The 144,179-nt window shown below is 35.8% G+C and overlaps 2 protein-coding genes and 2 long non-coding RNA genes across 4 annotated transcripts; 2 read left to right on the top strand and 2 right to left on the bottom strand.

Moving 5' to 3' along the window:
- The first annotated feature begins 12,529 nt into the window (after window positions 1–12,529).
- Window positions 12,530–14,408, top strand: LOC105395073. Its single transcript, XR_007266650.1, has 2 exons — window positions 12,530–13,479; window positions 13,817–14,408. It is a non-coding gene; the product is annotated as an uncharacterized LOC105395073 (long non-coding RNA).
- A 2,726-nt stretch (window positions 14,409–17,134) lies between these two features.
- LOC125488971 (piggyBac transposable element-derived protein 4-like) lies at window positions 17,135–18,578 on the bottom strand. Its single transcript, XM_048623099.1, has 2 exons — window positions 17,286–18,578; window positions 17,135–17,197 (listed from the first exon to the last, which is right to left on the bottom strand). Exons 1-2 carry the CDS (start codon window positions 18,576–18,578, stop codon window positions 17,135–17,137), a joined length of 1,356 nt encoding a protein of 451 aa, XP_048479056.1.
- Window positions 18,579–42,953: 24,375 nt separating this feature from the next.
- LOC105385778 (lachesin) lies at window positions 42,954–126,176 on the top strand. Its single transcript, XM_038113567.2, has 10 exons — window positions 42,954–43,193; window positions 99,367–99,464; window positions 100,811–101,015; window positions 105,940–106,098; window positions 115,594–115,722; window positions 116,242–116,379; window positions 123,131–123,280; window positions 123,557–123,655; window positions 124,734–124,838; window positions 125,799–126,176. The coding sequence occupies exons 1-10, from the start codon at window positions 43,097–43,099 to the stop codon at window positions 125,816–125,818; spliced, it is 1,200 nt and encodes a 399-aa protein (XP_037969495.2). The 5' UTR covers window positions 42,954–43,096; the 3' UTR covers window positions 125,819–126,176.
- Window positions 113,781–114,710, bottom strand: LOC125488920. The gene is made up of 2 exons (XR_007266593.1): window positions 114,443–114,710; window positions 113,781–114,285 (listed from the first exon to the last, which is right to left on the bottom strand). It is a non-coding gene; the product is annotated as an uncharacterized LOC125488920 (long non-coding RNA).
- Window positions 126,177–144,179: the final 18,003 nt, after the last annotated feature.

Genomic DNA, 144,179 nt, shown 5'->3' with positions numbered 1-144,179 from the left:
AGCACAACGTGCTGTGCTTAAAGTAAGCTTATGTAAGCCATATCGTTTTCCTACAGTAGATCTGTATCAGGTTGCGGATGTGTTAACTGTTCGACAGCTTTTTATTGTGCAGGTAATACTTCGCAAACACAAGTGTCCATCTGATCGAAGTGTAGGCCAACTAGTACGCCGAAATTATAACATATTTACTATCTCAGGATTTAGGACTCAGTTTGCTCAGAGGTTTTTCTGTTTTTTGGGAAGTTTTTTATATAATAGGATAAATAAAAAAATTAGCATGTATTCAACCACTACTCATAATTGTAAAATATTGTTAAGTCATTACCTAAAATCACTGTCTTATGTTGAAACTGAAAACCTGCTTGCAATTGTTAAATAAAGTTAAACAGTTAGTAAGTAACTATTGTAAATTATATTTTACTTGTTTATTTTAATTTCCATATTTGTCTTTGTCTAGATTTAGGTGTGTACACACTCATATAACATTAACAATAGTTCCAAGTTACAATTGTTTTTAATGGAAAGGACCGTCGCCTATAACACAGGTTATCCTAGTATAGGTGACGGAAGCGGCCATTATAATCTAAAATGTATTTACAAAAATTACTAGTGTAAAAATTAATCTTAAGACAATATGTACCCTTTTTTTGAAATAAAGATTTTATTTATTTATTTATTTATTTATACTTTTTACTTACTTATTCCCAATCTCCGCTAGGGAGCAAAGGGCCGAAGTGAAGCGCCGCCATTCTTTACGATCTTGGGCCAGCTCAGAGACATCCGCCCAAGACATCCCCCCCATTTCCTTTTTCACAGAGCGCTGCCATGTCTCTCGCGGTCTGCCGAGTCTTCGTTTACCGCCCTCGGGGTGCCATGTCAGCGCTTCCTTTGGGACGTCTTCAGTACGCCTGAGAAAGTGTCCTATCCATCTCCATTTGCGTTCTTTTACGGTTTCTGCTACAGGTTTTTGATGTGTTCTGCGCCAAAGTTCCTCGTTGGAGACAAAGTCAAACCAACGGATCCCTAGGATACTGCGTAAGCATCTGTTTACGAAAACCTGTAGCTTGTTCGTGGTTTGAACCGTTTTCTTCCAAGTTTCGCAACCGTAGAGGAGAACGGTCTTTACGCACGCGTTGAACAGGCGGATCTTGGTTTGGAGACGGAATGCGGAAGACCTCCACACTGGGCTTAACATGGCAAAAGCTCCACGGGCTTTGTTGATGCGGTTGCCGATATCCTCGTCAGTTCCACCATTTGGTGTGATTTTGCTTCCCAGGTAGGTGAAGGTGTCAACATCTTCAATTGATTGGCCGTTGATTTTAAATGGAGTACGGTCCGCAGTCATTACTCGCATTGACTTTGTCTTTTCTCTGTTGACATGCATGCCCACTCGAATGCCAACCAATGAACTGCGCGCTACAAATAAGTAACATTACGACTTAAAAATCAGGTAGACCAGGATTGCATCTCTCCCATTCCAGCAAAGTTATCTTGGGTTTCATTATACCTTTTATTAATTTCTTCCTTATTAATGTGTCGATGAAATACCTACCTACTATAGCTGAACTAAAGTTTGTCACCGTGTTGAGAGGATTAAAGCCAGCCATCAGTTGTCAGTAGTAGACCGCCCAGTGACACATCACCCAGACAAAGGCTACAGTTGATACACGTCACCCTGGGTCTTTTCGTGTACTACATTCCTTAACACCCTCTATATAGCGAATAAGAACCGTAACGGAATCGCTCATAATAGCCCCGTCCGGCTGTTCGGCCGACATAATAACTCGGCCGTATTGTGTATCATACGACATGCCTTTATATCTTTAATTCAGCTGGAAATAGAGAAATGAAGCTTTTACTTTTTATTCGACTATAAAGGAAATGGGTGGCGGCTTTGAAATATTATGTTTTAACCTTATTTCCGTACAGTTACGTTAGTAACTGTGCTGCTAATGGAAACAGCTATTTTTGTAATTAAATTTTAATATTATTATAGTATTCAGCGGTACAACAAGAGGGAGTATATTATATAGTATCTCAAACGATAACTGCATATACTCAATCCCATTTATTGAATAACTACTACTCATAATACTTACCTGATATTTAAATTTGATGACGCTTACCTTGATAATTATGAAAAACTTTCATCAACCATGCCTGCCTGGTAAATATAGAAAAACTCATAACTGACTAAGTCAGTCCTCATTTAACGCAATCCCACTACAGGATGCTTCACGTACAAAGGTTAGCTACAAGAGCCGCTTGCAACTTTAATTATGACTTGTCGGCTAAGCCCATCTATTTCCGTGCATTTTTCTACTGCAACACCATGGTCAATTCTGTTCTATCTCTGTCTTCCACAGCGGGAGTAAGCTACAACAGAAAGAGTTGGAAAGACACAGATAGTAAGAAAGAGTGTTGCAATCGGGATGCAGATGTAACTGGGTCAAAACGCAGATGGCTGCTCGATAGCCATTGACATCCATTGACACTGCAGTCGCGTACTGTTTCTATGTATTTAGAGCTGGAAAAGTGTGTTGGACTTCATTAATGTTGTTTGCACTGCATCGTTAAAAGTTCTCGTTAGAGGTACAGAATTGAAACTAGAAATTATGATTTTATTTAGATGCATATTTGCTACAGTGACGTGTTGAATTTAATTAAGTATCTTCTTCTCATTTCTTTCTTCCTTCCCTTCTTTCTCTTCCTTGCATCTTAGCGTTTCAGTGACAAACAGTATTTATTTATTTATTTATAGGTACTTTATTGCACAATATACTATAGTAATAATGTACAATCAGGTGGACTCAATGCTAAAAGCATTTTCTGCCAATCAACCTGCAGGAGGTACAAGATAAAAAAGTATGGGTGTGCAAAATAAAGAAAAAAAAAGATCAAAACATAATTATGAGTGAAGTGCCTAATAATAATAATACCTAAACCCTAAAACTAAGTAAATAAATATATATACTAAATACTAAAATACTATACAATACATATAAAACCTAAATATAAATACACATATACATATATATTATACAGGGTGTTGCAAAATTGGTATACTAAGCCGAAACCTACATGTGCAGCATGTTATATCTAAGCCCGAAACTGAAATCAGAATTTAGAAATTCGCGAAAAAAAATGTTTTTTTTCTATAGTAAAAGTCACGTGAGCAACAAAGTTTCTATGGAAAATGATATTTTTTTTCGCGAATTTTTCAAATTCTGATTTCAGTTTCGGGCTTAGATATAACATGCTGCACATGTAGGTTTCGGCTTAGTATACCCTTTTTGCAACACCCTGTATATATAAAAACAGGGGGTACAAGAAAAGACTGCCTTATTAATCTGTCCCAACTTGCTGAAACTTGCTGAACAGTACAGCTAGACTAAGGTTTAAAACAGTGGTGTAAGGATTGGCCAGTAAGATCACTGTGTACCCTGGGTGCTTCGGACTTATAGAAGCAACACTTGCGGAAGCTTCTTTAGTTAGCCTAACATACAAATCTTATAATAATATGTTTGTGTGTCTGGATAACGACTGACTTTCACCACAAAATCTACACTAGTGTTGGCCACCGGCACGAAAAAACGCATTTTTGAGCCTCACATAAGTCCACAAATTTCGGTCTCCAGCATCCGGGGCCGACATAAACAACGTGGCGACGCGAAGCCCCGCGGGGAATGAGGGAAAACTTATGAGAATGAAGTGGGAGGATCTTTTCGCAGTTCAACGTGGAACCAGAAGGTGGAATCTGCTAAATACGCTTTGTCCCTCCTTACCGTAATTGGCACAACCATAATATGACATAAGGCACACATACAAAGTTCTTGAGGCACACACAATTAAATATATGTTTAAATGTACATATTATAAAATACATACCTAATATACCTAATAGCAAATTAAATAAATCAAAATCATAATCCTCCTTTTCTCTTCACTGTAGTCGGGTGATAAATCGAAACGAGCCTCCCCAAGTGACGTATCAATTGTACTTTGTATACATCCGGCAGATCTTGAGCAGTCAAAGAATGAGGATATTCTGACTGGCTAATCCTTTTACCACGGCAAGTTTGAGTAGACAGTAATTTTGAAATAGACTTATCGGCTGTACTCATACCGAAATAGCAATAAACATTGAACAAATAAGAGGATACAATACAATAGTATTTACAGTTAAGTATCTGTAAACGTGACCAGGCTCAAGCACAACTTAGTCCCAAGTGAAGTGGCAATCCCTGATAATCCACAAGCCTCGTGTATACGGTCGCTAACTAGTGTTGCCCAAATGCAAGAACAAGACGAGACTTAGCCAGTCTTGGTCTTGGTCTTGCGCCAATACACCTGGTCTTGGTCTTGGTCTTGGTCTTGCGCCAATACACCTGGTCTTGGTCTTGGTCTTGGTCTTGCGCTCCCAGTCTTGGTCTTGGTCTTGGTCTTGCAGCAAGAGTCTTGCAAGTCTTGCAATTACCTATTAGTCTATTACTATTTATTAAAGTTTACTTTTTGATTTTAATAGATATTTTTTTATTCGCTATGTTTATGGTATTAGTCGTAATGCGCATAGGTCCAGTTTTTCATTTTCTTTGATACAGTTTTTTGCATCTCATAGAATTCCTAAGCGTACTTACCTATACACAGAACTGTTACACCTAACTACTCAGTGAAATAGCGCTCTGCAAGACGCAAGAGTCTTGCAGGCTATGTCTTGTTCTTGCTCAAGTCTTGCACGGTCAGTCTTGGTCTTGGTCTTGCTAAAAATACGCGGTCTTGTTCTTGGTCTTGGTCTTGCAAAAACGCAAGAACAAGACCAAGACTGCAAGACCAAGACTGAATTTGGGCAACACTATCGCTAACTCAAAAAGGTTTTGTACCTTTATTTGGTTTGGCTCAATTTAAAACTATTTTTATATTTTTTTATTACATGTGAAGAAGTATCTACTTAGAACCAAACCGAAATGTGTAAATACTTAAATAGCAGATTTTAATCGGTAATTAGGTGGACTTAATGCCAAAAGCATTTTCTGCCAGTCAAGCTGCAGGAGATACAAAAATAGAAATACAAGTTTATTAAGAATAAATATCTTTCATGACACCTAATTACATAATTTACTTACCACAAGAACTTTATTTCAGTTTGCATTTATATAGTTTTACTCGGAAACTTAAAAATTACAGAGTACCTAAGTATTTTTTTTTATCATTCCAATTACGTTATCAAAATTTAATGGTTATCGATATCGGAGTCTCTCATTACTTAAAGAACATAGCAGCACACAAGTAACTTTACGAAATCCTATTGGATGGATTAGGCCAAACTACGCCTACAACTTTGTCCCTATTATCTTACCAAGTATTAATAAGATGACAATTAATCTGTCTCTACTTAATTGCTATAGTTATCATTAAACATTTAATTTGCTTATTGAAAACTATTTATTTCGACAGACTTATAGTGTAATTAGTATAGAGTTGTTAGAAAGCCACCCGATTATGCTTGGCCTATATAGCAAATTAGTTTATCTAATTAACATAATTGTCGTGATTGAAACATTGAGTAGGTACAATTATTGTGTGACATAGGTATTGGCCTATTATCGGTGTATGTATCGCTTAAGTGGGGATAAATAATGGCTGGTACCAAAGAATAATTATATCTACGATAACGTTATTTTTTCGAAATATTAGTATAAAATGTTTGTGTTGATGACGTCCTACAAAAGGTATCCAGAAATCCTGACATATAGTCCCTACTCTTAGCTAGAAATAAATTATTAAAATAATAATTCACTCAGATTCTTCCCTGCAGGGTTTAGGTGACGTTAAATCTCAAAGGGCCTTTGTCTCCTAATGCGTTAAGGGTCTGCAATAGGGAATCGAGGGTTGGCATTGTCATAGAATTATGTAGTAAATGATGCTCTACAGCCTTGAAAAAAATCACACAGGTAGTTGAAGAGTCTAGCTAGGTGCTGAATCATTCGAATTTAAGTAAATGATTATGGATAACTGTAAATTAATTTCAGAATATCAAGAAAAACCAGTCAATCACACTCCCGTATTGTAACAACTGTGTCGTAATTATTAAGAATTTTCATATGATTTTTATCATATTATAAAGTTAAAGGCTTGGACTAGGCGCTAAATACCTTGTTTTTTAATAAACACACACTTATTTTGTGTAAATTAATCCCAAACTTGAGCAATTTTTTTCCCTCAAATCTTCATACAAATATCTATGGCGGCTTTCTGTGTTATAAAATCATAAACACAAGTGACGTTTGACTCAGTTGGCCGCTGGCCTCCAAAGAAGGGTCACGTCGGTTTAGGCAGCACTGACAGCTCGCGATCTTATCGTGTACAGATACAAAATCACTGCACATTGGTTGTCATTGCACTTTTTCAACTTTTATGACACCAACATAATTTGATTTGAAATTGAGGAAGCATAATTCTTCCAGTATATTCAATACATTAAATTAAATTAGATGGTGTGCAATATTCTCGTGATATTACAGTCTCGTAAAGGTCTGATGAGGAGCAGGAATATAGCGAATGGATCTAAGTGATGACAATACGCACGAACATTAGGTTAGGGATCAAAAATACAGTCTCTTGGTGCTGGTTGAGGTATGGTCTCGTGAGGATCTGATGAGGGCAGTAACACGGTGGTGGCTCAATTTTATTTCAAAGATGTTAATAGCTAAAAGCATCGAGTTTGGGCTATTAAGTATGTTTTTCAGAGAGAGAGAAAGAGATTTTGTTTTTCCTCTGGATGTGTTAGGTTTACTGGGTTTACTAAGTTCATTCTGTTAATGGCATCAAGTTGTTATGTGTTCATAAGTGAAATTATTTATTAACAAAATGCTGTTGATTCTCCACGAAAATGTAAAAATAAAAATAAAATAAATAAAAATAAATTCGTAACGTAAAATTGTCAATGACGGAATTTCTTCTATAGACAGTAGCCACAAAAAAAACAAACGATAGATGGCGTGATTTGAAGATAAAGATACATTTTTTCGACACATAGACAGCAACAACAAAAAAATACAGATTTAAAGAAAAGAAACACATACTTATACAAAACAATAAAGAAAAAAAAAGGATACACATCAAAATAACTGGAAAAAATATAAGCCCCAATTTACTTGTGTGGGACAGGGAGTACCATAATATTTTTTTTGGGGTACTCCCCATCTATGCGAAATATAAGCTTGATATCTTTACCTGTTTCTGAGAAAAAGGGCGGTGACAGACAGTCAGTCAGACAGACGGACAACAAAGAGATCCTATAACGGTTGCTTTTTTTCTTTTGACGTTCGAAACCCTAAAATTAAGTAAAAATATTATGCTGCCAAAAAATGTACTTTTACAGGTATTGAAAAAGCGGTATATAAACAAATTATACCAGCAGAGGGTTCACCATTTAGCTGAATGTTACTTAGAAAACGGCCTTGAGTGGCGGTCAAGTTGGTCCCCGCCTGCGATACTTTCCATTAACATTGGGACTCGTTTTCATGTTTTTAGCGTACAGTCAGGTTTTTAGTTTTTTAAAATTGTATTTTTTTATTTGTAACTTTTTAGTTGTTTTTATTTTATGAAATTTTACGTCGGTAGGTAGTTCATGATCATTTTTTATTTCAATAATTTTGGTGTTGTTATTTAAATACCTTCAATATGCATATTTTTGTAATGTGAAAATCAAGTCCTTTCATTTGATACCTTACACGACAAAGTTGAATTATTATTTTTTCGATCATCACGTTATGTCCTCAAGAGGGCGCTATGTACATTTTAATGGAACGTCACATAGCCTATAGCCATCGCGCCATCAATACGCTTCTAACAATACCTCATACATCAAAATCTATCAAGCCGTTTAGGCTACAGGAGGGAACAAAGAAACAGACAAACATACATATATACATACATACAATCAAAAAACATTACCCTCCTCCTTCGGCAGTCGGATAAAAAGGAGTAAGACAGGGGGTCATTCTGAACTTTTGCTCTACGAGTTTTGGAAATTAACAAAAAAAAACCTTTTTCATAGAAACTTTGTTGGACATGTGACTTTTTACCATGGAAAACGAATATTTTTTTTCGCGAATTTGCAAATCTCGTAGAACAAAAGTTGTTCAGAATGACCCCTTGAGTCATCCCCTTTTGGCTTAGTATAGCCCTTTTGCGACACTATGTATTTACTTTGCTTTGTCGTCGGGGTTCAGTTGGCTGGAGGATGCCCGAAACTTATTATCTACACTTTAATACTTTTAGTTACCTTTCTACAAGTAAATACCACATTTGTTTGAGAAAGCTAATCGGGTTCCGAGTATAGAGTAAAGTGGCACCCCTATTAATTTCTACTCTTTCCTGGTGCCTACCAGTGTAAGTAAGAATTATACTTAGTTACCCTAAAATCACCCAAAATGTACTTGAACATAATTGTCAATAAAGTTGGCGAGTAAAAGTTTATCGACCCACTGTGCAAACTTACATGTGTGCGTGTCACTGCCTGTGCTCTGTGAAGAGCATTGAAAACCCAAAATTGGCGCGGCACGTCACCCTGTACGGGCCCTTAATGAGAAAATTTGTTTTTGTACCGCTAACTGCTGGCAGGCTGGTGAGATTGTTGGACAGATTAGGGCAAGTTTAATGTTTAACATTATATTATTTTATAATGTTATTCTGTCCAATAATCGACCACGATTATACTTATAAAATTATAGTTATTATTATACTATATTCACCTATATATCGTGTAAGTGGTCCACTAAACAGAAACTAAATTTTTATTTCTTTACTCCATGTCAACAATCTACAATCGAATCGTATTGAACATAAGTCGTATAAAATAGTAAGTATGCGCATTGCACAAAGGTTTCACTCTCAAAGTCCAATGATACCTCCAAATATTTTATGAAGAAAACTCACTGAAAAACAATGACCAAAAGTGGATCTATTCAAATTCTCGGCTATAAATGTAGCAAGTAATTTATGAAGCAAATCCTAATCGGCATTAAATCAGATAGCGCACACTTGCCCAGGTGCGTCTATTGATCCGGCGTGCGGGAAATTTGCGAGAATTTAGCTTCCGATAGTTCCTAAACGAGGCGGCTTCTATGTTGGAAATTCACGGAACCAATTAATAAGAAATTTGAAGTACCTATATACACTCGCGAGCAATGAAAAGTTTCACCCATAGATAAAGATAAGATAAAGATAAAATACTTTTTATTGCACACAAACAGAAACAGTTTCACAAACATAGAAAGGAAAATAAATAGTACAATCGGCGGCCTTATTACTAAAAGTAATATATACCACACAACCACACTGAAAGGAAATATAAAGAAAGGAGTAACGTGTGACACACAATGCCGATAAATCCAATTTTTCAAAACATTTTACTACTAATACTCGTGAGTCGCGAGTGTATTAAAGTGTATAAAATAGCTGTTGCCACCAAGAGTCCACTAAAGGCTGTCACCGACAATCAATCCTGTCGTCTATAGCTTGTTGGATAACAGGGCCAGTTTAGCCACTTGTTAAATTTACAAAATTGTACAAAACTGTTGTAGCGTAATACATGAAATTTTATTAGTAAAATTTCACACATTAGATGTTTCAATGTATAATCATGACGACTAATATTTCAATGCTGTTAGTAAGTGCTTAACGATAACCTATATATGTAGGTACTTTGTAACGAAGTCGTTACAACAACGGCCACACACCTACCCGCATCTCCGAGCCAACAACAAGAACGCCGCGGGGTGGGGCACCGCACAGACCACTCCGGGTGACCAGAGGGGAAGCGGGACGGCACGGCCGCCGCACCTATAAAGCACCGCAAGACCGCCGCTCCGACACCATTCGTCAACTCCAGCTCCGGCGTCTGATCAGCTCCCATCCCGTGCTTCCTTCCCACTCACCCTTATTGTATTTATGTATCTATAGCCTGCGTCGCGACGATCTAGTCTCGATAGGCGCAGCTTGGTTACCCCCTCGTTGTGACTGAGGCTTCGAGCGCGGCGCGGCTGCAATTATTAGCCCGAGATCCTGTACCCTTTATCCTTTCCTACTATTTGCTATAAATCCGCGTTTGCCCCTTCAGGGCCCTGTTTAAATAGTTAGATACTTAATAGATATCCTTATTTGTGCATTTGTGTGGTGAATATATAGTTACAAGCTGTAAGTACTAGACATATAAGTTATTATTGTAAATAAAGCGGAGCCAGTCCCGCCTAATTGTTGTGTATTGTAATCCGTGTTATTCATTTCCATCCCGTACACCTACCGAGGTTATTTCCCTCCAGGGGCCTCAGGAATAAGGATAGAATAGCTAGGACCGCTTCACGGTCATATTATAATCCCCCAGGGTGACCGGAGACTCCTTCAGAGGCCCGGCACCGACTTGAGCTAGCCTAGGACCGCTTCCCGGTATACACCATTCGAGAGACATTCAGTACCAGCCCTAAGCACTAGGAAACCAGTAGTCATTAGGGTAAGTACATATTTAATATAGCATCCAACCCCTACTCTCGGGGGAGGCCAGAGAGGTCGATTCACCCAGGGGTCGCTCCCCGGTGGTCCAGACCCGCTCCAGCTGAACTGCTACATTACATTGGCGCCCAACTTAAAAACCCACTCATTTTCGTCAAGATCTAATATTATTTAGCCACCCGTAATAACACGTAAATCAATAGAAATAACCAACCGACCGACTTACCGTTCAATTTAACTACCTACCCGCAATCATTCTAAAAATAGACCGGCAACCGACCGACCGACCGACCCCGTTTAACAAAAATTACAACTCCAAAGTAAAGAGCAAATAAATTTTTGTTGGTCATTTTTATAAAAAGAATATTAACCGATCGTAAACTGGCCCCGTTTTATAATAGAGAAATACACTTGTATAAAATCAAATGCCAACTTCTTGGATTTATAACCTTAGTAAAGAGGAATTAATAAGGGAGAGCAAGGAAAGGAAGCTACCGACCGTAAATTTAACCGTAGACAAACTAAGAAAACAGCTAGCCGACCACACCAGAGAAGAAGAGGAGGAGACCTTCGAGATGACATCCGAAGACCAGACCAAAACCACGAGCCAGCTGAACCTGTCGTCCATCGTGAGGGAATGGAATATATCGTTCGACACCGCATGCGACCCGGTTGAGTTCATCGAGCGTTTGGATGAACTGACGTCATCAGGTGACGTTCCGCAGGACCGATTACTCCAGGTACTACCGAAAGTGCTGAGAGGAAAACCGTTATTATGGTATAGAAATAATTCCGACACCTGGGACAAGTGGGAAGACTTCATAAAAGACTTCAAACTATTCTACTATCCGGCGGGATACGAGAAGAACCTGCTCGAGATGATAATCGCACGCAAACAACACCACCGTGAATCTTTCGTCAATTACCTGACCGATATACAAACCCTGATGAGGAGGTATGGGAAAATGACAAAAACAGAAAAAGAAGAAAGAATATACGAGAACATGAACGCGAGTTACAAGTACTACATCAAGAAGCAAGACTTCACCAGCCTCGGGGAATTAATTAGACAGGCCGCCGAGTACGAGCAGATCACAGAAGAATCCTCATCTCAACAGTGGAACAACCAACCAGACCGACACCGCCAGACACCGAAAACCTATCCAGAAAAATCACCAGAACCGCGTAAAATACACGAAAAATACGACAAGACCACGTGCTGTTGGAACTGCGGCAAAGCAGGCCACTCACACAAAGAATGCCGGGGCAGGCAAGTACTGTTCTGTAGCCAATGCGGAGTCCTCGGGAAACTAACGCGCAACTGCTGCAGAAGAGAAACCAAGTTCGGAGACACGAACATAACCGCCGAAGAAAACCGACCAGAATACCGAATCTTCGAAGACGTGAAAATAGGAGGAATCACGTACCGAGCACTAGTTGATACAGGCTCCACCAGATCTTACATCAGTAGAAATATCTATGAAGATAACTCGACAAACGCCGATAAAGAAAAAGTCACAGATATGCGAGTAACCGTCGCAGATGGCAGAGTCATGGACGTGAAGCTCAGAATAGAACCAGAAATCGAGATACGGCAGAGAAAAATAAAACACGAACTCTTCGTGCTACCACCTTATTCACCGCCAAACCTAATCATCATAGGTATAGACCTCATTAGAAAAGCAGGAGCCACAATAGTCTGGGAAAACAACACCAAAAATACACCGAAAGAAGTCCAGGAAACTAACCAACAGAAACCTCAAGTCGTCGCACAAGAACCAACACCACCGAACAATAATAAATTCAACGGCCCAAGAAAGTCGAAATCCCGCAAGCACAAGAAAATACCTAATCAACAACATCCACCAAGATATCCCGACACAGCTTCAATCCAGGAACGAAAAGGATGGTTCGAGAGGAAAATGTTCGAAACCCATAATTCCCCTGAAAATGACCCAACATTTACGATTAAAAACGGCTCACTCCAAAAACTAATTGTAATTCCAAGATACGGGGTCAAGATAGACGCACAATCCCAATGGAAAATATGCGTTCCGACAATGAAAAGAAGGTCGATTATCGAACAACACCATAATGGACAAGCAAAAACGAAATACCTAAGCACGACAAAAATCTTAAAAAGTATTGCCGAAACATATTACTGGCCCGGGATGTACAAAGATGTTCTTCATCATATGAAAAAGTACAAAGAACGACTAAAATCATCATCATCAAACTCGCCGCAACCAAATTCCACCGAACCGAAGCAATAAGTTACCTACCGACGACGTCATCACCCATCGCCAGATGTGCCTAGCCGCGGTACTCATGCGATGCCGAACGAACCGATTATTCCAAACCTACCCTCAGTCATCAATAATGAAGATCGAAGATAAATAGCCGTAAAAAGTTAAAACATTTATATATTTATGACCTAGTCATTCCGTACCGTACCGTATAAATCTTATTAACTGTGTATAATTAGTAATTTAATTAATTATAGATGTACAACCGAAAAACCACAATCTGTATTAAAAATATAGAAATAGGTAAAAATGTAAACGCAAATGCACACATTTAATACCGTCCGTCCGTAGTATAATATAATATAAGTAAATAATAGACACACAGATATGTTAAACGTATAACAACCACCTTTTTACATCCAAGTCACAGGTAAAAATTTTGCTCAGACTTAGAATAAGGATTGTAACATTTTTGAACGCAGCCCAATACGTTACTCTGTGAACGTACATAGGTTAGAATTTTGGTTGTTAATTCATTGTCAAGTGTCAAACCGAGTAAATTTCAGCAGCGCAAGGGCACATGCGCCGGATAAATTTTAACTTTTAATTTATCTGCATTGTAAAGAATTCAGTAAATTGCATCCGTAAATAACCGAAACTATATTATATAAGAAGTTAAATGTATACCGAGTACACAATAAGTTGTACATAACCTCACAATGTAAGTAAAATCAACTATGCATTTTATCCTTGCTCATGCTCATAAAACAAAATATTCACAATCTTTTGTATAGAAAAGAGTACCGAATACACCGTTTCCGTCCGAATTTACCTGCACTAAGCAAAGATGAAATGCTCATGTACTATTTACCTTATAATCCTGTTTGTTTTTGCTAAAGTAAATAAATAATAATGCATACTGCATACCGAAATAATGTAGCTTGTAATAATAGCATAAAGATATAATACCGAATGCACAAATAATCCCGTAAAAATAACCGTTTAACCGCATAATCCCCTTTGACAATATGTATACAGATCTTGTGAATTTTTATCAGGTAAAAATTCTACCGTTGAGGGGGGAGAATGTAACGAAGTCGTTACAACAACGGCCACACACCTACCCGCATCTCCGAGCCAACAACAAGAACGCCGCGGGGTGGGGCACCGCACAGACCACTCCGGGTGACCAGAGGGGAAGCGGGACGGCACGGCCGCCGCACCTATAAAGCACCGCAAGACCGCCGCTCCGACACCATTCGTCAACTCCAGCTCCGGCGTCTGATCAGCTCCCATCCCGTGCTTCCTTCCCACTCACCCTTATTGTATTTATGTATCTATAGCCTGCGTCGCGACGATCTAGTCTCGATAGGCGCAGCTTGGTTACCCCCTCGTTGTGACTGAGGCTTCGAGCGCGGCGCGGCTGCAATTATTAGCCCGAGATCCTGTACCCTTTATCCTTTCCTACTATTTGCTATAAATCCGCGTTTGCCCCTTCAGGGCCCTGTTTAAATAGTTAGATACTTAATAGATATCCTTATTTGTGCATTTGTGTGGTGAATATATAGTTACAAGCTGTAAGTACTAGACATATAAGTTATTATTGTAAATAAAGCGGAGCCAGTCCCGCCTAATTGTTGTGTATTGTAATCCGTGTTATTCATTTCCATCCCGTACACCTACCGAGGTTATTTCCCTCCAGGGGCCTCAGGAATAAGGATAGAATAGCTAGGACCGCTTCACGGTCATATTATAATCCCCCAGGGTGACCGGAGACTCCTTCAGAGGCCCGGCACCGACTTGAGCTAGCCTAGGACCGCTTCCCGGTATACACCATTCGAGAGACATTCAGTACCAGCCCTAAGCACTAGGAAACCAGTAGTCATTAGGGTAAGTACATATTTAATATAGCATCCAACCCCTACTCTCGGGGGAGGCCAGAGAGGTCGATTCACCCAGGGGTCGCTCCCCGGTGGTCCAGACCCGCTCCAGCTGAACTGCTACATTACAACTTTAATATTGCATAAATAAAACCAATGCATACTGTATACCTAAGTATTTACAATAGGTATTATTGTTTATCAAGTCTTTATTCGGCCATAAATTAATTTGTTTACCCATCAAAGCATAACTTTCTCTCTTCGATTCTTGGAGCATTCAATAGATATCATAAATTCAAAGTTTCTCTGTCGATGATATCGATGTTTATAAAAGGAATTAATTGCCTATGAAGTGAATTAGTCTTGAAAGAAAATTTATCCCTCAATTGGTTTAGAGAATAGGCCACTGGCGTGACATAATTCTACTATTTGTGGTTAGTCCAAACTTCACGAAGATTACAGGTAGTATAGAGACAGTTGGTTTTGCTACGGAGCATCTGCGCTACGTATATTCTCACTTCTATTAAATTTATAACCACGAAACTTAGGTAGGTAATTACCATTGCGGTTGAATTCATGTTTTGGATTGGCGTTTCAGTGTTTATTTTCATATTTGCCTGTATATTTTTACACCACCCATTGTACCACACATTTACGCCTACTATACTATATTTATTCAACATATAATCATCAGTTGTTACATACATAAAATATACATCTAAATAAAAGTTCCCACATCATAGATAACTAAATATTTACAAACGGTATACATAGCAAAACAAAGCACCTTGTACAAATGTACACATAGAAAAAAACCGCACCTCTTACTGACTTACGAGAAAGAGAACATACGTCCTACTTAGCACTTCTTTTTTGAAACACTTTAAAGTTGGTAATTTTCCATATTCGGCACACTGCGCTACATGAGACTCAAAATTAAGTTACCCGCGTGCCGGGCGCTTTGTAGTCATATTCACAATAGGGCGCGTGCAGTGGTAAGCAGAGCTGCTACATCACAACATGAAAATATAGAAGGGACCAGCTTTATTTTGGCCATGCGATGCATTTACACCTTTTTATTGCAATTTTATCTCATCGCTTGCTATTTATTATTCATATAAGTACTAGAGTACTGAACTTTAAAAGTATAAAAGCTATTTTATTCTTTCGTTAGGTATACTAATACTAAATTACTTTTCATCTGTAAATAAAAGCAGCAAAGCTGTGACTGACACTGCTATGTGTGTCTTATATTTATGAAATAAATTCGTTCACACCGTGTCTCATATCCACCAATACTGTCTATGGTAATGATAATATATCCGGCACGCAGCATGTGCTTGTGTTCACTCCATTTGCTAAGCTAATCGAGGTGAAATAAAGATACGAATGGCTTGTACCTACTCTTTAGTACTTTTACCTGACTGCGTTAGATGGGGGGTACATTTTTCTTTATTTAAGCGTTTATATTGGAATGTTAAAACAATACAGGGTGTTGCAAAAAGGGGATACTTAGCCGAAAGGCGGTGACTCAGGGGGTCATTCTGAACAACTTTTGTTCAACGAGTTTTGGAAATTTTGTGTGTGACAGCAAACATTGATTAAATACTCGTAAAAAGCATTGTCTAACATAAAAAAGATACAATAGGTAGTTGGGGTTGCAATAAATGAAGCAAAAATTTTCTGCAACAAAACACATAGAGTGGTTGTTTAATAATTAAATGATCACACCGTAGAGAATTTACAAATGAATGCATAATGATTTTACAAAATGTAACCCAACACAGATATAATTATTATTACATTTCCCTGATGACTTGACGCATAACTTCCGCCTGCATAAATGATTTTAACCCTTAATCGGGTACGAGCTAATAGGTTAGGAAATAATGAGTTTTCGATTTCTACTGATTAAAAAGACGACTAATAAGGATTGTACATATGTTTTTTTTATTATAACCGCATTTCAGGAAAAAAAAAACGGGTGGTCATTATATTGCCATTGCCTGGTTACGACTATAGAAAGTGGCTACTATGTTACCATTGTCCATTTAAGGAAAACAAAAAATAAAATAAAACAAATGCATCAAATAATTAAAATAAAAAGAAGACTTTATTTAGACAGTAAGTAATACATATATGGTATCTATAAGGATTCTGGGTTAAGTGCCATGTGAAATTTTTTGAAGCATCCTTTTGTACATAGAGATACACCACAGCACGAACATTTTATATTCGACCTTTTTGTTTCTTTTTTGGTTGAGCAAAACTTGCACCGCTTGTAAGTATCCTGCGCCTCCGGAAAATGGATTCCAACACTTTGTAGTCGAATTTCATCAGGCACTCCAAAATTGCCGCCTCTCTTATTTTTAAAAATAATTTGCCTCTGTTTTTTACATGTAAAATCTCCAATCAGTGCTCTCGCTAGTCGCAATCTGAAATCGCGATGACTTGAAACCCGTTGTGGGTGTTTTGTTAGGTATATTATGTAAGAGTTTATGATTGCAGCATCCAGCATGAAGAAGAATAATCGCATCCAGAATTTCCGAGACTTTCTTCCTGTGGGATAGGACGAACGAAAGTGATCAAAATGATCAACGCCCCCCATATATAATGTGTAGTCTGCTATCGCCTTTGGGCAAAATACTTCCTTTTTCGTGCCGTCCTTTTGTGTTCGCTTTACAGTGGTTACTTCCGATGACTTATGCGCAGACGAAAGAACAGTAACTTCCTTTGTATCTAGCCACTTAACAGCTACTATAGGCTCACTAGTCAAGGCCGCGAACTCATTTTTCGCAAGTTTTTCTCTCTTGTTTGTAGGTTTCTCTTTCATGAACTCTGGTAATCCTTTTCTAGTCTTCCTGACAGTCCCAATCGAAAAAATTCCATTTTCATACAGAACATCAACCAACTTGCAACTCGTAAAAAAATTATCGAAGGTGACTAAAGAGTTTCGCGGCACATTCTGGCATAAATTCGTCACTACCGTAAAACCAAGACCAGCTTCATCCAGAGTTTCCTGTTTTCCTGTATAAATTTCGAAGGCGTATAAATAGCCAGTCTTTGCATCACACCGAGCCCATACCTTATATCCACGTTTTATTGGCTTCATGGGCATGTACTGCTTCATTGTAGACCGCCCTTTGAACTTCACCATGCACTCGTCCACTGAATAAACTGTTGATTCTTCCGCCTGTTCTATAAATATTCTATTCAGTATATCTATTAGTGGCCTTAGCTTGTGCAACCTATCAAAATTCACGGAATCACGGGGAGCTTCAGTACTGTTGTTGTTCAGGTGCAAATTTTCAAGTATTTTCTTGAATCTTTTCAAACTGAATGCCGCTGAAATATCGGGGTTATTATAAAATCGGTCTGTTGACCAGTACAGCTCATAATCCGGCAGTGGATGTAAGCCCATCATAATCATTACGCCGAGAAATGCTCTGATTTCAGCTGGATTAGTTGGATCGAAAATGTGCTTTTCTTGAGTGGCGTAACGATTGGTCTCAGTCACGATAGTATTTATGAGCTGCTCTGGAAACATATTGTCGAAAAATTCAATTGGTTGACTTTTATGTGAATATGCAATTTTTGATCCAAACTTGGTTGTAAATTTAGGAATTTTATGTGTATTTTTTTTCATCTTCCAATCTTCATAGCTCCTGACTGGTTTAGATATGGTCAAATTTAACCTGTTTGTTGTATGTATTTCTATTTCACCTGGCACTGGGGGAGTAGGAGGACTTTCAACCTCCTCAGAATTCATAAAAATACGTTCTAATCCACGTTCCACTATGTCATCAGTTGGTTCAAAAAATGAGTTTTGTGGAGAAGGTACAAATATATTACTGTCGATTTCGTCGTCCGAGTCAATGTCTGACCAATTTTCCAATATCCTTTGCAGCGCTGTATCAGACAAGGGTTTGCTTGACGCCATCTCTTCTCAATCTGTAAAATTACATAAAATAATATCAATAAATTGGGGCAAGAAACAGATAAAATAGTAGTGATATTTCGACCAGGTTTGGCAACAATCGGACAATGGTCGTATATTAGCCACCAACTTTGTAACAATTTTTATATTCGATAGATTATTGGAAATAGTCATTCACAAGTTTTCTATCAATAAACACATTATAAAGATTGTAAATAAAGCATCATAATGTACTTACCGAAATTTTTCAAGTCACAATATCGATATATCCGAAATATTGCAGCGAAACTGTGTTGAAAACTTACAAATATGGCGCCAATTTTTTTGTTTCCGCCAAAACAGCTAAATGTCACTTTTGTTTTCAAAGAATTACCAACCTAACAATAAAATATTTCCATAAGTGTCAAATAAAAAAAAAACTACCGGGTGCGTTCAAGTAGCATATATTTTTTTGGAAAAAAATGTTGCCATGTTGAGGTGGCACTTATTCTACCATTGCTTGATTAAGGGAGAACCATAATTATATCTAAACTAGCTGTTCCCGCGAGCTTCGCTTCTCCTTAAAAAGTTTTCCCGTGGGAATTCCGGGATAAAAAGTAGCCTATGTTCTTTCTCAGTATCTAGATCATATGTATGTATACCTAATTGCATTCAAATCCGATCAGTAGTTTTGGCGTGAAAGAGTAACAGACAGACACAGTTACTTTCGCATTTATAATAGTTAGGATTGTTTAAGATTTCTAGATTATTTTAAACATTTTTGTTTCTTTATGTAAGGCCCTGGAAATTCAAAAGAATAAAATGTAATAATAGAGAAACAAAGAAAATGATTTAGGCGATTTTAAGTTTTTTTTTTATTATTAATTATTCCTAACAAACAATGTAACCTTTTATTGTATTTTCAGTACGTGCCAAAGCAAAATAAAAGTGGGTGATTGCAGCGTTAGTGTATTATATCTTCACTAACATGCATCCTTCACTACGTGCCAAGACCTAAGGTCGAAATTTAAAAACGGGTCGCTCAATGGTCCAAATTAAAAGAAACAGGCTGACTGCAAACTGCAATTTTTTTGAGCGATATTGCCGAAAATTTGGTTATACTTATGTATATGAGTTTATTATGTCGGTGCACTCATTGCGATAAAAAAAAACGCAAAGAAATTATATATTATAAATATAGCGATTAAAAAATCTGCCGTAAAATAAATCGCATGCCCTTACGGATCATGCACATTTACTAACTAAGGGTGACTTTTGCGATGCGGCGGCTGTGGTCAGTCACCTGTATGCGTGAACATTAATAAAAAATATATATATAACCATACGCACAAACTTTCAAATTTATAATATCTGAATAATACCTTCCTACATACTTACAGCTTGAAAACATCTGATAGTCGGGTTGCCCAGTTGCCCACTTACCCGACAACTCTTTCAGCACAAACTTCCTTGTTTTGGGGTCCCCCAACCCGCACTAGGCCAGCGTGGTCTAGGCCTAAAACCCTTCCTTCATTGGAAGGAGACCCGTGCACCAACAGTGGGGATGGGTTGTGATGATGATTATGATACTTACAGTTATATAAAATCTAGAATATGTATTTGCAATGTTGATGGATACTATAACACTTGTACCACTCATTAATAGGCTGTGTTCGGGTTGCTTCTCGTACCACACTCGACGTGTTCTTTTTTCAACCGGGCCGATGCCAAGCGGACTCTATCCGGTTAGAGGACTTTTTGGACGTTATTCACAATTTGATTAGCGCATTGTTGGATCAGATTTGTAGGCAGTTATTTAGAGTAGGCGGTGTTGAATGGTGTGCTATTTGGAAATTACTGTAGGAGTTGTTCCAAAATTGGAATTTGTATTGAAGAGAGAAATGGGAGAGAAGCTTGATGATTAAATTTTTAGTTGTTTTATATTAAATTGGGGTAGGTATGTATACGGAATACAGCACACAGCAAGGCTAATATAAGATAATTTATAAATGTAGGCACTTTTCACCCATTTCTATTTTCCTATGTTCATTATCTACGTAATTATTTATTCTATTTCATTGTGCATTACGAGTATATATATTATAAATATTTTATGGACCTATTATTACAGAGATCCGTTCATAGTAAATATTTTAAGAACATTGAAACTCAGTTAAAATTCAATACACACGGCCATATCTTTCAGGGTTAGGCAATAAATCACACATAAAGTACTGTCAGCGTCCGCAATAACCACCGCCCCAAAGACACCGATGACAGGTGTGACGTCATACATACATTATGACGTCATATTTCACCAAGCGCCATTTTAATTCGTTCATAAGAGCCATGCATACATCACGCGCGTCGCACTGCAGAAGCTTTGAATCAAATTCTTGGCTCCACTCAGTGATTCTTTAGCAAAAAATCCAAGAATAATAGCTGGCCTGACCGAGTAAAAGCTTAAGGAAATTGGGTTGTTATACGGAATAATATGCTTTGATAGGGCATAGGAATATATACATTTTTGGCACGTTGAATAAGCAGTATTTATAAAATTATTATAATATCATACATTTTAACGTAACTTTGTTGTAAGCATTGTGTCCCACTGTTAAGAATTGACGCCTTCGCAATTCATGTTTTAAATAAGTTTAAAACATTACCATACCATACATTATACGTACACAATATCACTGCTCGGTGATTTTACAAACATCATTAGGAGCTTTATGTGCATAATTTACAAAACCACAACGCATTGTGGCAATATTATTTATACATTACGTAACCCACCTAGAGTTATATTACCCACGGTGCTTGAATCTGTTTTAATATAACAATATTGTAACTGAAAATTTCCTTGTCAGTAGTCGATCAGTATTTATTTAATTTCTGACTGCAGTGAAGCTCTCCAGTCCCATCATCATTTTTTGTTACCGTTTCTGTGAACAATCGAACCACTTCACCAATAGAGAGAGACACAGTGGACCAAATCTGAAAATGTAAATTGATTTACAGAAACATGTAGGTACCTATCATTATGGACGTATAAAATAACTTGATTACACTTAATGAACCTATAACATTAAACTCTTTTAAAAACGTTTTTTGTACCGTATCAAAAAAACACTTGCATTTTCAACTTTGACAATTCTTTTCCCTTCACCATATTGTGTAAGTGTAAGGTAAACGACCCGGTAATCGTTGAAGAGACGGCGGTAATGGGGCATCAGACACGGTCGACCCGTGACAAACGAGAGGTTATTATGTCACCTGTTGTCTCCTTTACCTTATTGCCTTTGTCTCTAGAAAAATAACGGCTTTACCTGAAATCCTGAAACCTCTGTAGTTGGAGCATTTCTAACCGAGTGAAAAACTAAAATAACGTTTACTTCGGCTTGAATAAATAATACTTACCTACTTGTAACTAGTAAATAATACGTTTTTTTTTTCAAATTGATGCACTTTGAAACTCATAAAGATAATATATAGGCTCAAAACCAAAAATAAGTACCTACGTACATTTTAATTTATAAAAATTGCGGTCTGGCACATAACTATTTTAGGCACAACAAAAATAATAGGTACACCCATGTTGTCTTAAATGAAGACAAAAATGATAACCAGAAAAACAATATCACTCGAGAAAAAACCGTAGTCTCCGTATAACAATCCTCCCATAGAATAATTCATAAAACCAGCGATGCCGTTTACAAATCGGATTAGTTAAACGAATGTTTATCTTAGAACGAAGCTCGAAGAATCCTTTCCAATCAAACAGTTTTATACAAAGAGACCTCTGGGACTGACTTGGAAGAACATTGTGAGGAAAGTGAATTTATTTTTTAGATCCTCGAGTCATTTTAATTCTGCAGACGTACCCCTGATTACGTGTGCCCGCCCGCTGCGCATACGAAATACTAAGAACTTCAACACTAATCCTCGGTTTTGTAACTGAAACTTTTAGCTAATACAAGTTCTCTCACAAGAATGTCTAATTGGTGCTATAGAGGTAGATGCTAAAAACTATTTGCATTGAACAACACCATATAAGTGCTGTCAGGTATACATTATATAAGTATTTCTTAGGTATTCCCTTTGAATTAACAATAGAGGCAACGCATTGAATGTGAAAATGACAAATTAACACTTCTGAAATCGTTTATTTCGTAACTGCAGTCATAAAATTATAAATTTTTCAATCGAGTACGGAATAAAGTTTTAAATTACACGCAATAATTCACAATTTCACCGGATTGCTACAGAGAATCGTGTAATATTTGAGAGCTCAGTAGTTTTTGGTCGCAAGTCGCTGTCCCGGGGGTGGATGATTGAAGAGACTCCCGGGGGGCTATTCGATTACCAAATCATTGTTCAAAATGGAAATAATACGGCCCGATTCCGTGTTTTAGCCATTAGAACTCATTATTTTCAAGAGTGATTGAAGAGTTTTGTGATTGATTTTGAAGGCCACAAAGTGTATTTTACAAAGAAAGTTTTAATATATTATTTTGAAATGTTAGTATTAAATAGACGGAAAATAATAAAAGCGATGTGGTAATTCAATTGAACGATTTAACGATAACAGTAACAAATCCCGAATAATGATGAAAGGAAAATAATGAAAAGAAAAAATGGAGTCCTTAATATTCGCCGAATAGTGCCTAAATTTATGCAAACCGATCAAACGTATACCCCATGAATCACATTTGGCTTAGGCCCCTGTGGTCCATTATACCAGTTATTTGAATAAATAACTGAGCTGACAACAATCAGAAAAAAAAATATAGTAATAATCTCTATTTATTAATAAACCTATTGATTAACCTATATTCTGTCTATTCGCAATCACTTTAATATGATTTTGACACAATAATGTAACTTTATGTCAGTTTAAATTTAGTATTTAAAAGTAATTAATATTAACAATAACAGCCAGTCATTGATAGAACGGAAACTGTCAGTTACTCTGCTGTTGAATCCTTCTATAAATAATTATAAGCCGGCAGTAAATTTTTAGATGTGCAAATGTGCATCAAAACTAGCAGCCCATTGAGCCACGAAGCTCATAAGTACACTCGGCACAATGCTAAGCCTGCACGGCGCACGCAGCGGCCACCCATCATGCCCGACGTCCATTCAACTCGACACAAGCGGTCACGTGACCAGACAGACTAATCTCACTACGGTCACTGCAGTAATTGATACTGTATTAGAGCACTGACTGTACACTGTGTGCAGTAATTCTCTAGGATTATTATGTTTATGGATTATAGTAAACTTGAAGTAATACTTATGCAACTAGTGCTTATGAAAGTCTTATGATGCTATTCAGATTTATCATGTTCCGAAGCCATAAAAAACTGAACTCGTCAAATGTATGACGTCAAATTGATCCATTCGTTTCGGAACACAAAACTGATACACAAATAAAACAGACTATACCGGAGTGTTCTGTCGTCGGTGAAAAAGTGCATTTGAGCACTTCAGTGGAATTTCACAGTTCGTAGAGTTTTGTTTTATTAGTTCAAATATTGATGAACCATAAAGTTTAGCTTGAAAATCTAATTGGTTTTGTTTTGGCTGTAGCCATGCGGGTTGGCAATCTCTATTCAATAAATTTTAATAATGGTTTGTTTGCGTATAGCAGCCACTGTACCGGGACAAATATGATGTAGTATGTACCAGGTACCTACTATCAACACTCGCTATTATGCTTCATAGAAAACTCAATTTGGGTAATAACAACTACGGAACATGGTTTGATTAGGCCAATGATTAATTAGGAATATTGAACGATATTAAATGGGGAGGATAAGAAGACGCGTATACTGTTAATATCACAAGAACTCTGGTTGCTATTACAAAAACGCTTTTAGGTAAATACTTAATTAATAACCTTTATTGTAAAACAAATTTAATGTTTTATGTGTAGATCACCTAAGTATGCTTCTGTGGTTCATTTTTATACACAATGTATTCTTACAGTCATGTTCACGTTAAATTTTGTTTCAACCACTTGGCCATCAACGAAAGTCCATACACGGAGCTAGAGACCATGAAATGGGTGCAAAACTTGCGAACACAATTTTCAAGCCACAAAATGCGTATTCTGAGCAATTGGCAGATCTTAATGTCTCTTTTACTGCAGACAACGGAGCGGTTCTAACCTAATGTTCCAAGTTACGCTTATAAAGCTTTTTTCCAGCCTTTGAAGTAAGAAAAAGGTGGCTTTTTATTTTACTTTGTATTGTGCTTTTTGACGATCCTGTCAGATTTGTTTAGATTATTTTATTGATGATGGAAGTAGTTGTTTACTAAATGTAAAGGACTTAAGTACTTATAGAGGTAAGTATAATTGATTTATTTTCTAAAACACATAAAAAATATAAATACCTTAAATCAACTCTTTTCGGCTTACCCTTATTCCCTTTCTTTAAATTAACTCATTGATGATTTAATATTGTTTCTTCCTAAGTGTCCCAGTAGTTTATTACAAACAATAATAAATTGGAAACCATTCTTCTTTAAAAACAGATTCAGTTAGTGAACTTGTTTTAGGGTTATACCGCACTAGTACGTGCACTGTACATAAAAAATTATAATAATTCTTCATAGTAACCATACAGCCTTAATTATTGATACTTTATGTATTTTTTTGGCTTATCGATGACAAAAATAAACGTTGAAAAATAACGATGATTTCAAAGTGCATTAAACGTCCGAACTCAAAAGAGAAATCAGTTAACAATCAGAAATAAATCACAAGTAAATGAAAGCGTTTTGAAAAAATATGAAAATACAGATGTAACAACCAAATCGACCCACATGTTTTTTAAATCTTAAGTAAGCTTTATAATTAGTAAGGTAGGTATATTAACGTGAACAAACCCATGCGACCAAATACGAGAGAGTATGACAGTTCTCTGAAGGAAATATACAAGTATCCAACATTAAGAACAACTTTTGTGAAACAACTTCGGCGAATTTCCTTAACACTTTGTGTAAAGAAGAGAGATGACAAACTATTTAGTTTAAAGATTTAAGCGGAAAGAGGAAAACAGTCTCGTGCGACTGAGAATTGAAATTCATTTCTTTTCGGTTTTATTTTTGTTTTGTTACCCTTGTTTGAATCGAATACTTCAGTAAAGTTATGTTTAAATTGATTAAGAATTGCTTTACACTTATCGAAATATCGGTTTTTAGTTTAAAATTTTGTAACGATCAAATCGTAAACTTCTTTGTTCGAAATTTGAAGTCATAGGCTGCCTTTTTTATAGTTATCCAAATGTAAGTTTTGGCGACACCTAAATTAAATTTTGTGCCTGCAAAATTGGTCTTAGTGTCTAATGCCTACTACAATAATTTTACTTAATCTAGCTCTCTTCAGATGTGTTTGTGTGATTTAACATTCAACAGTTGTGCGGAATCTTTATATTACTTATTGATTATGATGACAGAATTCATATACTAAGGCCCTGTTCCACAATATCTGGTTAGTGGCTACTTGTGAGATAAAATACAAGCTGTCACTCTCTGTCATTATATTTTTGACAGTGACAGCATGTATTTTATCTCACAAGTAGCCACGAACCAGACATTGTGGAACAGGGCCTTAGCATAATTTTATTTATTTAAATTTACTTGGGTACTTAACTAGTTAGGGATCCTCATAAATATATCAAGAAGAAAATTACATGATTTAGCTATAACAATATAGGTACAGTGTGTTGTTTTTCGGACCCGACATACTTTAAGGGTGGATTCTACGAGTGATTTCATCGAGAAAAAAATCCCATATGTGGGGTCAAATCCCAATATTCTATTAATGACTGCCATTTTAAAGTTGTTTTGAACTTTTTTATGTAACTTATAAGCAGTTGTGGATATTTTTATTGGATAGAGATGACTTTTTTGCGGATAAAAGCATTTTATTTCATGCCAGTAAGTCGTTTAAATCTCGAGATATGATTTCCTAAAAGATGAAGAAAATCTAATTTAAGATACTTAGACCCCCACATATAGGGTTTTTTTTCTCCATGAAATTACTCGTAGAATCTACCCTTAAAGTTTGTCGGGTCCGAAAAACAACACACTGTATACAGTACACATCATTTACAAACCCAGACACAATATCCTTTGCTCCGATAAAAACGAGCCGTACCACGCGTAATGTTGTTGTTTACCAGAAACCGCTCACTCGCGTAATTCTCGCGGCACGCCGGCTCGGTATCACATCGGCTGATCGTGACTGCTGATAGATGCCGGTACTGATGGCCTCATGACTAGGTTGTGACAGCTGTGGTGAGCCTGGTGGGCTGGAGGCAAGTTTTTGTTCTGTGCACCGATCACAGGATTCGATACTATTTTCAAAACTACACAAACATATGGAAAAATAACAGTATCGCCAACTGTCACTGTCAAAATTTAAGACAAATGTGTCAGTACCGAAAATGATATTAGTTTTTTTGATACAGTAGTACAAGGTTAAAAAGATAATGATAAGAGAACCTAGTCTTTACTTACTTATACAAAAAAAACCCAAGCAACAATCACGGCTTTTCTTTGTAAGAATTTTTTGTATACTTGCTTAGTATTTTAGGCATTCAGACAAACCCTCTTCTGTTATCATTTTGCCAACATTACCACGAAGCGACTTAGTCACGACGAGTACGTCACGCGCATATTGGAGATCGTAAATACGCGGCCGAGATAACACGCAACGCGGAGGGTATTTTGGAAATATGCGTGCGCCCCATAGACGTGCTAACGGAGTAATTGCCTAATTTCGGCGATGTATGCCCGAGGTTTTGAATATAATACCAGTAAATCAGATTTTCGTTAAGATTGGACAGGAGCGGTTTTACTTGAAAAACTAAATGAGTTATGTATTTTCTGAAATATTATATAGATACAGATATATTTTTATAGATACAGGCATGATACACATTAAACATTACGATCTCATCTGTAGGTACCTACTTATTTTATTCCTGAATAGTTTCCTGAGGTACATAAAAATTCAAACTTTCAAAACATGTGAAAGTGCCACCAACACTTCTCCCTCATAGTAAACACAATTATGACTTTTGTCGATATCTTTATACACATCTCCAAAATAACATGACTATTATGCGCTTTTCAGTCATGTAAAATATGTATTATTATTTAAACACAAAACGAAGCTCACCGGCAACAGCTAGTTTAATAATAAAATTAAACAACAAACAAAATATTTTACAACTAAGTATAGCGTACTTAAAACGGCAGTTACCTTCGCTAATGACTCGGTTAAAAACAGCCAACATCCGTTAAAATAACTAAGCCAAAGAAGTCCCCTAGTACAATATCTGAAGTGTAGTGTAATGGTGCAAAACTAAACAGTGGCAGAGCAACAAACGAGGCAACTTATAGCGAGCAAACTCAGCAATGTGCAAGTTCAAGACTTAAGCATCGGTCACGTTGGTCTAAGCGGCAAGAAATAGCGCATTATGTGTAAAGCTTTTAAATTAATATTTAGGTAGGTATACTTACCTCACAAACATTCATAATCCATAGCCTATAGCCATCTATTAGGTATTTAGGCCTTTCAAAAGGCAGTCCTCCAAATGATGCTGCAGTCTCTTTCATCCAATCAGGGCTGGCCGTGTGGCTATAATGTCTGAGGTATTCAGGCTCAGGTATATCGGGCTGCCTTGGTCTGTTTGTGGTCTTTACTCGAAAAACTTGACATTTCTGTCGGTTATTAAGTTTATGTTATACCTATATAAATATAATGGCATAAATACCACATACCTTCCTTTCTAAGTTTGGACATTTCTACCAATATGAAATAAAACCAGGATGTCACTCCCTTTCAGCTTAATATACCACTTTAGAAACACACTGTATATGCTTTAATTTATATAATATGTTATTTGACACAGTAATTTCTATTTAAAGTTAACTGGACCGAAATGCTGTCCAAAATGAACCGCAACAGCTCATGTGTGTCCAATAAATAGCGGTCTACACGTTCTATTGGACGGAAACATGTTGTGAATGGTGACGGCGAAAATTTAGCAATTATTGTAAGCAAAAAGAGCATTTGCCAAGCGAAATATCAAAATTTACGAATACATTTGAAGCCGCTTGTGGAAGACTGACCAAAATGCTGCGGAGTATCAAATTCATTCAAACTTTTTAAAACATACAATGTTTGGTTCAATGCCGATACGATAATAACTAAAAACTTTTGTAATAGGTACATTATTAATTATTAGATACTTGAATAATTGTCCACCAACCCGCACTTGGCCAGCGTGGTGGACTAGGCCTAAACCCTTCCTTCATTGGAAGGAGACCCGTGCCCCAGCAGTGGGGACGTAATGGGTCGTGATGATGAATAATTTTAAGCCAATCCGCATTGAGTGTTACTATGAATCTCAGTCGCTCAGTTTCACACACACACATTCGCAATGTTAAATCTGCAACTGTTTAGCCGTTTAGGAGTTGCTGGCTTAACGTCGGGCCGCCGCTACGCCGCTCCGAACCTACGCTTTCAACCTACTTGCGTTACGCCGCTCCTCGCTTATGAAGTACTTTCGTTATGCCGCGCGTAACATTTTCAAGTTAAGGGGATGCCCTCCTATAAACATTTAATTTTTTTACTAATATTAGATACATAGATAGATGGAATATTCTTCGTTTGTACACACACATATGAAACATAACTTAACATATGTACAAAACTGGCAGTCTTATCGCTTAAAGCGATTTTTCAAGAAAACCATAGGGATGAAAGATATTTATGATCAAAGAAGTGTACTAAATAATCAATAAATAAATGATGCAGGTATACATGACATAATAATATATACTGATATGATTTAGTATAGCTACAATTTTGAAATGTACTTCAATATTGTAACTTTTTCATTACTTGTATTTAAAAAAATCACATATCGACGGTGGAAAGGCAAAATGTATTATCCGCCACTTTTGGCGAATATGAGTTATATATACCGTTGGAATCGCCTGATTTTTCTCTTTCGAATGGTGCGGGTCTCGTTTCGATCTGAGCACTTTTTGGCGCTTAAGACAACGGTGATTTTGGAAATCTTAATACTTTTTTCTTGTATTAAGAGCCACTTTTTTAGTCATTTGTATGTTCAAACATACTTGATCAAAACTAAAGTTATATAAAACATTGTACCCTCACTAAAACAGTAAAACATTGTGACTTAATTCATTTTGAACTAATGTGAATTTGTATCATTAGTTACTTAAGCGACCTACCTGATTGCGTAATTGATATAAAACAAAATTCCTTCTGGTCAAAAATAACATAAAATCACTTAATACATTTTACAATTTTGTAATTTGAAGCCATACTGGCACTTAAACCATTTTACCAGTCAGCCTTACTCGCGGCGTTTGGCGGTTAATACAACTTTACCTAAATCTGTTTAGTGGTACAATTGGCACTTAAGCAGCTTTTTGCGATTTGTAGATAATTGATATAAGTGATATAAAACAATTCAAAAGAATCGCAATGAAGCGGTCTATGGTGTTTAAGCTGTTATATCCAGAAGGATATTGTGTGAAAACGCCAATAATATAAATAGGACCGGTTGGAAAGGTGTCGCTTCAGCACCCCGCCGGGACGTTCATTGGGAGAGGACGTGCGTCTATGCGACAGTTGGCGCCGCGTGCGCAGCGTAATTACGTAGGTACAAACTCAGATTCGTTCGCCAGTATAAAACTGTAAATATTTTTTGATTATATCACCGATAACTACATTAAATTATGATATCTATTATATTACTCTTTACACAGGTTCTAAATAATAGTGTTGCTATAATTAATATTTATTGAGTTATAAATATGCACTTGGATCCTTTCGCCTAAATTGCTGTTTCTATGAAAGTAGGGAATTTTAACGTTTCTCTGAAAGGATCCAACCAAATATTTATTTTTTATAAAATATTTTTTCTATGACAATATGGTTCTTAATGTAAAATATTTGTATTGTATTAACATGACATTACTTTTTATACAAAATAATAATTATATATCATAAATAAACTTATTCATAAATAATTTATATCGAAATCTAGTCAGAAACAGGATTTCTTATCTATATAAAAATCTAACCGAAAATGTGTTCCCAAGCGCAAATCTCTGGATCAACTTAACCGATTTTGATAATTGTTAGGTAATTATACGAAATAGAAGACCAGTGACCACGAGTACCACGACCTGTTTGTATCCCATAATTTTCAGAATAAAGTATTTCAACGAAAAGCAAACCTTATAGGAAAAAGTTGGACATGAATTAAATTAACTTTTCTCTAACTTCACTTCATCATCCTCCATCGCTGAAGAGTGCAATATCTGGTATATTCCATCTATCCTGCTTTTTATGCCACCGTAGGAAATCCATCGTTCCCTGGTACTTTGCCACTCTTCAGCGATCGTATGGTCCGTATCAATTCGTCTTATTCGGGGGTTGGATATTTAAATTTCTGTCAAGATGCAGGATAGTCATAAATCTCATCACGAACCATTACGTCCCCACTCCTGGGGCACGGGTCTCCTTCCAATGAAGGAATGGTTTAGGCCTAGTCTACCACGTTGGCCTAGCGCGGGTTATTGGGCCCCAACACAAGCAATCTTGTGCTGAGAGAGTTTTCGGGTAAGTGGGCTACCCAACTGTCAGACGTTTTCAAGCCACCCGAAGGCCTCTGACTAGCCTGTAAGACCTGCCGATTTTATTACGATTATGCATCAAGATACAAGATGCTCCTGGTATATTTGCATCTGCATCCAACTCCCCAGGTGGTGGTTAGGATCATTAAAAACTTCGGCAATGTGGCCATACCATCTTGAAAGTCAATCTTTCATAGTAACAAGGAGATATCCTGGGTTTTGTTGCAATGTTCTTCAAGATGCTTTGTATAGATCCTTCATGTTTCCTATGGCAGCCGATGAGACCATCGCTGGATATAGGGTTACCCCTAGCAGCGTTTGTCCTTTTATAAATTTCGTTTGATATTAAGTTCACAAAGAAAATACTCGTACGCAAGTGCTTGTTTAGAATGGTCGTCTAGTTCGACGTTAAGTCTTCCTTGATGGTTGATCATATCCCATGTTTCTTTAGACATCCATTCATTCTTTAAGTGTTCCTTGTGCCTTATTATTTCTTCGCAAATTTTTAACAACACGTCTTTGATGCCAGTTGTTACCGATCTGGATACTAAGTTTTCTTCTAACTTGTGGGTCCTGCAGCTTATTTACACGACACCTTTGGCAGATCTTGTGGCCTGCTCCTAAACTCCCGCTATCTTCAAGCACATTTTTACATCGACTCTTATTCCTAACATCCAGAAGTGTCTCCATTTTCGACTAATCGTCGGTCGATTTGGTTCTCGGTCCGGCTGTCGGGTGAGACCCAACTCACATTGTGATAGTCCTTTGGGGTTACCACCACTAAAACTTAGCCATTAACAATCCTAAAGCATCGTCGCTTGCTTATCAAATCTAGCGTATCTTGTATGAATCTGACAGATAGTTTAAAGCGAGCGACGCTGCTTATGGATTGATAATTGCTTATGTGTCTTGCCCACACTAACATACGGTGCCGATACATGGACGCTGACCAAGGAAACTGTGCACCGAATCAGAGTTGCACAGAGAGCTATGGAGCGATCCATGTTAAGAATTTCGCTTACAGACCGTATTCCCAGCGTGGTAAATCACCAAAAGACAAAAGTCTTCGACGTCGGTATGCAGGTCACGGAACTGAAATGGGAGTCGGCAGGAAACTTGGCTCGAAGGCAGGACGGAAGGTGGACAAAGGCGGTGACAGAATGGTGGCATAGAGACGGACGAAGAAATGTCGGTTGGATTATGATTATTAATTAATGAATAAGTAAACCTGCTGATCACTTGGATCTCAATCTCAAAGTGATTTCGCGGTGAACAATATGTTAATAAAGTTTATAATAAAATAATGCTTCGAGAAAAGGTACGGCCATGCCGCTTCTTTGCTCGACTTGGTGAGATATTATGAATTTTTTGTTTTCAATCTAGCTGGCCCGCAGGTACCGCTTCTTACCCTACCCTACCCTATCCTACCCTACCCTACCCTACCCTACCCTACCCTACCCTACCCTACCCTACCCTACCCTACCCTACCCTACCCTACCCTACCCTACCCTACCCTTCTTACCTTTTATACCTTCCCTGGACTTCCACAAATGTTTCTAGACCAAAATCGGTTCAACCGTTCTCGAGTTCTGAGGTCCAATTATAAGTTCATTTATTCTTTAAGTCATTCATCTTAGATATAAATTGCCTTAGTCTGGCGGTTAATTCATTCTTATGGAATGTTTAAAGTAACATAAATTATTATAAAACATTATCCTGGTGTGATGGTTAAATCTCCTTGGTGTTTAAATTGTTTTTACTTGTATTTAATTAAAATGTTAATGTCGTTTAAGCCAATTTTACCTGACTGAGATTTCAGATGCCTATGTCTTATGTCCCTTATTTCAGTAAATAGAATATGTACATTCATTTTATATACAGAATAACATAGAAAACTATTTCAATTTAACGTATTTTAATTTTCAAAGCCATAGCTAGAATAATTACAGAGATATGATTTTTTTTCGAAAATTTCAAACTTTAAATCGCTCTGGTGAACATTTTATGTCATGGCGCTTAAACCATTTTGCCTTTCCACCGTCGATATATACTATGCATATAATGCACAAGTTCATAGATATTTACAGGTAGATTTAAATTTCCAATTGTCTATCAGTATTTTTCACAAAAATATACCTCTGCCCTCATACAAAAACATACCTAAAACAACTCCCCCTAAACAACTCCCCAAAACACCTTACGATTGCTGAGATATTTACAGATTTAAATTTACAAATTAATTGTCTACCAGTATATTTCACAAAAATATACCTCTGACCTCATACAAAAACATACCAAAAACAACTCCCCCTAAACAACTCCCCAATACACCTTACGATTGCCGAGATATTTACAGATTCAAATTTCCAAATTAAAATGTCTACCAATATTTTTCACAAAAATATACCTCTGCCCTCATACAAAAACATACCTAAAGCAACTCCCCCTAAACAACTCCCCAAAACACCTTACGATTGCTGAGATATTTACAGATTTAAATTTACAAATTAATTGTCTACCAGTATATTTCACAAAAATATACCTCTGACCTCAAAAACATACCAAAAACAACTCCCCCTAAACAACTCCCCAAAACACTTTACGATTGCCGAGATATTTACAGATTTAAATTTCCAAATTAAAATGTCTACCAGTATTTTTCACAAAAATATACCTCTGCTCTCATACAAAAATATACCTAAAACAACTCCCCAAAACACCTTATACTTTTTTTTATATATAAAGATTTTTCCCAAAATAGTTGTCTATGAAAAATGCAGTAGATAGAGCAATACAACATAGGTATATGAAATGTACTTACATACATATATCTATACCTAACCTATATCCTAATCCTAATCCTAACTAATATTATAAATGCGAAAGTAACTGTGTCTGTCTGTCTGTCTGTCTGTCTGTCTGTTACTCTTTCACGCCAAAACTACTGAACGAATTTGAATGAAATTTGGTATACATATGGTCTAGACCCTGGGAAAGAACATAGGCTACTTTTTATCCCGGAATTCCCACGGGAAAACTTTTTAAGGCGAAGCGAAGCGCGCGGGAACAGCTAGTACTATATAAATCATATTATACTATATGTATGTATCTAATACAATAGATATTAAACATAATGTATAATACTACGTATATAATATAATACAATATTTACATACTAATACATAGTAAGTTAAAGCCAAAACATACAGTTTAAACCTTTAATACAATGTTAGGAATTAAATATTTCGACATAGCATGCCCTTAAGTGAATAAAATTGCGGAGCGGTGTAGTGAAAGTCCTCTGTAGGCGGGAGCGGCGTGCCGAAAGTAGCTTGTAGGCGTGGAGCGGCGTAGCGACGGCCCGACGTTAAGCCACTAAGCCGGCGGTTAGCGACTAGGTTGCTTGGAAACATAATATTACTTAGACATTCCATAGATATTGCATGTAATTACTTAAATACTACTAGGAGTTTCAATATATTTTATCATTGTGTGGAAAATATATATAGGTATTTAGCCGAAAGAATGTGATTTATAAAGTATGTGATAATTTATCAATTTATATCTTATTTTATTACTTTTTAAACTTCCGATGAAGTGATTTGAATATATTTTGGTCACGTGACTTTTTGAATAGGTATGGGAAACAGAATGTTTTTATCATAAATTCCCAAATGGTAGAGTTTTTGTAAAACAAAAGGTTATTTATTTATTTATAAAGTCAAAGTCAAAGTCAAAGTTAAATAATTTTATGCATCGTAAAAATATAAAATTTTCTGATGAACGTCAATTTTTACAAACTACTCTCATATATTGTTCAAGACTGCGTAATATAAAAATATCTGAATTCATTGGGAGTTGAAAAGCACTGAGTGCCAATGAATTACTTAAATTGAATCTTATCAAATTCTAAATCGGCATTTTATCCCTTTGCGAGTAAGTCGTCAAAATTAGAGGTTGTTTATGCCCTATAAAATTTTATTCGTTTCCGGCAGTGATTGCCCAATTCTGGAAGAAAATTAATGGTGAAATGAATGAGGAACTTAAATTAAAAGTCGTTTTTTTGTAAAATTTTTGCTTTGCATTTGTTTCAACGTAGTCAGCCACGAGCTGTATAACCTATGTGAAACAAATAATTAAATCAAAGTTATCTAACATACTAACTTATGTACAAATTATTATTGTACCTAGATTAAATAAGGTAGATAATTATTAAAACACCTGTAATAGTTATACAATTAAAGTATAGAGTTAAAGTTTTGCTTAAATTCAGAAGAACTATTGATCTTGATAACATAAATTATTATTAGAATTAGGTTATAATTCCAGCATTCGCATTTTTCCAGCTACGCCATAATTTTCACAGCACAAAAAGGAAATCTTCACGCTTCTCAATTTTTGAGGGATGTTTCCGTTTAACAAAACTTTGCAAAAAAATGTTTTTTCCTACCTCTGAGACAAGTAAATAAAGAGATTGTTTGCTATTAAACAGAGCTTCAGACTGTGGACGAAGCTAATAGAAGAGAACGAAATTAAATTTCGAGTTTCATCCCAACGAAATATGGAATGGAACAACAAAGGAACAAAAATGACTCAGAATCGCTTTACATTTTATTTTTTTATGACCGGGTCTGTATTTACTAATCTAAAGCCAATATTATTTAATTGTTATTTTATTTATTACAGTCACATTGTAGATTGGTAAAGTGAGGATTCTTTTCAGTAATGACCAGGGTACATAATAAAATATACCTATACATGTGGCCATTTCTGCTTCACATCACAACCCATCATGTTCCCAAGTGATCAACCCGACTGTCAGAAGTTTTGGAGCTGCTCGCAGGCCTCGGACTAGGCTTTACAACTGCTGCCGAAACATCCTCCCATCCATAGACTAATGCACTAGTCTATGACCCATCCAATGATTAACCGTGGTATGTGCTGCTCAACTTCAATGAACAGCTCCAATTGCTGAAGCTAGCTATAGCTATAGCTAGCTAGGACTACGAACGCATCCCACTTCTGCTAACATAAAAAAATATTAAAAAGTTTCAACCGCCTTATTTAACTTATGTATAATGTACATACACATAATTATATCGTTAGGAAATGGAAAGAGCCACTTGTTATTACATATTTAATTTCAGGGCACACTAGGCCTATATTGCAATCGATATATTAAACAGCTAACTGCAAAATAACATTGATTTATAACAGCTTTGTGTGAAATCTGATAGATATTGTGTTTTATTCTAAACTGTATACTGCTCTAACTATTTAATTGATAAATTTTCAACACAAACAATTTCACACCCCTGTTCGTGCTGAACAAAAAAACTATCATTGTTCAGGCATTGTTTGTGTATGAAATAGGATACAATAGAATCAATTTACCTTATTGGAATATAGTATTAGACTAGGTTTTTCCGTCAGCTTCAGTTTACTATAAAAACCAGTACGCGGGATTCCGGGCTAAAAAGCTCATTTACTAAATTTCATCGATATTTCACCAGCCGTTTTCCGGTTAAATAGTAACGTCCCTTATACACTTTCGGCATTGTAATGTTCGTGTAATTATAGGAAACGTAGGCCTGTTTTCAGAATTCAATTTGCTGTTATGAAGCCTGGTACGGTCAGGTGTAGAAAAACCTGACACCCCTCTCATAGTAACAATGTTTCTGAGGGGGGTCAGGTTTCTCTGCACCTGACCGTACACTGGAGGCGTCATTACCCAATCTCGAAAATTTAAAGTATTCATTTTTATTTCTTATATAAATTAATGTCGCTCTTTTGTCCAATATGTCAATTAATCCATTGTTGTCAACCAAAAGTTAATGCCTGCCATTTCCGGTCGTTACAAAAGTGATTTTGCGCGCAGGCTATTACGATTCAAAGTTGAGTGCGCACAACTCCGCGTACAATGCACGTCGGGAGTGTGCATAACAAATAAATTTCGATTGTTTCATGCATGGGGAACTACGTCCGATGTTGCTTTGATTTGTAAAGATTTTTTTAATAAAAAAACTGTCAGAACGAGATCGGGGAAATAATAATCTTGTTCCGAATACGAATCGCCTCATGATTTACAATCAAAATGAATGTATGTATGTTTATGGTATGTATTACCTACAGAATTATAAGTTTTTATTAGGCTATTATAAGTAGGTACTTATATAGTTAGTTATATTATTATTTTGTTATTATTGGTACACCGCCCTCTAATTTATCAAGAGATCGCTCCCGCCTATTGTACATTAGTTCTAGTCTATAAGTATGTTTTTTATGTTATTTATGTGGTGTTCAATAAAGAAATATTCTATACTATTCTATGTTTGTGTGTTTTGGTTATGTTTATCTGTTCTTAGTTGTTCGGTAGAGTTTTAGACTAGAGTAGATCCTTGAATAAATATTCACAGTAAGCTCATTATTAGCTCATTTTAAGCCGTTAATATAGGTAGGCTATAAGACTAAGAAATTCACTGACGATCCTATAAAATAGATTGTGTATCATCAACAATTTTATTGAACAAAAGGGTACCTATTTTCATAAACCTTAAAATGATGGCACAATTTACGATAATTGCTAAGAAAACAATTTGTTTCTATAGAACTTTTGATTTACTTACAACAAGTCAGGAAACATGTACCCAGTCAAAAAGTAAAGTTTAACGGTTGCTACATAATTTGTGGTTGTTTTCCAAACAATTCTTGCTAAATGGCGCGGCCGAAGTGGATTTATTTACTCCATTACTGAAAACGCCCATTATGAAATTAAAGGTGGGTAAAAAATAACACCCGGACTAACTTTATTTGGGGCAATAACCTTGCCATCGCCTTGTTTTCCTTAGTGAATAATTTACTTAAAAGTACTTACTGCCACAAAATAAAAAAATATTATTACGTCTGTATAAGATAGTTATACATTCTATTATCTATGGAGTAAAAATAACTAGATCATTCAAAAGGGACCATTGTGCGAATCCCCAAGATCCAAAATTACAAGACCATTTCCCACCACATTGTTCCAGTGTTCCATTGCGGGTTAGTAAGTCAACTCATATGGATACGCTAGATCTAGATGGACAGATTTCCTCACGATATTTTCCTTCACCATCAGAGCGCTGGTACTCAAATACAGTACAGTCAACAAAAAAAGTTCAAGACACACCCTCATTGCAAACAGTTTGATACCAAGAATAGTGGAAGATACCTACATAAATCAAAGATTTATTTGTAATTATCTTAGAAACATATTATATATAACATGGAATGTTTTATAATACAACATTCGTAGTTCATAGTTAGCGCACAGCAGCGGCAGTGCTCCAAAACTCACGTTTTTCCGTAAGATAGAGTGACCCGCTGGTCATGACAGAGTTGACGGTGCCCAAGTAGCGTTACATACATTTATTATGGCCGTGTGCTCACCGAACCACATGTAATCTAGTTTATCGGTCGGCGCAGTAAACAAAAGCCTTCGTTCTATGAAAATCGCAGCGAAAATATGCTTTTAACCTCAAATACAAACATACCATTTATAATGTAGAAAATAAAACAAGTAGGTAGGTATGTAAGTACTTATTTTTTTGGTTTTCCTGTGCTGGACATTATAATTTTTTGTATTATAACTTATTGTCTTTAATTCCACATTATCATTTATTAAGATGAAGCATAATGTACCCATGTTTATAATCTCCGAGAGCCATCGGCTTTTTATGTATACCTACTTAATCGAATAATGTATAGTGGATACATTAATTGATAAAGAACCGTATGTTCAGTTATACGATGCACATATAAACACTTGTGTAATATTTACGTACGACAGAAGCAGGTAAGTTCAAGGTGTAATAGTTTGAAAAAAAATAATGACATAAGTAGTAATTTGCACATAATTTAAACATGTGGTATTTGAAATAGAACAATAACTAAATTTAATTCAATTTAAGAAGTTGTTGTTTTACAGTAAATAGCTGAGGCTGAACTTTTCATTATTTTAATTTCAGGAAAGTAATCTTACTTTCGCTTTCTCTGTACCAGCCAATGATTGGGAATTAATTAAAACACTGAACAATTTGTTCAGAGCTTTATTAAATTAATTGGTGTTTTTAACGGTAAGGTTGAAATAAATCAGTGATATTGCACCTTTACAGTTGATTTGGTTAGTCCACACAGTAATTGGAGACACAAAACAGCTACACTGAGATGAGAAAAACGTAGACGCTTATATTACAGGATGTAAGTTATTACAGGATGTTAAAAAACGGTATCCCATCGTTCACCCCATACGTACATTTATACCTATACAAAATAAATAAATTCATATTACAATTTGTACATGTGTTCTTTTCTATTCTGACAGGGGAGAAAGTCAGTATCGATTTTAACCTTGTTTATTATCTGTTTTAGAAAAGTGTCGGTTCTACCTTTACCTATCCCTCTAAATGACAAAGTTACTGATAGCAATGCCAATACAATTAGCATTAAACTTGCATCTGTCCTCAAACCAATAACCGAAAAGTGTCAATTTCATAAATATTATAATCCGCGTAACATGTATTGACAAATTGGCATCCGGACACATTCCGGTTAAAGCATTTTCAGTTATTCGCCGCAACGCAACATTTGTCATATTTGCTCGCGCAGCGTATCCTAGATACGAACGATGATTGATGGTGTTTAGCTCCCCTAATGTATGGAAAGCGGAGGAAATTTCAGACTGATTCAACAGTGAAAAGATATTGTGCTAGTTTACTTGATTAATGCATGTGCTTGGAGCTTGAACTTATACCCCAATTTTTTTTCCTTTAATAATTTTCAAGGAAGCATTATATTCATATAATTAACCCGCCAGTGGTGACGTATATGTCTGTGAGACCGGGTGGTTTGAAAAAGTCGAATAACTTTCTTATTAGCCATCGATTTTTGTTGTGATTTCGGGTAGCTGCCTCATTTCCCATCCCCCATCGTCAGTCCACCCCGCGACGGTGACTCGTGCGCAGGTTTCGGAGTTTTGGCGCCAACCCGGTGCGTGAGACCGGGGTCACCGACTATGTAAGTCAAAATTAAAGGTATTTTTAAAATTTTTCATTTATTTTTTTATTTTTCTTTACTATATTTTTGTTTTGTTATTATATTTTTCATGATTGAACTATTTTTAATAGATATTTGTAGGTATATATACAAATATAAGTACTTTATAGATTTCAATAAGTTTTTATAGTAATATCAGCTAGTTTCAGCATGTCCTTGAAAATGAAGACGGAGACAGCTGGACCTTCAAGAAATTATCAATGTTATGAATGTGGATGGTGAAATAAACAGAATAAGAAAATACATTTGTCACAAAATGTAAGAAATATTTGTGTCACGAACATTTATAGTGCCGTCTTGCAGAGACTGTTTGGCTGTGGAGGAACAATAACTTTTAGTGTATTTTTTAATTATTTTTTTGGTAGAAGTATAACAATTTTTGTTATTTCTTATGAAGTTCGTAGTGTTATAAAACTATAAAAGGCAGATTTAGTTATAAAAAATTACATCATTGTTGTATTTTAAATTTTTTAAGATGATAGGTGAAAATTTATCTAAATATTAAGTGTTCTAAGTACCATCGTGAAAGGACTAATAAACGAGCCGTGATTTATGATAATGCTTTGTTTTATTGCCAAACAAATACTTATCTTTAAAATTAAACTAATTTTGGGTAGCATGTGTAGTTAATTATGTAAAAAAAATAAGTTTGAAAATCCCGGTGCGTGAGACCGGCGTCACCAACGATGTAAGTCAAATTGACGTCACCACTGGCGGGTTAATTTAGAGCGGTGGTAGCTCAGTCGGGTAAGCGCCCGCTTCTCACGCAAGAGATGCGGGTTCGATCCCGGCGCTGACATGTACCAATGAGTTCTTTTAACTTAAGTACAATGTATAGCAACGCTCTTACGGTGAAGGAAAACATCGTGAGGAAACCTGCATATCTAGACTTAGCACACCTAGATATGTAAACCCACCAACCCGCAGTGGAACAGCGTGGTGGGAAATGGTCCAAGCTTAGGAAGGCAGTTTAGACCTTGGGGATATGCACAAAGGTTCCACTCGAGAGAGCCAGGTGCAGGTACTTACACCCCCACAGAGAATAGAATAGAATAGAATATAATTAATTTTTGCTTGCCTTAAACGTAAAATAATTTATCCGCACAACATTTTTCCATTCGTACCTATTCAATTATTTACTCATTCACTTTGCAACTCGACCTCTTTGAAAGATGGACTTTTATTTTAACTTATACTTTAATTGGTTATCCTACGTATTTAAAAATAAAATAAAAAACAAATACTTAATATGTAAAACTCATTTCATTTATATTGTCTCCACAAATACCAAAAACTTTCATCTTTTCTCTGAAAATCAGTAAGTAAAAGTACCTACCTATAGGTACATACATACACATACATACATCCATCCTGACGTCCCTCAGCAGGGACAAAGGGCCTTGAGTAGATTTCTCCATCTGGCTCGATCTTGGGCAGCGGCTGCGAGATCCTCCCACTTCATTCCCACAACTTTTGCCTCATTCTCCACAGAACGTCGACAGGTTGATTTTGGGCGGCCCCGTTTACGTTTTCCGGTTGGTTGTCCTCCTGTAGAGTGATGCACAAAGGCCGTCCACTGATCCCATCCCAGTGACTGCAGGTGTGAAACAAGGATGTCTACTATCTCCACTTCTGTGCCTTATGGTCCTGGACGACGTTATGTGTAGAGTGACCTGCAAATGCCGAAGGGGTTTACCATGGTCTCACGGCAAAGACTTAGAAGACATCAACTTTGCCGACGACCTGTGCTTAGTCTCTACAAAACGTTCTGACCTTCAGTCCAAGACAAACGACCTAGCCACGGAAGCTGCGAAAGAGGGCCTTCGCATCAATATAGGCAAAACCAAGGAGATGCGTCTTAACTCCCTTGATAACCAGCCGCTCCAAATTAATGGCGAAGATGTCGAACGGGTTGAGAAATTCACCTATCTCGGGGGAGCAGTGAACCCAATAGGAGGAACAGAGATGGCCATCGAAACCCGCCTAAACAAAGCTAGAGGTGCTTTTGCCCAGTTAAAGCCGATGTGGAGCTCTAACGTCATGACCCGGCGTACAAAAGTGAGGATTTTCGAGTCTAACGTAAAGTCAGTCTTGCTATACGGTTACGAAACATGGTTCGTTCGGAAAGACTTATCCAGCAAGCTACAGGTATTTATCAACAAATGCCTAAGGCGAATTTTGCGGATTTACTGGCCACGAACCATTTTGAACGCGGAACTGTGGAGGCTTACTAAGCAGAAACCCATCGAACAGGAAATCCTCACAAGAAAATGGAGGTGGCTGGGTCATACCCTCAGAAGACCCGAAGAATTCCCGTCGAAGCAAGTGCTCAGCTGGCAGCCAACTGGAAAACGTACCTACCTATAAACAGTGTAAATTTCAGAACCCAGAACGGTTACATGAATACGTTGTGATTATTATTCTTCAACAGCAAGGCGGTATGAGTTTACACGCTGCACTCAAAAGAACGGAGGCAGCCACGAAAGGAACGGTTGAACGAAGGGAAAAGGAAACAGCGGAGGTTGCATACAAGTTTGAGCAAGTGTTGTGCACATGCGCAGAAAGCGGATCCTCAAATCAGCTTCTAAGTTGCCAGTACCAGTCTATTGTCGCGCCCAAGCCGGTCGCATTCCATCGCTTCGAATTTCAAAACCCGCGCGTAAATTCGAAACATGTGATTTCGCAATTCGAATATGGAACTGTATCCTTCGGTTTATTTTTTATTTTTAGTGCCAGCTGTATTGTGATTTTTCAAAATGGGTTCGAAAACTACTTTAGTGGTGAAGTGGTGGACGCATTTGCAATTAATTGTGTTTGGAATTTCAGTATTGTTCCGTAACACTGATTCCATTGGTAAGTAATTCTAATTTTGTGTTCCATGTTTTTGTGTACAAATAAAGAATATCTATCTATCTATCTAATGCTAATGAATAAACTTTAAACATTTATGTTTTTTTAAACATTTGCTTTAGGTGTTTTATTCGTATAATGTAGAACAACCTTAAACGTTACAAATAGTATTAGTAATGCAGCGTATAGTTTAGTACGGTTGTGAATCCGAAGTCGTAGAATAAAAGTTATTCAGAATTATTATTTATTGCGTAACTTCTTCAGGTGTACTAGTCATAAAACATAACTGAAAATTAAGAAAGTAGGTAATAACTAAGTTCACTTATGCTTCAATTTATTCTTCAAGCCTGGAGAGTGGGTCGTGCCTCACAGCAGTCGCAGTCAGCGGAAGAATTCATTGAATTTTTTTTTCCCTTGCAAAAAAATACGGCTATAATATGTATTTACATGTAATGTATTTATTAAATAAAACAGTGAATTAAATGAAATGTGATCTACGACTAATTAACCTAAACTAAAATAGTACCTTTAAATATAAAAATATTATACAACTACTTAACTACCTACCTATCTTAATAGATAAAAAGTATTTACATACGTCATTTTCTTTATTACTCTTATTTCAGAAGCAATACGGACTGACCCGGTAAAATCGTCATAAATGTAATTAATGTATGTATCAACTAGACCCGATTTAGAATAAACTTGATTTATTATGTAAACTTAGAGCCAACAGATATATTTAACGCTGTAAACGCTTTAAATGTCTGTCAAATACCACCGTAAGCACCCGTTAATCATTGTTTGAAGTTTTTGGTGGTAACTTAAAAGTGGCAGGTGATTTTATTCTACAAATTACATCAATTTATACTTGCAGACATTGTGAAACAGAAATTCTTAAATAGAATTTCTTAAATATTATTATAATATATCTATGTATAATAAATCCACATTTACACATGTTTCAACTTCGATTGTACCCCATAAGTAATGAGTTTATTTCTTCCGATCCAATTTTTTTCTAATAAAATTATATTGAGTGCGCAATCTGGAAACCTTTTTCCAATGGGTATTTTTTGTATAAACGCTGCTGGCATAATAATTGGACTGTTCCACTGAGATCTTGTAACCGGGTAAATTTCGCAACCGTTGTTACTGATCACAATGCTTTTTTTATATTCCAATGAAATGGTTCCAGTGACATAGCAGTTAACACCAAAATAGGTACACCTAAAAGGAAAAGGTTAGCCTGATGACGCCGTATGTCCAAAAATTACCAGCTAAAAATAAAATATTGTGTTAAAATTTTAAATGAAATGCTAAAAAATGGGGGCCCTTTTTCGTGACGGAATTTGGTGGGTGGAACTTTTTAATTGCTTACATGAAATACGCATCCGGGACGCGGGATGATGGCGTGAAATCCCACATGTGTGTTTTAAACCGCACCATATTTAAAACACCCTTTGTGAAACTGTTATGCTAGGTGGCATTAGATTGTTATATTTTTTAAAGGCAGATTTGCAAAAGTTCAATCAAACATTTCCTAACGGATCATTTATTTTATGGCCGCTTGTTACCAGCCGAGAACAGCCAATTTTGGAGTGTTCCGCTCCGACCGATCGCGTATTAATTTGTTTAACGAAGCTGCAAGGGCCGAAATATATTTGATTCTTTATACGCTACGGTTAACTGCTGCTTTGTTTGATAAATAATAAAACTCTACATAGAAATAAATGTACGCTTGAACGTTTACGCGTGCGCTGAACGCGGAAGTTTCTAAACGGTGTATTTTTGAAATTGCTGTAGCATAATACCAACTAGAAATATATATTACGATACGCAAAAAAGGTATTTCTTAAGTATTACGATTATAGAAGAAATTCTGCTATCGTTAGGTGAATCACGTTGGTTGTTCAATGCAGTGAAAACGAATTCCATTATAAATAAAACAACAAGTATTGCCAGTTTGATTGAAACCACAACTCTGCGATCCCTTTTCCATTAGACTTTTTAAACCATAGGAGTACATTCCATTACGTAACAAACCCTTATTATCAAATGGCCATTGATTTGTTTCTTCTAATCAAATGGAGGGTTGACACACGCCAGGGTTTCCGAATAAAAGGGAAACGAGTGCTTGGAGTCGTGTCCCTTTGTTGTATTAACCCTATTGTGGCCATTGTGTCTGAGTGAAAGCCTCGGTATTGGTACGTAATAAGCTTTTTGAGTGTTAGTGTGTAATAGTGTTAAGTAATTGATTTCCCTTTGTTCGATGCCACTTCAGTTTGGGAAAGTAAGATGGAGTGAATTCTACCTACCTAAGTACACATTGCAAATTAAAATGGGTTTGGTTAGTCCCTGCTAATTTACACAAAGCCGGTTGATTTGAAGATTTTGTCATTCTCCTTAAATTTTTGCAAATAAACGAAAAATTGTAAATTAAATGAAAAAAACCGACTGCTCTATTGAAGATATGTATAACTATAACCTAATCTGAAGCATTGTGGCAACAGTTTCAATTTTCAAAATTCTAAGAAAAAAATTGATTTGAATGACTCTCCAACTCACCTCCTTTCGGCTTATTATACTACAGACCACCCTTCAACACCTTCTACACATAGCACACACACACACACACACACACAATATATTATCTTTATCAGTCGCAGACGCTAAGCGATCTCAAGGCTTAGCTCGCTCGGCGGAGACGGATGATCGTCATTAGTGGTATCCGTGATTGACGATGATAGCCACACTATTGATACAGGTTTATTGTTGTCATCATTACACTAATGCGTGTGAAGTCAATTAATTAGAACCACTGGTTCATTGAGCTTGATTATTTTGAGCACTTATTATAGTATAGTATAGGTTTATTTGATATGGACTCACTGTCTGATTGTATAATATTGTGTGTGCTTACATGCCACCATGTAAATAAACAATTTGGATTTGTATATTATATACTACGAACCTTATTATTATTATTAAATTCTTTATTGCACAAAGTAGGTAAATTGGTACAAAGGCGAACTTAATGCTAGCAGCATTTTCTACCAGTTAACCTTTGGTGATGTTGAAAAAGTGATTGGTAGTGCTTACGATAACTTATTTTTTTTTTATTGCTAATATAGTTAGGTAAATATAAATGTTTCTAATGTTGCCTGTGGCAAGATGCTACACATAAATGTACAAGAATCATTTTAAAATCAATTTATATGTTTTCAAAAAGCTATCTGATGCTAGCCGTCACCGCTATGGCAAAGATAGATGGTGCCCATTCACTGCTCTCAGTGATTGATTCTGATCTCTGTGGGGTCCACTGTAGCTTACGAAAAACCAAGTTTTTGCGAGTTGCTGCGATAATCACGACTCTATCTTGTTGCATTAAACGTACAGACGTACAGACAGCATCCTATTCGTTAGATTTTCGTACCTCTAAAGTAACCCTTCACCCCAACTTACGTTTGTACAAGTTGGGGTGAAGGGTTACTTGTGACAGTTTAAACTGCAAACATGCAACACTTAAGTCTTTAAACTCATACTTTATCCCAGATATATTTCATATTTATAGACATTGTACCATAAGTGCATTGTATTCATTCAAGAACGGCGATACGGCTTGCGACCTTTAACGTGAGTGCAAATTCGGGCGACCGAATGGCGTAGTGGTTAGTGACCCTGACTACTGAGCCGAAGGTCCCGGGTTCGATTCCCGGCTGAGGCGGATATTTGTTTAAATACAGATATTTGTACTCTGGTCTTGGGTGTTGATATTTATATTTAGTATCTATCTATCTATGTATTTGTTTAGATATATCAGCTGTCCGACACCCATAACACAGGATCTGCCTAGCTTGGGGTCGGATGGCCGTGTGTGGGATGTCCCCACATATTTATTTATTTATTTATTTATAACTTTAAAGCGGATAGCACAAGCTATCTCTGACTACCCCTTTGGAGATTATTACAGTCGTGAGCAAATGTGTGTGTGTGTGTGTGTGCAAGAAAATTTGTCTTATGTCGGCTACACCATCAGTTTATTTTGTCCAAGAAAAACATTCTTCTGTATTTTTGCGGAGAAAATGGCCCTTGAGCTATTGTTATTTTTCTTCTTTGGCTAATTGTCCTAAGATAAAATATTGTCTTATGTTGGTAAATTGGTCTCAACTATTCTATAAGGATGGATATGAAATGTCCACTTAAATATTCTGTAGGGTCAATCATGAGCATTAACAAGCATATTCAACAAAAGAGTATGCTTGTCCCAAAAAAAATGATGAAGTAAGTTTCTGTTTCTGAATTTATACTTTGACATGGTACTAAAATGTACACTTAATAATAGCTATATAATTATTATTTTTTACACAAATATACGTTTCAGTTCTACGTGAAATATTGTACCATAGTACCTAAATAGCATGTGTACTGAATAATATAAGTTCCCCAAAGAATAGTGGACCTCAATTAACACATTAAATGCCGACTACGCAGTATTGCGTAGATACGTACCGCTGATACGAGGTACCAATGGCACTCAAAGGTTTAAATGCTTCTTTTTTGTTTTTGTCACGTGGATTTACAATTCACAAACGAATGGTTTGAATGTAGACTTCCGTTTTCCACTCCACCCCTTTCTTGTTTTCAGGATAGATACCATTTGGAGTTTTTTATACGAAAGCGCTCGATAAATCGATAAAGTTGTTAGATTCCAAACCTTTCTAAAAACCACAACTCTTTAAATAATATGATATGAATGTGAATTTTAGGTAAAATTTAGATATAGTTAATGCTATTTTTATTATAATATCGGCTCTTAAATGTATTAAAATATATATTAGTTATCACTTTTTATTCTTCGAATCTCCAGCCTGACTATTAACATTTTTTCTTCAGTAAAAATGTATTTTCTTGTATGATTAAATGTTTCCAAGAAACTTATCGTTTAATGTTCTCAACCAACTCAAAAAAAATTTAAGCAATAAAATGTCCTATGTAATCTTTCATCTTTATGTTGACGACCTTTAAAAACTAATTTTAATATAAATTTACTGTAAAAATAATAACATAATATCAGAGTCTTTTAAAATTAAAAGTCGAATCCCAAATATAACTCATAACTTTCATTATAACCAGCAGCACAGACATAGAGAGTAGAAAGAGACATAAAGGTAGTATACAGGGTGTTGCAAAAAGGGTATAGGTACTAAGCCGAACCCTACATGCGCAGCAAAAAAAGTCATTCTCTATAGTAAAAAGTCACGTGACCAACAAAGTTTCTATGGAAAATGATATTTTTTGTCGCAAATTTTGAAATTCTGATTTCATTTTTGGGCTTAGATGTACCATGATGCACATGTAGGTTTCAGCTTAGTATACCCTTTTCGCAACACCCAGTAGAGGGAGGAAACACCAAACTGGATTAAATAAAATAAAAAATATTCGATAATACTGTGCTAAAACGAAGATTAAAGTTTTTGATACGATTGAAGTGGATTACAGTTTTTGATACGATTGAAGCGTCCGTAGTCGAGCGGGCCTCAGTGATCGTAACTGATCGCTGAGGTTAAGCAACAACTGACACGGTCAGCCATTGGATGGGTGACCAATTTCAAGTGGTGCTTTTCTGGACGCTTCCGTGCTTCGGACGGTACGTTAAGCCATGGGTCCCGGTTGCTGCTTCGGCAGCAGTCGTTAAGCCTAGTCAGAGGCCTACGGGCGGCTTGAAAACATCTGACAGTCGGGTTGCCCACTTACCCGACAACTCTCTCAGCACAAGCTTGCTTGTGTTGGGGTCCACCAACCCGCACTTGGCCAGCGTGGTGGACTAGGCCTAAACCCTTCCTTCATTGGAAGGAGACCCGTGCCCCAGCAGTGGGGACGTAATGGGTCGTGATGATGAAGTCGACTTTAATTAGTTGATTAAAATTAGTTTCATATTTCATAAAAAATACAGGGTTTAAAAGACATTATCCCAAATCATAAGACACCCTTTGTTACCAGCATACAGCAAATAATTGTCTCGGGATTGAATCTACGAAAAAAACATTCGGAAATTACGTCTCAATTCCCCAGATCAAAGATTAATACATTGTCCAAACGGTACAGGAGTGTTACTCTATACTGACAAAAAACGAACGAAAGAGAGCTGCCGTGCAATTGGTAATTTTCTTACAACGAGATAGAGTCGTGGTTTCCGCAGCAGCGCTCCGAAACGTTTTTCGTTATATAGAGTGACCGCCCGGGGCTGACAAAGTTATCGGAAAACGATCACAGTTAATACAGACGCAGTGACGAGCGACCCGATTAACTTAACAAAAGCGAACGATATCTCAGCAGGCATTGACTGATACTACCTGTAGGTAACCGGGATATTCCAGGCTTTGAGAATAATTAACCCTAAAGTGAGGAAAGTGGCCTGCCGGCAACAGCGATTTGCAGTGGAGTAGTGTAATGTTCCATCAATGCCGAAACATTAATGATTCCGCAAATAATGAATTTAAACTATGTTAGGAGGCTCCCGAAGGGTTTGTTGCGCTAGGAAGGGTTTTCCCGAGGGATTTTACGGTTTAAGACATTTATTTCTCAAAAAGATTTTTGCTGTGAAAGGTAGTCTATGAAATTGTTTAGGGAGTCGGCTAACTTCATGAACCGACCCTGAACCGATCCTGCGTAGACCCTGCACCGCCCCTGCGTAGATCCTGCACCGCCCCTGCGTAGATCCTGCGCCGACCGTGCGTAGACCCTGCACCGTCCCTGCGTAGGCCCTGCGCCGGCCCTGCTCCGGGCCTTCCGCCATTTTGTTTTACAGGATTAGGAAGGTATAAAAGGGAATGCGAGAGGCGGCGGCGGCCATTAGTAATTTTCTTGCGATCGGGTACACGTTGGGAGTTTTTCGCGTTGGTTTAGTTTTTATTTTGTTTATTGTTAGTTTTCAAAGTACGATGGTGGTATTGCTTTGGGAAAGCGCTTTCGTCCATATATGTAAATGTATATGGCAAGGACATTCCTTAGTGATTAGCACTATCGTAATTTGGAAACTTTATTAATTAGATCTTTAGATTGCCAAGGCTTTCGACTAGATCTTTAGCATTTTGGGGGAACGTGTACTCTAGAGTCTAAATCCTTCATGGTAAGGTGGCAAGACGGATACCTAACGGTGTCGTTCAAGCAAGTCTTGTTTTAGGGCCCCCGGGTAGTGTTAGTTAGGCCTGGCTATGGAGTAACCAGGGTCCCTCTTTTGCTAGAACGTGAAGGGATACACTCCTCAAGAATAGATCTTTGATTTAAAAATCTGGACTATTACTTGATCTTTATCATATATATTTATATACTTATAACACACACTCGGAGATTGCAAGTCGCCCGGGTGCCATACCGTTAACCCACGGCTGCAATTTCCAACACACAGGTATAGGGCTTAGGTACACTAGGGTTCACCTACCCCGCTCATTCAGTATTTAGCTAGCTAGGCAAGGTGCACTCCAATCACCCGGAGAAAACCTACACATTACACACCACACAATTAAATGTAAATGTGGGATTGATTCCCTAGTTTTGATTCAACACATTTTAGATTAGAATAGGGCCTTCTGGTTAGACACAAATAGGCAGGTAACTTCATGGTTAGGGTGGGGAAAGTAGTTACTTCATCATAAATAATAAACTAAATAATATCTAACAATAAATATCACTTCAAAAGTATTTAATAATTTTATCAGATAAAATAATTTCACATAACCTCAAATTTGTCCTATAGTTCTTTGTCTAAATTATTGATTTTTCAATAAGTAAACAAATACTTCTACTTAAAGAATCTATGGTCTATCTAGCTTATTTTGGTTTATTGTATCACAATAATCCATATTAATATTACAGAAGAGTTTATTTGATTTTGAGTACAATAAGCTTTTGTATCAGATTGGGGGTAGAATTGATTAACGGAGAAATTTACTCTAATAAGTGTCAAAATACCACAAATAAGGGTTCTAGATACTTAAACCAAATCATTTCTGGTTCTATAATCACTCAATAAATACAAATAGCTTGAAGTATGATCAGATTTCAGTCACAATTTGCACATTTCAGAAAGTTGTGTAAATTCTAACTTGTGGAAGTATTTGTTTCTTTGATAAAGCTTTATATTCTTATGTAAATAAATAAAACAAAGATATTTTGTTATCTTATATATTTACTACAACTATTTAGAACATATTCCAATAAGATCAAAGAATTAACTATTTCATAATAATTAACCTTTCAATTAAGTAATTTAAAAGAATAAATCACTTCCCACTTGGCTATTAATTAGAGTCATGTATTTTCAAGTACCTACTTATCTATTATGAAATTCATGCTTATATAGTTACTATACTATAAATCATTGGACTTTTCTAATATTCAGTTTGTTTATGATTATAAATATGTCCCCTTTAGCTTTGAAAACATGTATTCATGTTGATTTATTTACATGAAATAAAAATAAAACATGTAAATATATAAGGTTAGGAGCAAGGGAAGTGATAGTTGGCGGAGGGATGTCCAAGTCCATGGTTGTGTCCCACGAAGGCTTCGGTTGAATATTTGCTATTACTTATTTATCTATTTTGAGTCTTATATATTGATTCAATCGATTGTAGTGATCAAGGCCTACAAAGCGTATGGAGGGGCTTGCCTTTTAAACCAACAAAAAAAAAAAAAACATTATTTTTACCTTTATGTAAATTCAAATTCACTAATAGCACTTACCTGTTAATATGTAGTTATCATACAAATAAAAGTTGTAGTAAATATATAGGTCAATAATTTTAGGCTGGTAGTTAGGAAGGTTGTAATCAATTCACATTCATAGTTTTATTAAATTCATTAGCTTTCGTTTATTGGGTTACACTACACAACGTAGGGGTTCCCTGGATGTTTCATGGCCAAGCTAAAGTAGTATTTGTTTCACTTTTAAGTCTTCAGTTTATTTGTTAGGTTGTTTTCCCTTCTAGACTTTCAGTTAAATCTTGAGCTTCCTTCTGGCGGTTTTCGAAGATCTTTGATAAAAGTATTGATTCATTGTGGGCAGAATCCAGTGTAGATAATTAGTGTAGATAACCAGTGTTAATAGTAAGTTGTAGTTTCAAATATCTTCTAGTAAATCCATTAGATATGTAGTTTAGTAGGGGCGAAACGTTACAATTTGGTACCGAAAGACCAGGATGCTTCATATCTTCATGTTAGATGTCAGGCAGCTAGTTTTCTGTTCTTTTATCTGAAATTTAACAAGTACATTTGATTAACATAGTACTTATTTACAAATAAATTACAATATTGAACACTCTTTTGCATAGTATATAGGTAACTTACGTTTGTCTCGAAGAAACATTAAGTTTTGTTGTTTGCCTTTGCGATTAGTAAGTAAATATTTACTCAATATGGCGGTTTTCATTTCACATAAAGGAAAGGCATTTCTTTTAATGTTATAGCTAGAAGAAAGTTTCAAAAGTTTGTTTTTAGTTGGAAAAACTGTATGCAGCATTGCACCACAAACAATAAAAAGATGAGAGGTTATTTTTTTTTTAACAGAGTAACTTTCATTGCTTTCACAGACTAATCAAAACTCTAGTATAATATTTGGCAGTGTGCTGTGTGCATTATTTTACATTCATGTCGGCACAAAATCACTGCAAGTTATAATTTTTCACTTTACAATACTTTCAATATGTTTACGTTATAATAAGTCTCTTGCGTTTTGTTCGTAATGATTTGTTACATACTAGGGGTAGGAAAGTGATTATATCCTAGATATAATCACAATTTGTTGCCGTGGAGTGATCGAACTTATAAACGAAAGAATTATTTATCATGAAATAGGAAGCGCAAGAGGCTAGGTTTTGTATTGGAACGGTATGTAATAGGAAAGCATTTGTGAAGATAGATAGGTAGGTAGTTGATAAAGTTAGAAAGAGGATTTGGATAATGAAATTAATCCATGTATTAAAATTTACTTAATAAGTAGGAGTTGTAGTGATGTTATGTAGCTCATTAAAGAATTACAAAAGATTAGGGGTTGTATAAGGCTATGCTCCTCGTGGAGTTAGAGGATATAATCATCAGAAGTTGTATAATATACCTAATGGATTCTTATTCAGGACATTATCTATAAAATTTAATAGGTGACTTGAGATACTTACCTTTAAAGAGAATAACATAAAACATAGTTGTATAAAGACTGATTTATCTGTAGGTAGGTCATATTAGTGTTGCTCTAAGTCACTATGAACGGTTTCTCTGATTATGTAGCTGATTAGGGAATTATAAGTGAATAGGGGTTGTAGGTAAAATAATTATATGGTTTTATTTTAGGTAAAAGCAGTAAATTTATTAAAATCAAAAATTATAAAAAACAAATGTAACGAAAACGCGGCGCATTGTAGTCCTTATGAACAACCTAAAATGATTAGAATAGATAAAGAAATTCTGGTCCAGGTAGATGATGGGTGGGGATTTTGGTCTGGAGGTGCAGTCGGCTGCATCGGTGGATCGAGGAGTTTGCGTGGCGGAGCTTGTATGATTGATTGGTGCTGGGCTTGGCTGGCCTGGTTGAGGGGGAATCGGTAGTTATAGCAACTAGTCTATAATTATTAATTATCCTTTTGGCTGGGTTGGTTCGGTTTGGTATTGATTGTATGAGTTTTGTTGTGCGGGTTCTTTGGTTTGTTGATGTGGTTGATTGTGCTTCTGGATCGGATCTTTGCTTGTCATTGACTAGTTACTTGAATACTAGGCTCTAAAATTATTATACTTGAATGTTTGAAAGAGTAGATATATTATACAACATTGATCATAGGAGTTGGAATAGAACTGTAACACAATCTATACTAACATCTTAACTTAGAGTAACCGGAAAAGTCCAAATGTCTAATTATTAGATTCCAGAGAGAAAATTAGTAGCAGATGTTATCAGACATTTCTCTAAACAAATACAAGTATGAGTTACAGTTAATAAAGAAAAGAAAATATAACAATTATCTCATTTGAAAAAAAAATTAAAGAAATATATGATGAAAGGATAGCGGTCAGATATAACAATAAATTTAGAAAACAATTAATGTGTAGCAAGTTACTGTTGTGGATAAAGTGTTAGACCTGGTGAAGTAGGCTAGGACCTCATTTAGTTTCAATATATTATTTGTAAGTTAAGAACTATGGGGGTAGTTTAGTTGTTCCTATTTTGAGCGCGGTTGCAATACACTTCTTCATCTGAGTCAGGATGTTTACTTCATATAGTCTCAGAGTTTAGTTGTCAAATATGGGACATCATCATCATCAGCATTCAAAAAGTAGATATGTCATATCCTGAAAAGAAGAATAGAATTTAATTAGAAAAGCTAGGTATTGTGATGATTTACATAATTTTAAAAATTCAGAAAATGACTATTTAGTTCAATATAACTTAAGTAGACTAATAGGATAATACATTTAGGGAATGGTTTTATGATTTAATTAATATTGGATCTACAGGGTTATGATTTTCATAGTAGTCTAACAAAATCTAAGGACAGGAAGTAGGGCAAAACACCCAGTAACTGACCACCTTAAGGGAGTTGTTCCAGTAATTTATCTGTAGCGGGCTCAATTCTTATCACTTATTAAATCCGATTTTTGTTTTAGAAACTAGAATAACAGAGCTACATTCCTGAGTGAATAGCAAACATGTAGAAGTCACTCATTTTTTTATATATTTTTGCAAACAAAAAGTAGTGATTTTCCCAGTAACTGACCACTAAAATCTAGTAACTGACCACACTCGATGCCAGTAACTGACCACCAATTTAAAATGGTTTAAAAATGGAATTATGATTAAATCTTATTATTATTTATTTATTTGATTACTGCATGTAATAGTACCGATCCTCTGGTCTCTTTTAATGTGTGACACATCACTTTTGCTCAAGATTTCTTAACTGAAAAGTGCATTAAATTAATTAATCAGATTAATGCATAATTTAAATTATATCTTATCCTAATAATCAACCATTTATTTATTAAAAACACAAGTTTATGCATTTTTGTTAAATACTAAAAACAAAGGAATAAACACACATGCACATAGTGAACACGCATTTTAAATTTACAGCTTTCAGGGAGATTAAGTGGCCCCAATGTAGTACCTTCAGATAAGTCACAGAAAGGGCGATTTTGTTTGTCCTGAACAAGCCAGGATCAGTGGGATAGGCCCATGAAGCATTCATGGTGCCAGAAACGAGCATTTTCTTAAATATAAAGTAGCGAATCCAAGCGCTAAAGCCGGTCTTTTCCATATTCGGTATCAACTGATGAGGAGGAGGAATCGTGGCGGATTGTATTGTCGGCCTGGGAAAACATAAATTCCCCGCCGGATAAGTAGGCCCTTTCTCCGCCGGTCCTTTCAAGGATGTAGGACCAGAGACAGAATATGGTTTTCATTATTGCTGAAACCCCACCCAGAGACTTTCAGTGCGGCTAAAAGAGTCATTGAGGCTAGCCATTATAATTATGACCGAATCAGATATTGGGGGTTAGTTTTTCAGGATACAAAGATGGATGCCTTGACGAACGGGATTTCAATGACTTTGTTGAGGATTCAACTGGAATATTTAGGATGCTGTTGAAACGTGCTTTCGTAGGTAAGTGTTTGGCCAAAGACAGGAGTAGTCATTTCTGCAAGGGGGACAGGGAATCTTTGCCTCGTTGAAGAGGCGTCACTGAAGCAGAACATCGCTGTACTTTCTGCATTTTTTTCTTTCATTTTTAATGATAGTATAGCGTTGCCGGTGGATTCCGGATAGTTGTGGTATCGGTTCCAAATGGCTGGGGTGTTGGTCGTGGTAACAACTTATAGAAGAATGCCTCATTTCTTGTGTGCCAATTTTACCGTTCTGTTTGAAATCCGCTGGCCGTTCATAATGCCATTGAAGGGCGTGTTGGTGCACCGGCTGAGGGTGCTAGCATTGTAGTGATGCTTTCTTTTTCTTATTTTGCTGAAGTGGCTTTGCCTGTCTTTGGAAAAATGTGGAGGCGCGTTTCGTCGGTAACGTATATTTGGGTTGGGTCATTAATAGCGTCATTGAGGTCTTGTTCGCCAAGTGCTTTTGTGCTCGGGGAACCAATTTCATCTGGTTCACAAGCGCTGGCATTGGTTAGGTACGCCTTCAGCTTCTTCTGTTCTGAAGATAGCATTTGAGTATCTTTTCATAGAGTGAGATGGTGAAATCCATTTGTCTCCTGCTCTTGCATTCTTGAAGGGACTGCTCCAAGGATTATCTTTAAGGAAAAATGGTGACATCTGTCTTTATCCTGGAGAATCCACATTATCCTAGGCTGATAGTATGCTCCACTAGCGTTTTTATCTTCCTCATCAGCAAATACCGAATCTGGAACAAACTTGGACTTTGTGTTTGAATTCTCTATATTTTGAAAGGTGCTTGCATGTCACCCTGAATTATTTTGAAATGTCTTGTTGATCCTTGTTTGTCTCAGACAAGTGGAATTGCCTTTTCTATACTTTTTTTGCTATCTTGGCGCTTCTTCATCTCGCTGAAAGCTATAAAAATATATCATATATAATAATACCAGTAACTGACCACCAATTTACCCAATAACTGACCACCTATGTCAGTAAATGGAAGGAGTGAAGATAGAATGCTCATATTTTGACACAAGAAAATGGCACATATGAGCTTTAATATTACGTTCTTATTTTGCCTAAATTCAGCTTCAACCAAAAATCCCAATAACCGACATAGGTGGTCAGTTATTGGAAAATCGCTGTTTTGTCGTCCAGTAACTGTCCACCCCATTAAAAATAATTAAACGGGAAATAACAAACTGAATCTTATCAAAAACGTAATCTTTATAATTAAATCTATATGGTATAATTATTTCTTTCAATGATTTCAATTTTTTTCATGGTAAATTTTACGATAAAAAAATTTACTTACCTTAACAAATACGTTAGTCACAACTGCAATTTACTCGGTTCGCGCGCCAACTGAACTTTTTCGATCGCTCACTATCCATCTGTTGGCGGCTAGCAAAATCTTTTGTATCAGTAATGCTCTCATTGAACCACAAAATAGACTGGATGTTCACTAGATGGCCCTGCTTGGCTACATTTCTTATTTTTTGGAGTTGAAGAGGATGGTGGTCAGTTACTGGCACATGGTCAGTTACTGGGTGTTTTGCCCTATAAATTAAAAATTAAGTAGGTATTACAACACATAGAAAAGAAATAGGTACTTACTTATCACAGAAAATTAACTTTGGTCTAGTGAGGCATTGTGAATGTTTTGTCACAGTGGATGGTTTGATCAGTGGTTTATCATGGGGTTTAGTCCAAACAAGGAGTGTTGATGGTTTTGCATTGTTATGTTTAGTCCTGAAATAAAACAAATAATTATATAGGCATAATTCAAATAAAATTACGTAGGTAAATGTAGAAGTTGAAGAGCAAATGATTAGGATACTTATTTAAAAGGTGAGGGGTTGACAATAAGTTAAAATATGTTGGTTAGCCTTGTCAGTATTCATTCAAAACTGTATGGGGAATAATTAACTGAGTTAGATTTTTATAACAATAGATCTATTATAAACACAAGATCCGTAAAACAGAGCTATTGTACGTATGAATAACTAACAATTCAGGTGTTGTTTATTTTGAATATCTATAATTTGAGGTCGAGAATTTAGTTTAACAGCATGCATACACGGGTTTTCAATAAAATAATGACACTTACCTATTAGATTCACTCATTATTTAAGAGTTTCGTAAGTTTAATCGGGTAATCTTTAGATTTCTTCATGCGATCGATATTGTTGAACACAACGAAGCATGCTTTTGTTTTGTTTAGTGCCGGTAAAAAAAGAAAAGGTTAAGGTTATGTCAGGTTGACATTGACAGTTTAGTTTGACAGTTAGACAGGTAAGGCACATTTACACAAACAGCCTAGAATAGGAAAGAATAAAGGATATGGAGACCGTGTTTTTCAAATAGGGGTTGTGAGGGAGAGATGAGATATATCTCAGAAATATTTTTAGTTACCTAGTAACATTATTTTCGACTTAGGTAGTTACGGAGGGTAGGAAAATAGTTGAAGTAGAATTAGTAGTTAGGTACCTATATATTTGATAAATTAAATAGTGTATTAGGTTGTAGAAAAAAAACTAGATGGCGGTATTTTGATGTTTTGGTATCGATGGAATATTGGGGTGGATTTGTCTGTTACATGAGAGTAGGAACTTTCAATTTTGGTAAAATTTATCTGTAATAATTTTTTATAAAGAAAACAAAACGGTAGGGTATTTACATAGCCATTTCCCGGGGATTATGTCGTGATTATAATGTTTCGAAAAACTGAAAGAGCAAAGAATGTGGAAGGAAGAAAGTAATTTAAAGGTCATTTTAAAGTCTGAATGATAATAATGTTAAAGGTACCCGGGTCTTACATAGTTGATTAAAGGATGATGAAGAATGAAGTTTTAATTATTTGATATTGAGTGCGATTTATAATCATGACAAATACAACTGGGAAATGAAGGGTTTATTGATACTTCGTTCAGACACACACACACACACACACACACATTTATAAGGGAAACTTTGGTATATTTGTTTCTGTAAAACTTGATTGAGTAGTTATTTATTACCTATATATGTAGCTAAATAATAAATTTATTCCAAAAGTTACCTTTATTTCACTAATATTTTCCAAATGATCAACTAGTGTAGATACAAGAATTATTGATACTTATGTAATGAGTATTTTAATAATAAAAAAAAAAAACTGAGTAAAATCTTAAAAGATTTTTTTTTATAAAAATTGTTAACTTCATTTTAAAACTACTAGCTTAATAATATGTGGGGACATCTCACACACGACCATCCGACCCTAAATAAGGCAGAGCCTGTAATATGGGTATAATATCGGACCGTCAGTTAGTAGTGTGCAAATTGGTTCAAGTAATTTACACACCATACACTCTTAGTCTTGCTTTTGTAGTAAATTGGCGAAGAAAGGCGGTTCTACTCGGGCACAAACGTGGTACAAACGCTTTAGTCGATTTATTATTGAAGTTAGCTATGCACGCATTAACACATGAGACGTCTATACAGGCTATAGATGTTTTTACAAAGTACCTTTTACAGACTCCACACGACACACTACACTTTACACAAAAAACAAACAATTACTTTGAAACAATTTGCTTAGAAAAATATCTACATAACAAAAGTTGATCATGACGGAAAACAAATACACTTTACACCAAAAACACATTCTGATCGAAGTGTAAATAAACTAGATGTATTTTCTTTTCAATTTAGGAAGGTAAATGATAGAAAAGAAAATTATTAATTAGATACATGATATTTTATTGATTTAATCAGTGGGGAGGAAGAAGGCCTTGATGTTTATTAGAGTGGCGTGAATCAGAGAAAGAGGATGAGAGTTATGGTGAATTGAATATCTAAGAACCTATGTATTGAAAAATAATAATACCTACAAACATATAGTTAATTGAAAGTGGCTTTAGTAAAATATCATGGCTGTTCTCCTGCACTGAAGGAAAGATTCCGATTTCACCTTAATCACACAACACTATACAAAAGAGAATATTTATGAAGATTTTGGTGTTAGGTTAGGACAGCATAGTCAAATTATACTGTTGTATGTACAGTATCTTCATAATATTCTATACTCAACATGTACTTACTTAAAGAAAAAAAAAATATTTTTTAACACAAAATTTTGTCATTTTGCTGGATTGGAGGGGGATTGAAAAGTTGTGAATCAGTTGTAAACATGAATGCAATAATGGTTCACAATAATAATTCTCTTTCTAGTTTTGGTAAAATGATACTTGATATTTCTACACTCTACATCAAGCTCGGAGATTGGTGGACATTGTTCCTGGGGATTGTTAGAATGAGACTTGAACTTTATTAATTTCTATTGATGATGCATCGTCGAAAACATAGGGCGTGGGAGAGTTCGTGCTCTAAGAGGGCGTGTTAAAGATGCTACAAAATTCTTAAAAATAAATTTAAGGTTCTGTGGTTTCTCATTTAGCATTGGATCCTTCTGATCGACAGGGTATCCCCTTGTTCCCGGTTTATTGGAGCATGAATAATCTACTAAGTATTCGATCAATAGTTATGTAAATAATAAATAATAAATGGGATGGTCGATGATTTTAGATAATTTCTGGGGATCTTGTTGGCTAATCATCTGAGTCATTTTACACACATACACACAGACATATTGAGGTGATAATCGGAATTTCCTTTTACTAACTTTTCATCGTTTAAATTCAATGAATTTGATATTTGCGAAAATGGGTAGTGTATATTATTGTGTATATTTTTTCCATATCTTAATTATAATATACTTGCGATACTACAAAAATATAAGGGGTTGAATGTAATGTTCCATCAATGCCGAAACATTAATGATTCCGCAAATAATGAATTTAAACTATGTTAGGAGGCTCCCGAAGGGTTTGTTGCGCTAGGAAGGGTTTTCCCGAGGGATTTTACGGTTTAAGACATTTATTTCTCAAAAAGATTTTTGCTGTGAAAGGTAGTCTATGAAATTGTTTAGGGAGTCGGCTAACTTCATGAACCGACCCTGAACCGATCCTGCGTAGACCCTGCACCGCCCCTGCGTAGATCCTGCACCGCCCCTGCGTAGATCCTGCGCCGACCGTGCGTAGACCCTGCACCGTCCCTGCGTAGGCCCTGCGCCGGCCCTGCTCCGGCCCTGCTCCGGGCCTTCCGCCATTTTGTTTTACAGGATTAGGAAGGTATAAAAGGGAATGCGAGAGGCGGCGGCGGCCATTAGTAATTTTCTTGCGATCGGGTACACGTTGGGAGTTTTTCGCGTTGGTTTAGTTTTTATTTTGTTTATTGTTAGTTTTCAACGTACGATGGTGGTATTGCTTTGGGAAAGCGCTTTCGTCCATATATGTAAATGTATATGGCAAGGACATTCCTTAGTGATTAGCACTATCGTAATTTGGAAACTTTATTAATTAGATCTTTAGATTGCCAAGGCTTTCGACTAGATCTTTAGCATTTTGGGGGAACGTGTACTCTAGAGTCTAAATCCTTCATGGTAAGGTGGCAAGACGGATACCTAACGGTGTCGTTCAAGCAAGTCTTGTTTTAGGGCCCCCGGGTAGTGTTAGTTAGGCCTGGCTATGGAGTAACCAGGGTCCCTCTTTTGCTAGAACGTGAAGGGATACACTCCTCAAGAATAGATCTTTGATTTAAAAATCTGGACTATTACTTGATCTTTATCATATATATTTATATACTTATAACACACACTCGGAGATTGCAAGTCGCCCGGGTGCCATACCGTTAACCCACGGCTGCAATTTCCAACACACAGGTATAGGGCTTAGGTACACTAGGGGTCACCTACCCCGCTCATTCAGTATTTAGCTAGCTAGGCAAGGTGCACTCCAATCACCCGGAGAAAACCTACACATTACACACCACACAATTAAATGTAAATGTGGGATTGATTCCCTAGTTTTGATTCAACACATTTTAGATTAGAATAGGGCCTTCTGGTTAGACACAAATAGGCAGGTAACTTCATGGTTAGGGTGGGGAAAGTAGTTACTTCATCATAAATAATAAACTAAATAATATCTAACAATAAATATCACTTCAAAAGTATTTAATAATTTTATCAGATAAAATAATTTCACATAACCTCAAATTTGTCCTATAGTTCTTTGTCTAAATTATTGATTTTTCAATAAGTAAACAAATACTTCTACTTAAAGAATCTATGGTCTATCTAGCTTATTTTGGTTTATTGTATCACAATAATCCATATTAATATTACAGAAGAGTTTATTTGATTTTGAGTACAATAAGCTTTTGTATCAGATTGGGGGTAGAATTGATTAACGGAGAAATTTACTCTAATAAGTGTCAAAATACCACAAATAAGGGTTCTAGATACTGAAACCAAATCATTTCTGGTTCTATAATCACTCAATAAATACAAATAGCTTGAAGTATGATCAGATTTCAGTCACAATTTGCACATTTCAGAAAGTTGTGTAAATTCTAACTTGTGGAAGTATTTGTTTCTTTGATAAAGCTTTATATTCTTATGTAAATAAATAAAACAAAGATATTTTGTTATCTTATATATTTACTACAACTATTTAGAACATATTCCAATAAGATCAAAGAATTAACTATTTCATAATAATTAACCTTTCAATTAAGTAATTTAAAAGAATAAATCACTTCCCACTTGGCTATTAATTAGAGTCATGTATTTTCAAGTACCTACTTATCTATTATGAAATTCATGCTTATATAGTTACTATACTATAAATCATTGGACTTTTCTAATATTCAGTTTGTTTATGATTATAAATATGTCCCCTTTAGCTTTGAAAACATGTATTCATGTTGATTTATTTACATGAAATAAAAATAAAACATGTAAATATATAAGGTTAGGAGCAAGGGAAGTGATAGTTGGCGGAGGGATGTCCAAGTCCATGGTTGTGTCCCACGAAGGCTTCGGTTGAATATTTGCTATTACTTATTTATCTATTTTGAGTCTTATATATTGATTCAATCGATTGTAGTGATCAAGGCCTACAAAGCGTATGGAGGGGCTTGCCTTTTAAACCAACAAAAAAAAAAAAAACATTATTTTTACCTTTATGTAAATTCAAATTCACTAATAGCACTTACCTGTTAATATGTAGTTATCATACAAATAAAAGTTGTAGTAAATATATAGGTCAATAATTTTAGGCTGGTAGTTAGGAAGGTTGTAATCAATTCACATTCATAGTTTTATTAAATTCATTAGCTTTCGTTTATTGGGTTACACTACACAACGTAGGGGTTCCCTGGATGTTTCATGGCCAAGCTAAAGTAGTATTTGTTTCACTTTTAAGTCTTCAGTTTATTTGTTAGGTTGTTTTCCCTTCTAGACTTTCAGTTAAATCTTGAGCTTCCTTCTGGCGGTTTTCGAAGATCTTTGATAAAAGTATTGATTCATTGTGGGCAGAATCCAGTGTAGATAATTAGTGTAGATAACCAGTGTTAATAGTAAGTTGTAGTTTCAAATATCTTCTAGTAAATCCATTAGATATGTAGTTTAGTAGGGGCGAAACGTTACAGTAGTCGGAAAATTGACAATTAAAACCAGTGCAGTGTTTTTTATTTATTTAGGTACATGTGTATAAACAATAATGTTGTTTTTAGACAATAGGGTTTTTAAATGTGAATTCCTGTACTTATATCTTTTAAATATAGGGACAATGTCACTTAATGTAAATAGAATTGCTTTTATTTTTCAACAGTATCCTTTTTCGAAATGTGCTATCTACACACAAATCATTATGAAAACATTCAAAAGAACGCACCGCAGTATTTTTTACTTTTTGAATGTTGGTATTACGTATAGCCGCTATAAACGAGACGTGGTGCCAAAATTCAAGTTATTCTTCATTGTGCTTCAAGCCGGATCTGCCCGAGCGACCTACATATGTGGCATTTGTTTAATACCATGATCATACATGGCAAAATGTGCGAAATGATTATGGATCCCATATTCGTTTTTTTAATTTATCCCTATGAGTTATGGACGTAACGCCCTATTGACGGTTAATAAGAGCGGTGGAAGCTCAGTCGGGTGAGCGCCCGCTTCTCACGCAAGAGATGCGGGTTCGAATCCCGGCGCTGACATGTACCAATGAGTTCTTTGAATTTATGTACAATGTATACCATCGCTCTTACGGTGAAAGAAAACATCATGAGGAAACCTGCATATCTAGATTTAGCACATCAATATAGATATGTGAAACCACGCTTTTATAATACACTGCCGGGCAATGAAATAGTTCCACTGATATAACATCAAATTACTCCTAAACGGTAAATGCTAGCTTAATGACGCCTTCTGCAATATTGAAGAATATTTAATTGCGCATCAGAATATTCCCATTTAAAAACTTAAATATTGTAATAAAAATTTTAATTAAATGTTTTAAAAAAAATGGGGCATTTGGCAAATAAAACAAAATCTCTAATTATGCGTTTATTCGGTGTAAACGTGGTATTTTGATAACTCAGTACTTGGTGTTACCTCCACGTGCTCTCAATACAGCTTCTACGCGATTGGGCATGCTGAATACCAGATTCCTCAGCATATGCTGAGGAATGTTCTCCCATTCTTTGATGAGCGCGTCTTTCAAGCCACGAAGTGTAATTGGAGGTGGGACTCGGTCTCTCACAGTTCTATCGAGCTCGTCCCAAGCAAGCTCAATGGGATTCAAACCGGGGCTCCTTGCAGGCCACTCCATTTTGTGGATTCCTACGTCATGAAGATACTCATTTACAACTTGAGCAGTGTGCGCCCGTGTATTATCGTTCATGAACATTGCATTCTCGCCCATATTGGCCAAAAACGGACCAGCATGTTCATTGAGGACCTCATTGATGTATCTCACAGTAGTTAGGTTCCCGTTTTCGATTGGAACTAACGCTGTTCGACCCTCTGCAGAGATGCCCGCCCGCACGCGAAAGCTGCCTCCGACGTGTGCCACTTTTTCTTCAAAACATACTTGTGAAAAATGTTCTCCTGGTTGTCGGTATACTCTTTTCCTTCCATCACGATGGTATAGCATGAATTATGACTCATCTGAGAACATCACTCTGCCCCATTCGTCCTCACCTCATTCTGTATGATTACGGGCGTATCGCAATCGGGCAACTTTATGATGCCGTTCCAGTTTTGGGCCATTTGCTGGCTTGTAATGCTTTAATCTTATTTCGGCAAGACGTCTCCTGACTGTCCACTTGCTTATTGGCTCCCTTCGAGCTTGTAGAAGTTGTTGTTGAACGGCTACTCCCGTCTGATGTCAATTTCTTAACATGATTTCCGCAGTGAATCGATCTTTTCGGACTGTTGTGCACCTTGGCATGCCAGTACCTGGTCTTCTCAGGTTTAGTCCAGTCTCCCTAAACCTTTAGATCACTCGTCGTACAGTAGTATGAGTCACGCCCATTATTCTGGCCGCATTTCTTTGGCTGGATTCCATGTCCACTATGGTGATGATTCTCGCACAATCCTCGCGTGATACAGGCATGATTTATGGGTACGAAAGCCGCAAGACTTTACAATTTCATAATTATTTCATAACGACAAAAAAAAGAATGAAATAAAAAGCAAAACTAAAAACGAAGCAAATGTTTTCCTAAACTTTCAAACCCGAAAATTTTGCTTCTTATCTTTTTTTATCCATGGCTTCGAAAATAACACTATTAAAAAGAGTTTGCATTTAAAAATGTTTGCATAATAAACTATATTTCATTAAACTTTTTAATTCATGAAGCTAGGTTCTATATCTTAGGAGATATTAAGGTGTTTGTCGGCATTTTGTGGGTGGAACTATTTCATTGCCCGGCAGTGTAAATTATCAAATGAAACACTTAGCCTTACTGAGACTATTTTGTATTTTGTAAAAACGACATTATGTAGTAAAGCTTATTATACACTCGCGAGCAACCAAATCGACTCAAGCCTTGACGGCGCAAACATACATTAATACAAGTAAAATTATGAATAGAAATAATAAAAATGATATGTCATTTAAAAGCTTAAGATGTCAGCTTTAATTTGATATCATTATTATTGAAATCCATTCATCATTTTTGAAATAAATGATGTCTGAACGCAATTGTAGGAAAAACGGGAATTTAGGAAAAAAGGGTATGGGTATCGTATTATACAAATTAAACAAAAAATGTTAAGATAAAAATTTATTTATTTAAATCAATACTTTGTATTGCCCCCTCTTGCCCTAATTACAGCCTGCAGCCTGTTTCTCATAGACCTTATCAACTTTTTGACAGTTTCCTGAGGAATGCCGTCCCACTCCTCTAATAAAGCTGTCTTCAGCTCGTCCACGCTTGCAGGGACTGGATTCCTGGCCCGAACTCTTCTTTTGAGCTCGTCCCATAAGTGTTCGATGGGATTCAGGTCAGGACTGAGCGCAGGCCAGTCCATCGTGCGCAATTCCTTCTCTCTCAGAAACTGCCGACTGACTCGTGCCGTGTGGCAGCGGGCATTGTCGTGCATTAGCACGAAGTCTTCACCGACAAATTCTGCATAGGGCACAACATGACCGAGTAGAATGTCGGTGATGTACCGATCAGCTGTTAACCCGCCTCCTCGGCCGCCTCCAGGCACGAAAACAAGTGCGGTTTTTCCCTCTAGAGAAATACCAGCCCACATCATGCAGGAACCGCCGCCATATGCTACTGTTTCAGCGAAACAACATTGGGCAAATCGTTCCCCCGGACGCCGGTAGACCCGGCCTCTCCTGTCACTGCCATGCAGACACACTCTGCACTCATCAGTAAACAGGACCGACCGCCATTGCGCAATGCTCCAATCGAGATGCTCTCGAGCAAACTGAAGACGCGCTTGTCGGTGGCCTGCAGTCAATTTGGGGCCTGATGCAGGTCTTTTTGGTGTCAAGTTGGCTTCCTTCAAGCGTCTTCTCACTGTCCACTCGCTGACAGCCACTTGTCGTACACGTCTCAGTTCTTGCTGCACATCAACGCCCGTAAGGTGTCGATTGCGCAGCGAGGTTGAGACAATGAAGCGGTCGTCTCTCTCTGAAGTGCAGCGGTGGCGGCCCGTTCTTGGTCTTCGATTGAAGGCACCAGTCTCTTGGAACCGTCTGTATACTCGGGATACAGCAGACTGGCTCAAGTGGAGCTGGGCAGCGACTGCTCGCTGACTTAACCCTTGTTGCAGCAAGGCAACAACTTGAGCAGCTTCTTCTGGTGTGGTATCCATGGGTTTGCGAAAACAAGGAATACAATGCAACGAGATGTGTACCGGTCAACTTGCAACAAGCGACTGATAAGGTACACCGGATGTGGAAAGGTTTTATAGCGGGATCAGGTAGCGCAAGGCGTGGATTCCTAATGAGGTAATTAACACTGACGGGCAATTAAAATGCGTCATTAAATCTGCGCTTAGTTTTTTTTTATGGTATTGATCTTAATTGAAAGCCTAATTCTTCAGCTTTCGAATGACATATCACTTTTATATTTACCATTTATCGTTTTAGGAAAATCAATGTATATGTGCGCCGTGAAGGCTTGAGTCGATTTGGTTGCTCGCGAGTGTAGTATAAATGATTATCTAAACGACAAAAACGCGTGGTCTTGTCCAAGTCAGCTAAGGCATTTGAAAAAATGAAATGGATATGCTTGAGTAAAATTGTATTAACTAGATATAAGTAAAATTGTATTAGTTATAAGAAAAAGTTGAAAAGATGCTCGAGGAGTTTCTTTCGCCATTTCTTTCCTCCTTAATGACGGGGCCTTTGTGAAATGGTGGTAGTTTATGACTTTTGACAAGTAATTCTAATATTCTACATAAAAAAAATAAACGATTTCATTTCATTCCACCATCCCGCACTGGACCAGCGTGGTAGGAAATGGTCCAAGCTTAGGAAGGCAGTTTAGACCTAGGGGATATGCATAAAGTTTCCATTCGAGAGAGCCAGGTGCAGGTACTTACACCCCACAGATAATAGAATAGAATAAAATGAGGGTTAATTAATAAATATGAATATGAAAACATTATTTTATTTTCAGAATCTGACTGTCACTGTTGGACGCTCTTGTATGTAAAAGACAGATCAACTCAAAGCCAAACAAAATTATATGACGAGGGTCGAGCTATTTCTTTTGAAACGGTATTCAAACCGTATGTGATGTTGCTTTCACAGTATTTTTCTATTTACATACGTTTATTTTGTGTGGAATTGAATATTGTGAGTAAAATAGTTGTTGTTATTGTTGTTATGTCTGGGCCAGGTATAGGTAGTTTGTTTATTATAAGTTTGGTTCGCTAGTAAGACTTTGCGAGGATAACAAAAACTAAACATAGTTTTATTATCACTATACTCACTGTAAATATTATTTTATAATTTAGGTTTTATGAGAAAAATAGAGTTTCCAGTTTTATTTTTGAACAAAAGTAATGAAAGCTTGGCGTGAAAATTAAAAGTAATAATTTATAATGAGCTACGCCGTAGCATACTGATTACCATACATTGCTACGAATGCTATAATGCGTATCAAATGAGAATGCATACTTAAAATATCTTTTTTTTTTATGCACTCACGGGTAATGAAATAGTTCCACTCACAAAATGCCGACACCAAACGACCCCATTTTTTTCAAACATTTAATTTAAAATTTGTACAAAATATTACCGTATTTTGTTAGTAATATCCTGATGCTCTATTATTATAATATGATTTGTATTTTAAGTTTATGTAAAATTTATAGTTAATGCTATTTTTATTATAATATCAGCTCTTAAATGTATTAAAATATATATTAGTTATCACTTTTTATTCTTAGAATCTCTAGCCTGACTATTTACATTTTTTCTTCAGTAAAAATGTATTTTCTTGTATGGTTAAATGTTTCCAAGAAACTTATCGTTTAATGTTCTCATCCAACTCAAAAAAAATTAAAGCAATAAAATGTTCTATGTAATCTTTCATCTTTAAGTTGACGACCTTTAAAAACTAATTTTAATACATAAATTTACTGTACAAATAATAGGCTGGTCTTTTAAAATTAAAAGTCGAAACCCAAATAGAACTCATAACTTTCATTATAAAAAGCAGCACAGACATAGAGAGTAGACAGAGACATAGAGGTAGTATAGAGGAAGTAAACACCAAACTATATATATAATTAAAAAAAACGATAATACTGTGCTAAAATGAAGATTACCGTTTAAAGTCGACTTTAAATAGTCGATTATAATTTGAAAAATTAAAAAACCGACTTCTAAAAACCACTAAAATGTAATATTGAAATAATTTACATCAATTTTAGTGGTTTTTTGAAGCCAGTTTTTTATTTTTTTTAAATTAATATTTTATTTCATTGTTTTTAGTTCATTTTCAATCATATTCAATCAAAAGTAAGATGCAAATGATACCAATAAGTCCTACTAGTCCATACGAATCATTCAAGCCTAAACACGAGGTAGTTGCTATATACCGTTGAGGAGTTCCTTTCACTGCCTTCCGTTTCCATCGTCAGATCAGCTCAAAATCACCATCATATTTTTTTGTTATAAGAACTATATTTACGTTCTAAATTTCATTAGAATCGGTTAATAGGTGCCCAAAATGGAAATTAATACCCTGTTTTTACCCCTTTACTCACACTTGGGGGTGAGATAAAATTCTGAAAAAAAAATAGGACCACCTGCAAGCTCAACACAATACAACACCAAAAATAATTTTCAAAATCGGTCCATAAACGGCGGAGTAATCGGTGAACATACATAAAAAATATATAAAAAAAGAGATCCCGACGATTTGAGAACCTCCTCCTTTTTTTGAAGTCGGTTAAAAATAAAATTAGTTTCACATTTCATAAAATAATACAGGGTTTAAAAGACATTATCCCGAATCATAGGACACCTTTTGTTACCAGCATACAGCAAATAATTGTCTCGGGATTGAATCTGCGAAAAAAACATTCGGAAATTACGTCTCAATTCCCCAGATCAAAGATTAATACATTGTCCAAACGGTACAGGAGGGTTACTCTATACTGACGAAAAACGAACGAAAGAGAGCTGCCGTGCAATTGGTAATTTTCTTACAAGGAAATAGAGTCGTGGTTTCCGCAGCAGCGCTCCGAAACGTTTTTCGTTACATAGAGTGACCTCCCGGGGCTGACAAAGTTATCGGAAAACGATCACAGTTAATACAGACGCAGTGACGAGCGACCCGATTAACTTAACAAAAGCGAACGATATCTCAGCAGGCATTGACTGATACTACCTGTAGGTAACCGGGATATTCCAGGCTTTGAGAATAATTAACCCTAAAGTGAGGAAAGTGGCCTGCCGGCAACTGCGCATTTGCAGTGGAGTAGTCGGAAAATTGACAATTAAAACCAGTGCAGTGTTTTTTTATTTAGGTACATGTGTATAAAAAATAATGTTGTTTTTAGACAATAGGGTTTTTAAATGTGAATTCCAGTACTTATATCTTTTAAATATAGGAACAATGTAACTTAATGTTAATAGAATTACTTTTAATTTTCAACAGTATCTTTTTTCGAAATGTTCTATCTATACACAAAAAAAACGCACCGCAGTATTTTTTACTTTTTGAAAGTTCGTATTATATAATCCTAACTAATATTATAAATGCGAAAGTAACTGTGTCTGTCTTTCTGTCTGTCTGTCTGTTACTCTTTCACGCCAAAACTACTTAACGGATTTGAATGAAATTTGGTATACATACGGTCTAGACCCTGGGAAAGAACATAGGCTACTTTTTATCCCGGAATTCCCACGGGAAAACTTTTTAAGGCGAAGCGAAGCGCGCGGGAACAGCTATATGTAATAAGTGAGACGTGGTCCCAAAATTCTAGTTATTCTTCATTGTGCTTCAAGCCGAATCTGCCTATGTGGCATTTGTTTAATACCATGATAATACATGCCACATTGTGCGAAATGATTATGGATCCCACATTTTTTTTAAATTTATCCCATTGAGTTAAGGACGAAAACCAATAAAAAAATTTAAATAGTCATGCCATATTGAGTGTTAATTAATAAATAAATATGAATATGAGAACATTATTTTATTTTCAGACTCTGACTGTCACTGTTGGACGCTCTTGTAAAAGACAGATCAACTCAAAGCCAAACAAAATTATATGACGAGGGTCGAGCTATTTCTTTTGAAACGGTATTCAAACCGTATGTAACGTTGCTTTCACAGTATTTTTCTATTTACATACGTTTATTTTGTGTGGAATTGAATATTGTATACTTTATAATAATAAGAAAAAACACTTACCTTTTTTTTATCGTAATGCTGACTTTGTAACAATACGAACATTATGCATCACTTTTGCTGCTGATAGTGGTTGTTATTGTGATCACTGCACGCATTGTACGAACTAGGTGTTCGTGGGGTGCTTCATTTCGTATCCGGGCGTGGGTGCGCGGGCGCCGCCTCGTCCCGTTATCTATGAATGGCTTGCGGGATGACGCGGGTACACTGGACGGATCGCGCCCGGTTACTGAAATTTATTTTAGGCTGCAGGTTGTGGGTGCGTTCGCCGTTTCATTATGGCTACCCACTACCTTTTCGCATCGCACTATTACTATATTTATTTTGCTCTGTATTTAGTATTTATGTTACTGATACCTTTTGTAATATTTATGTATTATTAATGGAATTAGTATATATATTATTATTATTTTTTAACAAGTACTATTTATTTTTTACAGAATTTACACACACATACCTATATATTTTTAATGTAAGCTGCATTATTTATTTACTTACCATACACACTCATAACAGTAATTCACACAACACACACGTCCCATATACCTATACTTATATATTATTATTTTTATTTTTTGTTTGTACATAGTTAAGTAGGTACTCGTGTACGTGACTGAGGTCACTTAAAAGGGCCAGCTGAAAATCAGCGCTGTGGCCTTACTGTCCACAGCTCATGCTGAGCTGGTGCCGGTTCGACACTCCGGACAGCAACCCGTTGTGTTATTGTTTTATATTTTGCCTGTATTTTTGTTTTTTTGCCTCATGTTAAATTTTTATTATTATTTTTTTGGCCTTGTTATCTTGTATATGTATTTCTTTTCTTTAAGTCTGTATTTTTCTTTTTGTTGTTGTTGCTGTCTATGTGTCGAATAAATGTTTCTTTATCTTTATCTTTATTGTGAGTAAAATAGGTTGTTGTTGTTGTTATGTCTGGCACAGGTATAGGTAGTTTGTTTATTATAAGTTTGGTTCGCTAGTAAGACTTTGCATAGATAACAAAAACTAAACATTGTTTTATTATCACTATACTCACTGTAAATATTATTTTATAATTTAGGCTTTATGAGAAAAATAGAGTTTCCAGTTTTATTTGTGAACAAAAGTAATGAAAGCTTGGCGTGAAAATTAAAAGTAATAATTTATAATGAGCTACGCCGTAGCATACTGATTACCATACATTGCTACGAAAGCTACAATGCGTATCAAATGAGAATGCATAATGAAAATATATTTTTTTTAATACTAGATACAAAACAAAGGACTTATTTTTCAACAAAATAACAGTATTCATTGTATCAACAAACCACTCGACCTTTGCAAGCCTAAATACTAAATGACTCCTCATTACGTGATCCTCCCTTCAACCTTCGAGATGGTTCAGTGATCAATGGCCAGCCCCAGGAATTAATTAACAGTTTCCCTCAAGAAACCACACCTGCTGTACAGAGAATGGAAGCATAGAGAGTAAACCGTGGTGACGATAAAGAGGGTATTATAAGTTTGATGTGTCTTTGTATCTGGCTGTGATAGCGTAGCTCTCAAGCGGCTTAACTGATTTTCGATTATTCTTTTGGAGTCATGGGTAATGTTGCCCTGAGTGTTTTTATATTTTATTAAAATCGTCTTAGCCGTTCAAAATTTATGCGACTTTAGGTGTTGAATGTCGTGGGTTTTTAACGTTGGTTAGTTTAGTTTAGAAGTTAGATTATTGCAATATTTGTAACGTGAAACTGCGTTTAGAGTTATTTTAGCTTAATTCTCTAATTATTTTTGATATTACCGTTATCCTTACTTCGGGTAAACTTAAACATATGTGCCTAATACGACACACTGTATATTTTTTTCACATTCTTATGTTAATTAAATCTTGATGATTACAATCACATCTTGAACTCACTTTATTTCCACGCTCCGCTCGTCTGTCCTAATAAATTACAATAAATTAGTTGGCTATTCTTTTTTGCTCTTCCTTTTGAGTGCGAGCCCCGTAAGTTTATTTGCCTTTCCTTTTTACGTACAGTCGTCTCTACAACTACAAGTGGCTGTTCAAATTTTGTTCTAACAGCGAAAGTATTAAGAATTGCACGTGGCCTGCGAGATTTACGATTTTCGAGAAGTGGCCAGTAAACATGAATTTGAATGGCGTGATAGAGTCGCCACCTGGTGGTACACGCGTTGTACTAGCTCAGCGCCATATAATTCTGCGAAAGGTTTCACTTAAGAAAGAAAGGAACATTTATTTGACACACTGACAACAACAAAAAATACAGAAAATGATATTATAAAACAACAACAAGATCACTGATTGATCGAGGTATTTCAAAACCTACACTACGCCCTCTGCATAGTGTCGAAGTGATTCTGCGATACAGAATACGATACTGACGATTTAATAATAATAATAAATTTAATGCCAACTCTCTTAGGTAAACGGGCAACGAGATGAAAATTTATATAGTTACGGTCTTATTCATAAAAAGTTACGGGAGACCTATAGGCCTGCTATAAGCAAATGTCAAAAAAACTTTATTCATAAACGATCAATAGCGCTAAAGAACTCTCCAACTGATTCGTAAAACCTTGATATGCTAAAGTTGGCTGGACCCTACTATACACCTTCCGTAAACCTCCTATTGTACAAAAACATGGCGGCCGGTCAACAGCTGTTCTGCTTTATTGACGATTTGACATTTGTTGTGAGTTAATATTTGCTGAAAATAAGTTGCCATGGTAACGTAGAAATTTAATATATTTTTTTGTGGGTTTTGGCTTGGCCACTGCGCCTTTAAGCCAACGTAAACTTTTTTAAGTGTCGCGCCGTGGCTAACATAGATAATAGAGATTGATAAATGAATGAAAGTTTTCGCTATTTTTGTTTATGGTTTCGTCAGACCGGCAACTTAATAGGGTAAATGTCAAAATGTTTGGTCTGTGAAATCTATTAGCATCACTATAGTTATTGAAGGATTACGGAACGATTATGAATAGAGATTTTTATGAAACCTCAAATAGGCTTTAAGTGTTCGGTAGTTACTGAGCTCAGTAAACCTACTTTAAGGTTTTTTTATGAATAAGACCGTTAGTGTACAAAAGGTGCATTTTCTACGTCTAAAAATAGAGTGGTTTACTTTTGACATCCAATATTAGGCCGTTTGTACGTTTAATAAACATTATACGTAGCTAAATATTTGCCTATTATGCATAACTGACCATGACAGTGTTCTTGTACATATACATATTAGGTATGGTCATATTATTATGAAAATATTATTATACACATACAAATACAAATAGGAAAAGTACTCACAAAAAAAGTAAAAGCACATCTTTTGACCAAATGTACCCACTTCATAGAAACGTCCAAGTGATGGATTACATATTACCACCAAGTGATATATCCAACTAAACCCAAAAACAACTTAACTTATTCATATATTCCAAAGAAAAATAACTCTTCAAACTTAGGAGTTAAAGGCCATCTGTCATGCCGGAGGTCCATGGTAGTTCGGAAATGGTTTCACCGGAAAAGGTTATTTAGGCTTAGCCAAATATTTTCTTTGCTGGTGCTTGCATTGCACTTACGAAAACGGACTTATTGTTTTCTTTTCGGAGAAAATCCTTTTGGAAGAGGCAACGACTACTCTTTAATAATAATTATACACCCTGCTTTTGAATATTAATACTATTTTTTTGTTTTTAATGGAAAGGACCGTCGCCTATAACACAGGTTATCCTAGTATAGGTGACGGAAGTGGCCATTATACTCTAAAATGTATTAACAAAAATTACTACTATCTATAAGTATAAAATAGGTACTATTACCTGTACATATATTAGTAACCGTATTTACTATTCAAAAGTGTTTTGCAGATAACGTTTTATATTAACTTCATGTCGCTTGATGCATATTTAAATAGTAAAGCGCTTTGACCAAAACAAATATAATAACAAAATTCACTGAATAAATATTTGAGATGGTAAATACATGAGTATTTTAATTTCTATTGCTGGTGTGTAGTTCGCAAAGCTCACCGAGTTATTATTATGAGGTAGCACGACTCTAATCACAAACATACTCGTCAAGTAGTTTACTGAATTTATCCACAGATAATTCATCATTTTAGAACTGACTTTGTAAAAGTAATGAGCCAAAATTGATACGTGTATATGAAATAGTTTTTGATTTATGAGGGGGTCAAAAGTGGCTTGAAATGGCTCGTGTAATATTATACACAGTGCGGCTCGCCAGTTCTGTTTCTCGAACTTGGCTTGACACGCTACCGCGTCTCTAGATAATCCAGGATTTGTTTTAAACTGTACTACCTACTCATGAACCATTGGTTATAAATAAATTATCTGCATACCTGTACATATTTATGTATTGTATACATATAAAAGTCGTATAATAGTAGAGTGCATTCTAAGAATATTTTCAGTAAACTTGATAAATTAAAAACGTCCAAAATACACAACACAATCATAGAATGACTCCAGAAAAAACATCGATCTTTAAACTACGGTCACGTTTAACCTGTGCTATGGTATAGCAGTCAATAGTCACTAACCACTACACCATTCGCTTATCCACCATACATAAGACGGAACAAATGTGTAATATAAAATACACTAACGTTTCTATACCTACATACTTATTATTATAATTTTACATTGCAATGAGATACATTTCCTTTAGAATCAACCTTCGCATGTACGTATTCCCTTGACGGCATTCAGAGGTGGATTGTAACCTAGTTTGGAATGCGGATTGTAATAATAAAATTTTACTCACAGTGCTTTGGCGTTCCCTTTACTAGTTAACAAAGTTTACTAGGTTCACGTTCGCCTCTTTTTTGCTACTTTACCATTTCAAAGTATTTTAATGCAAAGGAATTTAAAATATTTTTATGTGTTCTATTATTTTAAGCGCAATGTAAAAAAAACGTGTTATTGCACCGTACATTATTACACATTTTTTATATGAAAGACGAATTTGTATTGTGTTTAAGATAAGATATTGATGTTAAAGTAGATCGCTCTTACGGTGAAGGAAAACGCTCTTACGGTGAAGGAAAACATCGTGAGGAAACCTGCACATCTAGATTTAGCACATCTAGATATGTGAACCCACCAACCCGCAGTGGACCAGCGTGGTGGGAAATGGTCCGAGCTTAGAAAGGCAGTTTAGACCTTGGGGATATGCACAAAGGTTCCACTCGAGAGAGCCAGGTGCAGTTACTAACACCCCCACAGAGAATAGAATAGATGTTAAAGTAATTCTAAAGTAAATGTAACTCAAGTTTCAGTCTAAAAAGCTACATAGGCACTAAGCTAGTTCTGCTTAGTCAGGAAAACCCTTCACAATTTCAATGGTCTTCACTTGTTTATGTTTCCTTCTAGCCAGCTAATTTTCTTGTTAACTTACTCCTTAGCAATTCTAAACTGGCTATCCGCTTTCAAGTCGCAAATATTTCAGATCTGAAGACTGAATATTCGAGTAGGGGTCTTTTCCAGCTGACTTAACTTCCCAACTCCGTAGAAGGATCAATTTACATAGTAGCTCAAAGTCTGCTCCCGCGAAGGATCTTTATGCTACGAAGTTGTACGTATGTACTACCTTTATATTGTTTTCATAATTTCGTTTTAAATCAACAATGTTTTTTTTTGGTTACACATTTTTTGTAATACGTTGTAGATTTGAATATGAAAAGAATATCAATTGCACAAAGTACGGACATTTTATTTTCAATGCCTAAAAGTCAATATTTAAAAAACTAAGTGCCAATTTCTCCATTGTCGGTTATCTAACCGACAGGGATTGATTTATAAATTAAACGTCATCTCCATATAAAATTCATGACAGATGTGTCAATAGTTAACCACTACTCTCTGGTTATGCTCTAACTGAGAATGGAGAAATTGGCACTTAGTTCTAAAAACTGAGTCTGCTTACCTGTAAGTCAAAATATAGTTTTTAAAAACAGCGAAAAAAAACTACATTGTAAACTTTGTTGGTTACGTGGCTTTTTTACTATAGGAACTCGATTTTTTTTCATGAATTTCCAGTGAGATAGGCCAGCCCGTTTCGTCTTTCTATTATATTTTTGAAACACCCTGTATATTCAGTTATAATTGCTTGTTTTTTTTTAATACTGTATATTATTATGTGTATACCATGGTATATGCTATTGCCACCTTTTGGTTGCTTGCTTATTTCAAGCAAGTGCTATACCTACTCACATAGTGAATATTTTTGACTTTCTACCAATTCGATAAAATAAATAGGCATTGATATCCTTATTTACCATCAGCAGGGTGACCTTCGCCTGTCTTCGGCTTGGCAACGTTTCAATTCCAACTGGCATCTCGGCATCACTATTGAATTGACGGAACTTTATCTGACCATTATAAGGTGGAATTTTGTCCGTGAGCTTCTCGTTGCTAGGTCAATGTACATACCCTAAATATTTAAGGTACGGAAATACTACTCGTACTCTGTGTAAAAAGTATCGGGATTAGTTCAATTAAATAAAAAAAAATTGGTTATTCATCCAAATTTCAAACCTATCATAATCACCTTCAAAGTATGCTCCTTCTGAAACGATACACATACGCCAACGACTTATCCAATAAACAACATTATTTTAAACGCTGTTTTTGGAGTTGTGTTTAGTACTCGCGGCGATTTTTCCTCATAGTCTTCTATCGATTGTTAGTCAAAGTCATGTTGACTGTTTTCTTCGACTATCTATACTATATTATATTTCCGTTAGAAATCACCCCTAACATGGTATTTTCAAATCTCGAAAGAGTTAGACAACTGCTGAACTCTGACGAGATGGAGTCAGGAGTTCCAAAGGCCATATGAGGGGGAATTCTCCCAAATGCATTGACATTTTTTTAAGTTAAGATTTACTTAAAGGCATTCCATATTTATTTAACTAGATAAATCAACATACATTTCGAGTGTGTCATACATTCTGCCACGCGGATAAAAAACGTCTTTCCAATGCAAAAAAAAATGGAGAAGAGACTATACTACACCCATGATCCTGAAGCCTGAGAATACTTTCCGTATTCGTAACAAGTGAAGTGGAGCGCACGCTCTCATACGGAAAATTGATAGAAAGAATATTAATACGACGAAGAAACGTACCGAAATGGAAGACAAAACGATTCACATGTACCTAAGAACGCATAGGTAGGTACACAAATATTGTGCTTATATCGGGATAGATTATACCTTATTGATCCAATGGAATATATACGTAATATATACGACTTGTGTTATTTTTGTCTGTTGACAAAATAAACCGATTACAGCTTTATTTCAGGAAAGTAGGTACAACATACCTACTTAGAGTAATTTTAGAACAGCAATAGTTTATAATTAAATTTACCTCAAAACGGAACTGAGCATCTCCGCTGAAAAGATCTTCTATTAGCACCAAAAGGTCCTTTTAGCAATCTTTGATTAGAAACGAATCGAAGAAACCCTTTGTGATCCAAGGAACCTCATTGTGTAGATAGGTAGTAGGTAGAGGTGTATGAACTTTCACTAAAGACTCACCTGAAATCCTATACAAATTCGCCGAAATGTACAAATTTCACTGAAAGAGGATAAACCAAAATGTAAAGGTGAACCTATAGGATTGAATCCGTCTTAAGGCGGGATTAATCTGGTGTAAACGAAAGGGAAAAAATCTCTTGATAAAAGAACGTTTTCTTTGGTTGAATGAACGAAAATTCAATTGATGCTTGTTGCGAGGAAATTTAATCCGTCGTCAAGGAGTTTTTCTTATGCTTTCGTTTTATTGAAATACGAATTAAATCTTGTTATGTTTGATTAATGCTTTGAGCTGAACAAATTTATGACCAGGAATACTGTAGCCAATAAGGCTCTTTAAAACAGAGAGGTTATGTAATTAAAATGTATTTATATTTATCTAATGTTATTTATTTTAGCGTGTCGGTGTCAAACACTTTACTTTAAGTTTGTTACCGTGGCGAAAGGATTTAGCAGAATAATCTGTAATGTAATTAAGCAAAAATACATATACAAAAATCTTGCATTGAACTATAAATTTTCTATATCTCAATGCATGTAAGTTTGAAAGCACGATGGCGGTTGATTCAAAATTCAGTGTATCGATTACAATTTACTATGAAACCCCGCTTTGCTATTGTAGATGACGTGAACATGATTGAGAAAAATCCTCAGTACGACATATACATGCCGCTGGATACAGCATTAAGAACTTACTAGGTATTAAATACATCTAAATTGCTCAACAAGATCGAAACTAAATTGAAATCAGCATTATATCTTGGAGCGGCAATCGACTAAATCGGATTGCGAGCGATATCCCCTGCGCTTTTAGATGGGCATTTTATCGAATTCTTCGATGGAACTCTATTATTTTTTTTTGTTTTATGTCTCAACTTTCTCGGATTTATTTTTTTATCGGTACACATACTACCCTTTTAGGACACAGTTTTTAAAACTACTAACTATCGCTTAGATTATTTTCTTATATTCATCAAATTAACGATTAAATAAACAGTTTTTAAAACTACTAGGCACCTGTCGCTCAGATTATTTTCTCATATTAAACAAATTATATTAGTACCCCATCATATTAGGGTTTAATAATAAGGCTTTTTTTACCTACCTACACAACCGAAGAGTATTTTTATTTTTATAAAACATTGCATGAAGGTCAGTGCCAGCCAATACCCCAACAAAAAGAAAGCTACTCAAGTTGCGGACCTCATTTTGCCATCTCATTCTTAGGTCAGTAAATTTTTCTACTGGAATGAACCCGCCACACGTCACCCAAAGGATATTTTAGGAATGTTAGCATAATAAGACTCTTCAACTTTTGCGATTTACGACTGTGCTGATTTAAGGCACAAATGGGAAAACTTTCTTGTACCTACTTAGTCTTAATACTTTCCTTAGCTCCTGATAATTTTTTGGGTGGTTTCGGATATTGTTATTGCTGTAATAAGACGCAAGTTTTATGAAAGCACTAACTTCGTGACGTAAGTCCCATCTAAGAGTAATAACCGTTTCGCATGTTGTACAGACTGCAATTAACCTTGAGGATCGTAGACGAATCCTGGGCTGACCTAGAAAGATAATAAAAAAACTTTTTTAATGATAGAAAACATATTATTGGAATTTATTAATTCATGTTGTAAGCGGTAATCTGGGGGCACGGCAGTGCCCCCACCAAGTCGAGCAAAAAAGCGGCACGGCCGTACCATCCTTTTCTCGAAGCAATTCAGGCCATTTTCGACCCCCTGTAATTTCGTTGTGAATAAAACTAGAAGACTGAATTTTCACTAGCCATGCAGGCATTGTAAAGACACGGTATATTACAAATTTCATTCAATTTGAACCAGTAGTTTAAGAATTATAACGGGTCAAAGTTTCTTAATTTTGTCACTGACTCACTCACTCACTCACTCACCGATCATAAAAATTCTAAGGCACTTCTAGCAGACCTAGAAGCTTCAAATTTGGAATATAAGTAGTGTTTGGTGTATGAATCAAGGGAAAACTAAAATATTTGGGGGCACGGTAGTGCCCCCGCCAAGTAAATATAGGCGCACGGCAGTGCCCCTGCCAAATCGAGCAAAAAATTCCCGTCATGCAAATTAAATCCGCAAAGGATGGATTACCTACCTACGGACAAAACACATCAGGCTACCAGTGCTACCACTTATAGTCAAATTTTCTTAATGTACAATGAACTTTGTGTATTGGAAACTAAGGTTGAAATTTAATTAGGGAAATTTGATGCAGTACGAAGTATCAAGGTTACGTTTATTCATTACGTACATTACGTAACCAAAAATAAAGATTCTTGATTCTTATCTCAAGTTTGCGATTTATGTAGGTAGGTACCTACCAAACTAAGGTAACGCACCTACGTACCTAGAAGGTACCGAAAAGAAAAAAAAAACACGCACTCACGCCTTGTACTAATGTACTCCCTTGCGGGGTAGGCAGAGGTGCATTGCTGCACCCACTTTTCACCAGAGTGTTATGTTAGTCCCAATGTAATAGGGGGCGGGCCTATTGCCATTTTACGGGCACATCCAAGACCCGAGAACAAATATCTGTGTTTAAACAAATATCTGCCCCAGCGGGGAATCGAACCCGGGACCATCGGCTCAGTAGTCAGGGTCACTAACCACTACGCCATTCGGTCGTCTACAAAATACAAAAAGAAATGAGATCCCATCAAAAACAATACTTGTCAAAAAAAACAAGTCTCGTAACTCAGTTGTTCTACAGTAAAAAGTTGTGAGATCCATGTAATACCAAGTCTTATCCTTGCCGGTTTGTAATATACCCCCCCCCGTAGTGAGGCTTCGGACTCTAACCTACCTATTTGAGACGTATTTTTCGCCCTAACTAAACTGAAACGAACTGAAGAGAAGTCTTGTAACGGTATACGTGTTTTGCATTATTCGTTTGGCCAATACGTGATCGTCTAGTCTAGCGGTTAGGACTCTACATTTCCGAAGTAACTCAAGTTCTTTTAGGAGGTTGAGAGAATCCCTACCCTAGCACTAATCCCTAGAACCCTAGTTCATAATCCCTAGTTTATCTACTTGTTAGGACAACAGAACAAAGCTCAAGCAATAGTTTTTTCTTAAAACATACATGATTTAACTAAACAAAAGTAATTTAAATATATACAAAATTATCTATAAAAAAAGGTTTTTTTTAATTTGAATAGAAGGTGCGCCCCGCCTCGCACACCCTATGAAGGACGACCAGATCCGTCCACCAGACCCATCTACCTTCTCTAGCCCACTGGCTCTATTCAAACTGTTTTTTTTTGTCAGTCAGTCCCTAGGAAAGGATCTATTGATTGGGATCCAGATGATGTTAATAATATTTTATTCAGCTTCACAATTCAGCACGGATATCTCCTGAGCCTACTTAAGCATTTATTCGACACGGATATTTCCTGAGTCTACTTATGCATTTATTCGACACGGACACTTCCTGAGTCTACTTAATGTATCAATAATGTGTAATAGTTATTCGGCACGGATAGTTCCTGAGCCTACTTCTGTATCCATAATATGCAATAATTATTCGGCACGGATATTTCCTGAGCCTACTCTTGTATTTTCGACACGGATATTCCCTGAGTCTACTTATACATTTATTCGACACGGATATTTCCTGAGTCTACTTAATAATGTGTAATAGTTATTTGGCACGGATATCTTATGTATCCATAATGTGTAATAGTTATTCGGCACGGATATTTCTTGAGTCTACTTAATAATGTGTAATAGTTATTCGGCACGGATAGTTCCTGAGCCTACTTCTGTATCCATAATATGTAATAGTTATTCGGCACGGATAGTTCCTGAGCCTACTCTTGTATTTTCGACACGGATATTCCCTGAGTCTACTTATACATTTATTCGACACGGATATTTCCTGAGTCTACTTATGTATCAATAATGTGTAATAGTAATTCGGCACGGATAGTTCCTGAGCCTACTCTTGTATTTTCGACACGGATATTTCCTGAGTCTACTCATGTATATCGTCACAGTACAATGTTTTCCAATAATGGACATAATTAAAATATAATTATTATCTCCCATTTCAGCTTGTGTCAAGAGCAATCACTCAAATGTATCTCTATATTGTAGATCTCAGAGTTATGTGACAATTAATATTTTATCGATGCTGGCTTGTATCTACCATGGTACCTACAAGTTGTTCGAGGTGGTTTCCCTGCCTCTAATTAACTTCATCACAGTCAAGCTCAACATTACTTATTAATAACTAACTGTCATCATCTCCTCCTGTATATAGTATATTGGTAAGTTTGTAAGAAGAATCCAATTCAGCAACTGCTTTCCTTTACCCAAGCTGATAAGAAGTCATTTCAATTTATTTATCGGTAGTAAGTAATTCATGTACTATGAAAATATTTTCCTATCTTATTCAAAACTTAGTAAATTTTATTTAGAATAGAATACAGTTGAAACTCTTATGGTCGCCAATCGCCTCAATGACCCTAATTATAAATTTTGTTTAATATTATCAACATCTTATCCAAACCCAAATCAATAATTATTTATATTAGCAGAATTAAAGGAGAATAATAAGTATAATTAATTATTACTAATCACTTAATATGTAAAAGTTGTCATGGTCACAGTCAATAATATATAGCCAATGATATCCATTTAACCTTCAAAAGTAAAATTGCATGAATATTCACTATGGAAATATTTATTTTATCTTTTCCAAATATTTCAGTTAACTTAAAATAGTGTTAGTGCTCCTATGGCCGCCATCCAACACATTGACCCTACGGGTACGGGTATAAGTATCTAATTGAAGGTATTTATTTTATTTAATCAGACAAGTAGATAACTTTAGTAAAAGTAAAGTTGGTGCTCAACTAGGTCGGCAACTGCCTCATTGACCCTATTATTTATTAATTTTGTTTAATATTCTTAACATCTTTTCCAAAGCAAAATCAATCTTTATTTATATTAATAAAAGGGTATAGTGCAGGTTTTTAAGTATTATAAATTATCATTAACTTGCTGAATATATAAGAATTGTCTTAGTCACAGTCAGTCAGGTACAAGTTATGGCCAATATAACCATTGAATAAAAGGAATACTTACTAAATTACATGAATTCTATTCTGTTTTCTGATACATAACTAGTAATTGAGGTACTGAAGTAAATACCTATTGAATTCCAATAAAGCAAACTTTACATACTTAGGTGGGTAAGTAAATACCAAAATCATATCTATCACATCAATGAGTAAGAGGCCTAGATCCACTAACTATACATCAATAACATTCACCACACATGAGATACAAAAGGATAGCATGTTTTTCAATTCAATAACCTACTCTCTCCCACAGTCTAAACCTACCTGCTTAGCATCTAACTGGTTTGAAGATGAAATGCATTTTATACAAACCCACATTTTACACAATGTACCTAGTATCAAATACCTAGTATACCTAAGTATAAATTTAGAATCTGGGTTTCTTAGTTCTGAACTAATGTTTTGAAAGTAGATTTGTTTTGCAAACAATACCACGCTGGTGTCCCTTAAATGTATGTTAGTTTTGTTGCTGCCTAATTGTTAAAGTATGTTTTTTTTTTTTTTTATGATGAACAATACTTCAAATACTTGAATTTACCAAGTGTAGCTAAATCCATAATAAAACCATAGAGAATCATTAAAGTAGTGAATCACACAAGTACACACAGTAATTATTCAAGTAGAAACATAGTATTTTATGAAAATATGGTTCGGCCCATTTTTATCCCGGTGGAAAAATGTTTAAAATCATTTCAAATATTAGGAATACAAGTAATAAGTAATGTTTATAATAACCACTCTTAGAGAATCAAAGTACATTGAGCTAGCTGTAAGATTTTTTTTAATTAATTAAGTACATAATAGAAATGCTCATTCAAATAAGAATACAATTTTGCTAAATGGATTCATAGTTTAGTATGAATAACCTGAAGCATATTCTTCATTCTGGTTTCAAGACTGAATAGATAAGTACATGCTTACATGAGAACTAGATGGAGTTGGTAGAAATATGTTTATATTGTGTATCTCAGGAGATAAGTAAATAAGTACCGACTACCTAGGAATATGAATTCCTTGTAACTTCAGAATGATCTAATAAGTTACCTAATAGATTTACTTAGATTGCAAGTACTTATCACTGAATAGTATTCCACATAATTATGTTATATGTCTGATGAATCATCCATTATTAATACTCAGGTACTTATTCAGATTGTTGTGTAGGCCTAGTAAGTTTGTAAACCAAATATGTTGGAACATAGGTTATGATCCACCACAATGAAACATAGGTACACCTAATGGTCTGTATTTTCCTAATTACTGTTCTTTACTGGGTAGGCAAAGATTGCTGGGTGAAACAATTTCAGGTAGATAGAATGCTGTGAGTAAAAGTAACATACTTAAATACTTGAGTCATTAGTCATCATCTCAATAGAACATACTATTCAATATCTGTAATATATTGGTTTACTTAAGTAACTAAGTTTATTCCTTCCAGGTAAACAAACATAGCTTGATGAAACAAGTGGGGTAATTTTCCCATAGTTGTACTTATACTTGCAAATTGATTGTTTTATGTGATAGAATCTTTAAGGCTGATTGATGAAGTAAAAGGTGGTTTCCTTGGGTCTCTCATAATAAGCCTAGGTACCCTAGCAGCCTTCAATTTCAAAATGGCCAAGAAGCTTAACAATAAATAATGGGGAACAATTGGATTTTTAGGTTATGAAAAATATTCTAATTTTGAAACCAGAATAAAGTAGATACATATTCTAATATAAAGAATGGGGTGAAGTATAGATATGCTGTGATACCTCTAAATAGTGGTTATGACAAAATATTATCGACACTTAGCTGAGGATCCTGAGGCGCCGCCGCCGGCCGGTCGAAGCTGCAAAACCACCCCGCCATAAAATACACTTCCACTCTCACTCCCATATGCAAACGCTCCATCCTATCACCCGAAACTCCACGAGAAGACCAAGGGCGAGTTTTCTTCCCGAATCCTATTTATAGCCTTCCCTGACCATCGACTCCCTTTTTCTTTTTTTCCTTTTTTTTTTCCGGTTCATCCATCGAACTTTATCGATTCAACTCCCTCCCTCAGATCCTAGACTACAGGTGGCGCCACTGAGCTAGACAATAACACAACTATTAAGTATTTTTAAGGTAATAAACCGATGAACTATTGTTCTATAATTATTGATAATTAATATTATTATTATTTAACTAGTATTTACTAATTTTAAGTCCTGATTCAATTAATTTGAACTAAAAGATACTCAGTTGAGCGTCAAGGAGGCGTAGTACGTAAAGTGTCGCGTAAATTAGTGTTGTGCAAATCTGATCCTCATAATAATAACTTATCACTATGGCGTCATTCATTTCAATAATCAAACAATAATTAACAGAGCCGTATAAACGGTTGAAACATAATATAACCGAATCTAGTATGATATCTCTTTAAACTCTAAGCGTCAACAATAAGACTTGTACTTATTCTAGGTATCTGTCGATTCGAACGACACAACAGCCCCCGAACATTACCATATAAGGAAATGCATCATCGAGTCTAACCCATTAGATGGCACTAGTGTGGCATTTCTACATCGCGGTATGGTTGTGTTTTCCAACCAGCGTATAGTCTTATTTTGCTTATAATAAAAATTTCGCCAATCTATACATAATGTATAAGTCTGCTACGGACGGACTATGTTCCGTTACAACCACCCCCTAAATTTTTAGGAAATGCAATTGGATAAAAATTTACCTATCTAAGACTTATACATTATACATGAATAACGGTACATGAAAATAAACAAACTAATATCAGAACCTTACAATACAAATAAGTTTCGTTACAACCACCCCCTAAATTTTTAGGAAATGCAATTGGATAAAAATTTACCTACTTAACTTGATAGACAATGATAACTCTATATCTTAGTGAAGGTGATAAACCCCAATACTCTCATATTAAATTTACTTAATTCATAGTATTGTAACCAGTGTTTTATTGTTACTTAGTAATATTAAAAACAGAATATTCGAGGTAACAGTCGCTGTACCCTTCGCTATCTCGAATATGCAACGAGTTCAAGGCCCCCCACTGCAGATAGATGCCACCCACTCGACCAGCGCACCCAATGAGGACAACAAAGGTGTCATTACCCGACAGGCGTGCACATAATCAATCCTATCAGGTAACTCATTTGATAACTCTCTTATAAGAATTCATCAAACGCCCTATATGTTTCTCAGTGATTTCTCCATACCATCGATGCATTGGGTGAATTGCTTACTGTTTTCTTCCCAATGTCTTTGCAATTAAGAAAAGAAACTAAGTAACAAAGTTAAACTAAATACTTGAGTTGAGACCCATATCCCCTCTCAAATATGTGATCGATTAGAGCCCTCACTGTAGATCCTCACCGAATGTCCAGTCAAGCAGACACCATCTACGACACAGGTATCATTATCCAATAGGCTTACACTATCAGTAGTCCTGTTGAACAACTCATTCGATAGCCCCCTCATAGAAGCTCACCAAATGCCCTATGTGCCTATCAGTGGTTTACCCGAATCGTTTTACTTTTCTACTTGAATTAACTCCACTTCAACACCTTCACAACACTTTTATCAACAGAATTTTGTAAGGTAAATTTAAGAATCCCTGGGTCTTATCACCTTCAGCATTTACTAAACCTACCTAGCTTTATGTAAACCTGTAAGCTATAGTGACAACAGGATAAAAGTTTATAAGAAAAACAAATAACTGAACGAAACTTTTAACGAAAAGAAATGCATCTCTGGAAGTACTTCTTAATTATAGCTTAGTCACGTAAATATTAATTAATAAATTACGGCACACTAAAATTGTAACCAGTGGTAAGCGTAAACAAAGTATTCGAGATAACAGTCGTTGTGCCCTTCGCTACCTCGAACACGGAACAATTTCGAATCCCCCACTGCAGATTAATATCGCCCCACCAAACCAGCACTCCCGCGAAGGCGACAAAAGTATCATTATTCAAGAGGCTTGTATTTTTAGCCTAATGAATAACTCATCTGATAGCCCCCTTATAGAAGCTCACCAGACGCTCTATATGTCTCACAGTACTTTCTTAGAACGATCGGCGCATTGAGTGACATTTAAATTAGTTCCTCCTCAATGTCTTTGTGATTTATGCAAATCAATAATAACTCATTAATGAAAAATATTTGAGTTGAGATCCAAAGTCAGACTATTCCCTTCTCAAATATGAGATCGTTGAAAGCCCGCACTGTAGACCATCGCAGAAAGTCTTAGTCGGTCGAGACAATAAAAACGACAAAGATATCATTATCCAATAAGCAATGCTACTAGATAACTCATTTGATAGCCCCCTTATAGAAGCTCGGCAAATGTCTTATATGCCTATCAGTAGTTTATCCGAATTGTTCAGCAGTAGGTATGAATTTAAAAACCATCACTTATCACCTTCACAAAAAAAATATATATTATAAAATGTAATCTATCACGGTAAAGTTATTAAGTATAGGAAGAAGTACTCCAAAACTACATTCCATTTCATTACCATACCAAAGTATAGTCACCGACATTAGCGCGCCCAAAAGTATAAAATTTACAGGGCCAATGAATAAATGACACGGTTACACGGTGTGACCATCATCACTGTACCTTCAGATACCCTGTACGTAAACTTAAATCCAAGTAGAAACTTATTTACTATCCCTCTTGTGTAAGTACACAACACACCCCCTTGATTTAAGAATTTATCCACTCTCTTAATCACTAATCATAATAACAATAATCCTATTCCAATCCATAACTTTTAGTTTAACCCAAAATCCTTTACAAAATCAATTAGTTATTTAAAGGAGTGCAATGAGAATTTAAATCAGCTATACTCAACCTGCGGCCCGCGTACCATGACTTAAACGTGTTTGTGGCCCTTACATAAAAAAAAAGTTGAGTACCAATGATTTAAATGGTGTATCACCCCCAAAATTAAAACCTCTAAAATATTTATCTATGTTGATGAAATACTTAGGTAAGTTAGGCACATTCGTTCACTCCAAGACAGTCAAATTTAAAATGCATTCAAATTGTCAAATAACCTAAGCTCTTATCTATTCCTGTAGATGAATACTCTCACCGCCACGTGTGTAACAACAGAACAATACTTAACCCACATTCACATCACGACCGTCTTTCCTATTTTATAGTATTGATTGACTCAATTCAATCACCTCACTACACTCTCATTCATAAACATTCCTACATTTTTAAACCATATTTACTAATTTTAAGACACACCCCCACTCTCATATGTCACCTATTCCTAAACACACCCTACTGATGATGATGATGATTATAAAATTGGAGCAGCCCATATTTACTCACTTTAAGAGACACCCCCCACTCTCTTATGTCACATATTCCTAAACACACCCTACTGATGATGATGATGATTATAAAATTGGAGCAGCCCATATTTACTCACTTTAAGAGACACCCCCACTCTCTTATGTCACCTATTCGTAAACACCCCCTATTGATGATGATGATGATGATTATAAAATTGGAGCAGCCCATATTTACTCACTTTAAGAGACACCCCCACTCTCTTATGTCACCTATTCGTAAACACCCCCTACTGATGATGATGATGATGATTATAAAATCGGAGCAGCCCTAAGGATACCTATTCTGTGACATTTACCTAATATTATGTTGAACCGCCCGATGATTATGAATCTTGGCCATCATAATCTAACACATCATTATAATCTAATACACATATTATAGTTTATAAAATATAGCATGAGCCCTTTAAAATATACCACGTTTGATTGACAGATCTTCCTGGTAGATGACTATCGACAAATAATTGTAAAGTTTTACGTCGACTAAACCATTTGATTACCGACATAGCTGTCAAAATATGCAAGCTGAAGTGGCAGTGGGCTGGTCATATCTGCCGAAGAACCGATAACCGTTGGGGTAGACGAGTTCTCAAGTGGAGACCACGAACAGGCAAGCGCAGCGTGGGACGCCCTCCTGCCCGCCGGACCGACGACCATAGGCGGGTGGCGGGTAGTGGTTGGATGAGGAAGGCCGAGGACCGAGTGTTGTGGCACTCCTTGGGAGAGGCCTATGTCCAGCAGTGGACGATTATTGGCTGATGATGAAACCATTTGACTTTGACTTATGCCTGCTAAATAAAGTTGGGTTTCCCTTGAAAGCGAAGAAGTGACAAATAAAATGTATGGATTTGACAGCTGTCATTCTAATCAAGCTATTTTTAAAGAACTGTAACATACATTCACTAGGCTCACCCCCACTATCTTATGCCTTCCAGCTTCCTCTCCTGGGAACAGTCCTAAACACCCCCTATATGTGATGACGACATTGAAGTAACCCTATGAATACCTATTTGTGTGTAACTTTTAATCTAATGATGTTACGGCCGATGATGATGATGAACCCAAGCCACCCTAATTTAACACATTGATAAAATCAGATATAAGTAAGTATGTAAATACGAACATAGTTTCCTTCACTAGCTCATTTTATTTACACCGTAATCTTATCATTCCTCTATCTCATAATATCCCTAATGTCGTGCACATTATTCACAATATCAATCCATACTCAATCGCACCTACACGCAATTAGCAATCCAGTACCTATACTATATGTAGCTAGCACGCACTCACGCGCAGCCTGTATTTAGGTATACACTGCAGGACACGAACCTCCTCCAATTCCCCAACAACAGAGAGCCACCTCCACAATCTCCATGCACATAAATTTAACACCACAACACACATTGAACACCAAAAACCCGAGGATCGAACTCGAGACAGTAGTCAAGGTCACTATCCACCACAACATTCGGTAGTGTAGCCAGCTAAGTATTTACATACATGTAGAAACATAAGATCATAATATCATAACCTCTCTTTCTCCACATGCTAGGTATCGATTTCCCCTCCTAGTTCCAATTATATACCTAATTACCTATACCTGCGTATTAGCAAAACGCATACCTACTACATACATGCCATTGAAGTAGGTACAACGAAAGGAGTGACATATCCACTGTACCCAACACACGAACAGTGCCTTCGGCATCGGCAAACAGCCACCGACAACTGATCCCACTACATAATCTTTTAACCACGGTGACAAACACCTTAGTGACAATCACTGGAGCTGGACAGCTGTTTGTCACTGACATTATAATAAGAAGTAACATTACCTAACATTGCCTAATTAAATAGGTACATACATGAAGGTCATTGAACCTGTACAAAACAGTCTTTAATTTTGTCGACACGAATGCGGTAACTATATACATATTCAGTTAACCCCACGAAAGCTGAATATACTATTACTAAAATCCACAAAACTCATAACAATAATATTCGCTAAACTTATAACAGCCCTTTCCTTTGTCCGTAAGGTACCTACACGTCAGGTATCTAGAACTCACCTACATCCATACCAAATTCATGACACCAATCCCCTTCTATCGTGGGTAAAAGTCACCTTGACATAAGACCCAACACTAATCCTATCTTTCCTATGCTGGCAAAATTTATTTGTCATACATAACTAATTCTCATTACACCCCTTTCTCTAGCGTTGAAAGTATAAATATATCAGCATATAAACATACACCAAACCTATAACAACACTCTTCCTTTATGGTTTAATTAAACCCACATAACGGACTACCTAAATAAATGAGTAAGAAAATAAAATTATACAATGCAAAATATTTTAATATGTATACCAGCGCCACCTGTGTTAAAACTCTTGAACTGCAATTAATCATTGATATCTACAGGTAATCAGGTTCGAACATCAAATACAGCTAGCTAACTTCTTCCTGTTGTATCCTTATTTACCTTTTATTTAAAGGTAAGTAGAAGTATAAAATAACAGTAGACAGACAGTACACTTGGAATTAAACCTAAAATCGGATGCACACAATCAAAATAAATTTGCCATGAGTAGATATATCTCATCCGCCGCTGTGAAACTGACACTTATTAAAATGTGTCTACTATCTACCTATAATATGTGTATATGTATGTATAAATAACAAAAAATCTATTCCCTAGACAATCGTAGTCGTAGAAAAAATTAAATAGGTAAACAAGTACTTAGGTACTTACTAAAGTTTGCATTCACCAAAACATCTGTTAGTTATAGCTACCTACCACGCTAACTTCGAACGGTCTTTGACCTTACTAGTTTATCCTCGTTTACTTAGTAGGTACCTACTTTATTTTACTATAGGTACCCCTTTTCCTTTATTAATTTAATGAAATAATTACAGAAAATGACGCAACATCCATGCGCCAAACCTACCAGTTTCAAGTGCACCATGGTAAGATCGGTATAAATGAACCATGTAAAGTGTGCGCAGCTTCTAAATCACAATGTCATGTCTTTACCAAAATAATAATGACAGGACGCTACCTATAACCTATTTGATTGTTTTACTAATGCATTTGTAGGCAACCTACACGTATTTTAAGCACACTAAGTTTGAATGCAACAATTTGTATACAATAGGGTAAAAGTACCACATATCGGCACTTCAAATGTTTCAAGCAAAATGTATACAAGTATACAAATATTATGCTAAGTTTTTTTTTTTTTTTTTTTTTTATGTAAAGGGTAAAGTTACCAGTTATTGACCTTTTAAATGGTTCAAACAAAATGTATTACCTAAGTGTACACATTATATTATTATTATTTTTTTTCCTCTAAATGCCTATTTTATTGTACGCCTACACATATGATTTTTCTATTAACGTTTTCTCTCAATCTCCTTCCGTTTCACGGCAACAATTGTAGGCAAAAGCCTTTTAAGTTTTTGAATAATGCAACACACAAATAAAATAACGTTCCTAATAACCCGATCCTGTTTCTAATAATTCTGATCACCCTATCCTGGTCTACGGCATATCAATTGTAATATACCCCCCCCTGTAGTGAATCTTCGGACTCTAACCTACCTATTTGAGACGTATTTTTCGCCCTAACTAAACTGAAACGAACTGAAGAGAAGTCTTGTAACGGTATACGTGTTTTGCATTATTCGTTTGGCCAATACGTGATCGTCTAGTCTAGCGGTTAGGACTCTACATTTCCGAAGTAACTCAAGTTCTTTTAGGAGGTTGAGAGAATCCCTACCCTAGCACTAATCCCTAGAACCCTAGTTCATAATCCCTAGTTTATCTATTTGTTAGGACAACAGAACAAAGCTAAAGCAATAGTTATTTCTTAAAACATACATGATTTAATTAAACAAAAGTAATTTAAATATATACAAAATTATCTATAAAAAAAGGGTTTTTAATTTGAATAGAAGGTGCGCCCCGCCTCGCACACCCTATGAAGGACGACCAGATCTGTCCACCAGACCCATCTACCTTCTCTAGCCCACTGGCTCTATTCAAACTGTTTTTTTTGTCAGTCAGTCAAAGCCTAGGAAAGGATCTATTGATTGGGATCCAGATGATGTTAATAATATTTTATTCAGCTTCACAATTCAGCACGGATATCTCCTGAGCCTACTTAAGTATTTATTCGACACGGATATTTCCTGACTCTACTTATGCATTTATTCGACACGGACACTTCCTGAGTCTACTTAATGTATCAATAATGTGTAATAGTTATTCGGCACGGATAGCTCCTGAGCCTACTTCTGTATCCATAATAAGCAATAATTATTCGGCACGGATATTTCCTGAGCCTACTCTTGTATTTTCGACACGGATATTCCCTGAGTCTACTTATACATTTATTCGACACGGATATTTCCTGAGTCTACTTAATAATGTGTAATAGTTATTTGGCACGGATATCTTATGTATCCATAATGTGTAATAGTTATTCGGCACGGATATTTCCTGAGCCTACTCTTGTATTTTCGACACGGATATTCCCTGAGTCTACTTATACATTTATTCGACACGGATATTTCCTGAGTCTACTCATGTGTATCGTCACAGTACAATGTCTTCCAATAATGGACATAATTAGAATATAATTACTATCTCCCATTTCAGCTTGTGTCAAGAGCAATCACTCAAATGTATCTCTATATTGTAGATCTCAGAGTTATGTGACAATTAATATTTTATCGATGCTGGCTTGTGTCTACCATGGTACCTACAAGTTGTTCGAGGTGGTTTCCCTGCCTCTAATTAACTTCATCACAGTCAAGCTCAACATTACTTATTAATAACTAACTGTCATCATCTCCTCCTGTATATGGTATGTATATTGGTCAGTTTGTAAGAAGAATCCAATTCAGCAACTGCTTTCCTTTACCCAAGCTGATAAGAAGTCATTTCAATTTATTTATCGGTAGTAAGTAACTCATGTACTATGAAAATATTTTCCTATCTTATTCCAAACTTAGTAAATTTTATTTAGAATAGAATACAGTTGAAACTCTTACGGTCGCCAATCGCCTCAATGACCCTAATTATAAATTTTGTTTAATATTATCAACATCTTATCCAAACCCAAATCAATAATTATTAATATTAGCAGAATTAAAGGAGGATAATAAGTATAATAAATTATTACTAATCACTTCATATGTAAAAGTTGTCATGGTCACAGTCAATAATATATAGCCAATGATATCCATTTAACCTTCAAAAGTAAAATTGCATGAATATTCACTATGGAAATATTTATTTTATCTTTTCCAAATATTTCAGTTAACTTAAAATAGTGTTAGTGCTCCTATGGCCGCCATCCAACACATTGACCCTACGGGTATAAGTATCTAATTGAAGGTATTTATTTTATTTAATCAGACAAGTAGATCACTTTAGTAAAAGTAAAGTTGGTGCTCAACTAGGTCGGCAACTGACTCATTGACCCTATTATTTATTAATTTTGTTTAATATTCTTAACATCTTTTCCAAAGCAAAATCAATCTTTATTTATATTAATAAAAGGGTATAATGCAGGTTTTTAAGTATTATAAATTATCATTAACTTGCTGAATATATAAGAATTGTCTTAGTCACAGTCAGTCAGGTACAAGTTATGGCCAATATAACCATTGAATAAAAGGAATACTTACTAAATTACATGAATTCTATTCTGTTTTCTGATACATAACTAGTAATTGAGGTACTGAAGTAAATACCTATTGAATTCCAATAAAGCAAACTTTACATACTTAGGTGGGTAAGTAAATACCAAAATCATATCTATCACATCAATGAGTAAGAGGCCTAGATCCACTAACTATACATCAATAACATTCACCACACATGAGATACAAAAGGATAGCATGTTTTCAATTCAATAACCTACTCTCCCACAGTCTAAACCTAACTGCTTAGCATCTAAGTGGTTTGAAGATGAAATGCATTTTATACAACCCCACATTTTACACAATGTTCCTAGTATCAAGTACCTAGTAAGTAAGTATAAATTAAGAATCTGGGTTTCTTAGTTCTGAACTAATGTTTTGAAAGTAGATTTATTTTTCAAACAATACAACACTTAAATGTTTGTTGGTTTTGTTGCTGCCTAATTGTTAAGTATGGTTTTTTTCTTTTATGATAAACAATACTTCAAATACCTGAATTTACCAAGTGTAGCTAAACCCATAATAAAACCATAGAGAATCATTAAACTAGTGAATCACACAAGTACACACAATAATTATTCAAGTAGAAACATAGTATTTTATGAAAATATGGTCCGGTCAATTTTCATCCCGGTGGAAAAATGTTTAAAATCATTTCAAATATTAAGAATACAAGTAATAAGTAATGTTTATAATAACCACTCTTAGAGAATCAAAGTAGGTTGAGCTAGCTGTAGATTTTAAATTACTTAAGTACTAAATAGGAATGCTGATTCAAATAAGAATATAATTTTGCTAAATAGATTCATAGCTTAATATGAATAACCTGAAGCATATTCTTCATTCTGGTTTCAAGACTGAATAATAATAATAATAATAATAATAAAAACGTTTATTCCGTGCCATCGCACACACACAGAAAAAAAGAAAACATAATGAAAAACAGTAATAAATGAACACAAAGACCTTATGACTAAACAAAAGAAATAGATGAGAGGATATGTGTGCGTTGTCTGGCACCGAAACGGACGGCGGCTCAGCTAAGGCGGTAGAAGATAATATATTACCTACTACCGCGCTGATTTTCAGCCGCTTCCCTTTATGATGCCACTGACTATAAATAAAAACTAAAAACTAAAACTATGGCAAGTGCACGGCCGGCAGCTGTGAACCAAGGTCACCCGGGGTACTTCACACGCATAAGCGGTTCGTGTTTTCAGCGGCCCCGAGTGCCTCACGCGGCTGTAAAAGGCTTTCAGTGCCTACGCTGCCGCCGTGCTGCGCCCACACTGTGCCATAAACTGTAAATAAATATATGATTGTGATTTAAAACGTAATTAGAAATATCATGTAGTGAGTCTGTAGGCAAGTGGTATATTTTTGTGTAATGAATAATTCAATTTTACGATGGATATTGGGAATGAAGTCATAGACTAAAGGTATGTAATTACTAAATAAATTCGTTACTTACATACATGGCATTGTGGTTTTACTTTGTTACCTTGATTTTATGTTTCTTTCAGAAGGTATTCATATTGAAGGTAGCTGTGAACATTAGCTGTGTTGCAAAAAATGGGATGATTTTGGAGATAAGAAAATATGCACAATAATGGAAGATTATATTATGCCGCGGGAGTCCATTTGTGTGTTGCGAAGAAAACTAGTGTAAGTACCTATTATTTATTTATTTATTTATTTATTTATTTATTTATTTTTTTACTGCCCAATTCAAATAGTCACTTGAACTAACGCCTCCTATAATAATATTGGGTTGAGTTAAAATGTGTGTTAAAGTAGTTATAATAATCACTAGAGCAATGTCATAGAAAACCTGCAAACTTCAGAATAGATAAGTACATGCTTACATGAGAACTAGATGGAGTTGGTAGAAATAAGTTTATATAGTGTATCTCAGGAGATAAGTAAATAAGTACCGACTACCTAGGAATATGAATCTTCTTGTAACCTAAACAATTTCTGAATGATCTAATATGTTACCTAATAGATTTACTTAAATTGCAAGCACTTATCACTGAATAGGATTCCACATAATTATGTTATATATCTGATGAATCATCCATTATTATTACTTAGGTACTTATTCAGATTGTTGTGCAAGCCTAGTAAGGTTGTAAACCAAATATGTTGGAACATAGGTTATGATCCACCACAATGAAACATAGGTACACCTAATGGTCTGTATTATGCTAATTACTGTTCTTTACTGGGTATGCAAAGACTGCTGGGTGAAACAATTTCAGGTAGGTAGATAGATTGCTGTGAGTAAAAGTAACATACTTAAATACTTGACTCATTAGCCATCATCTCAATAGAACATACTATTCAATATCTGTACTATATTGATATAAGTAACTAAGTTTATTCCTTCCAGGTAAACAAACATAGCTTGATGAAACAAGTGGGGTAATTTTCCCATAGTCGAATGTACTTATGCTTGTAAATTGATTGTTTTATGTGATAGAATCTTTAAGGCTGATTGATGAAGTAAAAGGTGGTTTCCTTGGGTCTCTCCTAATAAACCTAGGTACCCTAGCAGCCTTCAATTTCAAAATGGCCAAGATGCTGAACAATTAATAATGGGGAACAAGTGGATTTTTAGGTTATGGAAATATTCGAATTTTGAAACCAGAACAAAATAAATAGATATTTTGATATTATGAATGGAGTGGTATATAGATAATAATATGCTGTGATACCTCGAAATAGTGGTTATTATAAAATCCAATCGACACTTAGCTGAGGTTCCTTGTTGCGCCGCCGCCGGCTGGTCGAAGCTGCAATCCACCGTATCCACACACTTATAAAAATACATTCTCTATCCCCTTTTCCCTTTAAATAAAACTCTAAAATGCAAAGGCTTGATGTTATCACACGAAATCCCGCGGGAAGACCAAGGGCGAGTTTTCTTCCCGAAATCTATTTATCGCCTCTCCTGACCATCGACTCCCTTTTTCTTTTTTTTTCTTTCTTTTTCGGTTCATCCATCGAACTTTATCGATTCAACTCCATCCCCAAGATCCTAGACTACAGGTGGCGCCACTGAGCTAGACAATAACACAACTATTAAATATTTTTAAGGTAATAAACCGATGGACTATTGTTCTATAATTATTGATAATTAATATTATTATTATTTAACTAGTATTTACTAATTTCAAGTCCTGATTCGATTAATTAGAACTAAAAGATACTCAGTTGAGCGTCAAGGAGGCGTAGTACGTAAAGTGTCGCGTAAATTAGTGTTGTGCAAATCTGATCCTCATAATAATAACTTATCACTATGGCGTCATTCATTTCAATAATCAAACAATAATTAACAGAGCCGTATAAACGGTTGAAACATAATATAACCGAATCTAGTATGATATCTCTTTAAACTCTAAGCGTCAACAATAAGACTTGTACTTATTCTAGATATCTGTCGATTCGAACGACACAACACCCCCCGAACATTACCATATAAGGAAATGCGTCATCGAGTCTAACCCAATAGGTGGCACTAGTGTGGCATTTCTACATCTCGGTATGGTTGTGTTTTCCAACCAGCGTATAGTCTTATTTTGCTTATAATAAAAATTTCGCCCATCTATACATAAATATTGTAATAATGTATAAGTCTGCTACGGACGGACTATGTTCCGTTACAACCACCCCCTAAATTTTTAGGAAATGAAATTGGATAAAAATTTACCTATCTAAGACTTATACATTATACATGAATAACGGTACATGAAAATAACAAACTAATATCAGAACCTTACAATACAAATAAGTTTCGTTACAGATATCTCTTTAAACTCTAAGCGTCAACAATAAGACTTGTACTTATTCTAGGTATCTGTCGATTCGAACGACACAACAGCCCCCGAACATTACCATATAAGGAAATGCATCATCGAGTCTAACCCATTAGATGGCACTAGTGTGGCATTTCTACATCGCGGTATGGTTGTGTTTTCCAACCAGCGTATAGTCTTATTTTGCTTATAATAAAAATTTCGCCAATCTATACATAATGTATAAGTCTGCTACGGACGGACTATGTTCCGTTACAGGTTATCGCACTAAATAATTTAAAAAACACGTGTTTCCATGCGATGGCCGAGTCGTCACCGTGGTGAGAGGAACAGCCAGTCTGATTAGTTGTATACTTACTTATTAAATGACTTTTAGAAGACCACAACATGGTGTAGTGGCTGGTGACTCTGACTGCTATGCCAAAGTTACCGGATTCAATCCCCGGCCGGTCGTGCATCTTTTTGTCTATGTAGATAGGTATATTAACTGTCCGATACCCTTATTACAGACTGCCTAGTTTGGGGTAATTTTTTTTTGTTAAAGAAACTGAACGGCCTTGGGAGCATTTTACCATACTAATTATAGCAGCTGCAATCAGCATTGTTTTCCTCAATTCCAATATTATTGTGAGTTTTAACAACTATGATTGCTTGTTCCAGACTTGCCCCGGTTCGTGGGTCCCGGAGCGAACGTCACGGTAGCCGTGGGGCGCGATGCCGTCCTCACGTGCAGGGTCGACAACTTACAGTCTTACAAAGTGAGTTCTTTCCTTGTTTTTATCATTTAGGGCTGATTTTACAATAGTCAGATTATCTGACGAATAAATTATTGTTGTCACTGTCTAATACAAACATTCAGAAGCGACAGCATCAGAATTATTCCCTTGATAACTTTTATCTGGCTATTGAAAAATCATTCCTTAAATTAATTATATGCTGTACCAGGGAAGTGAGTACAAACGTCACACTTACAATCACAATAACAGTGATTTTATCAAAGTGCTTATTAATAATACTTAATTTAATGGCAGATTTTTTTTTATTAATTCTATCAATCCTTTTTCCTAATACTGGATAATAGTCACAAATAAATATGACTGTTAACAAATACGTTTATTGAATATGTACATCGCAAAATCCACATCTATAAATAGCATTAAGGTCTTCCTTCCTCATCTTTTCCTGCCTGACTAACATTTCCGTTATACATATTCATTCATACCTAGCTCTCACCGCTTCCCCGTTTACATCTATTCTATTCTTGGAGGGAATACAAATCGCTCTCTTGGATGGAACCTTTGTATGTATATAAGTATACTTCATTTCAGCTCTGCCAGCCTAGCTCTCGTATACACCGCAGTAATATAAAACCACTAAAACACGCGGACATCATTCATATCTCTCACCAAAATCCTGTTTACCCATACCCGCATACGCAGATGATTCTCACGATCACCCACATAATCATTTATACTTCTCATAATTCTTAATTGTCACAAAAAACCCGCACTAATAAAACCCCTTACGCACCCGGTAGCCTGGCTCCGCGTAGACACGCAGACCATCCTCACGATCACTCACGCACGCCTAATCATCCATACATTTCACCAAAACCCCGTTTACACTCATTAATAAACCAGGTAACGTGGCTTTGTGCAGACACGCAGACGATTCCCACAATCACCCATGCACACATAGTCATTCATACCTATCACCAAAACTCCTTTTACACACACCAATAAACCCCCTAATCTACCAGGTGGCTATCAAACGATTCTAACGATCACCTACCCACGCTTAATCATTCACCTCTCACCAAAACCCAGTTTACCCATACTCGCACCAATAAAACCCCTAACTCACTAGGTGGCGGGCGGGGCTGTGTGTAGACAAGCACACATAATCATTCATACATCTCACCAAAACCCCGTTTACACACATTAATAAAACCCCTAACCCACCAGCTACCATACTGCGACCGACAAATTAGCAACCCATAAGCAGCGTCACTCTCCAGTCAAACATCCACACAAGTTATGTCAAATTTGCCATTCCAGCAACGTTTACCGATTGTGAATTGCTAACGTCCGTGGTAACCCCACAGGTGGCGTGGCTCCGCGTAGACACACAGACCATCCTCACCATCGCCGGCCACGTGATCACCAAGAACCACCGCATAGCCATCAGCCACGGCGACGGCGCGTGGAGCCTGGCTCTACGCGGCGTGGCTCCAAGTGATGGCGGCCGGTACATGTGTCAAGTGAATACCGAGCCTATGATGAGCCAGACGCATACTCTGCTTGTTGTAGGTAAGTTATTTAACCAGTTGAATTCTGTGAATTTTTATTCGGCCGATTCGCTTCGGGACGCAAAGGTAAAACATACTTTGACTTCTTCGAATACATTCTTCTTAGGCCCTGTTTCACAATGTCTGGTTAGCGGCTACCTATAAGATAAAATACATACTGTCACCCTCTGTTATTATTTTTTGACAGTTACAGCATGTATTTTATCCCATAGGTAGTCACTAACCAGACAATATGAAACAGGACCTTAGTGTTCGTGTTAGTGTAGCTCCAGGTGACGGCGGCCGCTACATGTGCCAAGTGAACACCGAGCCTATGATGAGCCAGACTCATACTCTGCTAGTTGTAGGTAAGTTATTTAACCGGTTGAATTCCGTGAATTTTTATTCGGCCGATTCGTTTCGGGACGCAAAGGTAAAACATACTTTGACTTCTTCGAATACATTCTTCTTAGGCCCTGTTTCACAATGTCTGGTTAGCGGCTACCTATAAGATAAAATACATGCTGTCACCCTCTGTTATTATTTTTTGACAGTTACAGCATGTATTTTATCCCATAGATAGTCACTAACCAGACAATATGAAACAGGACCTTAGTGTTAGTGACAAACACTAGAGGTCATCTGGGGTTGGTCACTGTGCTGAATGTATTAGCTACAATCAGCCACGGCGACGGCGCGTGGAGCCTGGCCCTCCGCGGTGTGGCGCCAGGCGACGGCGGCCGCTACATGTGCCAAGTTAATACGGAGCCTATGATGAGCCAGACGCATACTCTGCTTGTTGTCGGTAAGTTATGTACGAGTACTTAACCGGTTTAATTCCGTGAAATCAGTTTTTCGGCCGATATCGCGACTACGGGATTAAAGATACTTTGACTTCTTCGAATAAATTCTTCTTACGACGACTTGCACAAGAATCTTAAATCCAGATTTAGTGTGTAATCTCGACTTAAGAAACGTCAGTTCATTCAAATTTATGTCATAAATAGAGATTTAACACTAAATCTAGTTTTTAGATTCTTGTGCAAGTTGCCCTTAGTGTCAGTGGCAAACACTAGAGGTGATCTGGGGTTGGTGTCCGTGCTGAATGTAGGTACTAGCTAAAATAGCGTCAGTCTCTGACGCCCTGACTGCCCAGGATGCGCTGGATGTATATACAGTACAGTTTATAGGTCACTCGAGTTCCTATCGTTATATTTACTTATTTGTGTTACATGATTGGATGAAGATCATTGTAGCTATATTATAATCACTCGTGTTATGGATAATGTAGTATAATGCCATGAAAATGTTAATAATAGCCCACCTACATACAAGTAAGAATGCTAACCGCAAACATACAAACCTACATCCAATCTTCTATCAAGTGAAAAAATAATAACTAAATAAAATATAGATTTCAGAGATGTAATCTTAAATTTAGAGGTAAAAGTTAAGTTAAACGGATAGAATTAAATTAAATTATATAAACCTGTCGGATCTCACATTGAAGACCTTTTATTAAATTCAGATCATGTACGCACTATCATGGATAAATCCAGGGTTGAATTATAATGTTAACTGGAAACGAGGAAAATGGATTAGCCTGAACTCGTGTTATTTATTCTGCCAAGTTTATGGACGCATTTTATTTTATATTATTTAGAATTCTCTATGATTTTTTTAACCTAACAAAAGCTACGATTTTCTAGAAGACTCCAACAAAAATGGAATTCCTAAAAGCTAAAAGATCAAGAACTTCTCGAAAAATGCGAAGTAAAATCCCCCACTTTCAATATTTTAAAATGATCTTAAACAAGAATAATAAATAACGGAAAATGCGTATGCTGGCGACAATTCGAGGAGAAGCGGAGATGGAGAATTTATTGCTTCTTGTAAGCTCAGGGGGTCGCTCTGGCTTTCAGGACATGTTTTATTAGTACTCCAGATAAATCCCAGACAAAGTGCCAAAAAATGCACTAAACTAACCTACGAAATTTTAATTTGAATTTGAATTTTAGTAAGTAATTATAATTATAGCTAGGTACATTAAAATTATTAAATATTACTTCATTAAAATTTGTTCTACAATTACTTCAAATTATAAAAGAAAAAAATGCTACTCCACCATACTACTTTACCATGGGGATTGCATTTTTTTTACAAACTAGGAAAAAGTTTTCATAATTATTCTCGAGGCTACCTTTAAACGCATACTTATGCAACTTTTGTAACACCCTAGGCATCTACTTATACTTTCAACTTTGAGAATGTTATAATAATATGTATGTCAGCAGATGTAGTTCAACTATTGCATGAATATTTACCTACTTCATGATCTCTGTTAATCTGTAAGACTCTCGTTGCGGTACCGCATCGCAAGAATTTCGTCTATTAATTTAGCAAAATCTCTTTTTCGGTGTAAATTTTCCAAGCGAAATCCTTGGCACCGCAACGCTCAGTGTGCTCACTCCGTACTGCGCTAACAGTTCTATTCTAAAACAATAGTATAGGTAGATGTGTGAATAGTGATATGTGCCTAAGTACTCCAATAAATCGTGTCCGATAAACCGGAGTGGCCCCCCGGTGTGGCAGGGCTTTAAGTAGATTTTTGCCGGATTAAGTGGAACGAAAACGTCTTTATTTCTTGATTTGTTGTAAATAGCTCTCCAGGATTTATTCGAGAGATCAAAGCAATCAACCAATTGAATTTGAGACCTCTTCAATCCCAACTTAATTACGTCTGGTTCTTCAAACTGTTTGTGATGATAAAGTAATATTATTACTTGGAATATTGTTGTTTAGACCGAAGTCTTTGTTATTTTTTTTTTTATTCACGGGTAGGTTTTTATGTTGATCTTTATACGTACGTGTTATTTTAGCAGCGAGATTAATATAGATTACTTTAAATCTGGAACAATGCATAGTTATGACATAAACAAATTCTAAACTTGGAAACTTTATTGTTGTTACGAAAATAAACTGTAAGTAGATACCCACATAATAAAATTTATTATAGGTATAATTATTATTTTAACCAAAATCAAAGGTTTGTTTTTGTAAGCTTTACACAGACAAAAACAATCATTTTAATTACGTCCGTATTATGTAAACAGAGATGAAAACGTATATACGTTCCTATTTACGGTGTATATAATATAATTACGTAATTAGCGCCCAAATTGTAATCTTCCCGAGGATTATAATTAACTTGTGAGACGAATTTTACCCTACAAAATGACAATATTAGCCGTGTTTATTACGGAGGCTCGCAATACAACACATAAAATATAGATTAATTTCATAAGAGATACTGTGAGTAAAGTGAAGTGTTATTTCAGTATTGTGCTTTCATATTATTATTTTTTTGTCCTTTGGACCATTTCCGGTCCTAGTATAGTATATGAACATGCAAAACAACTTTACTGGGTTAAATAAGGATTGTTTTATATTGTCTTGCCATTGTCATTGCCAAGTCACTGTTATTATAATATAAAGAAAACTACCTATTGATAAAATTTGTAAATGTTGATTTATGGGTGAAATCGCCAAAATTTGTACGTAACAAAAACGTAACAAAAGGGAAACGTTACAAAAATGTTACAAAAAGGAACTATACGGACTCGATCACACTGCTATGAATAAATAAAACAATTTTTATTTAATCAGCACTACGGCGAAGAGAAAAGGATGGTTATGATTTTGACGGGTACCTATTCAATAATTAAAACACGAACTACTTTCGTAATTTTTGAACAAAAATATTTAAAAAATATATATATCTATGAGGTTTTTTTTAATTAATTGAATTATTAATTATTTTGGTATCAGGTATCACTTGTTAGGATAATTAAAATTAAACTTCTGTACAACTAATATGTTTTTGTAATTTATTAGTTTAAAAAATGTCATCACATTCTTGTCAGTCTGAATGTGCCCTTAGCTTTCCTTTTTGTAACGTTACAAAGAAAATTGTAACAAAATGGAACAAAAATTCTTACGTTCATAAGCTAAAAATATTTTAACACACGTGGATTTAGTTTTCCGAAAATTTGACTAACTGCATAGTAAACAGACTGAAATTATGATTTTACGTTCAGGAATTACTTTGTAAATACTTTCCTTTAACTTAATTTGTCGGTTGTTACAAAGGGGAACACTGAAAAGTCTTTTTTCTTCCGAGTTCACTATAACTTCGATAGCGACTACAAACAAAATGGCGGAGACGCGACACTAACGCCACTTCTAAAAAAACCTTTGCTCGTGGTGATGCCAGTAAAATAATTTAGATTTAATACTATTTTATACAAAAAAATACTGTTACAAAGAGCATAACAAAGAAATATGATATTTTTATTAAGATTTAAATTTATGTAAATTTCAATAACCACTGTACAAAATATGATAAAATACAAATAATTTAATACGTTACTTATTCTACTAATAGGATTTACCAAAATTTTCTATGTGAAGTTGTTATATTTTTCTCATTTAGTAGGTTTTAGTGCAACCAAGAGAAATGGACAAAAAATGTACAAATTTTGGCGATTTCACCCTTATAACTACAAAATAATTTGATTAGGCTTTATGGCTTCTATGAGATCTCATAACTTTTTACGATGGAAAGACTGCATCGAGAGACATGGCATTTTTTTACATATTTAATGTTTTTGGTGGGATATTTTTTAACCCCAGTGATTATATAATATTATGTATTTTATTATGAAAATTGGCCACAAATATTCTCACACCAATTCGCTAGACGGTATAATTTTCACTCACCAATAAAAAAAAAACTTTAATTTGTGTAACAGATATTGTTGAACATAACCTATTCTAGCTAAGTGTTCCTCAGAATTTTACTGCGCAACTTTGAAAGGGCTCTTCCTCTTTATATCCTTCTATCAAATATCATTGTTTTGTTTAACCCTAAATCGTCCTTCTCCCAGTGCCTCCCGACATAGACGACGACGCCAGCACCAGCGAGATCGTGATCAAGGAAGGCGAGGATGCAGTCCTACACTGCGCCGCATCAGGCGTACCACCGCCTACCATCGTGTGGAGACGAGAGGACTCACGGCACTTCAGGATAAACAACCAGACTTTGAGTGAGTATCGTATTCTAGTTGTTCTAGCGGGTTTGTTTCCAAGTAAGGTATATTAAGCAGAATTGTTGAAATTACGTTCCTGGAATTGGGCGATCGATACTGTGTAGGTGGGCAGTTCTTCTTTTTAACCTACATAACTTAGTCTCCATCAGTTGTGAAGAAAAAATCATGAGTTGTTCAAATATTTATTTATTTATTTATATTTCAGCGTGCATTGTACTAAAAACACAACGGCTGTGCACGTTTACAAAAATATAAATTTATATTTTTGTATTTAAAATTACGTTACAGAGTGGTAAATCCGCGTGACAAGAGGTGTATTTCATACGAATCTTGGCTGTCTCCCGCCACTTCATCCTGCGCATATTCGATAATGTTACAAAAAATATATATGACGACATAAAATATAAAAATTTATTTAAACTCCAGAAGATATTACCTATTTAGTAAAACAAAATATATATTTTTAAATGATTTCAGAAATATTTAAAAAAAATGTTGAAAATTTGTCTTTTACTACCTAATGTTTTAGTAGTTACATTCTGTCACGTAGGTTGCCATTTAAAATATTTGTTTGAGCCACTCGTCCTTATTGCCATCGATCAGAGTTTAGGTCTCCTTTTCCCCTTGGTAAGATTTCCCCTTTGAGATCCAGACACCGCGTATCGGCCACCCGCAAAGTGTGACAGGAGGTGCGTGTGTTTATTCGGCGACAGCTTCGTCACGTAGGTAATTGTTAAAATAAAATACAATTAAATTATTATTTTGTTATTTACTCATTGGTAATAACAATTACTTTGCAATAACATGTGAATATTACACTTTATGTTACTGTTTAAATGCTAATCGACTTTGCATCACATTTTACCCCTCTGTCACACGACAAATCTGTCACATTCTTACGAAACACTCCAACCTGAGGAAATTCATCAAAGAAAAATTGAAGAGAAACTACACGTTTTGGTTAAAGTAAGAAGCGAAAGGAACGTCCAATACACTTGCGCTGCATTAATAAAAAGTTTCGTTTGTGAAAAAGGTAATTTCGTGCTATTGTTCTCAAGAACAGACGATGAATGTGGTAGACTGTTTAATATGGTGGAGAATGATTTATCGGATGTTTGATGATAACATTAAAGTCCTTCCAGCTTCTAAGGCAATTAAAAAAGGAAAGAGTATTTTTTTCAAGTTCTAAGAGCCACTGCTGTATTTTCGAAATATGGCTGGTTAAAACTTTAACAAATTACGTAATTTTCCATTAAGTTACTTAAATTTTAGGTTGCCGAAAATATTATTTGTGCAGATAAACACTATTTTATGTAGTTGGAACAAATTTGTCATTTAAGTTCCTGAAATACGGATATTTCACTCTCCAGAGGTTCTCAAGTGTGATTTCATTAGTTATACTAACAATAAAGATATATCCAGTATTTTTTTTGACTAACTTGAAACCATAATGATTTATAAGTAAGTTACTAAATTATTATTTTTAAATAAAACTGTTTTATTCCAAAACGCTGCCGCATATTTAATAGAATAACAACTATGTCACATCGTTTACCACTCTGTAACGATTGGTGTCTCCTGGTAGTCTACTTATTTTTGGTCGTTTATATGTTCTGTTATAAATAGTGCAACTTTGGAAAAATCATATTTAATTTAGTCATTGATGTTAACGTCTATGCTGTAAATTTTTGACTGTAATTAGTAGCGAAAAAATATTTATAGCAAAAACAAGCTTCATTTTAGCTGAAATTGTGACAGAGTGGTAATAACTACTTAATAAATATTTTGTTATTACTAAAAATCAATTCCTTCATATGTTTTCTAAAATGGTATTTTGTTTATTAACGTATCAAAAAAGTTTCATTTTAATCGACGAAGACTATTTCGATAAAAAAAAATAAAAGATTCTGTGACGAAGGTGTAATTTTCTTTGCCTTATCCACGTATTATGTTCTGAAAATCTTGAAAAAATACTTAAACTTCGCGGCCAACCACCTTTTTCGATAGAATAGAAATGTAGCTATCATAAAAATTATTAGAGTTCACCAAAAAGCTAAAGTAATTTTTTTCAAATTCGGGATAATTTTTTATCCATTATGTAGGTTAAAAAGAAGAACTGCCCAGGTATCAATTATCATGAGGTCCTTACTCCAGTAATATGTAGGTACGGTGTAAAAGTTATGGTCCCGAAAACTATTATAATCTCCTCAAAATAGCTTTTTTTAACACAGAATATGTTTTATTTTTAGATGTAAAAAAGTAAGTTTTCTTACAATGTAAACATAATTTTACATACCAGACAGTAATATTGGTCCAAACCATAGACTTAGTATATACTGGCGTATAGACCAACAAAGCGAGCGAGGGAGACGAAAATCCCTTACGGAAATTTGGCAAGATAGAGAAGGATAGCGAATCCAATGAAACCGTAACTGGTTTTGAATGACAGGGCGTCACAAATCGGCACGCGGAAAATCAACACCTTAGTATTTTGGATTTTTTGCGGACATCGTTGTTTATTTTCAGCAAATCTAATTCTATTCAACAATGGTTACATGTTCTGTAAGTGATTGTGGTGTTAATAATAGAAATAATCCTGAAAATTGCACAATATACAGGTAAATACCCAAATCGTCATCACTCCCATGACGCGTTTATTTTTGGTTAAAAATTGTCTTTTCTCCTGTATCAAATATAAAATAATGCCCATATGTCTCGATGAGACTGACATGGTCACAGTTTATTGTAAGTGACCTAAGTCTCTTTAATAAATAAAGATTAAAAAAAAAAAAAAACAATAATGCCTATGCTTTTGTTTACTTTCATATTTTGTGTAAGTGGAAGTCCATTTGTTGATAATTTACATGAATTTAGGGAATAAAATTTTCATCAATTTATTTTACATGTATGCTAGGGATTGACTCAAATTAATCGATATCATTATCGATATTTTATGTTGAATTTTACCTATGAAAATAAACGCTAGCTTACTTTTACCGTCTCGTATCTGAACCATTTTGTCAGGGCAAGGTAAATCTTTTAACAAATACCTATTTAAATTAATTGTTTTGTATAATTTGTCCAACAGATTCTCTCTAGATACTATAATAACAGGAAAGTGGTTTGAGAATAATTGGGCGCGTTGGTTGGAATCCAAATAAGAACTCTACCATTTGCAGCAATTTGACTTAAGTATGAATATAAACTTAATAATTTAAGAAAGAAAACTGTAAGGAACCAGTTAAAGAAGATGGTTCTGTTTAATGGTTAATAAAATAAGGAGCGATGAAAAAAGTTTTTTTTTTATTTTATTTATTCATTTTTACACTATGTCAAAATTATAATCTGTACAAAAATGTCATGCATGCGTCTATGGAACAACTCTCTCCAAGGGTCGCACATTGAACTTCAATAACTTATCGATAGTCCGCCAAAGTGAAAGGTACATCACTAGCTAATGCACACACTGACAATTGGTCATGCTTTATCGAGCTTTCAGTTCGTCTATACGCCAGTATATACCAATTCTATGGTCCAAACGACTTGTAATAAGTCACAGTAAGAAAAGAGGCATGTTACCATAATCTCCACGCTTAGCTAAAGAAAATTATCATAATCAAACAAGATTCATTCTGGGGAAAATCTGGTTTACAATTTTACCGTGGCATTTTTTGTAAAAATTTTGGCTTGGTTAAGAAGATTAAAATTAATGAATAGATATAGGTAGGTAATTTATTAACATAACAATATGTAGATTTACAAGAATAGTCAAGACTTAGTTATGAGTTAAGCGACTCACGAAAAAAACCCAATTCATAGTGAATGCCATAAACAGGCACTGTGGCACACACCCTGATAAGAATATTCAACAGTAGGCATTTTTATTAGCCATTCCATAAACCGCCTTCCGAAGCCTTATGAAATAATATATTCACAGTCATGAACAAAAACAATAATCTTTACAACCTTACGCAGCGTCATGTCAGTGAGAAGGAGCGTAAACCGGGCCATAAGAAGAGCGGTTCCGGGGAGCCCAGCCATTTCACATAATGCCGGATAAGGAAGCTGGAACAAATAAATAAGAATGTAAAACCAGCCAGCCACCGTAACCTCTTTTCAGCGCTGGTTTTGGGCCCTATTTTTGCTGTCCTGAGTGGCGCGGGCGCGGTAGGGAAATTCATTTCACTCTTCTACCAGGATGAAGAATGTAACTAGTTTAGTAAATATATTTTATCGCGAATTTTTTGAAGTCGTACTAACTAACTTCTCCTGAAACCTGTTTATGTTATAATATGAAAATAGATAGATAGATATACTGATATTCTTTATTTTTCCACAAAAACATACTTTATAACTTCCTCATAAAAAAATAGTAGGCAAGTAGTTAGGTTTTCTTTTATAAATTTATTCGTAGAGTCGTACAAAAAGTTGTTGAGAATGTTTCTTCTTTTACTAGGGAGTACATATTATATGGCCATAATAATTATATTAAACAATTCAAAACGTTTCCTTCATGTTGATACCTATACTATTTTCGTTAGCAAGTTTCCATTTTTCAAAAGGACGTGGAAGTTAGGAAGGCAGTCAGTAACACAAGTCAGTGTACATTACGTCGGAAACGGAAACAACGAACAAATAAACATGTAAACTAGCAGCTGTAAATATGCCGCGAGTTTTGTTTGGACTCTTTTCTACTGTGACTAAAGGAACCGGCTTTTTGTTTATGTTTGCGGCTAGTTAAATTATGCGTTTCTTTTTGAACGAGGAAACGCCAAATTTATGGTAAACGTGCGGTTTACTTTGAGTATAATGGAGTGTTCCATACTTTATAATCTCCACAACCTCTTCTCAAATGGCTCTAATATACTGTCAAACTCAGGTCAACCACACATGTAGGCTACAGTCGCTATTATAGGATAGGCTATCCCTAGGCCAGCACTTCTCGAAATATTCTGTCTAACATACCTACTTATTGGAAGTCAACGCTATGATCGTTCTTGCAGGGTGACTTCAAGTGTTACTAGAGCGCATAATTCACAGTTTTGTCAATTAAAACAGAAAATAAGTTAATAAGTTATACCTATAAAGTTTAATGTGAGGTTTTTCGTATTCCATAAACCAAAGCAATATTGTCAAAGATAGTACTAATAGTACTATGTATTTAGCTAATTAATGAGGGCAATTTGGGAAATATTTATCTCGTTAGGTAATAAAATAATATGGAATAAATAATTCAAAACAAACTAATTGCCTTCGACTGGCAAAACCGCAGTTTGATCTAATTCAGTACGTAGCTAATAGAAATGTCGGGCAAATGCAAAATGAAGTTAGTAGCAATTGACAGGAAATTATCGTTGTACAGCGATTTCCGCATCAGCAAACAATAAATTGCACTGCATCTACTCACTTACCATTGATGCTTTGCATGTTCCCATTTCAAACATGAAATTCATGCAATCCAAATTATATTTCAGCGGTTTAATCATAGGTCCCGTATAACCATGAATAAAGATTTCCATAGAACCTAACAAACAAAAACTTAGAGCAAGTACCGTTGTTTTTTTTAATAATATCTGATATCTGAATTCCCATGCAATCAGCAAAACTTCCATGAAAACTACAGGATGACAATAAATCTGGGGATAAGAATACACACGACGTGCCCAGACCAGACCACAACTCAAAATAGCAAGGCGAAGTTTGTGCAGCGACGTTAAACAAAAACTGTCACCGATTTGCATAGAGGCATTCGGCGCAGTCGAAATCTGGCAAACAACCGGGAACTTTGGAGCCACCCACCAATGTTGAATATAACAGCGAGGGCTTAACATGCTTCCTGTTTTAGAGTTGTAAATTTTAAATTGCTCGTAAATGTATTCCGCTAGGAAGTGGGCGGGAAAATGTTTTTCGCTCCTCGGATTTTTTGGTCGCTTTTTTAGGTTTGGTTTTATGGACTGATATACACAGGTACCTATGTTTAATGATTTGCATTGTTCTTGATAACGGGAAATAATAATATTAATAAAAAATTGGTTGTGTGTGCGTGTGTGATTTTTTGTCGTTGCATTATTATTGATAAAATATTAGAAATTTACCGGACGACTAACATAAAAATATGCATTATGTTTGAATGTGCAACAATTTTATCCTTGATGTTTTGATTGGTTGAGTGCATGTGTTATTTTCATTGTTCATAAAATACGAGCAAGACATGTGCTTTTGAAAAAGTGTACGTCATGTTCATTGTTTATTTGACAAAATAAACTACCTATGTTGTGTTGATTCCTTATTTTTCACCCTTTATGAATTACAATTCCATTTTCAATGATATGTATATGTAGTTATGCAGCAATGCACCTCTGCCTACCCCGCAAGGGAGTACATTTGTACAAGGCGTGAGTGTGTGTGGTGTGTATGTAGTTATTATTAATCCGTAAACATAAAGCCGTTGTTTAAATATTGTTCAGTGATTTTATTTTTATATTCGACTTCGCAGCCTTTAAATATAAAAATTCTTATTCCAAATATTTCTACGAAACGTTTATTAGCATAATATGTACCATATTATTCATTTTGTAAATTTATTTCACCTGGAATTTCATAAGGACTATTGTTTGATTTTGAATATTACTGGAATATTTTATTCGTTTTGGTTTGTACTCCAAGCGCACTTTCCTATACAGGGTGTTGCCAAAATTTTATGGTTCTACCTTTTTTGGCCTAAGATTTATTTGCATAATCTCGAATTGCATAGTAACGTGTGGTCGAAGTCTCGTTTCGCCGAAAATCGTATGGCATAAATCTCGTTTGGTAAAAAGTTATTTCGTATAATCTTGTTTAGCCTAATAATGGTATGGCCGAATCTTGAATAGCCTAATGCTATATATTATAATTTGCATAGGTTAAGTATACAAAATAATAATATCCGTTTGGCTTTAACATTGATGGAGCGTTTCCCTACATAGCGCAAACTGGTGCCTAGATCAAATAATATTGTATTGTTTCCGCTATGTGGGAAACGCTCCGCTCCGCTCCGCTTTGCTTTTGGCGAACATGTGCACCTAACACGCTCCTCCTCGCTTTGCTCGTCGTTCACCTATCTTTATGTTTCGATCCTATGGGGTTTGTAATACCTAACTATAATGGTCAATCACAATTTGATCATTCAATATCTTAATTTTCGGGATGTACAGTCAAGTGCAATTAATCCTGATCCCCTATATAGCTATAACTACAACCCTCCCACATAGGCGCCACCTATGTAAAATAACCTTGAACTACATACACCTTGTTTCGTTACTAAGACTTCTGTATGTGTGTTAAAATATGGCGCTAAATATCGACTTTTATTAATTTAAGCGCCATCTTAAATCAAATATTGGAACTAGCTTCATAAAGTTCATGCCAGAATGTTAAAACCTGTGTTGTTCACTTTTAACTATTGCAAGCCAGCTCAGTGTGATACGAAGTGATTGCATTTTTCACCAGTTTAACTACTTGACGGTGTGGTGTAATCGTTAAGGTATTCGGCTTTCAATATGGAGGTTCAGAGTTCAAATCTCTGGGAGGTGTGACTTTTAAAATTTATTTTTATGTTTTACTTTGTTAATCATTATAGATAGGTTATTTTAGACTATCTTTATCAATATGAACAGGAAATAAAATAAAAACATAATATATAAGAAAAAGAACTTTATTTCACTAAACAAGTAAATATTATTAGTCTGTATGCAGAATAATTATGAACAAAAGTAAACAAATTCAAAAATTGTAGAATTACAACAATGAGAACCAACATGTTACTAAATTTCACAATTTACATCTCTTGTTGTTTTCTACAATTAAATTATAAATAAGCAACAATTTTATTACTAAGTAGTTACTTATAAATATGTAATCAATTATCTTAACAGTATGAACAAATAATTATCTTACTACTAAATAAATTTTACTCATTTTTAAACTGGGGACCCGTTAAATACCTACTAAACGTATAATAACATAGTTATAATGTTCCATTTCTTCTTTGCGAGTTGTGCTGTTATCGTGTAGAAGATATTTCTCACGCAATGCAAACAGCAACCATAATATCATCCTTAAAATTCTCAAATTAAATCTTGTCATGCGTTAGCTATTTCATAACAGTTCTTCAGGGCCCATTATAGGACATCCATCTTCGGTAACCTTTAAAAACAATAATTTGATCATGCCTTAATGAATATAATAATTGTGACATTATTACTATAGCGTAAAAAGTATATTATGATAATCTATAAGTAAAATAAATGAAAGCCAATAATATATAAAGTAACCAATAAAATTATAAAGAGAAAATACGAACCCAATGTTGTCCTGGCACTTAACTCAATTAATAATGATGACCTTGTTAATAAATTCGTTTGTCATCGTTACAAATCAATAATTTTGATTATATTATAGGTATAAATATAAATCAGATCAATCAGATGGAATTAACAAAACCCATCTCAATGCAACAAAACATTCTCTTCAAGTCTACAATTTCAAATGAGAAATAAATTCAAAATACCCTCTGCGCTTATAATATTTCATATTGTAAACAATTATCACTACATAGACTATACGTTTGCTAATGAACCGTATGCTAATGAAATATTCACTATTTTGCAAACGAGTTCAATAAGCTTCGTTTGCTAATGAAATATTCACTATTTTGCAAACGAGTTCAATAAGCTTCTTGGCGTAGCGGGCAAATGGTTGGTTTGCGAATAATTGGGCCGCGGGTTCGAGCCCAGATGAAAAACAAAAATAATTTAAATTTTGTATTTCATAATATTATTGTTCTATGAATTCGTTAGTTTGTGTAAATGATGGATATTATCTAAAATCTAAATGATGGATATAAATAGGAGAATAGTAAAATAGTTCTGTGTCTGTCTATAGACACGAGCACTACCGCAACATACGTCACACCGACAAATTGGCTTTGCGTAGTTTGAATTTCTATTTGAAATGCAGGGGGTCAGGTTTTTCTGCACCTGACTGTACGAGAAAAATACCACAATTTTTACATTTACTACATTATAATATTATTTATTAAGATCATTAGAAGAAACAAAATTATACCTAAACGAAAATAAATTTGAGCAAACGAGACTTAGATGTGTCAAGATTGTGCTATAAGAGTTTTCGGCGAAACGAGCTTTAGGCCACATAAGTCTTGACGAAATGATGAATGGGCCAAAAAAGTATAGACCATACGAGTTATGCGAAATGAGTTTTGGGCAATTAAGATTAGGCGAGATGAGGGGAACCCGTCTATATAGTTGTCGTTTATCTATTCATTATACATAATATCTACCTTTGTATTTCTGTAGATATATCAGGTGTCCGACACCTATAATATCACAGGTTCTGCCTAGTTTGTGGTCGGATGACCGTGTGTCTCCCCATATTTTTTTTATTTTTAAGAATTTGTTTAAATAATAATAATAAATGCCTTTGTTCCACCAGTATCAAAATGGAGTGGTCCCTGGCTGAACATGTCTGCGGTGGAGCGAGCTGGTTCCGGAGCGTACCTATGCATCGCGAGCAACGGCGTGCCCCCCTCCGTCAGCAAGAGGATACTGCTCAATGTGCTGTGTAAGTATTTGCTGTTTATTTATAACAAAAGTCTGTTTTAAATCTCAAACACTGAATGGTTCATCAGCAGTCGATTGTCCCACCTATAGAACGATACGTCACTTAATCGCGGGACAATTAACTGTTCATGATCCGTTCAGAATCTGTCAATTTAGTGTCTTAGATAAAAAAACAGACTATATACCTGACTTGTCACAATATATTTTCATTTTGACACACACATATTGGGTGACCACTTGCGAAAGGTGGCTGATTAGATATGCAGAAAGCTATACCTATACTGCATAATAATGATATGATGATGATGATTTATTGAAATATACACAATTACCTCTATGAAACTTATCTGTTGTTATAGGGATAAGACGCACACGATAAAAAGTGATAAAACATTATGTTGTGCTCGCTCTGTTGAACAGACAATGTGGGCGAGCGCAAACCTTTTGTCATATCTTGTCTGGTGTGTTTCACGCCCCATACCAGCCCTGCTACGATTATACTTATATTTTTTCCCACCAGTCGCGCCATCAGTATGGGCTGGTCGCGTAGCGCTGCGGGCCCAGTCCGGTAGTGCAGTCACACTACAGTGCACTGCCGAAGCCTACCCGCCGCCCCATGCGTACTGGACACTGAATGGTGAACAACGACTCGCTAATGGTAAGTTGTTATCGGGACTAAGTATGAAAAAAAAGGTTTTTGTATTTGATATTGTAAGTTATCAAAAATATCTTATGGATATAAAACAAGGAAAGTGATTGACTAAAGTGACACCACTATATATTGATTTTTGCGAGATTTTTCTATTCAACTTCATTACCTACCTACATGTTTTTTACATACACATAATAATTAGTTCTTAGAAATAAAAGGTAAAAAACAGGAAATCCTTATACAGGCCGAAAATTCAGTATTTTAGTTTTAAAATCGAACGTCAATATTCATGTATTTGGAGAGTACACGTTACTTCCATAAATCACAAACATTTCATGAAAGATTCATAGCAGAAATACAAATGGCAACATATTGTACAATGTAATATGTACAATTGCAGACATACATAGCAAATATGCTACAAATTTAATGTATTAATAGCTTCTGTTTTTGGCTGTCTATTGAACGTCTCTTAAATATATTTGATGTAGGTATGTAATCAAAAACATCTTATGAATTTCAATCAAGGATATTGTTTGATATATTATACAAATGTATTAATAGTTTCTATGCTATTTCTATTTCTGGTTTGCATGTCATGTTGAAGCGTCCGTAGTCGAGCGGGCCTCAGTGATCATAACTGATCGCTGAGGTTAAGCAAAACCTGACACGGTCAGCCATTGGATGGGTGACCAATTTCAAGTGGTGCTTTTCTGGACGCTTCCGTGCTTCGGACGGCACGTTAAGCCGTGGGTCCCGGTTGCTGCTTCGGCAGCAGTCGTTAAGCCTAGTCAGAGGCCTTCGGGCGGCTTGAAAACATCTGACAGTCGGGTTGCCCACTTACCCGACAACTCTCTCAGCACAAACTCTCTTGTGTTGAGGTCCACCAACCCGCACTAGGCCAGCGTGGTGGACTAGGCCTAAAACCCTTCCTTCATTGGAAGGAGACCCGTGCCCCAGCAGTGGGGACGTAATGGGTCGTGATGATCATGTCATGTTGAACATCTCGTATCTGTTTGTTTTGCAAAATACCTGTTTCACAATCATAACAAAGCCACCGCCTACTATTTTGATCCCTCGCGGGCGGGGAAGTAGGCTATGAGTGTTTAGTTTCGTTTTAGGATTAATGTAAAAAGGTTTAAAATGTCATGCGCTATAGCAAAATAATGTTATTCAGATCGACAGACCATCTGTACAAGTATATAATTATATTATATTGTTATCATCCTTGGTCCTCAATAGCATCTTGTTCTAGTATTTTTGTTCAAATGAAAATAATCCGATTTGCTAAGCTCACCTGCGTCGTGTCCTAGAAACAACTGAAAGTAATTCGTGACATTTAAGTCGTGTAGAGTCGTGTTGATTCTCGTTTCCAGACAATACTTTTTCTTTGTTATGTTTTTTTTCTGAACATTGCATATCCAACATGAAAATCAATTCCATTAGTGCCTGCTTACAGTTATTATGCAACAAAATATAATTTATGTTAACTTTCTATCCTTTTAGCTTCACGAATATACCTCCCACATTATTCCTTACTTTCACGGGGATAAAGTTGTTTTCTGTATTTGACAAGTCACAAAACTGAAGCCGTGAGAGGCAGACGCGAGACAAGCTCAAGAACGAGAGAGCTCGCTGGAAGTATGAAAGAAAACTTTTCATGTCAAGATTTCTTTTGATATTTCATTGTGCTACGATTGACGTAGATGAGGAAAGTAAAATATAAACACCCCCTTTGTTGTGTACAATGTAATAAATCTCTCAAGCCGTGTTTTCATATTTACATGTAAATATAGCGAGTGTTCAGATATTGACAATTATTGGCATACATAGGAAAGCAATTTCGAGATAACTTGTTCAACCGAGGACTTACGTGGATGCGAATGACTGACATTTAAATTCACTGTAGTCGTTCCCGAAAATGCTACGTTATATCTTTGGAATAAAAGTTATTTTAACTAAGTATGGTATAAAACTTGAGTATATTATTTCTTATTCCTTTCGCCGCCGAGTGAAACGAAGTACCCAACGATCGTAGACAGGAAATTGGACTGTAAAAAACTGCTTATATACAATATATTATATACTTACACACTTGGCGTGCGACAGTTTCCAAGAGACTATATAGCGCACCGAGCTTCATCGTTATAAAATGATTGATATAAGTGTAGATCAGGCTTTTAATATTATTAAATTTAAGTGGAAGGAAAAAGGGAAGGCCTTAGCCCAGGCAGTTAGCTATTTTAAAAAACCAAGCTTGGTACCATTAATAAAAGTTTCCTGAATGGTTGATTAACTTTGAAGAGTCAGACTCAGAGCCGCTAGAGTTACATAAATCTGTTCCACATTTGAGCCTCACTGCCAAAATAGCAAAGGATACGTTTGGAATCAAATTTCACGGCCACTGTCCATCTACAAATAAACCCGCTGATGGAACTGTCAACCACGGAAATTCCTCGTCCAACACACGACAAAGTACAAAATGCAGAGTCAAAAGTCAACCAATTCCAGTTTGATTCTCAAACATCGGCGCTCGCGTAGAGCTAACCATATTGAGAAAACATATTTTTAAACAAAACGAGAAAGTTCAGAGTTGAAGTTGGCATTTTCAATTAAACTGGTTCATAAAGTTATTTGTTTCAGCGCTATTGAAAAGGCAGGATTGACTTTAACGGGTTGGGTTAGGTTTTAAAATGACGCGGTTTTAAATGTACGCGAGCGTTAAACCAGATGAACTTTTTAATTGTATAAGTACGTTCATTTGTAATTATTAACTTAATCTTGTTCAGTTTTGTTCTTTAATAATTATTTTCAGTTTTCAAGGTTCATATTCAATTTCAACTAAATAAAATTACTTCTGTCTCAGTAATATAAAACATGTTATAAAGAGTTTGAGTGTGAATGAAATTGGAATGAAAGGATGTTTAAAGATGTATTTGTCATGTCATGGTAATCAACTAATAGATATAGAATACAGAATAGATACACACTAGTATACTCTGGGCACCTTATCAACTCATTGTAATTTACATACAGTAGAAAATTACTTCAAAGCAGCACCTTCAATACTGCATTTCGACTTTCAGGCTGAAAATATCTCTCCATTACACTGTTATTAGTAATCTTACGGAATTCTGACAGTTATCAATTTTAGACAAATCAGAGATCACAAACCTTTTTGGGCTGGGCACTTTTTCAATACGAGTCTGGACATCTGAGACTATAATATATTTTTTTTAGTCCCTGTATCCATTTTATTAAGTGCGGCGCTCCAAATTAAAAGGGGATTTACCTACGGTGAGAAATAATTACCGTACCTACCTAAATATATTACAAACAGTGAAAAATACAATTAAAGATAATCTCAATTATCTTATATAATTATCGCTGTCGTAGAAAATATATCTAAAAACAACTAGTAATTATTTTTGAAACGGTAGCCGCGCCGATGTCAGGGCGATGTTGCGTTCGTATTTGAATAGAGGTAAAAAAAAGAGATGTCGCTCTATAAAATTGTATTGTGTGCACTGACTGGCTTGCGTGACGTCACAGCAAACTGTGCGTCTAAAATGTGCGGTGGAGGTACCAAATTAGCGATACAGGTGAAATTGTGTCAGCGACTCATCGCTGACAGCAGAACACGTTTACCCCATCGGTCATCGGTTCTTCGACAGATGTGACCAGCCCATTGCCACTTAAGCTTACTAACTCGGTGAGCTATGTCGGTGACTTTAGTTCTCTGTCAGATTACTTCGTTCCGGATGCGATCTTTCAAGCATAGCTCCAAGCATAGCTCTTTCCATAGCTCGCTGAGTGACCTTCAGTTTGTGAACCAGTCCCACAGTAAGTGTCCACGTTTTAGCCCCATAGGTCATAACCGGTAGGACACACTGATCAAAGACTTTCGTCTTGAGACTTTGTGGTATGGGCGACGAGAAGACCACTGCGGTGTTGGTGGGTTCACATATGATCACAGATGTTTTCCTTCTCCGTAAGAGCGATGGTATACATTGTACTTAAATTCAAAGAACTCATTGTTACCTACATGTCAGCGCCAAGATTCGAACCCGCATCTCTTGCTTGAGAAGCGGGCGCTTACCCGACTGAGCCAGTTGGACTCGCGCAGTGAGTGTTCCGTACAAGTATACTTAATTACCTGAGGTAGTTTTCCTTTTAATTTCATCATAATTATGTACATCTATACGAAATATCAGCTTGATATCTTTACCCGTTTCCGAGAAAAAAGGTGGTGACAACAAAGTGTGATCTTATAAGGGTTCCTTTTTTTCCTTTTGAGGTACGGAACCCTCAAAAAGAATAGTGACAATCGGATCAATCGTTTCGGAGATATGCGTGGATAAACATACATACCAACAAGCATATAAACGTACATAGGTACATAAACATTTATAAAATTTTGAATATTTGTTTATTAGCCCTAATACTCGTATATTGTCATATGTCAATATGGTGCAGTTCCAATAATCTTACATACATACCGAACATATTATATGTACTTACCGAATAGACAATCTTTTTTTGAAATTGATTAAAAAGGTTTATTATCCCTGAATTTAGTAGGAAGTGATGCCATGCTAAAGAATAAAATAAAGCAATTAAAATTAATTCGATACATTGGTCGTGAGTCGTGATCCTACTTCATATTATAAATGCGAAAGTTTGTAAGTGTATATGTGTATGTATGTATGTATGTGTGTATGTTTGTTATTTCTTCACGTCTAAACGGCTGAACCGATTTTAATGAAATTTGGAATGAAGTTAGCTGACACCCTGGATTAACACATATGTTTCTTTTTATCGCGGAATTCCCACGGGAAAACTTATTAAGGCGAAGCGAAGCTCGCGGGAACAGCTATTATATTGAAATATTTGTTATTTTTGTATTAGTTTACTTGAGCAAGTATTTAGATTTATCTTTTTGTATAAAAATATTAAGAAAAAATTATTGCCCAGAAATGGATCGCAATTTTAAATTTTTTCGGTAAAGAACTTTTTTAGTAGCATCACTTATAAAATGTCAGAATTCTTTCCAATTAAAAATCAGAGATTAGGTGGTTATTACTGTTAATAATATTACCAGTCCAACATGAAACATAAGTAACTGTTGCGGCGAATAATTCTTGTTAATATAAATTGTATTATTTTTGGCATATCGTGTCCCTGATTATACAAATATTAAAATAGGTGAAATATTTGAGAGAATTATAATTTTTGTATGGAAGATATACCCTACATTAAGTACTCTGTAGCATAAGGACAATTTTCAGTTTAATGGCTCAATTATATACGATATGTAGTTTTTATACATAATCGTATAATGGAGCCATTACAATAAAATAATACACTTTCTAGAAGTAAAAGTTCCAGTGACAATAGCATCAAATAACCCCTAAACTGAAAAGTCTAGCTTAGGCAGCGTTCCCACTACGCCGGACCGGCAGATCTGCCGCGCCGGTAAATCTGCCGGAAGAGCTAGTGGCTGTACAATTTATATGAAGCTATTCACATTATCCCGGGTCCGGCATTTTTGCCGAGCCCGGCATTTCTACCGAACGTTTTGTCACTACGAATTGCCGGTAGAACGACCGGGCCCGGAGTAATGTGAACGAGTTTGTGCCGGTATCTGTCCCCCGCTCGCCCCGCTCGTGCTCCCCTCGCCCCTGGATGTAAAATGAAACAACTGAGGACTGTCTGAATTTCTTCCGGGATCCGATGTAATGTGAACACTCTGTCCGGTGTCCGGTTTTCGGCAGATCTGCCGGTCCGGCGTAGTGGGAACGCTGCCTTAGTTGAATTTGGACCTGCGTGCACAATCGAGGGGAGCACGAGCGGGGCGAGCGGGGGACAGATACCGGCACAAACTCGTTCACATTACTCCGGGCCCGGTCGTTCTACCGGCAATTCGTAGTGACAAAACGTTCGGTAGAAATGCCGGGCTCGGCAAAAATGCCGGACCCGGGATAATGTGAATAGCTTCATATAAATTGTACAGCCACTAGCTCTTCCGGCAGATTTACCGGCGCGGCAGATCTGCCGGTCCGGCGTAGTGGGAACCGCCCACAATGTTGAAATACATTTAAACAGCTTAGGCAGCGTTCCCACTACGCCGGACCGGCAGATCTGCCGAAAACCGGACACCGGACAGAGTGTTCACATTACATGGGATCCCGGAAGAAATTCAGACATTACGGGAAAGATTTTCCATTCTTTTCATTTTACATCCAGGGGCGAGGGGAGCACGAGCGGGGCGAGCGGGGGACAGATACCGGCACAAACTCGTTCACATTACTCCGGGCCCGGTCGTTCTACCGGCAATTCGTAGTGACAAAACGTTCGGTAGAAATGCCGGGCTCGGCAAAAATGCCGGACCCGGGATAATGTGAATAGCTTCATATAAATTGTACAGCCACTAGCTCTTCCGGCAGATTTACCGGCGCGGCAGATCTGCCGGTCCGGCGTAGTGGGAACGCTGCCTTATCGGAATATTACCATCTAAAAAAATTCAATGGGCAGATAAACGTCTGTATGTCTGACAAATAATTCTGATGCTGTCATATCTGAATATTTGTATTAGACAGTGATAGCAATAATTTTATCTCTGAGATAACGTTTATCTGACCATTGAAAAATCAGCCCTTAGTGTATTTGCGTTCACAGGTGCGTGAGAAGTTAGTAAATCTATGATTCTTTTCGCACATTGCCAATCCCCAAGTCTAACCCTACATTCCCTCACCAGGTACAAAGCACCGCATCAGTCTCACAAACCGCGGGTACCGGTATACGCTCACCATGGCTGTGGGTGAGATGTCCCGCGAGGACGCCGGCGCCTACCGCTGCCATGTGGACAACCGACTCGGTCGCGCGCAGGCCGAGCTGTTCTTACATTGTAAGTGTGAACTAAGCTTAACCCTTACCCAGACTTGGCTATTTTTTCATTGGTTTTATCTCGTAAACCATTATTTTAAAATATAAAGAGAGATGAAATAAAATAGTCTATGGGTGTTAGTAATCTAAGAACAGTTTCCTAAAAGTATTCTACATATTAAAGTTGGTTCATCTGTTTTCCTTTAAAAGAGTAAAATACATCCACCCATATTTAAAAACATTCGGCATATAAGTAGGTATAACATATTATTTCCTAAAAAAATGATTGTTGTCTCAGTGTTAACGACAACGACGACGTCGACCACGACGACGACGACGACCACGACGACCACGACCACGACCACGCCCCCGCCGCCCTCCACCTCCGTGCCTCCGTGTAAGTTGTACACTATAAATGCAGAATACCAGCGCTGTGATTATTTATTTATTAATTAATTAATAATAACAGCATTATGCTGAGCCAGAACCCTTTTGCTGAGATGATACATCTTGCTTGTCTATTTGTGTTGTCTGTTATATTAATGTTGTGTGTTTACGACGTAATCTTAATCTTTATGCAATCTTCTGTGTAACCTGAGTAATTATGAATGTGTTAAGTAAACAAAGAATAAATCTATCTATCATACAACTCGCAAAATAAGACCGCCGTCTGCGCAAGTTGCATTAAAGAATTCGGTGTGACGATGGCGGCCGAGCGGCATGGCGGGCACCAATGCAATGGCTTGGCGCGGTTTTGAAACATTCTGTATTTTCATTACTAGTAAACAGCGCTATAGTACTCCTGTAATGTTTTTTTTTCTAATGTTATTTAGTTACGTTGAGTACCTACGTAATACCTACACATATAAAAGTTTAAACGCCTTGTTGTGAATTCTAGGCGTATTTTTTTCTATTTGCATAGAAGTTGTCGTTAAAACTACAGCAAAAACAAAAAGCAATATTTTTCAATAAAAACTTTTAAGGTTAGGTGTACTAACGCTCACTTATAAAAACTTGGATTGGGCATTTTCGTTTGTTCTTTTTATGAACCAAACTAGTTTTCGAAACTGCTAAAGTTTTTCAATCTGTGCGAGTAAATTAGGAAATTCAGTTAGAGCATGAATTTTAACGCATGTTTAGCAAATAGAAAGAGTTTTCAACTGATTTATTTTATAATGATGTTAGTGCTACGTAGTTCTAAAAGTGATAAAGCAATTCGAATACGTAATTGTGTATAAAAAGCTAGATCAAAAAATATTAAATCAAAATCGATTCATCCGTTTAATGTTCACATGCGTGTGTATGTCACGAGTCGTAGTAAGTCGAAGTGTAATTTATTACCATTTTCGACAGTTTTTAGCTTCAAAATTGTTATGATTTTAGTTAGGTACAATGTGCATACTATACGTGTCTATTGTAGTATATAATATTTCAATCAATTATTTTTTGACTTATGTAATATTTCCTTATGACAGATGATACAGAGAGACACCTGGAGCAGCTACATCGGGGGGTTCTGGAGAACTCAGGACTCGGCGACCCCTACATCGTGCTCAGCCAACACCAAATGCAAAACCTAGGTAACAATATTACAAAGAACATTCTAGAAGCGGCATTATTATATCACGTAGCCAACAACAAGCGGTCACATCTTGAATATTTCAAATAAACTACGTACTTCAGTTTAACATATTACTGCTACTTTTCTTCTCTAAATATAAATGTAATTTTTTGCACACTCAAAAGTATACAATCTAGAATTGCCGACCATTTAATGCAGATAATGAAATTGGCCTCAGTCCAAAATAACATCCATAATATCTACTTGGTTGAAAAATAAATTGTATTTTAAAACAAATTATCAAGCAGCTTCCACTGACGTTTAAGTAATAACTTTTGTTTGGCTCTATTTCCTGCTAGTTATGATAGAGTTCACATATCGTGAGCCAAATTTTGCGGCACAATAGCTGAAGCCCTGGAGACCAGACAAAATTATTTCTTGGATGTAGTCGAGCGATTTATCGGTCGGAGATAATTTAGAGAAGGCTTTTTATAGCCATAGCCTACACCAACTTTTTGTTACGAAATAATAAATACACTGGGTATGGGTTCCTAATTTGGACACAAGTAGATAGATAGATACATAGATATTCTTTATTTGTAGACAAAAACATGGACAAAAATTACAAAAAATTAACACATATGTACGTAAAAATGGCGGCCTTATCGCTTAAAGCGATTTCTTCCAGGCAACCTTTGGGTGGAAGGATATTTCGATGAAAAGGGTTAAGTGTAGTATTATAATGATAAAGTACATGATTTTTATAAAAATAATAAAAAATCAAAAAATTCTATATAAAATATCTATCATTGATCAACTTACGAGTACCTAGATTAAAGTTCCAACCAATTTTTATATCTATATACCTATCCCTATTTTTTTTTAAAGTACTGGGGCAGGATAACAAGAGTTTGTGTTCGTACTTATGTATGTTCACTAATATGCCATTATAATAGTAACAATCGCTCGTTTGTTCCAGAAATGGCGACCACCATATGACCCGAAGCCCGGGGGCACGGCCTGTCCCCGTGGAGCGAAGGTTGGCCTCCCCTGCACGACGATGCTTGCAGGCCTACATGTAGCTTGCTCACCCTTGTCATACTGCTCTTCACACTAGCAAGACAGGGATGGCGATAGATAGAGACTGGGATACTCCTGCCGGCATTTGTTTGATATCTGGATGACTTTGTGGTTTCGTCGTCCATTTTCGCTCGTTGTGAATATAGTCGTAAGGTCCGCGAGTTTATGTCTAAGTATTTGGTTGGAAGTTGTGGTGGAAGATACGTTGGACATGGTATGCTGATTATGTTTTGTTTCTTTTGAATAAATTAAAATATGTTTTGTTTAGTATTCTAGAATAATTGGACGTAGTTACGCAGAAAGGCCTCAATCCACAACTTCGTCAAAATTGAGTTATATACTAGAACATGCTATTTAATGTAGGGTCTACCTGTCAAGAAAACAAACACAGTAAAAAACCAACTACAACATACTTTTTTGATGTGGGGGACCAACCCACATTGTATGAAACACACATTTTTTAGTTTCACATAAAGGACTCAAACTGTTTGAGTCCTTTTACAGAAACGCATTTCCTATGAAACCATGAAAAATTTAGTTTTTCATAAAAGACTCAAGCGCTCTGAGTCGTTTTAGAGAAATACGTATTCATTAAAAAAAGACAATTTGTATTTAACAGAAAGGACTCAACCCGTCTGAGTCGTTTTAGAGAAATACTTATTCATTGAAAAAAGACAATTTGTATTTAGCTGAAAGGACTCAAACCGTCTTGAGTCGTTTTAGCGAAATACTTATTGATTGAAAGAAGTCAATTTGTATTTAGCAGAAAGGACTCAAACTGTCTGAATTGTTTCATATAATATAAGTTTTTAATAAAACAGTTCAAATTTTATTTGGCAGAAAGAATTCAACTGTTGTTCCGTCTCTTGGCCACTATTCTGTCACCACATTTTTCCACCTTCCGTCCCCCCACGAGCCAAGTGTCCTGCTACTCCAATTTCAGTTCGGCGACCCGCATACCGACGTTGAACACTTTCCTCTTTTGACGGATCACCACATTGGGAATACGTCTAAGCGAAATACTTGACATGGCTCGCTCTATAGCTCTTTGTGGAACTCTGATTCGGTGCACAATTTCGTTGGTCATCGTCCATGTATCGGCACCGTATGTTAGTGTGGGCAAGCCACATAAGCAATTAACAATCCATAAGCAGCGTCGCTCAACTCTCAAACATCTGTCAGATTTATACAAGTTACGCCCGATTTGATAAGCGAGCGACGATGCCTAAGGATTGTTAATGGCTAATTTTCGGTGGTGGTAACTCCAAAGGAATGTCACAAGGTGACTTAGTTCTCACACGACTGTCGGACCGGGAACCAAATCGACCACATTTTGATTATTCGAAAATGAAGACATTCACTTCTAGATGTTACAAATAAGAAGGGTTGCTAAAGTCAAGAGTGATCACCACTTAGTCGTTGGAAAAATCTGCTTGACGATAGCGGGAGCTCAGAAGCAGGCCACAAGATCTGCCAAAGATGTCGCTGTAAATAAGCTACAGGACCCAGAAGTCAGAACATAACTTAGTATCCAGATCCACAACAAATACCATCAACCTTCTAAGTGTGGGCGACGCGCCTCATTCAAAGATAACTGCACTGGCATTAAATACATGTTTTAAAAAAGTTGCGAAGAAATAATAAGGCACAAGGAACACTTAAAGAAAGAATGAATGTCTAAAGGAACATGGCATATGATCAACTCTCCAAGAAAGACTTAACATCGAACTAGACTACCATTCTAAAGAAGCATGAGTTGCGTACGAGTATTTTCTTTGTGAACAAAATATCAAACATAATTTAAAAAAAAGGACCAACGCTGTTTGTCTGATTCTATATCTTGGAGAAAACAAACAGCGGCTGCCATGAAGGATCTATAGAAAGAATCAAATAAACTTTGCAACAAATCCCAGGATATCTCCTTGTTACTATGGAAGACCGACTTGTAAGATGGTATGACCACATTGCCTAAGTTTTTAAAGACCTAAACCAGTCTGCATCTGAGGAGTTGGATGCAGATTCAATATACCAGTAGCATCTTGTATACATCCAGATCTGGATGTATGTCAAGAAGCATAATCGTAATCATTATGATTATAATAAAATCGATAGCAGTCGTTAAGCCTACTCAGAGACCTTCGGGCGGCTTGAAAACATCTGACAGTCGGGTTGCCCAATTACCCGTCAACTCTGTCAGCACAAGATGCTTGTGTTGGGGTCCACTAACCCACACTGGGACAGAGTAGTGGACTAGGCCTAACCCCTTCCTTCATTGGAAGGAGACCCATGCCCCGGCAGTGGAGATGTGACGGGTCGTGATAATGGTTATGAGATTTATTATCTTTCTGCATCTTGACATAAATTTTAATATCCAACCCCAAAGTAAAGTCGAAGTGATACGGACCATACGATCGCTGAAATCCCACTTTTCAGCGATCGTATGGTAAACACAGGGAACGACGAGTATCCTACGGAGGCATAAAAAGGAGGATAGTTGCAATATACCGAGGATGATGAAGTGAAGTTAGAGTAAAAGAGAATTTTATTTATGTCCAACTTTATCCTTTGAGGTTTGCTTATGTTCATATTGCTTTATCCTGAAAATTATGGGATAAATACGGGTCGTTAGACACTTACAAAAAAAGTAGGCTTCCATTTCGTAAAAAAATATATCAAAATCGGTTAAGTTGATCCAGAGTTTTGCTCTTGGGAACACATTTCCGGTTAGAATTTTATTCATGCCCAACTTTTTTCTATGACGTTTGCTTTCCGTCAAAATGCTTTATCCTGAAAATTATGGGATACAAACGGGTCGTAAATACTCATTAAAAACGTAGGCTTCTATTTTGTAAAAAAAATATCAAAATCGGTTAACCCTAGAGTGCTCGCGCTATGAGCATTTTGCCGCCATCAGCAAAGAATGTTTATTATTTTGTGAACTATGCACTCCTCAAGGTCCAGCGCCTATGTAGCTGCCTTCTCGGTCTTCTCCTACATGTTACGTAAATTTGGAGAAATTCAGTGCACAGCTTACAGCAGGAAGAGAGAATTGAAGAGAGTGTGTCGCACGCGGCGGCAAAATGCTCACCGCGCGAGCACTCGCGTCAGTAAAATTAAAGTTATTTTTTTACAATTGTTATGAAATATTGTTAGTTTTTCAGTGTTTTTTTTGTAATAATAATGTAAATATAATATAGGTATGTATCTATTTCAGTTTACATTCGATTTATGATATAACTTTGTTAATTTACTAACGAGTTAATTTTACGAAGAATTTACCTGGAGAAAATAGCTCTGCCCATAACTACACCACGTATAACAATAAAATATTACATATGGACAGTATATGGTGTTTTTTATTGGTCCGGTGGTACAAATCTCCCGTTTTGCACCACCAGACCAACAAAAAACGACCTAAAGAAGAGAGGGTACATGTCTATAACTATGTCCGTATTAGAAAAATAGCAGGTCAAAAAAGGGTGCAATACATGAAGAAAGTTACTGTGCAACGAACACTTTGTGTTCATGTTTCAGGACTGTGTTGCTGAAATAAATGCTGTAGATGACGATAACTTCTAATGTTTTTAATAATTTTGAGATTTGTTGATTTTGTGTGGCTTAAGACAAATTTATACCTAAAAGATCAGAATTTTTCCCAAAGCATGAACGATAGCTCATATAATGAACAATTATAATACAAAAACTATAAATATTACTTTTTCTAATACCATATGATTCATTTTATTCAAATTATATACATTTATAAGTTTTCGTAATTATTAAGTGTCAAAAAAATACATTTTAATATGGGCGGCAAAATGCCGCCACGCGAGCACTCGCGTCACAAAAAGAGGCGCGACTACTCTAGGGTTAAGTTGATCCAGAGTTTTGCGCTTGGGAACACATTTCCGGTTAGAATTTTATTCATGCCCAACTTTTTTCTTTGAGGTTTGCTTTCCGTCAAAATGCTTTATCCTGAAAATTATGGGATACAAACGGGTCGTAGATACTCACTAAAAACGTAGGCTTCTATTTTGTAAAAAAAATATCAAAATCGGTTAAGTTGATCCAGAGTTTTGCGCTTGGGAATACAGTTCCGGTTAGATTTTTATATAGATGTGAAATGTTGTTTCCGATTACATTTCAATATAAATTATTTAATAATAGGTTTACTTTTGATATATAATTTTTATTTTGTGTAAAAAAGTAATGTCTTGTGTCTACAATATAAATATTTTACTTTAAAAAGCATATTGTTATTAAAAAAAATATTTTATAAAAATAAATATTTGGTTGGATCCTTTCTGCGAAACGTTGAATTTCCCTGCTTGCATAGAAAAAGCAATTTAGGAGAAAGGATCCAAGTGCATATTTTCATTAATAACTCAATAAATATTCGTTATAGCTACACCATGATTTGCAATAGTAAAATAACAATAAATATGCATAATTTAAGATAATTTCCACATATAAGATGCTTTTCGTTGCTGAAGAATACCGATTAGAACTTTAAACGTCTATATCTCAGAACTAGGTTTGTGTGGGTTGAGTCCTTTCTGCGTAACTACGTCCAATTATGTGATCTTGAGATGGATTTAAATATAAATATTAATTCAAAAACAACGAGGGTGTAAGATGTACGTTTATGTAATGGTTGTTTTTTAATTATTACATTAAAAAAGTAATTTACTCTAGGAAAATATGCTGTAAATAATTTTGCACAATGCTAGTCATATCAAATGTGTAGGACACAATGAATGTTATATAAATTAAACTTTAAATAGCCTAAGACCTTAAAATGTCCCCCGATATAAAATTCCTACGAAAAGATAAATTGTTTCACATAGAATCCCACATGGATGTCATACTTATTTAAAACATATAGTTAAGTAACAAATGAATCTGTATCAAATTGTTTCTGTTGTACAAAAATAAAGATGGGAAAATAATGATTTTGTTATTTTATTTAAAATACATAATTAAAAAGTTGCCATCTCCCATGAGACCAATTCTGGGGTGAATGCCACAAAGTAACCTTAGGTGTCCACCATAAAACATCAAACCTCAGATTAGGTACATGATAATAGTCTTCAGTCGTAATAGTCTTTGATGCTTTGAATGCATCGGGCCTAAACTGTGACGTCATAAGCAAGTTTTATACAATATTAACATTTTTTTTTAAATCAACAAGTAAAAATATTTTTTTGGTGTCTATAAAGATATTGGAATAGTTTTCGAATAAAAGTTTTTTTTTATGTTGTTTGTTATGCCAAAGTCTGTCTGAAACATCCACATTTTTAATGGTTAAACTACGGTAAATGTCCGTAAGTAAACGTGAGATATGAGTAGAAAGAATAATTAGAATTTATGGTTTCTTTACTAAGACACAGTGTCACTGTACTTTGAGCGAAAAGGCGCAAAAGTCGTAAAGCCTCAGAAAAAATCTCCAGTCGGTCATAAAGTCCAGTTTCGCGTGACGTCAAGTTTAAAGCTCAGGTGCAATAAATAAGCACCTTTACACCATTAGTGAGAGATAACTGTGCTTTATTGTAATTTTATGCGGCACATTACTACAACGACCGCCTCGGAGAATGCATTCGTGTTTAAGATTAATTGTGGCCGCGGCTTTATATAAAGAAACATTAGCAAATTGGACCGTCTTCAACACCGAAGGTAATTTGCAAGTTAGAACGTTTAAGGTTGTGCGGGTTTTAAGCTAAGTAAAGTACCCTTTGTCTCTTGTACTGTTAGAGGTGTCTTAGCTTAAATTGTCCTAAAATAATATTTTATAGGAAGGTGCGTTGACAAGTACCCGATGCTCGGGTCGAGTATAAATTATATACATAAGCATCCACTTTTTGGCATTGTACGGTCATGTGCAGAGAAACCTGACCCCCCTCTCATAATTTTAATGTTTGTGAGAGGGGTCATGTTTCTCTGCCCTTTACTGTACGTAACGGTCGAATCGCATTCAGTATTATTTGTATAGAAATTCAGACAAGTGCGTCCACTTCATCGGCATTGCCGACGCCGTTTCCCCATACAATTTATGACATTCCGTTTATTCCGATACGTACGGTACCGATAGGTGGACGCTTACCTTTAAACAGACAGTTAAGCATAATTTGCGGCCAAAACAACAGTTAAATAAATGCCTTTACTCATTGATGATGTTATGCAGTTCCCAGTGTCACACACTGAGTATTGCAAAATTGCTGATATAAAGTCTGTGATAGTACTTTTTGGAAAGTGCATTGCGTACCTAAGTACCTACATTCTGTGTATTTTGAATACTCTATGAGTACTAGCAGTTTTTTTTTTACAATACAGCGCTTTCAAATAATTTAGTTCCTAAAAGAAATCACATGAAAAATAAGTAAGTAGAAAAGGGCGAATCAGCAGTGAAATCCAATTTCAGAGTTTTGATTTATGATATCTTTAAATGTGGCACTTTTAGAGATAAAATTTAAATATATTTTTCTAAGTATCCTAGGATTTTAATGTGAAGAATTCCTGATTCCTGAAAGATTCAGAGAAGAACAAAGAGGGTATGCCACGTATGGACACCACTAAGCTGTTCCAAGATCTGAAGGAGACATGGCGTTTCACTTTGGTTGCTTTTAGAATGTAAGTATGTGTTAATATAAATAATTTGATCACCAGTTGAGGATTTACAAATCCACTCAAGAATCCAACTCATAAATCACATTTAAATAAAAAAATCGACAACAGACATACAGACACGAGTCAGCCACTTCCATATATAGACTTCCCAGAAAAATTACATCACTAACGTTCACCCTGTCTAAGGCCATCATCACCGAAACCAATAATTTAATAAGGAATCCGAAAAAAATGCCATCAAAAGGTTACCCTAGAGAGAAACCGTTTGTCTAAAGTCCTATAAGACGATCGTTTATCTTTGCAAGATTATCTTATTTTCCCTTTTTTTCCCAAGTGATTTTCGAAGCGGTCTATTCGCCGGAACCTATCCCGGTTTAGGGACAGTTTCCCTTGTCAAAGTCGCGACCTATGCCATGCCAAGCCTCTTTTATACAACTCTCGCTTGTTAAAAGAAATTTCCTTGGCAATCTTTTATTTTTTATTGCTTTCGCCGCGAAATGTGTTTCGACAAAACACTCTGGCATTCGGAGAGAAAAGGGAACAAGTTCATAAAATTAAAGTAATAACTCACGTTTGCATAAAAGGCAATGCATATAAAGGCTTTTCGTAAGCAGAAGTTGGGATTTGCGAACTGGCGGTCGTAACGGGCGTTTTAAATTATACTGCGAAATTATGATATTTAATTGGAGCGAGTTTTACACACTTAATTCTTGCCAAGTTATATACCTAGTACAAAACATTATTTTTATTTACTTAGTAGAAAATACTGACGTAGAGATCTAGGTGACGATTATCTTGAAAATAACATGATGATGATTTATATTGAATATAAATATATATATAATATAATATAAACACTCAAACCTTGTACTAATGTACTGCCTTGCGGGGTAGGCAGAGGTGCATTGCTGCACCCACTTTTCGCCAGTGTTTATGTTAGTTCCAATGTAATAGGGGGCGGGCCTATTGCCATTTTACGGGCACATCCAAGACCCGAGAACAAATATCTGTGTTTAAACAAATATTTGCGGCTCAGTAGTCAGGGTCACTAACCACTACGCCATTCGTCGTCATATTGAACTATAAATGGAAACTCTAAACATGGTTAACTCGTACTAGTACCTTCGAGAGTTTAGAATTGGAATTATTCATACAATTAAATAGCTCTAATAGAACATTGGAAAACGATTACACACCTAATTAGTATGTATATTAGGTATAAGTTTGTCAATTATCCTGAACTAACAGGAGTACTATTCTGGAGAAGGTCTTATATTTATAAATTTCAGCCTTGAATGGTTTTTCATTTAATTACAAATGAAAAACAATTCTTTACTTTATATACACGTGAGCAATGAATAAGTTTCAATATGAAAAATTACACGAAAAGCTTTTTCATCTTCTTCATTAACAAATACACATAATGTGGTTTCGTGTGTGGTAATATTATTACAAATATTCATCAAATTATCAAGCAATGTGTTCTTCGATGCTAATTTACATTTATCTTACGCATATTACCCAAGAAGAAGAATATTGCCGGTTAATTAAAGTGGCAATTAAAATTTTAGAGCACCAACTTTGCTGTAGACTATAATATATATCAGACCTGTATTTATAATATGATCAAGAATAATCCCCCTGATCGTTTAATTCAATTAGAAGGAATAGCTAATGCAGTCCCAAAACCAATAGGTGAATAATAAATGGGTCTACAGTGCTACAATTTGGCGACATAACTGTATGTATTGCCTGTACTTTTATCAAACTAGCGCTTGCGACGCCCTCACAGCTAGCGGGGGAAAAGCAAATACACTCACGAGCACTGAAAAAGTTCCAGGGACAATACAGGGACACAAATGGAAAAGACTAGCTCAATGACGCCGTCTGCAGTCTGCAATATTTATGTACGAGTACATTCAAACCCCAATATATTTGTCAAATTTTAAATTAAATTGGTGTCACATTTTGCAAGTGGAACGTTTTCATTGCTTGCTACGGTCGGGCAGTGAAAACACATAATGAAATGCGCGAATAGAAGCATCATTAAGTGTACTTACTTTTTGTCGTAAACTCATAGGAGACAAACTCGTTGCGCGTCTGGGACGTGTTTGCTGCGTGACGTGTAGTGATAAGGCCCTTAGGTTTAAAACAAGTTTAGGTTTAAACGATACGAAATTATAAAATAAATGTATTAAGTAAAAATGCTAAAAAAAATGAACAGGAAATTCGCAGCATTAATTAATCTTTTATCCGGAAAATATAAAACAAACTCTTTCGATAAAAATACATTGGGCAATAATTGAGTCCAAAATGTTAACTATAAAACAACAGATTCTCTAAGTTAATTAAAATTCGGAATAAGGGTTTGTTGATTAAAAACGAAGCACCGCATAGTTCAATGGAGTTGTTGGTCGAGATATCCAAACTCCTTTGGGCATAACAGACTGTTCCGAAGTGATTTACATTTAAAATCACAGTAAATTGAATTATAAAATTATTGGTAGATCAAAGCTTTTCTAGAGGTATATTGTAACCGTACCATGACACATTATATGATCCTCTTATGTGTGTTCGATATCTCTAATGTGTGTTCGATTCAAGTCATTGAATATATTCAATTCATAAATGCGGGTATTTATACTATAATTAATGTAATCGTGGTTCGGTAGTTTTAGCTACTGTATTCAAGTTGTAATTCGATCTTTGCCTCGGGTGGTCGGTTCTTAACCTCTCTTGAGCTTACGCGATCGGATTAATTATTAATTCAGAATACTTATTAGGTTTGGTGGTCAAATATATCTGCAGTGGGTATAACATTGGTGTATAAAAATGAACTATATATTTGAGAAAATAATTATTGTGAGTGATCATCAAGATTTTATCAGATCTTCAAAGGGCGCTCCGTCGTCGTGCCAGCCTGGTTAACTCAAGGTACGTACTTATTCATATTTTATTATTATTATTATCTGAAACAGTGTTTTGATATTAATTATCACAATCAAACTTCAGCATCTTTTTCACAGCTAAGTTAAGAAGGTGGTGACCAGAAACACAACTTTAAGTATAAAGTTTTGATCACAATTCTACAAACAGAAATAGCTCCAAAATATTTCCGTCCAAAAGCTGACCAAACAAGATTAACCCTCTGGGTCAGCATCAGTAGTTTATGTAAATCGAGAAAACTATTTTGAATTAAACAGGAGCAGGCCGGTCCACCAATCAATGCATATTTATATCCAAACTGACCGCCACTTGTGAGTCTGTATTCTGTAGGGACTCTTTGATATTAGTAATTCTGGGTAAACCGTGTTTTGTGTTACCAGATGGCTTATTCTCGCCCTTGTAAGTACTTCTTAGTAGGTTAATTATTTGGCCTTTACGTTATAGGCGTGCATAAAGCTCAGTCGGCGCCTAGTGCCAGTGCCTACTAGGAATGCAGAGTTACTAATGTGTACTTTAAAAAAAATCATTTACCTATATCTCACTTGTCATTTAGAGGCTCCGTTAAAATAATGTCGATGTATGGATGTAAACAAAACTATTTGTAATGTTTTCCTTAGCCTTACTTTATGTTTGCAAGTCATAATAATATTTTATTGTATAAAATACCTACGTCTTTTAATCAAGCTGTGTTAATAATTTTCGATGATGAGTTGATTAGAAAATAAGGCATTATTCGCAAAAATGATTTTTTGTACGTCACAAATCTAATATCCTGCTAAGCAATAATTCACAAATATTTATCGAAAATGTGGAATGCAATAATAGTTTTTAAAATGAATTCATTTAGAAACCATAAGCATCAATTCATAACAAGGAAATATTCTCAAGTGCGTTATGTTAATTCAAAACGAACCCAATTTTCGAATTATGTAAACAGTCGTTGTGTATCTGCTATCAATATTCCGCCAATGACTTTGGGCCTACGTTTCAATGTTGTTTCGGGAGTAAATGATACCACGCAGAGCGAGGGTTATTCAATACTGGCGAAAAACGAACGAGAGCTGGCACGTTTAATACAAATAAATAAATATGTGGGGACATCTCACACACGGCCATCCGACCCCAAGCTAGGTAGAACCTGTGTTATGGGTGTCGGACAGCTGATATATCTACACAAATACATAGATAGATACATAATATTTAATATATAAACGACAACCAGACACAAGGCAAACACAAATGCTCATCACACAAATATAAAATATAAACGACAACCAGACACAAGGCCGAATGCTCATCACACAAATGTTTGCCTTGGGCGGGATTCGAACCCGCGGCCCTCAGCTTCGGAAGCAGCTTCACTACCGCCTTAGCTACGGTGCCGTCAATGATACAATGAGACAGAGTCGTGTCTTCGCAGCGCTCCTAAATCGTCATATACCTACATACCTAGAGTGACCCCTCTGATTTCGCGGTGCGTTCCACCCTATTCTAATTTGAACGGCTTTTACCCGAACAAGTTTGAATTGACTCGTTCAACCGCTTTGTGATTTGCCATTGTCAGAGCTAAAAAGATTCTTTGATATTCACTCATATGTTGATCTCTTTGCGTGAGAAAATGATGTCGTGAAAAGGTGAAAAATTTGCTATAATATTATGTAAAGGACGTTAAAAAGGGTATAGGTACATAGCTAACGGTAAGCTGAAATCAGATGAATCATGGGTAGAAATACCTACCTATTAAACACTGGGTTTACTTTATACAATTAAAAAAAAAACACCAAATAATGCATACGGATTGCAACAAACAGATTAAAAAAGGTTAGCGAAATTTCAAATTGTACTATTTGTTAAAAAGTTGTGAAACATGTTCAGTGAACGTAAAAGCTATTAAAACTTTGACTGCCAGCAGCCTGAAGCAAACAAATAACAGACCAATCGTGAATTGAAAAGCGCCCAAACAGATTGATTTTGCGCTAATAAAAATTACCATAGGTACCTACCCAATATTGTTCTTGATTAGTTTCGCTTCGTCGTTTCATAAATGAAACATTAAGCAATAGTATAAAATAATGATAAATGTCACAAATACAATCACGTGCAAAGAAACAGTTCCATTTACAAAATTCCGACACTAAATGGCCTCAATTTTTTTTATACATTTCATAGGAAATTTGGACAAAATGTTTACGTTTTTGGTTGGTAATATTCTGGTGGCTTTTAAATGTACTTCAATGGCAGACGGCGGCATTAAGCTAGCCTTTTGCGCCTAGGAATAACAAGGTGATTATTGACTGGAAATTTTTCAAAAAAAAAAGGATCTATCCATATTGTCTTATTTTGAATAAATGTAATGCACTTAGGCTACACATCTAGAATCTAAATGTGCAGGTTTCCTAACGATGGTTTCCTTTACCGTAAGAGTACATATTGTATTAATTGGTTCTTGGTAGGATAAGAACTCACGGCCTCACCAACCAAGACCTTATCGGTTACACCGCCACGACTCATCTTCTCTATTCACACACTATTCACATACCGATAATAAATTTAAAGCGACACGTTCTATTTCTGCAATGTTTAGTTGCTAGATTCAGATTTTCCTTATATATAAATTCCTATCACGTTAAACTGGATCTCTGAGATAAATTCAAGAGATCTTTTCTGCAGGAAAACGGACACCGGGAAATTTAAATCACACTATTTGTCATCAGATGCCTGCACAGATTCCCGTTTACAGTCACTTCATTTTACAACATATAAAAGTTTTAAAAGTATTGTAGGCAAAATGTGTACAAGATGTAAGGTTGTAAAAGTATACAAGAAAAGAGGTGACTCCGGTAGACATTCTGAACAACTTTTGTTCCGGGACTTTACCGTGAATTCGTGAAACGTAAAGAAAGTCTATCTGTAGTGTATTTTTAAACGGAAATTTACGCAATTAAATAAATATGTAGGTTTTAGGGTCTCGTATGTTATTACTATAATTATTTTCTATAACTAAAAACGTATTAATATATATAAAACTGTTAAGTGCCTATATTTCAAGATGCATAAAATCGTATAAAATATAAGTCTTCTAGGTTTAGTTGAAAGGAGAGTAAGTTTCCTTCCACACTTTATGCTTGTGTTCACGGGGCCCTTAACGGGTAAGTAATACGAGGTATAAAAACGAATGGTATAACATTCACAAGGTATACGCCCATATGATATAAATTTATTAAGTATAACGATCACTGTGCATAACAAACGAAAGGCATAATTACTAAATACATAATTTCGTAAAGAATAACGTTCAAAAAGTATAATTTCAATTGATATAACGATTAAAATGCATAACGTTTATAATATATAACGTTTATAACATATATTCTACAAAGGATATAATTATCATAATGTATAATGCACAAAAAGTATAAAAGATTGTCGTATCGTATTTTCATTATTATTGATGTTATGTGGGGGGAACCCTCCGCTCCGCTTCGCTGCGCTCCGCTTTGGTTTCGAGGAACATGTGCACCTAACACGCTCCTCCTCGCTTTGCTCGTCGTCGCACCTATCTTTAGGTTTTGGTACTAGGGGTTTTGGCATTATTATTATTATTGACGCTATGTCAGTTTTTAAATTGTTGCGTGGTAGGGTCCATAACCCTGGAGTTTTGAGTCAGGTTGGTCTGTGCGCAGTGGACGGGCACGCGCGGCGCCGACGCCGGCCGCGGCTGCTGGCGGTGCCGGCGGCGCGCACCAACCTGCTGCAGGAGGCGCCGCAAACGCGCGCCCTACGCGTGCTAAACGACACCGCGGATATTGTCGATATATTCACCGTTTCCCTGAATGAGTTCACAAAAGTAACATTGGCTGTATTATGTAGGTAATTAGTTAAGTTTTTTATAGTTTATAGTTGTTTGTTTCACTGCACTACTGCATTAGAATAGTTCTGTAATAGTGGTGTAAGTATTTTGTAATAATAAATAAAAAAAAAAAAAAAAAAAAAATGTGGGGAGACGCTCCGCTTTGGTTTCGACGAACATGTGCACCTAACACGCTCCTCCTCGCTTTGCTCGTCGTCGCACCTATCTTTAGGTTTTGGTACTAGGGGTTTTGACATTATTATTATTATTGACGCTATGTGGGGAGACGCTCCGCTCCGCTTCGCTGCGCTCCGCTTTGGTTTCGACGAACATGTGCACCTAACACGTGCACATGTGCTTTTGGTGCTAAGGGGTTTGACGGTGTTGGGTAATTAAACACAGATTATGTTATTATAATTATGTTAGTATGTTTTATGAACTTTATACTAAATGATAGTATATATTTTAAACGATATACGTAATGTATGTTATACGAATTGATATTAGTCCTCGTAAGTATTATATATTTTGATATTATATAAAATGTACGTTATACCAATTGAATCTTATACCTTATGAAAATATAGATTTTGTTGTTATACGTAACGTTCATTATATGTTGTGAACGTTATTAATGTGAAATTATACATTTCGTTTTTATACGTCGCAATACGCACCCGCCCTTAACCGCGAAGGTTCCAAAAAGGTGTCATTTACATTTTATGGGAAATTTAAAGGGATATTAAACACCTGTTTAAGAAAATTTTACTTATTATTATTATATTTTATTTTTAACCGGTTTAAATTAGGTATATTCTCGTGGTAATCGAGGTAATATCGATCGAGGCACTTTAATTTGAAAAGTATCAATTTTGAAACATATTTTTATGCGGTCCATTTACTACATCTCACAAAAAACCTAAATACCGGGTTTCTTAACTTAATCCAACGGTTTGAGCTCACTCATTCAAGACAAAAAACCTACACTATACAGCAGATACAATCCTTAATTGAACAAAATTTGAATTTTAACGTAACTAATGGTTAAAAGAAAAATTGTAAAAAGTATCCGTAATCTAACATTACAGGTAACAGTCGGATAACATTGAATACAAACTTAAAATGAAAAATTCAACGGATTCCGTGTAAAACTTTTCCAATTTTATATTTTGTAATCGATACTGCTATTATTTGACTTGGCATCGACCTTTATAGGGTTCAACCTTTATAGTACCTATAATTATTCTTTGTAAAATCTTTTTAACACGATGTCTTGTAGAGACAAGATTAACATCTGTCGGCCATACACGCTAATACTATTGCAGTTTTTTAAGCAACCGGCGCAAATATATGAATTAATAAAATCGTTTGAGCTCCCTGTGGTAAACCGGAGTCCTCCATACACACTACGACAAGTGGTTTACCTCTTGATTAAACTTCACTATTAAAAGAAAAAACATGGCATATTTCCACAATAGTTACTGAATTTAGACGAGGTTTAAATGTGTAATGGTATTTATATCGACGACTGTACAGCTGTCCACACAGATGATCATCCTAACTATAATATTATAAATGCGAAAGTAACTATGTATGTCTGTCTGTTACTCTTTCACGCCAAAAATACTGAACGGATTTGGATGAAATTCGGTATACATGTGGTCTAGACTCTGAGAAAGAACATAGGTTACTAAAAAGTATAAAGAATAAAAATCCCGGGATTCACACGGGAAACCTTTTTAAGGCGAAGCGAAGCTTGCGGGACCAGCTAGTTTTTCTCTATAAATCTAATCTCTCGCAGATTGTACAGTCGCGCACACAATGTCGTGGCTTCGATTGACAATACATGACGCGCTTCCGGCCAGCAGACCGCACCTGCCGGAAATTCCGTCGTCCTGTGGTCCAAGCGACAGCCCCACGTGAAGCGGAAACGTATGGCGAAAAGGGGCTTTTATTTTAAATAGTCTATGTATTTTCCCACTGCTCCACTGCAACCTCCCCTTTAATTTTTGGGGCTTTTAGGTTATGTTTTTATTAAATTAAGTATTTTTATTTTAAACGCGTTTCGGTAGTTATTCAGAGAGTTTAGAAAAGTATGCTGCCTGAACTGAACTCTTAATGTGAAGATAAGTGACGCAATATAAATTAATTCTTATTTTCTATAAAAGTTATTAACTAAAAAATATTTTGGACTACATTTAATTTATTTATTATTTTGTCATGTACTTTATTACTTTATAAGGTACCCAGTCTTTGAAAAATTAATATTGTCCGTTTAAAGAACCTTTTCGTTCCAGAATTATCGCTTCCAGTTTCTAAATAACAAAACCCAGAATCAGCTAACAAGAAACTGTCATTTCATACTTCTCCACTTATCATTATTAAGCGAATGTGGTTCCTTTAAAAATCTTCATCGTGTACCATTTCTCAACTTGGACCATTATTCAATAAAAACCACTGCAAATCGATCACGTTCCACGTAAGAGAACAGTTAAATTACGATTCGGTTGTCTAGTTTATTTGACAGAAAAAACGTTGAGGCTGACACACACGGATTGATTTGTTACCCTCTAGCTTCTGAATAACGATGTAAACGTATCTTGTTTAAACAAGGGTATGAAATATAAGAATTTAATTATGTTTACTCTACGTGTATACAAGAACTTAAAAGAAATGTCGTCCTGCTTATAAAACAAAATAAACACCATAATTGGGATATAAAATGCCCATGTATATTTTATAGTATTCATGGCTTAATGTTTATCAAGCAGCGACTTTCCTTACATTTCTCTAGTACAGCCATAGTAGCCACGTAACTTGTAGCCGTCGGCGTCGTGGTCTAGAAATTGTAATTAAAAAACATGAAATTTTGGAGCATCAGCCAGTCCGGTGAAGGCGTTTGACAACTAACAACATACTCGAGAGGCTGAGACCAATTACGGCCAACGTGTGCAAAAAAAAACTGAAAAACAGGAACAACTTGACTTACTTCGTTACTTTTTCACACCTTCTCTCTGAATTAAGTGTCTAGAGCTATGTGGTTGTAAGAAGGCTCAACAACATGGCATATAAAATATGGTTGTGGGCTGCTGATGATTATGATTAATGTAAATTGCTATTTGTCAATTTTTTTACTGTAGAAACCGTATAATCACCCCTTGCAGTTCTATCTATCTATTAATTTATTTATAAACACTTTATTGTACACATACACAATCAAATATAATATAGAGCAGTAACAAATTATAAAAAGTTATGTGTGTTAGAAAGTATACAAAGGCGGGTTTATTGCCAAAAAGCAATTTCTTCCAGCCAACCTTCTATCTATCTATTAGACAGTTGATAAAGCTGTAAACTCGTGTACTCGCAGTACCACTGTCACGGCTGGACTTGGAATGAAGAACTTCAATAGCCAGAGTGACTCTCCACTCGACAGAATGTCATCGGACAGTCGTGTCCGTTAGCACAAAGAGAGACGTATTTTTCTCGCTCATTTTGTATTTTACTCCACTCATATTTTTTTCATTCGGTTGTGATTGTTGTTTTTTTATGTAATTGTATCAAACTGAATTGAACTGTACCTAATAGACTTAAAACGAATATTCGATACTTACATGAAACAGTAAATAATAAATAGCATGGTACTTAGTTACTTATAGGCTAATAATTATAACATAACTACTTACATAATATAATTTGCCAAGAAAGCCAATGGAAATGTGCGGAAAAAAACAATGTTAAAATCTACCATTATACTGATATCCTGGAATATAAGTTCTTATGTGATTATTTCTTAAAATTTCGGCATGTCAACACCGCAACAGTTGTTAGAAAAGTTTATCAATATAAAATTATGAAATGTTTATACAAAATTATACCGTACGCTTGCCACAGTCAACGCTGTTACTTATATGCTATCGGTACAGTTCTTTCAAAACATAATTCCAACATCACTTTAGTAAGGACGTTGCTCCGTCGCTCTATGATACAGCGTGTCTCAGCTATTCAATGAACAATAGTGGTACCGGCGAACAAAGACCGCTCCGTGCCGTCTTGTCAAGGGAAGCACCTGCTATGTACTTACGTTTTACGCTATTCCTAGTGGAAATAAAAGCGAAATACACAGCAATTACGAATCGTTTACTCCAATACTGTTGTTAGAAAATACGGTTCTCAACTTATCAGTTGGGAAATACGGAAAATACTGAACAAGGAATAACAAACTTTCAAGGAAAAGTTAAGTATTTGAATAAAAATATGTGAGGAACGGCAAAATGCAAACAAGCCTAAATTCCGTTGGCCGCGCCGTGTTATTTATTCGCCAATAACCAAACACTTTGTATTCAAATAAATTTTCCGTCCGAAATCCAGTATGTGGACGCGAGGGTATTCGATCGGATTTCGTCCACAAACACGAATCACCTGTCGCGCCCTCTCTGTTTGCGTTTCCGAACTTTATAATATGAAAATATATGTAAATCCCTCACTGACCCGGCGACAGCTTGGTTGGAGCTAAGCGGCTGAACCAGTTACCGAGGTGCCAAGGTGTTAAACACTTTGGTACTTTATGTAATTGGGTTAAAAGTTTCACTGCCCTAATTAACTACTGATGATTTTGAGATAATTATTATATTATAATTATTTGGTAGATCATTTTGAAAACCTTCTTAATCGTAGTCAATGGAATCATAATGAAGAAGTTACAATAGGTAGGTACAATGCAAAATATGATTTTTCATTATCGAAATCATAATTTATAAAATTATTTCTTAATGATCTTAAGAAGCTTGAACCTCCTATATTGAACAGTAAACAATGCCGCTTCCATAAACATCTATTCCTACGATTAAATTACAACCC

This window comes from Plutella xylostella, chromosome 9 (genome assembly GCF_932276165.1).
Source record: "Plutella xylostella chromosome 9, ilPluXylo3.1, whole genome shotgun sequence".
Classification (NCBI taxonomy): Eukaryota; Metazoa; Arthropoda; class Insecta; order Lepidoptera; family Plutellidae; genus Plutella; species Plutella xylostella.
This window is presented reverse-complemented; position numbering and strand designations above follow the sequence as displayed.

Coding starts and splice junctions, on each gene's coding strand:
- LOC125488971 (XM_048623099.1), bottom strand. CDS start 18,578: ATGGCGTCAAGCAAACCCTTGTCTGATACAGCGCTGCAAAGGATATTG. Junction 17,198..17,285: donor AGGACGGCACGAAAAAGGAA/GTATTTTGCCCA, acceptor CCTATCCCACAG/GAAGAAAGTCTCGGAAATTC.
- LOC105385778 (XM_038113567.2), top strand. CDS start 43,097: ATGGGTTCGAAAACTACTTTAGTGGTGAAGTGGTGGACGCATTTGCAA. Junction 123,656..124,733: donor CTCCACCTCCGTGCCTCCGT/GTAAGTTGTACA, acceptor TCCTTATGACAG/ATGATACAGAGAGACACCTG. Junction 124,839..125,798: donor ACACCAAATGCAAAACCTAG/GTAACAATATTA, acceptor CGTTTGTTCCAG/AAATGGCGACCACCATATGA.